This window comes from Canis lupus, chromosome 15 (assembly GCF_011100685.1).
Source record: "Canis lupus familiaris isolate Mischka breed German Shepherd chromosome 15, alternate assembly UU_Cfam_GSD_1.0, whole genome shotgun sequence".
Classification (NCBI taxonomy): domain Eukaryota; kingdom Metazoa; phylum Chordata; class Mammalia; order Carnivora; family Canidae; genus Canis; species Canis lupus.
This window is the reverse complement of record NC_049236.1, coordinates 19239826-19380901: the sequence shown is the minus strand read 5'-3', so window position 1 is coordinate 19380901 and position 141076 is coordinate 19239826. Positions and strand designations below refer to the sequence as shown.

At 43.4% G+C, this 141076-nt stretch overlaps 2 protein-coding genes, 1 long non-coding RNA gene and 3 pseudogenes across 16 annotated transcripts; 3 read left to right on the top strand and 3 right to left on the bottom strand.

Annotated features, from left to right (window-relative positions):
- Window positions 1-31741: 31741 nt before the first annotated feature.
- LOC106559731 lies at window positions 31742-32068 on the bottom strand (annotated as a pseudogene).
- Window positions 32069-41265: 9197 nt separating this feature from the next.
- LOC119876993 lies at window positions 41266-41918 on the bottom strand (annotated as a pseudogene).
- A 17081-nt stretch (window positions 41919-58999) lies between these two features.
- LOC111099008 lies at window positions 59000-78627 on the bottom strand. Of its 5 annotated transcripts, XR_005370364.1 has the most exons (4): window positions 78185-78627; window positions 77672-77715; window positions 75846-75939; window positions 70907-71647 (listed from the first exon to the last, which is right to left on the bottom strand). It is a non-coding gene; the product is annotated as an uncharacterized LOC111099008 (long non-coding RNA). The 5 variants fall into 5 exon arrangements; XR_005370363.1 differs by lacking the exons at window positions 70907-71647; window positions 77672-77715 and adding an exon at window positions 59000-59731; XR_005370362.1 differs by lacking the exons at window positions 70907-71647; window positions 77672-77715 and adding an exon at window positions 65456-66132.
- A 370-nt stretch (window positions 78628-78997) lies between these two features.
- Window positions 78998-114848, top strand: NAP1L1 (nucleosome assembly protein 1 like 1). 10 transcript variants are annotated; one of them, XM_038558491.1, is made up of 16 exons: window positions 79039-79123; window positions 86197-86221; window positions 89684-89720; window positions 94248-94333; window positions 95812-95914; window positions 101884-102025; window positions 102294-102374; window positions 103067-103195; window positions 104153-104224; window positions 105038-105177; window positions 105802-105947; window positions 106043-106062; window positions 107893-108015; window positions 108740-108769; window positions 109280-109330; window positions 110976-114848. In XM_038558491.1, exons 3-16 carry the CDS (start codon window positions 89704-89706, stop codon window positions 111009-111011), a joined length of 1176 nt encoding a protein of 391 aa, XP_038414419.1. In that variant the 5' UTR covers window positions 79039-79123; window positions 86197-86221; window positions 89684-89703; the 3' UTR covers window positions 111012-114848. The 10 variants fall into 10 exon arrangements, with proteins under 10 accessions (XP_038414418.1, XP_038414422.1, XP_038414419.1 ...); XM_038558492.1 differs by lacking the exon at window positions 79039-79123 and adding an exon at window positions 83292-83346; XM_038558490.1 differs by lacking the exon at window positions 86197-86221 and having other exon boundaries at window positions 78998-79123.
- LOC119869448 lies at window positions 92842-92998 on the top strand (annotated as a pseudogene).
- Window positions 114849-125913: 11065 nt separating the features above from the next.
- Window positions 125914-130965, top strand: PHLDA1 (pleckstrin homology like domain family A member 1). The gene is given in 4 exon segments (XM_038558486.1): window positions 125914-126098; window positions 126100-126513; window positions 126515-127056; window positions 127228-130965. Coding segments are annotated over 3 exon segments (1128 nt in total). The 3' UTR covers window positions 127044-127056; window positions 127228-130965.
- The last annotated feature ends 10111 nt before the right edge of the window (window positions 130966-141076 follow it).

The following is a 141076-nucleotide window of genomic DNA, read 5'->3' as shown; positions in this document are numbered from 1 at the left end:
TCCTCTAACCCAACCCCCATTCTCTTCTAAGATTCATCAGGATAGATTAGGGAAATAAAGCCCAGAATGTACCACTGATGCTCCAAACCACCCTCTCCCCAAGAGCTGATTCATAACTTTATCTTCCGACCTTTCAGTACCTCTTTTCCCCAGTATTATTGGGAAATAGTTGACATACATCACTACATAAGTTTAAGGCATTACAGCATGATGGTTTGATTTACATAGATTGTGAAATGATTGCCACAATATATTCAGCTAAGGTCCATCTTCTCACTTAGATACAATAAAAAGAAAAAGAAGTTTCTTCTTGTGATGGGAACTCTTAGGATTTACTACCTTAACAACTTTCCTCTATATCATACATCAGTGTTAAGCTAGACTCATCATGTTGTACAAAAACATCCCTAGTATTTATCCTATAACTAGAAGTTAGTATCTTTTGGCCACCTTCCTCCCTCCCCTCCTAATATTTTTTATAAAATATTTGAATCCAAGATCTTTTGTTTATTTTATTTTATTTTTTTTACTGATAAATCACAACTACCCAAATGTTGAATCAAATTTAATTTTCACAGGTCAGTATTCCTTCAAATCAATGTTCATTTTTAAAAAGTTCTTACTTTTCTCTTTCTCTCATTCTTTTAATAGGTCCTTTGACTTACATTTTGCAAGCCTTAGGTATGAAGTTTTTAAAAATAGTTTATTCTTAAGTAATCTCTACACCCAACATAGAACTCAAACCAAGACCCCTGAGACCAAGAGTTACACTCCATCAACTGGGCCAGCCAAGCACCCCCATTTTTCCCTCCATTTCTAAAAAGAATGTTTATTGAATGTTATTTTGTGCCAAATGCATAGTAGATACTGGACACACTGTTTAACATAACATCCAGTCCCACTGAATCTTAGTCTGTTGGAGGGAGAGGATATACACAGAGCATTGAAACAGATGCTGTGTGAGAAAGGAGGAAGAATATTATTCTTGCTCTAAAGGAGCTTAAAATCTAGTACGATTAGTTTTGGAATTTTGCATATAAGATACTAATTGGCATAATTTACTTTTCATATAACTGGTTTGTAGCACTGGTGTGCAGCTAAAAGGCTCTAAAGCTAGGTTGGTGGTAGCTGGACTTGTTGCTGGCAGTCAAGCTGGCTCCATGCTACGTTAATGTGCTTATATTTTTAGTGCTTTTATAATATTGTTTTGTTTATACATACTTGGGAGTATAGGCATAAAACAGTAAAGCAATAAACAGAGTGAATGCAGAGTGATTAAAAATCTCTAATTCACTTGAGGATGCTTAAAGAATGGTAAATGATGACGGTTGTCCCCATTACTGGCAGCTTATAGTGGCATCACACATCATTAGTAAATTAGTTTTTTAAAAAGCGTTGGCATCAGGCCCAAGATCTGTATGGCATCATGAAAGATGGATTCCTCCCAAGGACAGAGGATGCCACAAATTCTTCTTCCAGCATCCTGGTTATCGTGGCTTCTCAGTCAAATGTTTGCATCCAGGAACCAAACCATGAATTTGTAGAGGAAGCTGACAGTGTAGGAGATAAACTGCTTCTCAGCAATATCCCCCTGAAATCCAAACAGATTTGGGATGGAAAAGTTCTCTTTGGGTGATTTCCGGAAACCCCATCCTGTCTAATGATGAAACTCCCATGGATTTCCTCCCTGACTGGCTGACCTGCAAATTTTTCTCTCTGACTGACCTGTAAACATTGGCACCCAGCACCCGTCATTCAGGTCTGGGTTATATGAGCCATGTGTCCTCCATTTGTTCATCTGCGCCAGTGTTGGCTCTCCCAGTAATCAGCCAACTGGAGGGGGAGATGGAGCCAGACATAAACATTCTGGTTTAATTTTTTCTGCATAGTACATAGCAGAGCATCACATGCAAGGAAGCACATAATAAATGTTCTTTGATAAAGCCAAGAACTGCTGCGAGCACATTTCCAGGCCACACGGTAGGTTGGACTTGTTTCTTCTTTTCCTTGATAATACTGAATGTGGGCACTTGTTGTTAAAAATTCCTTAGCGTTCTAAAGTAGCCTAGAGGCAAAAAGAAAATACAATTGACACAAAGGATCTGAGACTATCATGGTAGAGAGGGGGTGGGCTTTGGAATTAGATATGAATTCATCCATGTTTTCTTTCAACAAATATTTCTCAAAAAGTGTACATATGCTAGTGAACAAAAGTGACAAAATTCTGTCTTGGAACTTAGATTCTAGTAACTAAAATGTGTGCTGTCAGAGAGTGATGAGTGCTATGGAGGAAAACAAAGTAGGGAGGGGGTGAGGGACAGCCGTGAGTGAGGGTGCAGTTCTAACAGGAGGGTTAGGGAAATCCTCACCGAGAGGTGACATTTGGACAAACATGTGGAGGAGGTGAGGAAGGGAAGCGTGTGGATATGGAGGAAGAGCAGTGAGGCAGAGGCAACAGTTAGGACAAAGGTCCTGCACTGGGTCTGGCAAGCAGGAGAGGAAACTGGAGTTTAAATCTTGGTCTGCTTCAGAAGCCGCCTACCCTCCCTGAGCTTCTCAGTTCCCCGTCCCCAAAAAAGTGGAGATGAGAATGCCCGGGCAGCTCGCAGGACCGTTGGGAAGACCAGGTCATGTGGTAAAGGTGGAGAACCCAGCACAGTGCCAGGTGTCCAGAGAAGAGCTTTAATTTAAATATGAAGGATGTTTCCTAGCCTTAGTGTTGCTTCTGTTCCTTCTTCCTGGAGAATGAAGGGAATAACCATACCTTGCTGGTTTGTCATGAGGAGTGAAGAGTGGTGAGATGTGCCACCCCAGAATATACCTCTCGGGCATGAGAATTATTTTGAGAAATAGCAGACAAAGGAGAAGTTCTGAAAACAGATGAGCAGTTAGGCTTTTGCAAGGGAAATTTGCATTGAGAAGGAGCTCTCCATTGTAAGGGTGTCTCCTTCCCTGTACCGGGGGAAGAGTGACTAAGTCACAAGAAACTCAATTCATCAAAGGATAAGGCACTGACCTAAATCTGCATAGCGAAATGCGTTCCTGTTTAGCAGACTTGTCCGGCTCATCTACCTATAACTGACTCCCCCCTCCCCCCCAGCCTTCTCTCTTTTGTCTTTAGCTGAAAAGGTATTTAAGCCTGAACTCCTACACAACCTCTGAGGGGCCAGTGGCTCAGTTGGTCAAGCATCTGCTTTTAGCTTAAGGCATGATCTCAGCAGGGAGCCTGCTTCTCCCTCTCCCTTTGCCCCTCTCCCTGCTGGTGTTCTGTCTCTCTCAAATAAATAAATAAAATCTTTAAAAAAAAAAAAAAAACTACCTCTGAGTAGTAGTTACTACTGAGTAGTTAACTACACTCCATAGTTACCGAGTGTCTCCCATTCATACAGGAGGTCTACATGCTAATAAATTTCTGTTTGTATTTCTTTTGTTAATCTGTTATTTGTTAGAGTTCCCAGCAGAGAACTTAGAAGAGTAGAGGGAGAATTTTTCCTCCCCTACAGAAGTACATGCAATAATACATGAAATGTTTAGCTCAGAGGTAGACGCGTGGTAGATCCATAACTAATGGCATTGCTCGTTAGCATCAATAGGGCTAGGATGCTTCAATAGGGCACTTGTTAGTGTAGACACAGGCATAATTGGAAGAGCAACCTCATGCCACTAACCAACAGGACTAGGTGGTAACCAGGAGCTAGGTTGGGGCCCCAAAGAACCAGGAAATAGAAGAGCAAATATAAGGGCAAAGTGATGATGACGTCCATCAAGGTTTTACTGAAGCCCGGGGCAGGCTTTGTGAGTTCTGAGATTCATTTGAAGGGTCTGGAGTGGGAGAGACAGCAAAGCAGGGGCAAGAACTAGGTGACCTTGAGGCTTCCATTTAAGGCAGGAATATACCCAAAGGGCATCATAAAGTCTAGTGAGTGGAGTCAGCATAAACAGACTTGGCCACAGATTGGCGTGGCTTGCGATATCCACATATGTGGAAACCCGTAACTGCTACGTGGGAGGACAGAGGGGAACATTTGGGTGAGAATAAAAGTAGAGAGAAAGTAGAAATGAGACAGATGTGGGAGGATACTAAAGACAGTGCCATCAGGAGGAGGAACTAGTTGTATTCCTGAATGAGACAACAAATGCTGGCCAAGCTATCTAGAAAATTTCTAGATCCCAGGTTCAGTTAAGAACAATACACCAAATAAATTCTTGAAAGTCTAAGTGTTTGGGTGGTTAACTTAAGGGATTATGAAGATAAACAGATCTAATTTCAGGGTTTTTTTTTTTTTTTTTAAGATTTTATTTATTCATGAGAGACACACAGAGAGGCAGAGACACAAGGCTGAGGGAGAAGCAGGCTCCCTGTAGGGAGCCTGATGTGGGACTCGATCCCAGGACCCCAGGGTCATGACCTAGGCAGACGCTCAACCAAGGAGCCACCCAAACGTCCCAAGTTTCAGGTGTCTCAGGTGAGCTTGGATGAATTAACTTCTATTAGCCCCGATTTTCTAACAAGTAAAATAAGGCTGGTAAATAAAGTTCTTTTGAGGACAATATGTGAAAAGTCTTTTGAGGATGGTTAAACATTTTCCTAGGATTTCATCTTAATATAGAAATGACAAAAAGAGTTGCTATTTTGGATTTAATTTTGACGAACAAGGAAGAACCTGTGTGAGCTGATTTGGGAACTTAGAAGAAAGGGGAGAAAAGAAACAAAGATTATCTGCATTAGGGTGGTGGCTAGAGAAAGCAGTACTCAAGGCATAATAAGCCTCAGATCAGAATGTTCCATTGCATTCCTCCAAGAGTTTCCCAAAGCACAACCTGAGAAGAATTTTGTTTTTCCTTTTTCAACCAGACCACCCAGCCTGCCACACATTTCCCACTTCTTTGAAATGTTCCCTTTCCCTTTGTCTTTCTGTTTGACATTTTTGTGCAAACATTAATTATTTTCTCCCCCTAAGTGGTAGAAAAAGTGCTGAAGTTAGAGTCGGGAGCACTCAAAGTCTGTCTTTCATTTCACACCCAAGTATATAACTGCTGCCTTTCTCTCTACCCCTCCTTTTTTTCCCCTCTTTCCCTTCTTTCTCTCCCTTTCTTTTCCCTGCCCAGGCTTGTTCCTAATTTAAATTCCAAATATAGGATCGAGAAAGTGGGGGGATGGTGAGAGCTCAAGTTTAGTGAGTGGGGCCATGGTCAGTGCAGGGTGTGAGAACGGGGGAGGGGGGGGACAGCTGTTGCAACCCGTTACTTACTGGTTACTCACCCACTCCCCTCTCGGAGCAGATGCTGCACGTATCCCTGCCTTCACCTTAACAGCAGTACCCTGACTGTGTTCGGGGCTGTGGTGTGGCCAGCCCCAGGTAATGAATCATGACCAAGGATGACAAATCATCACAAACCTGCTCGGCTTCCCCGGCCTCCCTTGCTGCTAGACGTGGGTGGGGGTGGGGGTAACTACCCCTCGTGTCCTTTCTTTCCTGCACATAATTTCCCTGAAGTTAAGCATGGCTGTATGACTGGCTTTAGCTAATGAAATATAAATAGAAATTTCCCCTGTCACTTCTGGATGGAAGCCCGTAAGAGCTGATACACAGTGCATCACCCTCTTTCTCTGTTGCTACCTTGCCCCCCCTCCCGTTCCACTTATCAATCGCTGCATAACTAATCACCCAAAACTTAGTGGCTTGAAGCAACCACTCACTCTCATGCTTCTGTGAGTCGACTGGGATCAGTTAAAATGTTCTTCTGGGGATCCCTGGGTGGCACAGCGGTTTGGCGCCTGCCTTTGGCCCAGGGCGCGATCCTGGAGACCCGGGATCGAATCCCACGTCGGGCTCCCGGTGCATGGAGCCTGCTTCTCCCTCTGCCTGTGTCTCTGCCTCTCTCTCTCTCTCTCTCTCTGTGAGACTATCATAATAAATAAAAAAAAAATTAAAAAAAAATGTTCTTCTGTTGGTCTTGAGGTTTCTCGCGTCAGTATAATGGTCATGATACCCAGGGCTAGGGTATCCATTGGGTCACTCACGTGTCTGGCATCTTGGAAGGGATGGCTGGAAGGCTGAGCTTGGCTGGGTCTCTCTCTTTCTCCATTAGTCTGCATCTGATCTTTCCATGTGGTTTGTCTAGGTGATCGTTCTAGAGCCTGGGGAAGAGTAGCAGAATACACCACCCCAAAATATGCCCCTGCAACATAGGGATTATTTGAGCTAAAGACAAATGAGCAGAGTAGATAAAAAAAAAAAACCCGTCTCCTCTTTCCCCCTATTTGCCTAAGAACAGGACATATATTTATAAAGGTGTCCCTCTTCCCACCTCTACCAGGAAGGACAGAAGTTAATCACCAGAGACAAGTCTAGACCCTTATCAGCCCATAGACCACATCAGAGGAATCTATATAGCAAATATTGCTACACCCAGCCCTTATCTAGCATTTTCCCCATATAATTTACCTTCCATCGTCTGCTGCCCTAGGAACAAAGTTGCTTTCCTTTGTCTTGTTGTTTCTCTAAAAATTTATTGTTCTTCTGCTAAGATACTTATAAGCCAAAGTTCTAATCACCTCTTTGAGTGACTCATTACTGAATGATCCTGTGTGTGTGTGTGTGTGTGTGTGTGTGTGATGCATATGTTAATAAACTTGTTTGCTTTTCTTGTGTTTATCTAACTTTTGTCAGATAAGGTGCTTCCAACTGGGATAAGGTTTCTAGGAGAATTTTCCTACTCTACAATGGCTATGTAGTGACATGGAGTTTTAAAAAGCATAAAGTGCCAGGCTTTTAAAGACTTAGGTTCAGGATCAGCACACACAGCACATCTAGCACCACATTCTCTTGGTTCCACCGGTGACGGGGCCAAACTAAATTCGAGATGGTGGGAGATAAATACCACTTCTCTGTGTGGGAAGTGACAAAGAATTGTGGCCGTTTTTATTTTATTTTATTTTATTTTATTTTATTTTATTTTATTTTATTTTATTTTTTTAAAGATTTTATTTATTTATTCATGAGTTGGAGAGAGAGAGAGAGAAGAGGCAGAGAGAGAAGCAGGCTCCATGCAGGGATCCTGATGTGGGACTCGATCCTGGGACTCCAGGATCACACCATGGGCCAAAGGCAGACGTTAAACCTCTGAGCCATCCAGGCCTCCCATGGTGGCCGTTTGTAATCTACCACCTTAGCATTTACCACTGGAAAACGTGATCCCCTTCACACCGACCTGGAAGCGCTCAGATTTGGGGTGGAGCCAGGGAAGATACCTGTCCTAGTTGTAGCCTATCAGCTCTCGCTCCGAATTCTTGCTCCCAGATTCCTCTCAGTTGGTTCTGGTCATTTTATTACCAAAGCTCCATTTCTTTCCGGTTTACTTCTCCCCCACGTAGGGACCGGATCTGTACTTCTGTTCTGCAAGGTAGTGTTATGACAAAGGTGACAATGGGAGCAGCTGGGAAGGAAATCAGCCATCGGACGCCCCTATTTCTACTATCCGTAGCCTCCACCCAACAGGCGGTGTCCTACTGGTCGCCATCCTGCTCCCTCAGGCCTGTTTTCCTGCCAGGTTTTTGAGGATTGCACTGACTCTCTAGGTTTCCTTTTCCCGTTTCCGCTCTTACACAAGTCCTACTTTTAATATCTATCCAGATAAGACCAGAAGTCATCTTGTATTAGAAAAATCTCCTTAGCCTTGTGAGAAGCACTTCGACTTTATCATGCTGAGCCTTATCTCAACCTCCCACTCCACAGGACTGGCCCTGGGCCTGGTCTCCCACACCTACGAGGCCCCATTAATGTGTGAAATGGAAATAGCAGGATTTATCTCGTGCTTTTTCTTATTAACGACTGACACTTCTATCTTTTATAATTTTTATATGTGGCCTCTTCTCTCTTCTGTCATAGCTAACCACTTGCTCTGGGAGGAGTAGGATTGCAGCAGTACGAATGCAAAGAGGAAGGGGAAATCAAGATCCAGCTCCTGGCTTCCAGAGCAGCTGGAGACTGAATAATCGTCTTAAAGGACAGTGTCTTTCAAAAGATGAGATGTTTTTCTATATTTCTTGAGCCATCAGTGAGATCAATAGAAGTGTTTTCCCAGAGAGAGAGACCTCAGAGTAAGACTAGTCCCTGCTACAAAGGTTTAGGGGGATTGGGAGGTGAAGGCGTGGATAGCTCACCTCCTGCCCTAGGGGATTATGGGAAGAAGAAGGGAGACACAGGCTGTAGAACAGGTAGTGAGGCTGTGAGAACCTTGCGTCATCCCATCCTCTCCAAGGCTGATGTCCCGAAGGAGGAAGGTCATCGTATCAGTAAGAGGAGGGCAGACAGCAAAGGGGCTTTTGTTCCTTCCTTGTTTATGGCACTAGCACAGTTATAATGAAAAAATACATTTGTATAATTTTGTGGGTTTTTTTTTTAAGATTTTATTTATTTATTCACGAGAGACACAGAGCAAGAGCGAGAGAGGCAGAGACCCAGGCAGAGGGAGAAGCAGGCTCCATGCAGGGAGCCCGACGCGGGACCTGATCCTGGGACCCCAGGACCACAACCTGGGCCAAAGGTAGCACTAAACCGCTGAGCCCGCCCTAATTTTCTGTTTAATGACTTTCTTTTGCACTTGTCCATAAGCTCGGAAGAATCTGTCTCGTGATTGTTTAGTAGAGCCACGCACACAGCAGATATCAAAAAAAGAGAGGGAGATGAGCAAAGAGACATCTGAGGTAGAGCGCCTGACTCCTTAGGGTCTGTCTGGCAGGTGAGGAATCTAGAGGTCCTCAAATACCCTTAGGGGCTGCCGAAAACAGACACAATTCAGGCTGAGAAACTCGCCACAAGATATCACCATGCGGGGTGAGGCCAAGAAGCCCTGTTGCTGGAAACTCCAGGTGGGATGGGGGGCGTCTGGGATGGGCGGTTACACTTCCAGGAGATGCCCAGCAGCCGGTATGGGGGGGTAGGGCCAGGTCCCAAGGGTGATCCTAATCAAACTCAGAGAAGAGACTGAGATACGTTAACCGCCACCCCCTGCGGGATACTCTGAAGGCGACCAGCCCCAGCCCCCTTGGTGGGCACCAGCCTGTCACACCTGAGCACAGGACCAGGTGGCCTGCAGGAGAGACAGCAGCGGGACAAGAACCAGGCCAGGCCCAGCCCTGTCTCCATCGTGCCAGTGAGATGCGGGCTTCGTCTACACCTGGATGCCACATTGAGGAAAGTGAGGGAAAGGGGAACTCCAGCTCTCGTAGGACCTTTAGCTTTCAACCAATAGAACGTTTAGTCAACACGGAATATTTTAAGTCAAGTGCGCTCATCAGGAAAGTTCATGTGCAGGGCGCCTGGGTGGCTCAGTTGGTTAAGCACCCGCCTTCAGCTCAGGTCATGATCCAGGGTCTGGGATGGAGCCCCCCACTAACCCTGACCCTAACCCTGCTCAGTGGGGAGCCTGTTTCTCCCTCTCCTTCCGCCGTTCCCTGCCCCCCCCAGCTTGTGCTCTGTGCCTCTATTTCTCTGTCAAATAAATAAATCACATCGTAAAAAGGATTTTTTTGGTCCATTTTAAAGTGCATTGTAGGAGTGTCTGGGTGGTTTAGTTGGTTGAACGTTGGACTCTTGGTTTCGGCTCAGGTCACAATCTCATGGTTGTGAGATCAAGCCTTGGAGTCAGGCTCTGGGCTTAGCAGACGATCTGCTTCAGATTCTCTCTCCCACTCCCTCCTACTCTTTCCCTCTCTCTCAAATAAATAAATAAACAAAATCTTTTAAAAAGTTTTAATTATTTTTTAGTTTTTAAAGATCTCTGCTCTAGTAGCCTACTGTCGTTGGTTTGCTGCTGAGCACCAGGCCTACCTTTCCTGTGCATACTACCCAAGTGATTCCAGAAAAGGATGGGCTTGGAGGGGATCCTTGGGCTGCTTCAGAGTTAAGCTCAAAGGCACAGCCTCCAGCTTCCAGCTGGGGGTCAGGTTCCTTCCCTTCCTGTAGACACTCAGGGAGCAGCAGGACCCGGAATGCAAAACTCGAGTCTATGGTCCTTGCCCAGGAGTGTTGGTGGGGGGGGGTCAGGTCCCTGGGGGACGAGATATTTAAGCTGAGACCTGGGGGCGAGTTAGGCAAAGTTGGAGGTGGAGGCAAGCATTGCAGGAATGTGAAGGTCTATCTGGTGTGTTGGTGCAAAATAGTCCTTAGGGCACAGAAAAAGTGCTCATCATGGTCCCTCACTTCCTCGCTCTTCAGAGCAAAATCCGTCACTTCGGAGACCTCAAAACCTTACTGTTGTCCTTGATTTCAGACAGGTAGCCCTGCTTGGAAGGCAGGGAGTGGCGGCCAAACCTGGCACCCTGGCTGCCAGCCAGCTGCCCTGCAGATGTATGACGAGCTCGCGTGCGACTTGGGCCAGTGGGTGCAGCAGCCAAGCAGCGACCAGTCCCCGTGGTGAGTGCCCGAGGCCAAGTGGGGGTCTCCGTGGGTCCAGGTGGCGCCATGGAGAAGCTGAGGGGAGCCACCGCTTTGTCCCATGGAAGAGGCACCGATGCGCGTATCCAGAAATGTTGGCTGGCGGCTCGCGGGGCTCCAGTTCTGAACTCTGGGTCTCAGGTTAACGCAGCTGCTTTCAGGCTGTGACGGTGAGCAAGGCCGGCACGTGCCTGGCGCGGCGGGTGTCGTGTCCTGTCCTAGTGGCGGGGCCTGGGCGCGTGTGGCAGGGTAGCCGGGGACGCCCCTTAAGATGCTTCCTGGTGTTGTGCGACTCATGTTGAACTCAAGAGGAAGGGGTGGGGATGTGTCGGTGCAGTGCCCATCCCCGGAGTCCAGGCTCTGCTGCGTCGGATTTGGGAAGGCCTTCCATTTTCTTAGAAAAATGTTCATTGTAGAAAATTTTGCTGGGTTTCTGCTGTTTAGAGTCAGGCCACCCTGTGTAATACTAGATCCTCTCCTTAACCTGTCCCTCCTGCAGAGCCCAGTAGCCGCGGCTGCCCTTGGGGTGCGCAGCCCGTGTTGGAAGAGGCCTGGGGTGTCCTGTGGAGGGAGCCAGGCTTCTGCTCCCCACTCCCCGCAGCTCGGGGTCCTGCTCCCCACTCCCCGCAGCTCGGGGTCCTTGCTGAACCACCCTGGGACGAAGCGGAGCCCACCTGCGGCCTTTCCCTGGGTCGTGGCCCAGAGGTCATGGCCCCCTTCCCTGGGAGGGACCCGGCTGGGCCCTTGCGCCCACATGGCCCCCCAGGTGGCCCGGGCATGACCCCTGCACCTGTGACCCAGTCCGCACAGGAGGTTGACCTGGAGTGTCCGGCCGGGCCACAGAGGCCTACCTGTACCCCCATGGTGGGGACGACCCCCAGGCAAGGGGCAAGGGGGCCGCAGCTCTCCCCGGAGCCTCCAGAGGGACACCAGGGGCCCCCCGGCCCAGCCCCGGCCTCCAGAGCCCGGCCAGAAGCTGCCTCTGCTGTTGAGGTCAGCAGCTGTGGTGGCTTCGAGAGGCGGCCTGCAGCGGGGCAGACAAGCCCAGAGGGAGGCCTGATCCGGCCTCCAGCCTCCACCCTCCACCCAGGGAGGCCTTTTCCACCCCAGTATTTCTTTCCGAATCCAAGTAAGCCTCCCGCTCTCCCCTTGAAGCTCTCACCCCGAGCTCCGCTCTCTGCAGACTGACTGGTTTGGCTCTGCTGGTGTCACACCTCAAGCTGTGTGTTTTGCCCCATTCCCCTGAGCCCATAGTCCCTGCCTCCAAATAACCCTTCATTGTTTAGGAAAGTGCTTGCTCCTCCCTCCCTCCCTCCCTCCCTCCCTCCCTCCCTCCCTCTCCGTCTCTCCCCTCCCACCTCCACTCCTGTGGGGCTTGATTCTAAAAGCCACTTAGATGCAGCTCAGGGCACCCACGTGCCCAACAGGCCCCCCCTGCACCCTCAGGTCATCGTTGCTTTGTCAGAGGCGCTGTGGAAGTGGGGCCTAGGATGCAGGGAGAAAAGGAAGATGGTCTTTTCTGACTGAAACACCCTAAATGCAGCAACAGGAGCCGCACTGGGCCTTGGCCCCTGCGACTACTTTGAAAGAGCCCGTGGGTGAGGGTGAGAACTGGAGAATTTGAGAACCCCAAACAAGCCAGGTCAGGCCTTTCTGCACCAAGGCCTCCCGGGGCTTCCAGGAGAAGGGCCGTGAAGGTAGAGACTCCAGGAAGACCCGAGGAGGGCCCACGGGGTCCCGGGGGAGCGCAGAAGGCCGGGCCCAGCAAAGTCCCACCCAGACGCCAAACCTGGCCCGCTACCTGCTTTTATGAATAAAGTTTTGTGGGAACACAGTCATGTCCTTTTACGTGCACATGTCGGTGGCTACTTCTTGCACTAGGAGAGCAGAGCTGAGTAGTTCCGACAGAGACTACATGGCACGTAAAGCCTAAAGTATGTAGTATTTTGCCCTTTACAACAACAAAAAAAAGCAACCAGCCCTTGTTGTGATGAAACTGTAGCAGCAGGCTCAGGTAGGGAAAGCAAACTCTAGCAGTGAGAAATAGCAGAAGTTACTAGGGTATTAAGGTCTTAGGGCTGCCACGGCAAATTTTTATGAGCCGGGTTGCTTAAATCACAGAACTTTATTCTCTCGGAGTTCAGGGGGCCACCAGCCCCAAACCACAGTGTCTGCAGCGCTGAGTCCTCGGAGGTTCTGGAGGAAGGACAGTCGGTTCCACGGAGGCGGCCCGCAGTCCTTGCCCCCCCTTCTGCTTGGAGACTCAGAGCTTCAACCTCTGCCTCTGTCTTCCCACTGTCTTCCGTTGTCTCCATTTCTCTTATGGGGACACACCAGTGAATTTAGGGCCCCTTCCAAATCCACAGTGATCTGATCTTGGGGTCTGTAACTCAATTATATTCACAGAGACCCCTTTTTCCCGATAAAGCCACCCACTCACAGGTACCGGGCGTTAGGACTTGGACATAACTTTTTTGAGGGACACAACTCAACTTACGGCACTGCCACCCATAAAAAAATGTTAGGCACCTGGGGGAAGAGGAGGCGGCTTGAGGAGCTTGAGCCAGCTGGGACCGTTGCCCGTCCACCCTTGAACGTGGACTCGGAGGACAGCGATTACATATTTAATTTAATTTTGACATAGTTTTTTTTTTTTTTTTACATTTTATGAAATATGTTAAATATGCAGGCAACCCCGGCTCTATTTGTTGGTCTACATGGACAAACTATGGGGGATTTAAGCCACTGTAGCTCGAAAAGCAGCAAAGTGAGCAAAAGGCAGACCAGGGGGAGGGGGGGACAGGGAAGAGGGGGAGGGGGAGAGGACGAAGAGGGGGGAGAGGATGGGGAGGAGGAGGAGGAGAGGAGGAGGAGGAGAAGGAGGATGAGGAGGAGGGGAGGAGAGGAGGAGGAGGAGGGAGAGGAGGATGGGAGGAGGAGGAGGATGGGAGGAAGAAGAGGGGGAGGAGGGGGAGAGGACGAGGAGGGGGAGAGGACGGGGAGGATGAAGAGGAGGGAGAGGAGGAGGAGGGTGGGTAGGAGGAGGGGGAGGAGAGGATGAGGAGGAGGGAGAGGAGGAGGAGGGGGAGAACGAGGAGGAGGAGGGAGAACAGGGGTAAGGGGAGGAGGGGGAGGGGGAGGAGGGAGAGGAGGAGGAAGAGGAAGGGTGAGAGAAGCTCAGGGCCAGAAAAGTCGGTTCCTGCAGCCTCCGTGTTGAGTCGGAGCGAGGAGCAGCACCTTGAGGCTCTCAGACCCCGCGCCGGGGAGGCGGTGAGGTCCTCTCCCGTCTGCAAAGGTCTCCTCTGTCAACTTTCTTCTTCTCTCATCACGACCCAAGCTGGGGCAGTAGGTGTTGCTCTCCGTGTCTCACCTTGTCCTTTGTGTCCTTCTCTCCAGATCCCGCCGGGCAGACACAGCTGGGGGGGCGGGGAGGTGGCAGCTGGACCCCCTCGTGCTGGAAGCCCTCCCCCTGTCCTGACCCGAGGGGGCAGCAGGGAGGGCGAGGAGCCATCAGGGTGGCACCCCATCGGGGGAGAGTCTGGGCCCAAGTGACAGGTCTCCTAGACGACTGATCCCTATTGGCGCTAAACCCAAGCTCCAGAGGGTGAGTTAGGAAACCAGGGGACTGAGCCACGAGGGACCCTGAGGGACCCCGAGGTGGTGAGGCCCAGGCGGAGAGGTGACCTGGGCTGATGTGGCTCTGCCTGGCGTCTCGGCCTGTGCCAGCCTCTCTCTGGCCTCTGGGAGCCGGTGCATAGCGGGCCTGGGCCTCTTCCTAATTGTGAGAGGTTCCCTGAGGATTCACACCCATGTCACCCTTTGTTTATTCATTCCTGGTTTGTGACAGTTTCCTGCTTTCATCAAACATAACTTGCATTTGCTCAGGGCCTGGGCCCAGCTAGAGACCCAGAGGGCGCCAGGTAGCTCAGTGGGTTAGGGGTCAGGTCAGGATGTCAGGGCAGCGAGACTGACCCCGGTGTGTGGGGGGTGGCTCCGGGCTGGCCCCGCTCACTACTTAAGACTCTCCGCCTCTCCTGCTGCCCTGACCCCATCTTAAAAAAAAAAAAGAAAAAAGTGCCCCATAAAGGAGCATGCCCTGGGACTAAAGGGCACAGTGTGAAGAATAGTCAATGATACTGTGACGGCAACGAAACAGCCGATGGGAGCCACACTCGTGTGCACACAGCACGACGTATCAGCTTGTCCAACCACTAAGCTGTGCACCTGATGCTAGTGTCAACTGTACTCAATTTTTGAAAAATGTCCATAATAATGATTCTTTTAAAAGAAGAAAGCACTTCTTTCTCTGAATGTATCATTGGGAGGTAAAGTTTTTCCTCTTTTAGGGTTTCTGGTGGGGACTAAGGAAACACTGACTTAACAGGAGGGGCGCCTGGGTGTCTCCGTCCATTAAGCATCTGCCTTCGACTCAGGTCAAGATCTCAGGGCTCCTGGGAAGGGGCCCCTGCTCAGCAAGGAACTTGCTTCTCCCTCTCTCTGTGCCCCCACCCCCCTCAAGTGCATTCTCTTTCTCTCTCTGTCTCAAATAAAATATTTTAATTTTTTTTAGAAAAGTAGATTTAACAGGAAGAAATGTGTACTCATTATATTTACGTGTCCATGCAAGCCCTCATGGAAAACATGTGGACCCAAAGAAGTGAGAAGGCCTAAGTGCTTACAGAGTAGATCAAAAAAAAAAGAAAAACAATTGTGGAAAACTAACTAAAATATATGGAGACTAAGGGACGCTGAGTTATTTTAACAGCCTCGACACCCTTCTCTGGTGGTTAAGAATGTCTCTTCCTCCTGGCACAAGGAGGGCACCTTTCTCATGGGGATTTGATCTCAAGCTTTCAGGGCAAAAGGAAGGTTAGAATGCCCTTCTAGTAGCTGCTGCTTTCAGGTGCTTTTAACTCAAAATAATGGATATGCCAAAGCAGCATATTTTGGGGTGGGATGTCCTGAACTTTCTCAGCACCTACCTGTTCCTCTGGGACTATGGTCTTGTTCAAAAACAATTTTTTTTGAAGATTTTATTTATTTATTCATGAGACACAAAGAGAGAGAGGCAGAGACAGAGGCAGAGGGAGCAGCAGGCTCCATGCACGGAGCCCGACGCGGGACTCGATCCCAGGACCCTGGGGTCACGCCCTGGGCCAGAGGAAGATGCTCGACTGCTGAGCCCCCCAGATGCCCCATGTTCAAAAATTTTCTTAATATTTATTTATTAATTATTATTATTATTATTATTTTTGGAGTTCTATATACCAACATATAGCGTATCACCCAGTGCTCATCCCATCGAGTGCCCCCCTCAGTGTCAAATTTTTTAAATAAAATTCCAGCATGTGGTGATTCGCAGGCCAGCGCATGGCCTGGGGAGTCAGAGGTCTGAGTTCGCGTCTCAACATTATCCCACGTCAAGCAGTTGGCTTTTCTGGGCCTCCTTCTCTTCACTGATGGGGGGAGGGGGGTGAAAGGACACGCACCATGGGAAAGCAGTTCTAGGAGGTTCTAGGAAGTCGGCAGCGGGGCCTCCCTGCAGCGTTGCTCCCGCCCCGGGTCTGGGAGCCCGGCTGGTGTTTGGGAGGGTTCCCACTGCTCCCTAAATGGGAGGCACGGCTCATTGTGCCTCAACGGTTCGCAAGACGATGTGCTTTATGCTGAACCTCTGCTTCTCCTTGGGGAGCCTGAAATTCCAGGCCATGCCAGGCAGAGAGGGTCCATGCGGCCAGGCCCCTGTAGACGCCTGAGCTGGGCCCCTACGGAGCTCGCCTCGCGCGTCCCATGGGCTCACACCTCAGTGCCTGGGGACTAAGGACACCCTGTGACACCCAGGACTTGGAAGCATGCACCTGGTTGTCTCCACGGTGACCCCCGTGTGTCTTTTGCTGATTTTGCTTCGCATCCATTTACTGTAATAAATGTGAGCCTTGGGTAGGATCGTAGGCGGCGGTGGGGCTGGATTCAAGACCTTCCTTGTTCAGGCTGCTCTAAGAAAATGCCAGAGTGAGCGGCTCACAGACAACAGGAATTTACTTCTCCCGGGGCTGGAGGCGGGGATGCCAAGGCCAAGGGGCCAGCGCGGTGGTGCTCTGGCCAAGGCGCCCCTCGTCGTTCATACCTGGCACCTTCTCGCTGGGTCCTCACATGGTGATGGGTCAGGGATCTCGGCAGGTCTCTCTCTCTCTCTCTCTCTTTTTTTTTTTTTTTAAGATTTTATTTATTCATGGAAGACACAGAGAGGCAGAGACACAGGCAGGGGGAGAGGGGGGCCCAATGCGGGACTCGATCCCGGGACCCCAGGTCACACCCTGAGCCCCCCAGACACCCCTGCAAGTCTCTGTTTATATGAGGCCCTAACTAACCAATGGGCTCCGTACCACCGGGCACCGTTACCAAAGAGGGAAAAATCCCATGCCCAGCGCGGAATAGCCATAGGCTCTGTTATAAGGCCCTGATCTCACCCATGACGGTTCTCCTGTGACAGAGGCACCTGCCAAGGGCCCCACCTGCTAATAGGATCAGCTTCGGGGTTAGGACTTGGTCTTAGTGAAGTCCCCTGTGGGCTGTTTCTCGTCCTTCCTTCCCCTTCTCTCCTGTTCCTCATCAGCAAGTTCGAGGACCGGCCTTGGGAGAGGCCCAGGGGACCAGACGGGTCAAGTCAGAATTCCCTGTGGCACGTGGGGAAGAGGAAATGACAGGGATCCTCCAAGCATTACTTTTGTTGGGACACACGTCGGAATTCCTGTCTTCGATGGCAAAGCAGTCAACCTGAGGGTCTCCCTCCTTTGCTGCGGGTGCCCCGAACCCTCTGGAACATTCCCCTCCGGAACTGCCTCCCAAAGCCCTGGCGGGGGACTCTTCTGTGTCCCTTTGTGGTGGCCTCCACGGAATGCAGCCTCCATCTGCCAGCCTCCCCACCCCCGGCCGGCCGCGGGGTTCGCCTCTGGGATGGTCCAGGCCTCCAGGGCCCTGAGCGGAGAGCTGAGTGGCCGGGGCTGCCCGCAGGCCTCCTGGTGACGGGCCACAGGGTCCAGGCCCCAGCCCACCCCCCCCCCACCGCTGTAGAAGGAGGGCGAGCAGGAGGGCGAAAGAGGAACAAGAGCAAAAGACAGAACAAGAGCAGAAGGTGGGGGGGGAGAAGGTAAGACAGAAGGGAGGAAGGAGTAAAACAAGTGAACCCTTCTCGAAAGCGGAGGAAGAGCTTATGACTCAGAGTCTCCAGCCTCTGAATGCAGTTAAGTGACTTTGCTTTACAGGATCCCAGGCACCTGATGAAGGGGGTGGGAGAGTGTAGGAGGGTTGGTGGGGGGGAGGGCGTGAAGAGGGACCGCCCAGAGACGCTGGTTTTGGGTGTGATTATTCACTAAGGGCAGCCTGTGTGGCTCAGCGGTTTAGCGCCTTCTTTAGCCCAGGGTGTGATCCTGGAGTCCCAGGATCGAGCCCCACGTTGGGCTCCCTGCATGGAGCCTGCTTCTCCCTCTGCCTGCGTCTCTGCCTCTCCCTCTCCTCTGTGTCTTTCATGAATAAATAAATAAAATATTTTTTAAAAATAATAATAATTAACTGGATATCTTAAAAAGGATACAAAAGATCACAAAAAGCTCCTGCAGACGTTAAAATGTTTATCACTGGTGGTCATTTCATAAAATTAAAATCTCTAAGAAAATTGTGAAAAATAAGATTTTAATACACTTATCATCTTGATAACCTTTGTACAGGTAGCTCCTTACCTAAGGTGGTTCAATTTGATGATTTTTCAGCTTCACAGTGGTGCAAAAGCGATACGCATTGCGTAGAAACCATTCTTTGGTCTTCGCCCAAGCTCGCCATGCTCTCTGTTCCATCTCATGATGTTGGGCTGAGGCCGCAAGGCCGAGCTCCCGGGCAGGTAGGGTCAACAACTCACAACCATCCTTTCCTTGTACCACCATTCTGTGTTTCACTTTCAGTACGGTAGTCAGTGAACTCTGTGAAATACTCAATACTTTATTATTAAAATGGCTTTGTTTGGGGCACCTGGGGGGCTCAGTCCGTTAAGCATCTGCCTTCAGGGATCCCTGGGGGGCTCAGTGGTTTAGCACCTGCCTTTGGCTCAGGGCCTGATCCTGGAGTCCCGGGATCGAGTCCCACGTCGGGCTCCCTGCATGGAGCCTGCTTCTCCCTCTGTCCGTGTCTCTGCTTCTCTCTCTCTCTCAACCTGTGTCTCTCATGAATAAATAAATAAATAAAATCTTTAAAAAAAAAAAAAAAGCATCTGCCTTCCGTTCGGGTCGTGATCCCCAGGTCCTGGGATGGAGCCCCACAAGGCCCGCATCCGGTTCCCTGCTCAGTGGGAGCCGGCTTCTCCCTCTCCGCCCCAGCTCAGCTCATGCTCTCTGTTGCTCTCTCTGTCTCTCTCTCAAATAAGTACATTTTTTTTTTTTTTAAATGAGCTTTGTGTGAGAGGATTTTGCCAGCTGGAGGCTCCTGTAAGTGTTCTAAAGAAGCACGTGTAAGGGGGGGGCTCAGCTAAGCTGTGGTGTTCGGTAGGTTAAGGGTGCCAAATGCATTTTTGCCTTATGATATCGTCAACTTGCGGCGGGTTTGTTGGGACACTGGGGAAGAGCTGTGCTTAGTTTTCATCTGAAGGAGACCACATCCGGCTGCATAGTAGGATTATCTGGGGAGATCTTGTTTGTTTTCGAAACCCTGATGCCCAGGCAGCAGCCCTGGCCAATAAATGAAAACCTCCCAAGGGCGGAGGGTGCATGGGGATCCCAAAGCACCCCAGGTGATCCCAATGCTCCGGCAAAGTGGGGATCCACGCATTTGGTCGTCCCTGATGAACCCCATTTTCATCACCCCCCTCCCCCCCGTTAGAATCCCTCCCTCCTCTGCACTCAAAGGAGAGCACGTAGCAAAGTGCATCCTTGCCGGTGGGGTCCTGGTTTCGCGGTGCTCTGACCATCCCCAGCAGCCCAGGGACAGGACGACACACGACCCGGGCTCCTCGGGCACGGAGAGGGCTGCGGTGGCTCCTTTAGCCCCGCTGCGCAGCTCTGAGTCACCTGGCACTTGGCCAGCCGCAAGTCTCAGAACCTGATGTTTCAGATTCTTCTCCAATAGATATTTTTACCCCTGGAGCCTGGCTGAGGCTGCGGCTGAGTGACTCAGGCCCGGGCCTCTCCCGGGAGGCAGGGGAGGCAGGGGAGGCAGGGGAGGCAGGGGAGGCCAGGCTCCCTGCTTATGTAAGTGCAGGCCGCACACGGCTGCCCCACTGACGTGATCCAGGCGTGACATCTGTCCAGCACTTTAAATTCAGTGGAGACCAGTTGCTCTTGCCCGTGAACAAGGTCTTTCTGGCACCAGTCTCGGTGTTCAGCACCTTCAGTCATAAACCCGTCTCATTTTAGAAACTTAATATATCCATCCAGTTGCAAATAATGATAAAAAATCCAAATTTGAAGTGGAGGTTGAACCATCTGCCCCCTGGGCTGCTTCACAAGATGGCAGGGAGCCGTGGACGGTGGTCCCCCTGTTCTCCCCTTTCAGCCAGTGCCCCTGTGCCACCTGCGATTGCTCTCCGGCGGGGCTCAGGCGGGGCCTTCCCTTGGCCAATGCCAAGTGGGGTCCCTGGGGGGACTGGCAGGGGTTGCAGCGGAGTCTTCACTCCTGCGGGTGTGCAGTGGGTCCTTTGGAGGTTCCTCGTGGCTCTTGCCACCTCCTTGACCTGGGATGGTTGATCTCCATGCTTGGTGGCCACCTGTCATGCTTCCTCCACTCCGAGGTACACCTGAAAAGGGGAGGCTCTTTAGGGGCCCCTGGGGGGCTCCACGGTTGAGCGCCTACCTGCCTTGGGCTCAGGGTATGATCCCCGGTCCTGGGATCGAGTCCTGCATTGGGCTCCCCTAGGGAACCTGCTTCTCCCTCTGCCTGGGTCTCTGTGTGTCTCATGACTAAATAAATAAGATCTTTAATAAAATCTTTAAAAAAAGGGGAAGGCTCTTTTAGCTGGGGTGTCTGCCCCTCCAGACAGCACCATGGGACCAAGAAGACTTCCACATTGTTCTTCCTCCCGACCCACCGTGGTGCATGCTGCCCTCACGTAGTGCTTGCCTGCCCTCGATCTGGGGTCAGGCCCCCGCCACGCAGCAGTAGCAGCACCTTCCTGGCTCCACCATCGAGGCAGTGGCCTTAGAGCTCCTTGGCGAGAGTCGGATTCCGTTCGCAGGCCACGTGGCCTTCCTCAGGCCTGGCTGAGGGATCAGTTGTCTTTGCCTCCCAATCACAGGGAGCACTACAAGCTGTCCAAGGAGTTGCCTTGAAGCCTCCGTCTTCAAGGCCCACCCCCACCGTCTAGGAGGCGCACCTCACTATCTCAGCTCAATCTTTCTAGAAGCAGAGCCTGAAATGGGGATTCTTAAGGGATTCCTCGAGAAAATGTTCTCGTTAGAAGAGGAGTGACAAAAACAAGCTGCAGTTTGGGAAAGGGCGAAGGTGGGCAAGAATGCGGCCCCAGCTGGAGACTAGTTTCCATCTGATCCCAGAGGGGAAACCCTACAGCTCAACGTACATCACAAGGAAAGTCCCGCCTTGAGGCAAGCAGTTCAGTTCATATCCTCCGACAGCTGGGCCAGGGTTTGCTTGGGTGGGGTGTGCAGGGCGCAGGGGATCCCCAGCCCAGGACAATTCTCCAGAGAAGGAGGCAACTGGATGTTGTCATGGGTGTGGAAGGGGGGTGGGCCCATTGGTCACGGGGATTGGGAAGGGCACTGACAGGATCCGCTCTGTCTGTCTAGTTTCCTCAATCTTGTCTTGACCTCCTGGAGCCCGTCAAGGATTATGGAACAGATTCTTGGAGCCACTGCCTTGTGGACGTACTGGGGAGCGGGGGTGTCTGTCCCACCCACTTGGAGATCTGACGTCTGTCATCTTGCCTCCTCGCCCAGGGAGAGGCAGGGAGCGTTCCCTTCTGAAGTTGCCTCACTCCGTGGAGTGTGTGGGTGTTTACTGTGCACCAGGGACCCAGGGCCTGGCGCCCCCATTCTACGGGGCAGAGCCCAGAATGGTGAGTGAACTCAAAACCATGCTGAGCACCTTCCCTGTAGGATGGGTCTGTGCTCCTCATCCACTTTCCCTCCAAAGGCCCCACTGGAGACGTGGCTGGTGGGAAAGGGCGCCTTCCCTGTCCTGGAGATGGAGCACAGGCCACGGGGACTAACCCAGGACCTGCTCAAGGAGAGTCAGCGGGCCTAACGAGCCACAGAGAATGGCTTCCAGAGTCCCCCTGACTAAGCTGAGGCTTGGGCAAGTTTCGGGGGGTCGTGCCGAGGCATCAGGAGCTGCAGGGAGAGCCCAGAGAGGCACCGGGAGCTGGCCGGGCATTAGGGCACCCACACCCTGGAGAAGCCCCAGGGGGAGGGACCACCACACCCCAGAGGAGCCCTAAAACGGCTGGCGTTAGGCAGGGCTGAGGGCTAACGCGTGGGGCCCACCGTCGGCTGGTTCTCCGGGCCTGTCCTTCCCTCCTCTCCCCTGTTGCACAGCAGGACGGCCCCATAGTCCGGCAGGGCAGCACCACCCGGGACTGGGCGACGGGCACCATCTAGTCTGCTGGGTCCCAGGGCCACTTCAGTCTGTCTTACCCACCTGCGCGGACCCCACAGGTACCTGGGCTTGGGACTTCCCAGGGTCACATAGCTAGTGACAGATGGGGGTCGGGCCCATGTCAAAGCTGGAACTTCACAGGCGCTGGCAGGAAACGGTAGAGAGGCCAGGGCCTACGAGACCCCCCAGCCTGGCCCAGAAGTGATGTCTGGAGTTGAACCAAACTGAGATAAGCCCTCAGCCAGCCTGGCAAAGCCCAGTTCTGGTGACCATACAGAAGGGACAGGTGATAGACACAAGTCCAAGACTGGTCTGCAAGATGTGGGGGTTCAGGGTCTTGCGCTTGTCCCTGGAAAAAATTGGCATGGGTTAGCAAGGCCTGCGGGGCTGGCGGTGAGGACAAGGATCCCAATCCCAGTTTGGAGGAATAAGCACTGGTCCGAAAAAGGCAGAACTTACTCCTGGAAGAAGACCTGAAAGATCCAGAAAGCTCTAAGTTCAGAATACTTGAGAGCAGGACGCTGCTGGACGCGGGGCCTAAGGTCAGGCCAACCGTCGGAGGGGGCGGCCTTGGGCAGAGTCCCCTGGGCTCCGCAGCTTCTTCCTTGCTGGGTCCTAGAGCTTGGGTGAGGCTGGGGGGGTCGGCCGAGAGCTTAGCGTGGAGAAGGGGGGGTTCCAGGGTCCAGGTTTTTTTTTTTTTTTAGATTATAAAAAACTTCCTCTTTAATCAAGGCTTTTAAACATGGAACAGATTCCTTGAATAAAATGAAAAGTCTCCAATATATTGAAACATAAACCACCATACATACACCTGGCAGGAAAAAAAAAACTGCAAGTTTACACAATCCCCGTGACAGCCATGGCCTATCGTCAGATGCTTCCTCTATGTACCAAGTGTGCTCTGCTGGGTACACAGCTCAGCTGAGGCTGCAGCCCAAAGAGCACTCAACTGGCCGGGCCATGGTGCTGTTGGCTCTGCTCAAGCAAAACAGTCAGCAGCACAAACAGTGTACTGAACATCCTTTAAATATCAAAGTGAGAAAAGAAGGCAACATAATGATGTTATCAGGAAGATGACCTGATAACCTGGAATGGTTCCACGCCAGCCATACCCTCCCTGCCAGCCTCTTGGCCAGGCGGCTCACCCGCCGCTTCTCAGGCGCCCGCAAACCCAACCTTCACGGTGGAAGCTGACTCTGCCCTGCACCTGCGCTCCCCCCCATCTCCTACGTCTAACACCAGGGCTGCAGCAAAGCAGAGAGAGAGTTCTGGGAATTCTTGGGCTTGGCAGCAGGTGGAACGAGGAGCTCACCGTGCTGTCCAGTATCATGTGCAACAACAACGGAGGTGCTTGGCAGCTGTTTAGTGGACACTGAGGTCGATGAAAGAGCCCAGTGGTACAAGAAGGGGGAAAAACAAGTGACAGCTATGGAGACAGGTGGTGAAAGACAAGTCTTGACAAGACTTGTCTCTGCACCTACAAAGTTTGACTGAAATACTTTTGAAGGTGACGACCTTGGATAATTGTGCCTCACTGTGGCCTGGCTCTGGTGTCCATGGCACGGCTCTTTCTGTTCAATTGTGGGAAGGATACGCTCTTCAATTGGGCAACCAAACCAAACCAAACCAAACCAAACCAAACCCTTAAAAGGTCGTCCAGGCTGAATGCATGATAGTCGCCTATAGTTTCTGGGTCCCTGCTACTGGCCAGGTCCATGCTAGCTGCTTTATGTTTCACTTACTTATCACAACAACCCCAGAAGCTAAGCACTATTATTATCTCTATTTGCATGTGAGGAAACCTGAAGTTTAGAAAAGTGAAGTGAGTTACCCCCATACACAGCCCAGGTGAGAGGTTGAGCCCGATTCAAAGCGGCGTGGCCTGTCCCCAGAGGCAGAGAGTGCAAGCCCTTCCTGGGGTGCCGGCTGACCGCCCGCCCCCACCCTCACGGGACTCACGACCGCTCGGGGTGGCCCCACCAAGGAGCCTTAATCTACCGGTGCTGGCGATACAAGGACGGCTTCCTTGTGCCCACGCGGCCCACGCCCTCTGCAAGGAGACTTGTAATAAAACTAGGAGGGCGGCCGAGCATGATACTAGCAGTTCATCAGCGCTTACCGGGTTGCGTACTACTCCAAGCCCTCCGCCTGGACCCTGACATTTAGTTGGTTCCCCAGTTAATCTTTTATTAATAAGTTGATTATAGAGAATTAATATCTTTTCCACATAAACCATATTCTCAACATAGGCACATATATATAAAATACACATATTATATGCAGATACATATAAAACGCTGAAGCGCCCGGCTTCTCCATCACAGCGCCCTTTAATCCCTAAATAGCATGAAACCGATGTGCTCCTTTGAGCCTGAGCTCCCGGGAGTGACAGTCATTTGATAAAGCAAGAAGAAGAGGCTAGAGAGTACTATTAGCCTAGACAGTGTCTTGTCCCCCCCCCCCCCCTCCGGGTCGCAGCGTTCTCTGATCCCCCCAGCACACCCATTGCCTTCATGCAGCACAGGTCCTTGGGGTGGCGCGTGCCCTCGCATGTCATACCCACAAAAATGCACCCAACTCCTGCCACGGGCCTCATGATTCAAACCCAGCTTCAATCAAAACTTGCCTTTGTCATTGTAGACATTCCAGGTTGCTCTTTTTTGGAGGAAGAGAATTTGTAGAGAGAAGCAGGAAAGACAGCCCAGGCTGGTGGGAGCGAGGGGGCCCCTCCTCCCGAGCTGGGCAAGTGCCCCATGGAGGGGGTCCCCTTGCGCCGCAGCCGCATCCGCCCTGCGGACAGCAGAGCTTCCTTGTCTGCTCCTGAATCCGAGGCCCCTTACATCCTTCGGACTAAATCTCCAGGAGCATCGGGGGAAACTTTGGACGTAGGAAATCGTGGTGGCGGCTCTTCACTGGGCCTCACTGCAGTGTGTCTGGCCTGTAGTAGAAGCACGCAAGGCTTTAACCGTTTGTCAACCCAGCAATTCCACATCTGGGGATCTGGGGGTAGAATTATTATTACTCAGCAATTAGTGAATAAACCCACTAACGTGTTTGTCAACATGCTTTTTAAAATCCGGAAAACAGGCAACAACCTAATTTTCCAAACTAGAAGGTCACTGGAGACTTTTTCCACTGTTTCCTAAAGTGTTAGTTAGAAAGTTGATTTCTAGAAATTATCCTTAAAGGCTGGAGGGGAAGTTGGGGGGAACTGTCCGTTTCTTTTTCTTTTTCTTTTTTTTTTTCAATTTATGATAGTCACACAGTGAGAGAGAGAGAGAGGCAGAGACACAGGCAGAGGGAGAAGCAGGCTCCATGTACCGGGAGCCCGACGTGGGATTCGATCCCGGGTCTCCAGGATCGCGCCCTGGGCCAAAGGCAGGCGCTAAACCGCTGCGCCACCCAGGGATCCCAACTGTCCATTTCTTAAATAACACGTCACATTTTTTGATGGGTTTTGTTGTTTCTTTAATCGTTTTATAGTTAGAGCCTCAGCTCACCAAGGGCAGGCTCCTAGTGCGCCTAGCAGCAAAGGAGTACATTTTCTGTAAAGACTTAGCTTGAATAATAAATTCAGAAGATTGGTCTGCTCTGTTGTCATGTGCTGGCAATTCTAAGCATTGTCGTTCATAAAGTGCTCTTCCCCCCAAAATCATTTTGTTGGTCTAAGTTTTAAGCAACAGCCGTGGCTACTATATACTTTAAGCAAGTCTACGTAGGCTTCAAGTGGCGTAGTGGCATGCCCTGCTCTCACACTTTGAGCTTTGTGTATTGAATGGGGCCTAATTTGGAGAACTAGCAATTATTCAGTGGCTGCATTTCCCTGTCTCCACCCCCCACCCAGGGGTCCCCTCCATCCCATGCAGATTCAGCCACAAAGAGTCTCGGGAGAATCCTTTCCTATTGTTCAGAATCACCTGAACACACTTCAGGTGCACTCTGGTGCTCCCCCCGCCCCCTCGGTACTACCGATTTCCTCATTTAAACAAGAAGACTTGAAAGAAACCATCATAGCCTAAGACTTGAAAAACAAACAAATGAACTAAAGTTGTCTCACTTTAATTCTGACATTCTCTTTGACCACTCAGGGTTTTTTTATTTGTATTTAAATTTTTAAAAGTGATAATGAGTGCAAAATGCAAAGTGTGATATTTCTGTTTAGTAAGTGCAAATTTTACTTCCTGCACGAAACACTTTGCTGAATTTAAAGTGCTTTTTTATTTTTTATTTTTTTTATTTTTTTAAAGTGCTTTTAAAAAAAAAAACAAACCTGTAACAACTTCTTCTTTTTTAAATTAATGTTTGTTTTAAATCTAAAAAAAAATCAAGAAAAGAATTAACATTCCTGATTATTACATGACTATTATTGAAAATAACTTTGTCTTATACAACAGGAGGATGTTAAACACTCATCCGCTCTAAGCGTCAAATACCGTAGGCGTGCCATTGCTTGGGGGAAGAAACCTACTAAGAAACCTAGTGTTACTAAGATTTCTCTGAGACTTGTGAAAATTGTTGGTGGGAAAGCAATTTGCCACTGTGTGGTGTGTGTGTGTGTGTGTGTGTGTGTGTGTGTGTGTGTTCTTCCAGAAAAGAAGAAGTCCAGGGTACATGAATATGTAATAATAAATTCCTTCCTTTTGCACAGTTTGTCCCCAGGAGCCCACGGTGCCATCCACGGGCCATCACGCAGGTGGCGGTACTCCTTTTCTCCAGACTTTCAGAAGTAACCGGTGGTTAGTTGGTTACTTGAGGATTGCAAAAGCACCGAGGGAGACATGTAACTTCTACACATCCACGAGCATCTTCCTATCAAAGCAACCTATTGAGGTAGTAGTATGGCATCCTAGGAGAGGCGAAAACATTGGAGAAGCCCTGGACTTTAGTTGTGGCCCTACCAAAATAATTTGCTATTAATTCATCTGAAATATTTACTCATCGTCCACTGTGGAAATGCCGGGAATGCAATGATAGACAAGACAGATACGGTGTTGTCCTAAAGGAAGAGTACTCCCCACCCACCCCCCCCAAAAAGCCAAAGTAAACACACAAATGGATGAAACACTTATTTGTTCTTTTAAGTGCTGTGAAGGAAACAAATAGATGGCTTCCCATTAAGACCAAAATTCTTTTTTTTTTTTTTTAAGATTTTATTTATTTAATCATGAGAGACCCAGAGAGAGCAAGGCAGAGACCCAGACAGAGGGAGAAGCAGGCTCCATGCAGGGAGCCCGACGTGGGCCTCGAACCGGGACCCCAGGATCACGCCCTAGGCCAAAGGCAGGCGCTCAACCGCTGAGCCACCCAGGAGTCCCAAGACCAAAATTCTTAATATGGTTCCCACAACCCCTCTAAATACACTCACCACTTCTCCCTTGCTGACTCTGTCTCCTCCAGCCACAGCCTCCTTTTAGTTCCTCAAAAGCACCAAAGCCTTCCTGTTTTAGGACCTTGACGAATATTGTCCACCTACACCCGTACTTTGCCTCAGTTCACTCCTAATACATACTTGGACTCTCAGGACCAATATGTGGGCAGAAAAACTTCCCTGATGTCTACCTACCCCAGGGTGGACATATCCACTCCACACCCCCCAACCCCAATATACAGTCACCAGTTCATATATTCCCCATAGCGCCCTGGGCTTTTTCTTCATGACTCTGTCTTTATTGATTTGTCTGTGTAATCCCGTGGTTAACGTCTGTGTTCTCTCCCACCACAACCTATGCCACTAGGCCGTAAGCATCATGGCGGCTAAGTTCTCTGTTGACTTGCACCATTGAATTCGTGGGTTGTAGCACAATAAATCCTTGTGGAAGGAATGAATGGAGGGAGGCACAGAGGAGTGTGTAACCAAACTAAAAAGCCTGCTACCAGGGATTGGCCTTAAGAATATTCTGTTATGAGGGAAGCCCGACTGTCCAAAGAACTTCCTCATTTCTACTCTCCCTTGACTGGCGTGGCTGGTCAGGTTATTGTTCTTGTTTTGTGATTCTGTTTTTATGAGTCCCTTCCCCTCCTCTTTTTTTTTTTTTTTTAATTTTCTTCTACTTAAATTACATTTACCTTATTTTCTTTCTTTTTATCATTTGGGCTTTAGCCCCATCTTAATTTTATAGCTTTCCATTTCAAAGTTTTCTTTTTTTTTTTTTTCATTTCAAAGGTTTCATCTCTATTTCACTGGCCCTTAGTCTTTTTGAAAATTATAAATACTTATTTTATTGGATTTAAAAAAAAAGATGTTGTTTATTTATGAAAGACAGAGAAAGAGAAAGGCAGAGACACAGGCAGAGGGAGAAGCAGGTTCCCTGCGGGGAGCCTGATGAGGGACTTGATCCCAGGGCTCCAGGATCACGCCCTAGGCCGAAGGCAGATGCTCACCCGCTGAGCCACCTAGGTGCCCCTATCTTATTGGATTTTTGTGGACCAATCTTAATTTGGAATATTTGCCTCTAGTCTTAACTCCTTTTCGCCATGCTGCTTTCAGTTTTCTCTATATCCCATTTCAAATCTAATTTTAAAATAGGTATCATTTCTCTTGTAATCTATTTTTAATTTATTTGCTTGTTTTTAATTTGATGGATTAAGGCATAATTTGACTATCTAAGCTATCTTTTTTTTTTTAAGATTTTATTTATTTGTTCATGAGAGACACACAGAGAGAGGCAGAGACACAGGCAGAGGGAGAAGCAGGCTCCACGCAGGGAGCCCAATGTGGGACCCGATCCTGGGTCTCCAGGATCACGCCCTGGGCCGAAGGCAGGCGCTGAGCCACCCAGGGATCCCTAAGCTTGGAGTTTCACCCCATTTGTTCTCACTTCTCTCTTTCTTTCCCTTCATCTCCTTCAACCCCCAGCTTCCCTCATGCGCTGTACCCTACTTTCCCACTTGTATTTGCGGTGACAAGTAAGTTGAAGGTCAGAGGAATATAAGTGGAGGAGCGAGTTTGCTTCATGAACATAGAAGGATGACAGTTTTCCCTTCATCAGCTTCAGACTTGTTAAGGGTGATTCTCCTGAGACCCCCAGTGCAGAAGATTTGGTGAATTCAGTTAATTCTATTAGGGGAACAAGCCTCGTTTTATAGTTGGAATATTTGATTTACAGGAACAGTGTTGCTTATTAATCCCTTACGATCTAGCCCTTAGATGAGGAATTTGGGACAACTATGCCAGCTCCACGCCCAGGAGCAGTTCATCCCTGGAGAGGATTCTCTAGGCAGACCCTCTCTAGGCCTGATCCTGATGAGGTACTGACGATAAATACTAGTAGGCTGTTCCAAAGTGGGGAATCCACAGTGGTGCTTTTGTATCACTTTAAGCCAGCTTGCATCCATCATTCTACCAAGGATGTTTCCCTTCCGTTCTTGGCAGGCTGAGAGGAGGATCTTCCTGGGTTATGGCTGGTCTCAACTCTCTTCCTTGTCCGGAGGGCTAGTAGAAGCTAGAGAGTATGGGTTGAGGGCAGTCTCACAGAGTTTTAACTAAAAGAAGAACACTCATTCCTTTGCTACAGAATTAGTTTAAATTTTAAATCCTGTACCTGATAATTGAGGTCTGCTTGGAGGAATGGATTTCTAGGAGGTAACAGAGAACCCCCTCGCTATCTACTCCTAGGACATGGATCTCTCCACTATTCTAAGGAAAGTCCTTGCACCAGGGATTTAGGCTGAGTTAGTAGGATCTTTTGCCCATCACTCCAGAGGAGAGTTAGATGCCACCGTGGGAGATCGGGATCCCTGAAGGACATCCTGACCGTACAATCACACCCCATCCTCCCTCTCAAATCTGACATTGGGTTCCTTTGTAGGCTCTTTTTCTCAGTGAGATCTGCTCCACTCCACACCTGTTGGGTAGTCTAACTCCTTTCCCACCCAGGTTCAGGAGGAGGAGCACTCACGGTGTAGACCCTCAGGTTCTCACTTTCTGGAGATTCTTAAGAACCTTCCTTTGACCAACTCATCAGCTAGCCCCATTCCAACACCAGTGGTCTGAAACTGCCAAACAATTGAATTTCCTCAAGTGTAAAATGAGGATAATAAGATCTACCTCTTAAGAGTTCTTCTAAGGACTGTATATTTATACAAAGCAGCTGATGTGTCTGGCATATATGAGAGGTGGCTAATAAAAGTTAGCTATTTTTATTATTGGATTTATCTCCTTTCTTTTTAGAAATAGATCTGATTCATCAAATCCATAGATCTATAGCTTCTGGCACAGAAAAATATATTCAACACAATCTAGAAATCTTTCCAGGAGGCCAAGGCCTGTTTCCTACTGAAAATAATTTGTTGGGTTAGTCCTGCATTTTATTCTTTAAAGAATTGAGTTTTAATCCCAGTTTCAGCAAAGAGGAATTACCCTTACTTCCCACTGCTTGAGTCTATGCTGCTATGGTGTACCCATTGGCTGAGACAGTCCAAATGCTATGGTGGGACTTTGGTTATAAACATAAAGGCCCTAGAGCACTTTCCATGAGAGAAGTGAGTTAATCCTTGTATCCTTGGGCAGATTTATATAACACAAAATTAACCCACTGATATTATTTGTTCCATTATATACCACCAATTTCTTCCTCAACCTAAAATCCGTTTGATTGTTACAAAAATCTATAATTTTAGTTTGACAGAATTTTAATAGGGAAGTAGACATTTAGAATTTTAGGGTATGGATTCAATGCATACTTTTATTCTTTTTTGTTTTTTAAAGATTTTATTTACTTATTCACGAGAGACACAGAGAGAGGTAGAGGGAGAAGAGGGCTCCCTGCAGGGAGCCCGATGTGAGACTCGATCCCAGGACCCTGGGATCACACCCTGAGCCAAAGGCAGATGCTCAACCACGGAGCCACCCAGGTGTCCCCAATGCATACTTTTAAAGAACAAATCACAGAGACGCCCATAAGCACTTAACCTTGCTCTAAGTCTAAAACCAGTCTAGGTCAATTTGAGCAGAGTAGACCCGGGAAAGAGGTTCCTTTCTAGAGGATCGAGATGGCTTTAGAATTTGGCTATTATTATTTTTTTATTATTTATAGTAAACTTTATTTTCATTGATATTTCATTTGACATAATTTCAAAGTAGGTCTGTGCTCTAAGATGAGCCGAAGAACAGAAATCCTAAAGCTCATGAAAGATTTTTTTCATACTCTTCTGAGTAGGGCATGGGGTTTCAGGCCCCCCACTGTTTGATACCTAACATTTTACTCCTTGAGACTTTACCTATAGATACAGAAAGAAAAGAGAACATCAACATAGAAGAATCAAACCAGGGTAGCCCGGGTGGCTCAGTGGTTTAGCACCACCTTTGTCCCAGGGCGTGATCCTAGAGACCCGGATCAAGTCCCACGTCGGGCTCCCTGCATGGAGCCTGCTTCTCCCTCTGCCTGTGTCTCTGCCTCTCTCTCTCTCTCTCTCTCTCTCTCGCTCTCTGTGTGTCTCTCATGAATAAATAAATAAAATCTTAAAAAAAAAAAGAGTCAAACGGTATGAGAGTATAGTAAAAAGCTCTTGGGTTATATACTACCATCTTTTTAAGGTTGTTATGATGATGACTGATTTCTTCTCCAGGAAAGTTCAATGTCATTTTGTTTTGTTTTGTTTTAAGTAAAATGTCAAAATATGTGAAAATGCTACACTTGTTTCTCTTAATGCAGTAAAAATAATGGAAGTTTTAAAATTCTTCATGAGTCCAAGCTGGGACATGACTATTACTGATGGAGTCTATTCAACATACTAATTCCAAGCTTGGTGACCATCAGTAAACTGGCACCTGTGATTAAGCCTATAGGCATACATTTTTCAGTGATAGACTCTCATTCCCATAGTGCCAGCTAAGGTTCCAGATGTAGCTAGGAAAACCCAAATGTTCCACGGATCCTGAGACAGCTGATAAGCACCTAGGCCTGCTAAACTACTGAAAACAAGCCCAGCAAGCAATGATAGGACACTACCTGCTTCCCACCAGAAGCAACCAGTACCGCATAGCCAAAGCCAAGTCAACGTAAAGGCCTGAGTGGGCCAGAGTCCTCCTGCATTGTTCTCTTTCACTCTGACCAGACAGAAGAGAACACGAGGCCTGCACCGAACTGCTTTCATTCAGTACCTCTGTGTGCCTTCCAGGACTGCTAGGTAAGATAAGATAATTTAGAGTTAACTATATTTGGAAATATAGATATAACTATATACATAACTATGTTTGGAAATTGGCGAGTTAGAAGAAATAAATAGAAGAAATAAATTAAAAAAAAAAAACCCTTCTACAAGGAAGGAGTGTAGGAAAATCAGGAAAGGCTTCCTGATGACATTGGATCCCGATGTCAGGAATGAGAAGGAATTTGTGAAGCACCGTGGGAGAAGGATGATAAAGGATAGGAGGGTCAGTGTAGCTAAGGTGACAGCACACATAAGGCACAGAAAACAAGGACGTGTTCACGGCATCTTTAGGGAGGAATGTAGGGACAGGAAGCTGGAAAGGAACCGAAGTGACTTTGTACCCAGGCCACATGTTGCATTGGTAGATCCAGTTGTAACAGATGCCAAGCATGGTTCATTGCATCACACCATAGAAATGTATAATACAAGTCATAAATTTTTTAATTGTTTTCTAAAAACATGTTTTATAGCAGACTTATAGCTTAATAACAAAAACAAGTGTTCCTGCATTAGCATTTATACTGGAAGCCCTGAAATAATCAGCTGGAAGGAAATCAGTCTTTTTTTTTTTTTTTGGAAATCAGTCTTTATAGAATATTCTTGAACTTTAAATTATTTAAGTTGGTGAAAATCCAAGCATGGATATAACAGGTGTTATGCCAAGTATAGAGGGTTCTCAAAAGCTCTTTCCCTAGAATTATAGAATGACTTGGTACCAACATCAGCATCCTCGCAGGAGATGAATTTTCCAGGAGATGATGTTACATTTGGAGATATCGATATTACCCGGGTGCCTATTATGATTACGGAGAGCTGCAGACACAATGTCTGTGGCCTGTCATAGAATAGCTCCCCCGTGTGCCAAAGAACCACTTAAAATGCACAAGCGTACTCTTCATGCTAATGGAACAGGCCTCTTTAGTGACTTCCAAAGGGAAGAGAGGAGGGACAGAGGAGAGGGGTCCTTCTGTCCTTCTCCATAGTTCCACAGCAACATAACCAAAGAAGTGAAAGCGGCTTGCTCTCTGGGCACCACCAGGTCAGGAGGGAAGATTCAGGCCATAGCCACTGTTTCTTCTCACTTTTGAATTACGCGGGAAAAGCAGGGGCGAGGAGGTGTGCATTGCACACGCGGCCTGTGGCCGGCCTGGGGGTGAACCCAGCAGCAGGAGGCAGCACTGCGTCCAGCTGTCCAGCCAGTGGCCGCACCTCGTCACCCGACCAGAGGCCGGGGGTGCCAGGCGACCCGAGATGCTGCGAGCAACAGGCTGCCCCTGCTCTCAGCTCTGCTTCCTGGCAGGGAAGTCTCGGAATGAGTCATCTTGGGGCACATTCCTGAACGTTCCAGGGCTATAGATCGACTGTACGACACGTTGTTGCTTTGACTGGCTCTGACCTCAGCAGGAAGGCTGAGTGATCAGACGGAAGGCTTTGGAGAAAGAAAATGGAAGGAAATCAGTCTTGTGCACCTGCTCTGTGCTGGGCGTAGACCGGGAGTCTTCACGTGTGTTAGGGAGGCCACGGGGGGCTGGTTGTGATCCCATGATCACCACCTGCTGGCTCTGTGACCCTGCACAAGCCCTTAACTTCTGGGGACCTCGGTTTCCTCATGCCCACCTCCGAAGGCCGTGTGGGAAGGAAAAGAGAGTCCATGTTCGTGTGGCACACGGCACGTGCTCTGACAAAGTCCGCATTTTTAGTTGTTGTTTTCACTATCGTGGCCATTTCATCCTCAAAGCAGCATCATGACCCATTTCACAGATATGAACACGAAGACTCAGAGAGCTAAGAGGTTTACCTGCGGGATATAACCTTGCTACTATGATTCCGCCCAATCTCATATCAGAATTCGTGTTCCTTATCCCTCTCGATCGCACTGCCTTAGTCAGCTTTGAATAAATGCCTTACAGAGATGGGAAGCTACAAGAGTGGGCTTGTTTGCAAATATCCAGGAGCCATGAGGTGCTCCGGTGTATTAGGGCTCTCCAGGGAAAAAGAACCAATAGGGTGTGTGTATGTACATCCATATGGAGAGAGAGAGAGAGAGACCTATCAATCTGTATCTATCTTTCTATCTATCCATCTATTGAGAGAGAGAGAGAGAGTTTAAGAAGTTGGCTCACACTTAGGGAGGTTGACAAGTCCGAAATCTGCAAGGAAGGCCAGTAAGCTGGCAGGCTGGGGACTGGGGCAGAGCTGTTGCGGCTTAGAATGTGAAGGCAACCTGGAGGCAAAGTTCCTTTACTCAGGCCTCCTTGGCCTTTCTCTTTTAGGGCCTTCAACTGATTGGAGGGTTATCTGCTTCCCTGGAAGTTTACTGATTTTAATATTACTCTCATCCAAAAAAATACCTGCATGTTGACATCTGGACTGGTATTTAACCAAGTATTTGAGTACCATGGCCCAGCCATGTTGGCGCACAAAGTGAACCATCGCGGGCAGGGAGCAGTGATCTGTGGCAAATCGGAACCCGGAGCCAAAATGTCTGAGCTGAAGTGCTGCTAACTGACTTCCGCTGTCACACTGCTAAGGTTTTAACTGGACTTTGTTCATGATTTTTTAAAAACCCACATATTTTTTAGGCAGTTTGACTAGTCAGATGAACTAAGATTATTAAAACAAAATAAAAATGAAAAAAATGAAATTTTTATTTTATTATTATTTTTAAGATTTTATTTATTTATTCATGAGAGAACACTAAGAGAGAGAGAGAGAGAGGCAGAGGGAGAAGCAGGCTCCATGAGAAGAGCCCAACGCAGGACTCGATCCTGGGACCCCGGGGTCACAGCCTGGGCCGAAGGCAGATGCTCAACCATGGAGCCACCCAGGCGTCTCCATAGTGAAAATTTTAACCTGTGGGCTCTTAGCAGCAAAGATAAAAAACAACTTCAGGAAGTGGGGTCCTTTTGCTTGAGTAACTATTTTACCTAATCCAAGCTCAAGGATAAGCCGTTATTTTAGAAGAGCTTTGTGTTTTCCCTCCTAGTCCCTGTCACTGTGGAACCTACTCATAGCAAGAACAGAATTATCTAAAACAGTTGTTGGGATACTTTTTGGAAGGTGGAAATTAGTTCATTTTCTAGACAAGATTGGAAAACGCTTTTATCATAATCATTCAAAAATCTCAATTTTTCACAGGGGGCATCTGCAATGGAATAAATCTGCTGTCTTCCACCCGTGGAAATGGTCCCCCGGCTCCCCAGTCGGGAATACACATCTCCCTGCCCTCCCAGGCTCCTGTCCTAGTTTTAAAGGGTCGGAAAACACAGAGGTTGTTTAGCTCCACCGGCCCTCACCCACCAGACCTGGCCTTTGGGAGCAAGGCGCGCCGGCCGAACGATGACCTTTCGCCAAGGACTCCAGCTGAGTAACTGCCGGGTGGCCTCCTTTCTTCTTAGGAACAGGAGCCCAGTTTTCTTTGGGATGCCAGAGTGCCCAGCTGAAGGACAGCACTTTCTAGTCAAAAGATGAGCCATTAAAAAAAAAAAAAAGATGAGCCATACTTTGTCTACTTCCCTTGCTCCTGGAGCGTGAATGAACGGCAGGCATCCTCGTGGTCCTATTACATTTGGAGGTGACCTTGAGGTTAGCGGTCACACACAGCGGGACTTCATAAAGTCCCAGTATCTGCTGCAGATTTCCTACCTCCCAGGATTTTTTATGTCAGAGAAGAGAAGAAACCTTTGTGTTTTCAGACTACAGTAGTCAGATCCTTTTTTTTTTTTCTTGCAACATAGCTTTGTCTGTACTAAATCACCAGCCCGGGAACTAGGCTTCCTTGACATGCTTCACTGAAGAGTAAGGGACCACAGAATCAATATAATTTTCTTTAAAGATTTTATTTTTAAGTAATCTCTACACCCAACATGGAGCTTAAATTTATAACCCTGAGATCAAGAGTCGTGTGCTCTGCTGACTGAGCCAGCCAGGCGTCCCAGAACCCATATAATTTAAAAATCCATTAGGATTTACTATATAGGACAATTTAACCCAAAGAAAGAAAGAAAGTTGTCAGCCCTTATAGCCATAATGTAAGAATCTGTTAGACCTGGAAAAGTACTTTAGAAATCCCAATCTCACTTTCTACCCCACCGTTCATTTCACAGATGAGCAAACAGAGGCCCAAAGTTTAAGCGAACAATAATGGGCCAGAACCTGAACACAGATCTCCCAACACCGGTCCACTACCTCATGGTTATTTTCCACTCTTGATCCGCAAACGGAGGCATAATCTGACATAGTCTGGATAGTTTACATAATAGGGAAACTAGAAGCCACTGCACACACCAGAGTAGTGTTCATCTGGATGCCACGTTGCCTCCTTTGTAACATAGCTTTGCCCAATCTACTGATAGAGTGATCCGATCTCCCGGCACAGGGATCATTCCACGATCAAGTAGCACAGAACAGCCTCACCCAGTGTCTAAAGCCTTTTGATGCCCCACTTTTGGCTTTTAGTGCCAATCCTTGTTAGCAGGAGACAAATTATCTACAGGCCCAGCCAAGAAAGGGGCCCATTTGGCAACTATCCATCCTCATCAGATTTGAAGCCATTCTGCGAAGGCATTTTAATTGGGCGCTGGGAGAGCCGCCACCTTTAGAGGCAGCTCCTAAATGGGAAGCAGAGAATTTCAAGAGCAACTGAAGTTCCTGGTGCTGACGTTGTTTACCGCTTAAAAGACGCCCCGTGATTCTCCTCCGGCCTCTCCTTTCGTCCTCCAGCCTTTGTAAGAGCCAGGACGGTTCAGTGATTTCCTGGGCTCCTTCCCTGGCAGTTCTCACTGTGCTTGGCTGCATGGTTCTCAGACAGACCGGCCCTTTGATCCCGCTCTAATGAACCCGGCTCTGGGCCCTACACAGGGTGATGGTTTTGATTATTATCTTCAGTTTTTCCACAAGTGCTAAGAGACAGCGCATTTTTAACAAGGGCCTTTACAACCCATGAATTTTAAGTGGTTTCTGTTCAAGCAAAGCAATAAACCCCAAATCATCAATGCCCTGTATTAGTTAACCGCTTGCCTGCACAAAGCTGAGCAAGTAGCTCAGTTGTCGCGCGTCATTGTCTTTGTTCTGGGGCGAGGAAGCTGCAAGGGGGAGGGCGGGGAGCAGCCGCCGACGGCCGAACCCAGGTCCTATAGCAGCAGGCGTTCAGGTGAGAAATGACAATTGGCATCTCCTGATCGATGTCTAACATTTTGGCAATACTTACGGAGTGAGCGGCCACCAAAAAGGAGTTGCACGGCCTAGATGGAGCCAAGTGGAAGTGGCCATGCGGGCACCAAGAACCTGCTCCTCAAACTGGGCCTGAGCTGCACCCCTGACCACTGCTGTGACCTCGAGCAAGTCAGTCCGTGTCCCTGGGCTTCCAGGGCCTCGTCCACAAAATGAAGTCTTAGCGTCAACAGTCTTTTCTCCAAAGAAATATTTTGCGAATCCCAGCGTACAAAACAGAAAAGGGCAGGGTGCTCTGGTGGAGGAGAAGCCAGGGGCCTGGGCTTGCGCTCTCGCCGCGCTCTTCCCCCGCAGATCATGCTCTTCCCCGCGGATCCAGAGCTCACACGGGCCCCTTCCTAAGCCTAGGAAATGGCCTACGTATCTGGAGATTCCCTTCCAATTTTATTTGAACTTTATTTGAATTCAATGAATTAGCCGCTTTCTAAACCTAGGAAATTGATCTACTGTCTGTAGATTCCCTTCCAATACTGGATTTTATTTTTTTAAATTTGATTTTATTTGAATTCAATGAATTAGCATATAGTGTAATATCAGCTTCAGAGGTTCCAATACTATATTTTAATGTTTATTCCCTCTCTACTAGGCTTCTGTGCAATGAGAGGAAAACAGAGGTCGATGGAAAATTCAGGCAGGGCCAATGTTTGCCCATCACTTGCACCTTGCTTGGGTTTCAAAAGACCCCCAGCAAAGCCAAATCTTGTTGCATCTCAGGAAGGGAAGTGTTGAGCGCTCACAGCCAACATCTGGTGTCACTTCAGGGTCTTCTTGGCAGGCGGCCGTGGCGGGAAGGGCGGGTATTAGCTAAGGGTTGCGGCCTGTGGAACCCAGTGAGGGCCGAGATGGGGCTGGTGGGGGGGGGGGGGGGAGACACGGCCCCTGCTGCACCGACCCTCCCTCCCTGCCCACCGTGGCCTGGGAAAGCCGGGCAGGTCACCGCAGGGAGCACCAGCCCGCTGGGCCTCGTCCAAGGACATCAGGACGGATCCCCTCTCTGGCTCCCCGCCTATGTCCCCTCACTAAATCGCCTGCACACATTTTTTGCCACCATATCTGTGTCTCTCATCAGACACCAGCCTTACCATGATTTTCCTTCTGTTTTTTTTTTTTTTTTTTAAGATTTTATTTATTTATCCATGAGACACAGAGAGAAAGAAAGGCAGAGACACAGGCAGGGGGAGAAGCAGGCTCCACGCAGGGAGCCAGGTGCAGGACTCCGTCCCAATTCCCCTGGGTCACGCCCTAGGCCCAAGGCAGGCATCCAACCCCCGAGCCCCCAGGTGCCCCCTTTCCTTCCGTTTCCCTCGCCTGTTAGTGCAGGCGGCCTCAAGGGGTGTGGCCGGCTCCCTATGGCCCTGAGAAGCCCCTTCCCCAAGCAGCCTCCGCTTGTGCACCTGCCATCTGCCGGCCCCACTCTTCGCATGCGCAACTGCTCCGCAGCCCAGGGTTGAGTGGCGGCCTTGGGCCGCGACCTGACCCGCGGCCTGACCCCGCGGCCTGACCCCGTGCCGGCTCCCCCTCCTGCCCCATCTCTCTGTCTCTGACAAATACATAAATAAAATCTTAAAAAAGAGAAAAGTGGGCACTTGTGCTGCCGAACGGGAATGATTATTTTTTTTTTCGAGACTTGCTTGACTTGTAACTCAAGTCACACAAAAGGCTGAAATAAGACCTATGCACGTCATGCCACCGTGGCAAACACCTTGCGGGAGGGTTCAAGCCTTGTAGGAACTGAGCCACGGCCACGGCCCCATCTCCCAGGCCAAGGCCTCTGCCCTGTGACCCCGCGGCCCATTAGACAACGAGACCCGCCCATAGGACCAAGGGCCTGAGGAGGCTGCAACAACCTGCCACGGGTGGGAGTGGGGCCTGGGCCAGGCTGCCTCGGGCCACCTGCCTCCAGCTGAACCTTCGACCCCAGACAACGGTCCCCCAAGGGCCAGCACAGCTGGTTCTGCAGCTGGGGACACAAACTCGAGAGAGCCGTGCGTGGGTTCAGGAAGCACGGGGAGTGGCATGAGTGTGCGAATCTCAAACAGGTTCCTGTTGTGAGTGTTGGCCAGGCAACGTCTACATTTTAGTCTGTTCCAAGAGTACACCTTCCCCGGAAATGGTGAGGATACAAGCCCACGCGTAGCATTTGCATCCCAAATTGCCTGACTTCTTCAAGATTTGACTTTTCCTGCAGCCTGTCCGCTGAGACTTTCTAGGGTATCGGCAGGCAACCCGTGTGATGGAATAGTGTCGCTGAGACCAAAATATGTGGCTGATTTGAAAAGTTTTCCCAAGTAAGAAAAGATTAGAAAATAAGTTATTTGTATACATCTTTGAAACTCAAAACTATCGTTTTTTTGTTTTGTTTTGTTTTTAAGAATAAAATAGTTCTGTTTTTCTCCCCAGATCAGATTTCATTGTTCAATGTCCCTTTAGGATGTATCAGTAGGACCCAGACTCTTTCATCATCAGAGCTCCTAAAGTCTTTTCCAAAATATAAGGACGTTGGCCTCCCTCCCAGATGTTCTGAACCAACGGAACCTGGGATTCTATATTTTGAAAAAGGTGACTCCCTCGATAAGCCAGAAATCACCATGAAAAAAAATGCAACTGATGGATGTAATCATTGGACTTCTCTGTGGTCATCATAGAGAGATGCTCTCCAAATAACTTTTTTTTGGGTAATCTTACCTGAGTGTCCAGTCATTGTTAGCAACTGGATGGTTTCTGAAGCAAAGAAACCACTGTCTTTGCTGAAAAAAGAATCACTATCGTCTGCAGAAGGAGTTATTTGGAGCACAGGTGTGTTGTATGTACTTGTGCCTTACACCAGACACAATCACTTGGGCTCACACACATCTCAGTTCTTAACTGCAACGCTAACTATGTCTGCGGCCTGCCCATCCGCCCTAATATGTGCCCGGCCTTTCCCCACCTGGCCCCTCTCCCCAGGGAAGGGGGAATGGCTTCAACTGATTGAGATTTTTTTTTTTTTTTGATTGAGATGCTTTGATGGGGAAATTGATGCACCTCTTCCTTGCCTCTTCCCCTTAATAGGAAGTTGCCGGGCTGACTCGCTTATTACTCCCCGGTACTCCCAGGCCTCACCTGGCCAGTGTGTCCTGTGCTGTAAATCTACTTTATTCTGGAATTTGGGATTATTAGCCACTAGACTGAAGGTAAAAGTCATATGGTTCTTTATAGATTTTAGTGGTCCTAATGGACGTGTTTTGGCCTCTACCGGTGCAGGCATGGGAAAGAGGATGAGGTATGGGACCCTCTTCAAATATTACCAACATGTCCTTGTGAAATCATTATTTTTATTATTTCCCTTTTAGAAATGAGTAAATTAAGATTCAGCAGACCACTTGAGCCATAAGAGCTAGCGCCGAGTCTTGCACACAGTTGTGCTGACTCTAAATAATATTCTCGGAAAAAAAAATAGTTACATGCGGACTTTAGTTAGTAATGCATCAATATTGGTTCATTAATTGTAATAAAAATACCATACTAATGTTAGATGTTAATAATAGGAGAAACTGGGTGTTGGGTATATGAGAGCTCTCTGTACTGTGTTCACAGTTTTTCTGAAAATCTAAAAACTGTTCTAAAAAATGGAAGTTTATTTTTAAAAAAGATGATGCATGAAATGAATGACATCATAAGAAAAGATACTGTTTCTGAGTTTTTTTCTGGGTGCTAAATAAAAATAATACAACTTCTAGTTTGAGGATATCTGCGTTGCCTCACTTCCAGATCTGGCAGGTACAGTAGTTAAGAAGGTTCTAGAAACAGACCTTGTTTTTTTTTAAATTTTTAAAAAAATTTTATTTGCATTTATTCTATGCAGAATTTACTCCCGGGCCATAAGTTTTTGTTTCTTCAGTTTCTTCTGGGATATATTTTTCTTCTGTGCAACCTCCTCTTCTGGTTTAGGAACAATCTGCTCTTTTTCAGTAAGAATCATCTCGATGTGGCAGGGAGAGCTCATGTACGGTTAATCCGGCCATGAGCCCTATAGGTTCTACGTCGCATCTTGGGGGCTTTGTTCACCTGGATGGGCTCAATGACCAGAGAATCTACATCTAAACCCTTAAGTTCAGCATTACTCTCCGCATTTTTAAGCATGTGCAGTTAAAATTCAGCACGCTTCTTAGGCCACCGACCCCGTGTCCAGCCCCACTGTTTGGCCTGTGCACAACGAACAACTCCACCATCGTAGCAACGGAATGGCACATGTTGCTTCTGCAAAGTGACATCTTTCAGATATTTGGTGGCTTTTCAGATATGCATACCCTTGATGGCCTGGGCAGTTCACACGTGTTCTTAAAGTGAACACGAAGATTTGAACCTCTCGACTTGCTTGATTTTGTAGGGTTTTCTGGGGCCAGCGAGTGGCGAACCATCTCCGGAGGTCACCTCAGGCCGCTTGGGGTAAGAGCCAGACCTCGTTTTGAATTACAACTTTCTGACTTGCTGCAGAGGCTTAATGTCTCTGAACTTTAGCTTCCTTACCTGCAAAAAAGGGACCAATACTTGACTACTGAGATAGCTGAATTAATTAAATAATATTACAATGGCTATTATAATAGTGCCCAAAATAATAAAAGTGCCTAGAACGGTGCTTGGCACAGAGTAAGTGCTCCATCCTATATCCATCCACCCCCATCCTAATTCTGGGGCCTGGGATGGAACCAAAAGGCTGCTTTTTTTTTTTAAAGAAAAATTAGATTTGCATTAGTTAACACAAGAAAAATTATACTTGTATGAGTTATTCACCTCCACAATGCATTTCTTCTACAAAGTGAGTGTTTTTTGCCTCTTACATGACAATTACTCTGTAATACTATTTTCTATAGAGAGAAGAGAATGTTTATTTCCAGCTTTCCCTTAGCAACACTGTTATGGTTTGATTTCATTACTATTAGTTTCATACAAATTTATTAATGGTTTTGTACTGAAAATATTTTAGAATTGCTATCAAATTTGGGAAAAGCTCTATTTTTTATCAGCTGTGATCTGTTTGATATCAGGTCTTTTTTTTTAAGATTTGATTTATCTATTTGAGAGATAAAGAACGAGAGAGAGTGCATGAGGTGGGGGGGAGGGAAAAGCAGGCTCCCCACTGGTCAAGGAGCCAGATGCAGGGCTTGATCCCAGGACCCTGAGGTCATGACTTGAGCTGAAGGCAGACACTTAACTGACTGAGCCTCCCACATGCCCCAACAGTGTTCTAATTTTTTTGTGGGGGTCACCCCCTTCCATACTCATGTGTTGGGGATGAGTCACTTCACCGTAGTTCCAGGGGTAGGCATGTGTCCCAGGCCTACCCAGATAGAGTATTCCACTATTCTAGCCCATGGGTTGGTTTAGTGATGCATACGTGACCCATTTAGAGCCAGTAAGGCTTAAGTCCTGGACTTTTGTGAGAACCATTAGGAGAAGGTCTCTGTCTCCTCGATACCAAGTTTGGACAAGCTAAGCCTGACAGTTGCAGTGATCGCCACACGAAGAGGGCCAACCTGATGCCAAATCCAACAGAGGATAACAGAGCTGACAGATGTTGAAAGAGAGATTATTGTCATTTTGTAGTTCATGGATCCAATCAGATTGAAGGCCCCTGGGCTTTTCACTTCTTAGGACCAAAAGATTTCTTTTTTCTTAAGATTTTATTTACCCATTCATGAGAGACACAGAGAGACAGGCAGAGATACAGGCAGAGAGAGAAGCAGGTTCCTGGCAGGGAGCCCGATGTAGGACTTGATCCAAGGACCCCGGGATCATGCCCTGGGCTGAAGGCAGATACTCAACCGCTGAGCCACCCAGGCGTCCCTAAATTTCCTTTTCTACTTAAGCCCAATTAAGTCAGGCTTTTGTCTCTTGCCATGCAAAGAGCCTTAAGAAGGTATTTGATAATAGCTATTTGTCTATAATATAAAACAATATTTTAGGGCAGCCCAGGTGGCTCAGCGGTTTAGCGCCGCCTTCAACCCAGGGCGTGATCCTGGAGACCCTGGATCGAGTCCCACATCGGGCTCCCTGCTTGGAGCCTGCTTCTCCCTCTGCCTGTGTCTCTGCCTCTCGCTCTCCCTCTGTTTCTCATGAATAAATAAAATCTAAAACAAAACAATATTTTAAATAAAAACATAATTCTTTTCTTGCTAGAATGAATATCCAAACAAAAAAAACTCAAAGTCTCAGAATTGTTTCAAAAGAGTATTTCTCATGAACTCATTTTAGGTGACAATAATGTTTTCCATTATCGAGCTACCTTGCACCAAACATGTACTCAGTGCTGAGCTTAGAGTCTCTCATTCCACCCTCACAACACATATTCCACATTTTTTGGGTGAGGAAACTGAGACCAACAGCCAGAATTTGAAAGTCTGTTTCAATTCAAAGTCCATGTCCTCAATTACCTCGCCTCTTGGATATTTTCATATTAGAAACATGCAGAGTTTAGATACAGTTTAATGGTAACCTATTAAAAATTTAATCATTCATTCTAAAACATAAATTTTTAAAAGGGTTCCTGTGCCTTATAAATATTACGATTAATGCTGTCAGATAAGCTCAATCCTCAGCCCTCCCTCCCCTGCACCCATCTGTGGCTATTGTCTTCTCAGTCTCACCTCGCCTTGCTTGGAGACACACCTCCCTCTCTCCATCAGCTGCTAAGAACCACTCACAGAGGCCTGCTGCAGAGCAGGATGTTATAACATATGAGTTTTAGCTATAATTCTTGAATTTCTTCAGCCATCCCTACTCCTAGGAAGTTCTCACTGATCCTCTTGCTTTATGCTAATAATACACACCAGTACTCTGGAACCCTGCTCCCACCTTTTCTTTCACGCCTCCCATCTCTCAGCCTGTCCTAAATAAACAAACATTCCAATATTTAAATATGCAGTACAATTTAGGCCTCCTGTGTTAATCTTTCTCATTCAGATTAACTCAGGGCTCTTCCAAAAAAAATCCTCGAAGATGTTTTCTTAAACAAAATAACTCCTCTAGCAGGTTTCTACCCTTAGTAACCCAGAGATCAAGGAGATGCTTGAAATTATTTTTTTTTCACTATCTTATTTTATAATTGCAGTTGTTTGAAGCTAGGTAATCATTGGAGTTTCCCATCATTTTTCATAGTACCGGTTGCAATCTAGAACACAGAGTAAGAAAGTAATAACTGGCTGTTAGTGGAGTGTCCACTGAATAACCAACTTCCTTTTTACAATGATACTGTTATATAGACTTAACATCTTTGAAAATCGCTTTTTGAGCTATTGAACTTGGAGAACAGCTATATTGAATTCAACATTAAAACATACCTGAAGGGATCCCTGGGTGGCGCAGCGGTTTGGCGCCTGCCTTTGGCCAAGGGCGTGATCCTGGAGACCCGGGATCAAATCCCACATCAGGCTCCCAGTGCATGGAGCCTGCTTCTCCCTCTGCCTGTGTCTATGCCTCTCTCTCTCTCTCTCTGTGTGTGTGTGACTATCATAAATAAATAAAAATAAAAAAAAAATACCTGAAGTTCTGAGAGATTTAAGCTTAGTGTTCCAAAGGATAGTGAGATCTTGAGCCAATGAAAACATAATAAATCTATGAAGACCAAAGAATAATCTCAATCCTGGGGATGCCTGGGTGGCTCAGCAGTTGAGCATCTGCCAGGATGCCTGATCACTCCCAGGGCGTGATCCTGGAGACCCGGGATCGAGTCCCACGTCGGGCTCCCTGCATGGAGCCTGCTTCTCCCTCTGCCTATGTCTCTGCCTATCTCTCTGTGTCTCTCATGAATAAATAAATAAGTCTTTTTTTTTTTTTAAAGAATTATCTTAATCCTATCTTTAGAAACAAGTGCAGACCATGCATCTTTATCTCCACCATGTCAGAACGCATGGTTGGATGATGGCTCATGCCTAGGCATCCCTATTTTGTAAAGTTTCTTTTGAAAAGATTCTGATCATCACTGAATTTTCAAATAACATTTTAAGAGTTCAGATGGGGATAAGGTAAGATGTATATATAAAACCTTGATTTCTCTGTGTAGGAAATGGACACACTTTAGTATCTTAGATCTATTTATTGAATCAGGTATTCTAAGGAGGAACCAGAATTTGACTACTTAATGCCTTGGGCTTTTGAGAGGAAAAGTATTTTTAGATATCATCATTAATAATTCATAAATGAAAGAACTTTACCAGGTCAATGGAATTCAATATTTCTGTTTGTAACTTATCTTTAAATTTTGTCAGTGCTTTTAAAATGCATGCCAACTGTGAATCACTTTGAATGATTTTTTTCAAATGATGTAATGGCGTCTCCCTGCTCCATGATACGAAGATTGATGGCTATTCCCCAGCCCCAGGTCGGTGCATTCCTCAGCAGACCTCATTTGATAGCTTACGATCAGTGTGGAGTAACTCTTTTAACAAATCATATTAATTGTTGACTTGGGCTTATGTACACTTACATTTAACATATTTTTACCTGTAACTTAGATTATTTTATCTGAGGATAAGAGAAAGAGAACAAGTTTAGCCTACTGCTTCTCTATAATAGTGACAGCAATTCAGGAAGAACAAGGTCATTTTTCTCTGCTATTGCCTCAGAACCTGAAGGAATGACAAATGAACGGATCCTCTCCCTCCTTGTAAGCTTTGCCAATCAGAAATGACATGCTTTTCCTGGAGTGTGATGCTTGTGTAAATGTGATTTACAGTTTCTGAAAGCTGTGGCTTCTTGATCCTATAGTGTATTTTGGGAAGTCAGAATCTTCTGGGGGAACTTTTTCAAATATGTGTACACACAGACCCCTCACTCCCTAGGCAGAATGCTAAGCCACCCTTCCTGGATGTTCTTCAGAAAAGTAAGGCCAGTAGAACCTTGATAGAACACCGGGACCGCTCTCCGCTCTGGTTATAATGGGAAGGGCCATGCATGTGAGGATGGGTTGGTCTCGCGGCAAATCCAAATCTGTAGGAGAAAAATGTATGACAGGGCTTCACTTGCTTTCCCCACTTCTCCTCCCCTCTTCTGGGAGACCTACAGAGAGAACTGTACTGGCTTTCTGTCCAATTTATTTGACTAGTAACAAAAGTCTCTGCTCCATCAATGGTCATAGGAAAGGCAAAGAGTCTAAGGAGAGAGGATTTCACTGGAAGGAAGATGACAATCCCAGGGCCAAGCATTTCCATCACAGCTTTTTGTTACTATTGGCTGTTGAATCCCAGGGAAGTCAAACCCTTTGAGCAAGTAGCTTAACCTCATTGTGCCCTAGTTTCCTTTTCTGTAAATGGGAATAATAATATAGGTAGTGTGATGATGATGATGATGTGGAAAAACGAGCACAATAAAAACAAGGTAAAAACTGTCAGCTGAGATTTTCTGAGTGCTTGTTATGGAGCAAACATAGTCTTAAGGAATTGACACATAGGAGCTCATTTAACCCTCACAGTATGAAATGAGTGAATATGCAAAAGGTACTCAAAACAAGACAGGGCCCAGGGCCCATGCAAGCACTCTTTGTTAGCTGTGATTGAGTAACTACAAAAAATCCCCATGTGATTGAACCCATTTCCCATTGTAGTGGGCACTGATCTCCCCATTTTCCCTCTTATTCATGGTGCTTCCATGAACATCACTATGCATCTCCTGTGTACATGGGCAAGAGTTTCTGGGTGCCCAGCAGGGATGGGGGCGGCATGTCTACAAATCCATGGCTGTCATGCATCTAGCTAGTGTCCTTCGTTCTTTAAAAAAAAAAAAAAATCAATGCCATATATTTCTTCATCTCTCAAGAGAGGTACCCCAAAAATAAAATAAATAAAAGATCTTTTTTTTTCTTTTTTAAACATTGATTTGTAGATAATATTCAGCACACAATGTGCCACGCTAGACAAAGTCTGCCAGCAGAAATAAAGACACTTTTTAATTTGCAATTTAAGTGAGAGGGTAAATTTAATTTAAAAATTGACCAAGCAGATAAAATTACTTTGGGAAGTTCATGAAGGGTAGTTGATGATTACGTTTCTCTGTCTCTGTTTTGTTATTAGCATGAATGTTAGACAAGGCAAAGGAGGAATCAGGTTAGACTTGCGGTGAGCAAGGATTTAGGTAAAGAAAAAAGTGCTGGGGCACCAGAGTAGCTCAATCGATTAAGTGTCTGCCTTCATGATCTTCGGGTCCTAGGAGGGAGCCCCACATCAGGCTCGCTGCTCAGTGGGGAGCCTGCTTCTCTCTCTCCCTCTGCCTTTTCTCACCACTCGTGTGTGCTCTCTCTGTGTGCTCTCTCTCTCAAATAAATAAAATCTTAAAAAAAAAAGAAGAAAAGTATTGGTTATTAAATTATTTTTATTTTCAGTCTGTTACTGCTGCATAAGTATGGTGTATCCGTAATCATTATCATTTGATAATGCGTTTTAATTTGTAAATAAGACATTGCTTTTTTGAGCCATTGTTGAAAGTATATTTGCTGGTTAAAAAGTTAAGAAAAGTATTTGTTTTAGATGAGGTAAAAAAGTGCATGCGAAGCCTAGTAAATTAACTTAGTATGATCTTTTATATAGATTTTATTTAATCTCTACATTTTATTCTTAGCCTAGGTGATAGATCGTGATAATAGAGACACATTTGAAAATACTTAAATGGTTAATTCTTTTTTTTTTTAAGATCTTATTTATTTATTCATGGGAGTGTGTACACAGAGAGAGAGAGGCAGAGACACAGGCAGAAGGAGAAGCAGGCTCCATGCAGGGAGCCCGACAATGGGACTCGATCCCGGGTCTCCAGGATCACGCCCTGGGCCAAAGGCAGGCGCCAAACTGCTGAGCCACCCAGGGATCCCTGGTTAATTCTTTACTAAGGGAAAGCTAGCTCAAAATTAAAGCCATAATAATATAATACTTTATTTTCAAAAAGCTAAAAACCTACACAGGTATAGTTTTTGGCAAAGTTACTATGTCAGAATACATTTGGCACAAAATATTGTCTTAGAATCCATGGGTAGAATTTATGAAATGCAGTGTATTATTTCATCTTAAATTTCAAGTTAATGTTGCTGATGTAGAAACCTAAGGAATTTTTGTATATGTTGTAGTAGCATAACAGCTGTATGATACTGATATTAAATACTACATAAGAAACCAAACAAGTCTATTAGGGGTGGGGGAATTAAGTGGGTGGGCTGCAAGCCAAAGGGTCCCAGTGTCAGATAATACTGTTATTTGCTCTGTTCAGAAAATCTGAAAATTTGGCATTGAGATTATTGCTTATAAGAATTATACATTTATGCTTCAGATCCCTCCTGATACAGCTTTGAACCCTATTTAAGGGACATCATGTCTCAGCAACTCTTAGTCCAAGACATTGAGTCCAAAAATGCCAAGTTTTGTCATAGATCTACTAAACTAAAAATATATTTGCATATTAAGTGTCCCTATTTTCATGATTCAGATAACGTTAGCGTGGACTTTCTCAGACACAAATATAATTGTGACATACTGCTTAAAAAACTTTCTGGAGGGGCGCCTGGGTGGCTCAGTCCATTAAGGTCTGCCTTCAGCTCAGGTCAAGATCCCAGGGCCCTGGGATCAAGCCCCATGTCAGGCACTCTGCTTGGTGGGGGAGCCTGCTTCTCCCTCTCCCTCTGCCCCTCCACCCCTGTTCTTGCTCTCCTCGTTCTGCTCTCTCTTTCTCAAATAAATAAAATCTTACAAAAAAAACTTTCATAAAAGTCCACGGTCTGACCACAGCCCACACTCTCTTCTCACTCCCAATACTCTCCTATGTGCACCTCACTCAGCTTTTCCTTTTATCCCAACGTACCACATTTAATCATCCCTCTTTGCCATAACTCTAGTGTTCTTTTTGCCCTGAATACTCTTCCCTATCTCAACACGATTAGCTGTTTTTATCTTTCAAGACCTGGCTCAAATTGTAATGTCTGTAAGAAGTCTTATTGGACCCCTCCCTGCTAACCTAATGAACGACTTCTCCCCCCAGCACAACATTTAAGTATGTCTCTCATCCCGGACCATGAGTCTTCAGTAGACTGTGAACTTCTTGAAAGCAATGTCAATGTCTTATTCATCTTCCTTTTCCCATCCCTCTCACTGTTCCCTCATACTAGTGCCCACAATGTCTGGCATAATACATTTTTAATGGATTAGTGAACGCCAAATCAATATGATCCCTGGTTGCTCCACAGAGCAGTCTAAAGGAGATGCCATTTGTGTGGTTAGGCAAGGAACAATCTTTATGATTTAAACAAAAGACTACCTAATTTCTACTATTTAAGCCTAAAATTGTATTCAAAGAATAAAATCGGAAAGCTAAGGATCCATGACAAGTACAGAAATTAAATATAAGTCATTTAGAATTTGCATAGCAGACAGTGCTTGGATGTGGAGAGAGCATCCAAATCTTGTTTCATAAATGCTGAGTCTCTGAATGGAGTGAATTATTATAACCAAAATAGCTCATTTTGACATCTGTGATGCCTTTGTTTCGCCAGTGGTTTTCCTATGTGTTTGGGTTGTTTCTTTAGCCCAAGTTTTTACGATATCTAATCACAATACTTTGTTAAAAAACAACAATACTCATTCCAAAAGGAGTTGATCCAGATTTTCTGGAGCCTGAAAGCTTGCACAATTTAGTAGAGGAACCCTCTTTAAGAAAAAGAATACAAAAAACCAAATATGAAACTATGTATGAAAGCAAATATTTATTTAGAACAAGATAAAAAATCATAATAAATTGCAATTTTAAAAGGTCACAAAGACTGCAAATATCACAAAGCCCAGAAAAATTAATATAACATTGATTTTATTAATTAATCGCCTCTATCATTTTTTCCCCTACATTTTTTACTGTCTTCCCATTGATTGCCTCTTAATCTGACAATAGTTTTTTGTATCTCTTTCTGTAGAAAAATAATTCATTCTTGTCTCTAGAGTGTTTTTCCTAATCTATCCATATCCTTCCAGTGCTGGTCAATTTTTAATTTATTTCTATTTTCTGAATTTTTGAAATGTGCATACATCATCTAGTTTTTAAGCACAAGAAATGTACTTAAATTTTTTTTAAAAGATTTTATTTATTTATTCATCAGAGAGGCAGAGACACAGGCAGAGGGAGAAGCAGGCTCCCTGCAGGGGAGCCCGATGTGGGACTTGATCCTGGGACTCCAGGATTATGCCCTGAGCCAAAGGCAGATGCTCAACCACTGAGTCACCCAGGTGCTCCTGTACTTAAGTTTTTTTAATTAAAAAGGTGGCTATCTAAAAATAGATGAAGATCCAGGGGCATCTGGCCGGCTCAGTTGGAAGAGTATGTGACTTTTGATTTGGGGTTGCGAATTATAGAGATTGCTTAAATAAGTAATTAAAAAATAAATAAAAATAATAATAGATGAGGATCCACATTGGCCATCACTAGGCTATTGGAAAAAATGTATGGGAGTAAAAACCTTTTCTAATTTTTGGAAAAAATTTAAAGAAGACCTACAAAAATTTAAAGAAGATGAAAAAATTGATATAGAAGAAATATTACAATGAAAAGGGCAAGTAGACACAATTTAATAAGATCATCAAGTGAAGAGGTATTTGAGTAGTCTGTTTATAATAATAATTACTATATAGTTTAAAATAATTTACATTTGTAAAAGTGTCTTTCAAAATTTTTATCACTTAGAAGGAAATTTTTATCGCAGATGGCAAATTAATGAACACACACACACACACAAATTCACAAATTAAAAATAGAAGTTGCTATAGACTCTGGGTCCAAATATTTTGTAGAGAAATTTATCTCCACTTTTCAACATCAGCCTGTCTTTCAGTCACTGCAATTTTGTTAAAGAGAGGAAATGGTAATTATCCTAAGAGATGACTAATTATTCAGGGAAATGAATCTCTCCAAAGGAATGTTCAAAAGGAAATTGCTTAGTAATAGAATTTTAAGTTGCTAAAGTCCACCAGGCCGGGAGGAAAAGGTGGCCACTGGCCAGGCATTGTTCCATCACTGCATGTGGTCATCTTAAATCCGCAAAACGGGAAATATTTTTATAATTAGTATCTACTCTAAGATGCTGTATGTAGTATTAATAAACAGATATTAATAGAATCGAGATCACTTTATTTTATTTTCAAACAAGCTTTAAATGTCTGCTATACCATGCTCACCATGGAGAATGCAAAAAATGTGGAGCACCTTGTAGACCCAAGAGAAGCTCTTAGATCCAGGGGGAGACCAGCAGGGCAGGTGGAAGGGTGGTTTACAGTGTCTGTGTATCATCTGAGTGACCAATTACTGGTCCACTCATTTATGGAAGAAGGATCTAGAAGCTGGTTTTATGGATGGCATGAACATGGTTTAGGCCTTGAAGGATGTTGTCACAACGTAGCAGATTAAGAGGGAAAATCTGTAGAAGCCATTCCCTGCATAAGTAAAACTGAGTTTAGGCAGCAATGTGTAGGGTGAGTTATGAGTACTATTATGTCCACATGAAAATAATAGCAATTCAGAAGACTTTAATCTCACCTAGTCTGGGGTTTTGGATGAATTTCTTTTTTTCTTTCTATATTCTGTAGACTTTTTGCAATATTTTTAGTTATATAGGCTCAACATGCTCAATGTAAAAAACAAAAATGAGAATAAAAACTGGTAAAAATTTCAACTCTGAAGTTATTGCTATTAATATTTTCATAGATAATATTGCCAGGTTGTTTGCAAAACATTTTTTATCATTATATATTCTCACCAAAGGTATTGTTTTTATGGAAATATACATATAATTAAAATATTTTAGAAACATTTAGAAGAAATAGTTTGTCGAGGTCATTTGGTTAATTCCAAATTAGGTGTAATTAAAACCATGGTCTTCTGAATTGTTATCTAGTATTATTACTCATGTATTAGGGTAGAAGTAGTGATCCCTGGAACTAGATGGAAAAGAAAGTAGACTTTGGTAAATATTCTTATTTCTTTCCTAGACTCATGTTTGAGGGGAATGCACAATCATTATAAATAAATTGCTGATGGATGTGGCTACTATGAGGATGAACTTTTGCCAAAATTTTTACTTTAAAAATATAATCAGGGAAGGGAGCACTGGGCAGAAATATAATGTCACAGATTCAAGCAATTTTATATTTTGCAATCTGTGAAAGTGTAAATTATTCCATGGTACATAGACTTTGCAGCCTCTGCAGGAGATGTTTGAGGGGATAGAACTTCCAGAAACTTAAAAAACAAAACAAAACAGATTTGTAGATGAAAAGGAGAAAAGACCAAGGAAGGAAAGTTGAATCTGGATAAGTTAGGTTTCTTTTGGAGGGAAAGGAGTATTTTTTGTTTTTTTAAAGATTTAATTTGTTTATTCCTGAAAAACAGAGAGAGAGGCAGAGACACAGACGGAGGGAGAAGCAAGCTCCTCGCAGGGAGCCCGATGTGGGACTGAATCCCACGGCCCCGGGATCACCCCCTGGGCCAAAGACAGATGCTCAACCACCGAGCCCCCGAGGTGAAGGGGTGTTTATTTGTCTCCATGTTTAGGTGAGGGGCCAGGGAGACCGTGAAAAGAGATGACATAGGATTTGTCTGTGTAAAGGGTCTGAACCTTGGGATAAAGGAAGAGAAAACCAGAAACTGATGTCAGTGTTTCCGTGACACTTGATGAAATGCTGAGCAAGATCTGAAGGAAGGTTGAGGACTGATGGAACTCACTCTGAGACTGAAACTCTGGCCCCAACAGAACTGCTTTGGTCCCTGCTGATCGGTGTAGCATGGACTTAGAAAAGAGACCGAGCTCTCACGTTGTTTCCTTGAATGGAAACCAGCCCTCCTTAGGTGCCTCAGTGGCCAGCCGAGACCACAGGGAGCCCAGGTCTTAGCACTATACCTCCTTGGGTGTCCAGAGAACTGGCGAAGACTACACCAGACACTGATCTTGGTGTTCTTGCCACTGATGCCATGAGCAGGGCCCATCGTGAGGGTGGCATCAGGTGGGATGTTGTCAGGTGACTGTGCTGTGATCACAACTGGCAGGGGCCTTGGAGCTTCCCAGAGATATCTGTGGGCTACTTCCCAACAAAGCCTGGTTTCCTCCTGGGTCGGTGGGCAGAGGCGAGGGAGGGGAGTGCAGGTGGTTGGAAGATTCGGGCAGCTGTGTGAGCAGTAATAGCAAGTATGACCAAGTTACATAGAAGAGAATATTCAACATAGATTTTGATGTGTTTACACGTAGAAAAAAGGAAGAGAGGGAGGGAGTAAAATCAATGGTGTCAGAATTCTCCTTCCACCCCGAAAATCATATTTTTAAAGAGATTTCTGCTTCCTCCTAAAATAACCATACACACACGTGTGTATATCCTGTTGCCCTGGGTTGTGTGTGCATATGCGTGCGTGTGTGCGTGTGTGCGTGCCTGTATCCTTTTGTTCTGGGTTTTGGTCGGGAAGGCCCAGAACCAGCCTGCACACCAGTCATGCTGCAGCAGAGTGCCCCAGAGGATACTGCTTCGTGACAACGCAGTCCTATGCTAAACCTATTTTTTCTACCTTTTCTGCAAATGGAATGTGTTGGGCTAAAAATATAGGCTCTGTTGGTTTGCCTATAAAATCATCTAGCAGTGTCAACAATCCCTGGTGACCCTGTACCACGTGGTGGCTGGGCAGGGGCAGCAGGTCGCTGCTTCTCCGCATACTACTAAGGGAAGGAGAGGGACTTTTAAGTGAGCACCCATAATTTATTCTTCACAATTGCCCTGGAAGGTTTGTATTTCTCATCTAAGCATTTTATTGTGGAGAACCGTGAAGGTCAGAGAACGTAAGTGGGTAAATTGCTCAGGATTCCCGGGGCAGTGCTGGGAGGCTGTTCCCTACACCAGCGGCTCCTGGACGCCAGCCATGCACGCGGCAGCTTTAAAAACTCTGTTCTGTCTGAGTATCCTACTAAGCAGCATTTTACCCGGAATCCATTCACCTTCTCAATTTAAAATATTTATTTGAAAAGGGAAGTATATTACTACCATAAGTGGGAATCTGATGTCAATGATTATGACCAGAAGGCAACCATAACAATCTCCATGGGCAAAATACTTGTCCTTCAGCTCCTCCCACGGCTGTTTCTACTTCACTGTGATTTTTTTAAAAGGCTTTTCTTTCTATCTCTGGTGTCCACATTAGGTCTTGGTCAAATTTCATTTCCAACCCTGCCCTCATCCTTCTCTCTCTGAACTGAAGGCTACTTATCAAATAATTTAGAGGTCATATGTTCCCCAGATTGGCCCAAGAGGCCCTCCTTGCCCCACCTCTGGGAATATCATACTCGTCCTCTTGTGTACAGTCAATAAAAATTCACACTTTGGGAAACTCTGAAATAGGCTGTTTCCTACCCTTCCCTTTTAAGAAAAAAAATCCTAAAACCCAAATACTGCTGAGGGATCAAAATACAAGTAAACAGTGCCATTCTGAGGCATATGAATTGCCCTAGTCATTCAGTAATGACTTTGGAAAAACACAAAGGGCTAATGTATCCTTTTTAGTAGATAACATTTCTCTTCTAAAGCTCTCTATGGTGACATTTATTTATTTTTAGAGTCCTGTGGCGAGCAAACTGGACTGGGGCATGATTGATCTATTCATTTATGTTCTCTTTAGTGTTGAAGGCAATTGCTACAGTGGAATCAATCGTGTCATGAACCAAACTAGCAGTTATGGCCACCAACACAAATGGGTTAGTGGTGCCTTGGGCTTCAATTTTATAGGCAGTCATCATCTCTCTGGTTCCATTCAGAATTTGAAAGGAAAAATTCGTTGTTGCTGCAATGCATTTTCTGCGGAACATGAATTGTTAAACATTGATTCTCTCTGACCGAAGACTTCTTCGGGTGATGACGTTTTGGTTCAGAGCTAGAGCCACTTCTGTTGGGATTTGCAGGTTTCTCATTCCTGTGCTGTGGACCTGTGCCCTTCTTAAGGAGTTGTTAGAGTGTATCCCCATGGGATCTACCTGAAAGGTAGCCAAATTTCCAAGGTTCATTCATTTTTTTCTTTCTTTCTTTCTTTCTTTCTTTCTTTCTTTCTTTCTTTCTTTCTTTCTTTCTTTCTTTCTTTCTTTCTTTCTTTCTTTCTTTCTCTCTCTCTCTCTCTCTCTCTTTCTTTCTTTCTTTCTTTTCTTTCTTCCTTTCTCTTACTTGGTTAAATAAAAAGATACTTTGCAAGCAAAAAAGAGAATCAGGAAGCCAAGAGAGCAAGACCTAATTCTGAGAGGAATGGGGCTCACAGAGTTGGGCTAGGGATAGGAAGGAATTCTCCAGGAGACAGGAAGACAAGGGGAACATTAAACATCATTTGTAAGTAGTACAATACAACTGTTATTACTTGAGGCGATGTCAACATATAAATCATGTAAATAAAACAAAATAGTCTACTTTTCATAACCAAGTCTCCCTGGATGATTTCTGCCTGCTGCAGAATTTAAAATTTTTGAGAGCTTTTTTTTTTTTTAAACCAGATTGAGATGTGGTGGAGAGGGGAGTTTGCTAATGAGAAAAGCAAGGACATTTTATGATTCATGACATCAACCAAAATCAAACTATAAGCAAGTGTAGGTCAAGTACAATGACAATGCGTGGATAGACTCATCTCTGGAGAAGACAGAAGAGAAAGTGTTGAGAAGCTGATTTGGTGTACAGGGCCCAAATGGCAAAAGGAGCTTAATTTTTTTATGGTGTGGAAGCACCATATGTATGATACAAAAAGCTATTTATTGACTTTATGAGAAAAACAGCAACCTATTCAGACTGTGCTTTGGAAATAACAGCTGGAAAACAAGGTTAAAGTTTTTTATTTTGAGAACTTAGAATCCTATTAACAGAAGAACTTTTAGCTATCTTGAAAGTTGAAAAGGATAGATCTTTTGTTTTTAACAGTTGGTTTCATACTTTTGTTTCTGGTGTCCTTGAAAATACATTTATCTCGCTTAAATTCAGATTGTAAAAGCATTTACTGGTTAACATTCCCAGTGTAGGGCTCTCTTCCAGTTTAAGTAATCAGTGATTACTTACTGAACTTCCTGAGTGTTTCCTACATCCTGACACTCTTTTTAGATGAAACTAACTATACTTCTTGTTGTTTTATTTTTATTTTTTAAAATTTTTTTATTTTTTAAAGATTTTATTTACTTATTCATGAGAGACACACAGAGAGAGGCAGAGACAGTCACAGGCAGAGGGAGAAGCAGGCTCCCTGCAGGGAGCCCGACGCAGGACTTGATCCCAGGACCCTGGGGTCATGCCCTGGGCTGAAGGCAGATGCTCAACCACTGAGCCACCCAGGCATCCCTATATCTCTTGTTCTGATGCTCAACCTTTGCCACATGTCTATAAATTTGACTTAGTGACTGATTACAAAGCCAAGAGTGTGTTCCATCTATGGGATCCCTAGTCATTTCTTGGCTTCTGGTTGTTGGTGGCCGTTCCTACCCCCAAGCACAGCTCCCAACCCATTGATCACCATAGGTTGTAATAACATTGGCTCTTGTCTACCCCCGGGGAGGCAGGTGGGTCATGAAATGGTGTTAGGTCTATTTACAGTTTGGGGTCAGCCTTATTACTCAGCACCCCCCCCAACCCCTGCCTCCTCTTTGCATCTTTCTCTTCTGTCAGGAACAAAAATAACACATGTGGGTACCTTTCATTTTCCTCCATTGAGCAATTTAACTCATTCATGTCTCTTTTTCCAGATTCTGTCCCAGGACCCCAACACTGCCTGTAATAGCCTTTATAATTCAGTTTTTAGATAAGAGGTATCCTTCTTCAGCTTGTCCAAGATGAGGATGTTTAATTCTTCACTTTCAATAGAAAATATTGTTAATTCGAATAAAACCACAAACTCCAACACAGTTATCAATTGCAAGTGCTCACAAACCCTTCTTTTTCAATCCTGAAGAGATAAATAAAAATACTTCCAACACATAGGGAGCCCTCACTATTCCCAAAATATACATATAGGTTGTTTGGAAAATTATTAGGGAGGAAAAATTTCCCTCTATATTCCTAGACTCTCTGGCTGGGGCCTTGTAAATTAGACTAACAAAGAGAAAAGCATATAAGACTAGACTAAGAGACTAGCATAAGAGAAAAGCATACAAGTTTATTTAGTATAAGTTCATGTGACATGGAAGCCTTCATAATGAAACAAAGACCTGGGGAAACATTTGAAACTCAATGTGTGTATGTGTGTGTGTGTGTTTTAAGATTTTATTTATTTATTCATGGGAGACACAGAGAGAGAGAGGCAGAGACACAGGCAGAAGGAGAAGCAGGCTCCACGCAGGGAGCCTGACCTGGGACTTGATCCCGGGTCCTGAGGATCATGCCCTGGGCCGAAGGCAGTGCTAAACCGCTGAGCTCCCCCGGCTGCCCTGAACCTCAGTATTTTTATGTTAGGTTTGATGAAGAGTGGAAAGTCATGGGAAAATGTAATAGACAAAAACGCCTGAGCTAAAGATATAAGCTAATAAACCGGAGAAACTTACCAAGACCTGTTCATTCAGATACCTCCCTGGGTCTGTCTGTCTGTCTGTCTGTCTTAGGTCTTAGAGATAGGAATACTCATTTCCCCTGGGTACAGGAAGGGCACCTCTCACAGGAGGGTCTTTGGACTGGCCTTAGGGGAAGTCAGAGAGTCCTTTCTGACTCTCTCTCAAATTCCTTCAGCTTAAAATATTCAATATGTCAAGGTGCCATTTTGGGGGGAAGCATGTTCTGTACCCCATCAACACTAAACATGTTTTTGTTTAAACAAACCTTGGTTAAGAGCCTACTGCTAACTTCTTCCACTAACACAATGGAATGAATACTGTTTGGATTTCAGGGCCAGCTCTCTATTTTCACCTAACATAGTACTAAACTGTGTTCGGAATTGTACAAGTCATATATCTGAGCTCTGGGAGCAACAGGCCATGTTAGAAGAAGGGATGAGGGAGGAGAAGGAGAAAGAATGAAATGCTCTCCCTGTTGTGGGAACTGATAAGCCCTAGGACCAATGATTAGTAAATACTTGTTATTTTCTTATTATTTGGGGCTAGCCACTGTTCTAAATGCTGTACATAAAGTAACTCATTTAGACAAATATGTTTTGCTTTGTGTTGTCACCCCTTCTCAACTCTCTGAGCACCTCTCTCAACATCACCAGGATACAAGTGCTGTCCTGTGTTCTTCGCCGTGGCCAATCTACAGCCCAAGGTGCTCCATGCTCTGAAATCCCCTATTTTCCAATACCTACTCATCAAAATTCTCAATATGACAGTTGTTATGATGAACACTGAATAGATTCTATAGATTATGTTATGATGAACACTGAATAATCTATAGATTATTCCATAGGGTTATTGAATCACTATATCATATCCCTGAAATGATTATAACACTGTAGGTTAACTATACTGGAATAAAGGAAAAACTTAAAAAAAAATTTCCATTATGTTAGTGTGACTGATCTTACATGCTAGAAAGAAACATTCCAGAGATACTTTTATTTTCAAAGAGGAACCCTCATAAATCAAATGCATTTCTGGTGGTATTTCAAAGTGGGTCAGGCAGTGAGGGGCAGGCATGGACTAGTTCTGGGTTAATCAGTGGGAGGGTTGGCCCTCCTGAAAAGAAAGTCCATGCAGGCTGTAACTCAGAGCTATTCCGTTTTACAGCATCTTCCGTTCTCCACTTCTGAACCCAAGAACAACACAGAGGGAAAGTACCAGCAAAGATAAACTAGCACACGCAGCTTCTTTAAGTCCTGCAGAACATACCAACGCAGGAGCAGCAGAGGCAATGTTGTGGAAAGCATGGGACTCTTCTTTGGGTCCAAGTGTCCTGTTACTGTGTTTCTGCGCTGACACATATATCTGCTGATCGTTGGGTGACCCACGCAAAGATTAAGTTACATTCACCCTTTTTCAGGCAAGCTCGAAGTAGAAAGGAAAAGTCCTAAAATTGATTTCTGGTTTCTTAATGTATATTTTTTATCTCGTTTCTTAATGATGGTGGATTAAAGCCTTCAAAGGAAGAAGATGCTGGTTTTTCTTAGTCATCTTTTGGATATAACTATCTGAAGTAAGAATTAATTATTTCACAAAGGCATGATCTTTGTTTGTCATTCTTAAGCTCTGAGCAGAGGGCTAAGACCCTATTAATCTTTGTCTTTTCCAAATTATTCACACAGATGCCAAAAGCAATGACATCATTGCAACTCAATTTCCATTTTCATGATTGCAAACTACTTTGTATACTTCCAGAAGAATTTTCAAAATCTGAGTTCCGCTGAAAGAAAAATAAATGCAAGAATAATTGTTAGATAAATAAGAGGGATAGGATCCCTGGGTGGCGCAGTGGTTTGGCGCCTGCCTTTGGCCCAGGGCGCGATCCTGGAGACCTGGGATCGAATCCCACATCGGGCTCCCGGTGCATGGAGCCTGCTTCTCCCTCTGCCTCTCTCTCTCTCTCTCTGTGTGTGTGTGTGACTGTCATAAATAAATAAAAAAATTAAAAAAAAAAGAGGGATGTTTATGCCTCTAATTTTTTTGAGATTTTTCTAATGTATTTATTATAAAATTACATACAATTAAATAATGCATAAGGGAATTGCTGACTAATGATCACAGTTTACTTTTAGATAATTGGCCTTAACTAGCCAACTAAGGCAGGCCTATTGAGCAGCCAGGTTATGCCACTATTCATTTACCTTTTGTGACTCTTGTCACAACTATAATTATTTATTTGTGTTGTTGCTTATGTAAATTTTTTCTTCCTTAGTCAACCCTGGGCTACCTGAGGAACTTACTGTCAACTTTACCACCATGTTTTGCATCCCTGGTATGATTATAGCCCCTGACACACAATAGCCCTCATAAATACAATAATCATATATTGAGTAAACAAATGATATCGTTAAGCACCTGAGATAAGTTCACTGTGATATCTGAGCAGTGAATTTGGCAAAGTCTCTTGGCAGTTAAGGCCCAAATGACACATACTGGGCTTTTGTTCTAATTACAAATAGCATGTATGTGACGAACACAGTTTTCCTTGAATTGAACTCAAAGACACCAAGTAACAGAAATGACCACATCTGTGCTTTTGCAGAACAACCAAATGCTATTCAAATGATTTATCTCATGGACACTTTCTGAAAGCTTACATTACATTTAACTAATGAGAATATTTTTGTAGATAACAGGTTACATGGCCCAGGTACATAGATATCAGTTAATCAAAACAAAATACTGTTTGGTGTTTAATTGTTCAAACTTTGGAGTCAGGAAGATCTGGGTTTAGGGGCACCTGGGTGGCTCAGTTGGTTAAGTATCTGACTCTAGATTTTGGCTCAGCTCAGGATCTCAGGGTCCTGGGCTCAAGTGCCATGTTGGGTTTCATGCTTGGAGTGGAGTCTGTTTCTCCCTCTGTGCCACTCCCTGCTTGTGCACTCTCTCTCTCAAATAAATGAATAAAATCTTTAAAAAATATTTGACTACATAGACTTTGCTGGGATTTTTCTTCAGATGAAAGTAGTTGATCAGATCATCTAGAGCTATGGTGTCTAATATTGTAACCACCAGCCACAAGGTGGCTACATTAAAAGTAATTAAAATGAGTTAAAATTTTAAAAATTTATAATATCTATTCCTGTATCACACCAGCCATATTTCAAGCGTTCAAAAGCTACTCTGTGGCTAGTGGCTGCCATATTGAACAATACAATGGAACCTTCCCGTTATTGCCGGAAGTTTCATTGGAGCAGTGCTGCTCTAGAATGATTACAATTACTGGCTGTACATTTAGGACAATGCCTAGAATTTTACAAGATACCAAGATCATTCTAAGATGGTAGATGTGAAGGAAGTCATTTGTCCAGCTATCAGTGGAAATGCATACTTTTGTAATTCCTCTTGCAGATGTCATGCCACAAATAATTCCATCTGGACAGCTGAGAATAGTTTCTCATTCCAAAAATAATGTTATGTTACCGGTGTCTCTAATGAAGAATAGGTGTTTGTTTGTTTGTTTGTTTTTAAATCTACGTAACAGTTCTGAGATAGGTATTATTTTCAAAATACAGGTGCGAAGCTAAGAGTGATGAATTGCTTTTCCCAAGTGATTTGGCTGGTAAGGGGAAAATAAGAATTCAAGCCCTGCGCTTAGCCACTTTAGATTCTCGAACCAGATTCTCACACTTAGTAGCTGTGTGCCTTCAACAAATGACTTAACCTCTTTGTGCCTCAGTTTCTTCATCTGTAAAGGGAGAGTGATAATAATAGTAGTCAGCTTAAAAGGGCTGTGGAACTCCGGCAGGCATATATGTAGTGTTTGTTTGGCACCTGTTTGCCTGGCACGTGGTAAGCTCAATAAATGTTTGCCATTATTATCTAATGCAGTGTTTTTTAAAAAGAGATTGAGAAAGAGGTTTTAATTGTTTCAATTGCTAATTATTTATAACAGGTTGAAGAACTCTTTTTAATGGTATCTGTTTTCCAAGCTCTCAAAGAGATCGGATGGCCAGGATTTCCCTCATATCCACCCAGAAAAGGAGGGCAGGCTTCAGCGCATGTGCTGACGTATCACAAAAAGGGAATCTTTTCCGAAAAGCCTGAGCATGATAGCAGAAAATCCTTGGAGCTCAGAAGTTTACCCAAAACCTAGACAGAGTCTATTTTCACTTAACTTTTTTTTTGGAGAATGCAAAAAAGGGACACAAGACTGAGAACCTTGGGTGGAAAGACTATCAGATAAGGGGCCATGTGAGTACTACTGTCCAGTGCAAAGCTTACTGGGGGTATTAATTTTGCAGTTCTGAATCCCAGAAGATTTTAGGAGAGCTTTTCTCGTTGGTTCCTGAGAGGATTCAAAATTCGTGAACATAGGAAACCCGATGGGTTTGGGGGGCAATACTTTTCATGAACTGGGGCAGAAAAACAGAATGTCAAAGCTGAGCACCCCTTTACCATTCGGGACAGAAGAGTACATTTTATGTCTGCTAAGAATAAGGAAACAAACTATGCCCGCATGTTTCTAAGGGCCGTAGACACATGCGGGCCTGCACACACACACACACACACACACACACACACACACTCACACACTCAATAGCAATAGCCCAAGCCTCAAGGAAGAGAGTTCCAAACTCTTTCACTAGCAATACAAATCAAGTTCCAAGAGCAGGAAAACAACCTCCCCCCAAACCCAAAACACACCCACCAAAATAAATATCCGGGCCTCCTTTTCTTCTCCTAAGAAGTCCTGTAGCTATGGCCCTCTGGAGTCAATCATATGGGTCAACTCTTAGAGTGATGCCAGGGAAGGGGGGTGCTCAGCAGACATGTAATAGCCTCTGCAGCAGACTGGTGAGAGGAAGAATGTCACAAGTGGAGATCTTTGGGCGAACCTAAAGCAGCATTTCATTTGCGTGTAGGGCTGGTCCTCATCACACCATCCCTTCTGCAGACCTAGGTGCTGCAGGCAGGAGGACGGGAACACAGGATCCAAAGCACCGACCATTAGCAAAGAAATCGTTCGTTTATGTCAGATAAAACTTAGGAACAAAAGCCTAATTGTATTTTCTCCTTGTTGCCTCTCCAGTTCTCTCTAAAACTCCTATCACTTTTAAAAATTGAGATTATTTCTACTTTCTCTCTAAATTGACCTGTATTTTGTTTATAAGAGAAAACAGTGATAAGCTTCTAAAAGCTTGTTTTGTGGCAGGCACTCTGCACACCACCTGTGACTCCACGTCCTCTCCACAGCCCTCGAGCAGGGTTGCTGGTAAGTGGCAGAGCCAGGACTACAAACGCATGTCGCTCCCCCCTTTAACCAGGTGCTGCGTTGCTGTGCTCTTCTGTCCTGTGGATAGTGGGTAGTCCTAGCAAAGAGCACATCTGCCACCCAACCCCCGATGACTAGCCATGTTGAGGCCCTCTGTTACAAAGAAAAATTTTTTGTTTTTAAAAAGAAAAGTTTGCTTTTGAGGTTTTCTTTTGAACTCTTTGTCAGCATGGGGTCACTCCCTGTCATTTTCCGTTCAAACAGGACTCACACCATCTGGGGACACACACATAACACACACATGTACACTTTGATCTTGGTCTCCACCTAAAATTCCTTGATAGGGTACAGCTGCCTCTGCACAACGCCTGCAGAAGGAGGAAGAGGGGATGGGAATCACATTTTCTATGGTCTTGACTTTATTTTTCCCTACATCCCATTGCCACCTACATAGTTGTTTCAGGGGTTTACTACAAGAAAGTACAGGAGTCAAGAGAAAATAATTTTAACCTATATGCTAAGTAAAACTTTCCCCACAGTCTAGGCCAGAGGTTGGAGAACTGTTTCTATAAATGGCCATATAGTAAATAGTTTAGGCTTTGAATAGTTGGTCTCTTTTCCAACAATTCAACCCTAGTACTGCAGGGAAAACAGCCGTAAACGATATGCAAACAAATAGACGTGGCTGTGTTCCAATAAAACTTCATTTACAAGAAGAGGGTTCGGGTTAGGTTTGGCCTGTGACCTACGGTGTGCTGACCCGGGGTCTAGTGCAGTACCGCCCAACAGAAACGCAATGCAAACCACAAATGTGATTTTAACATTTTTAGCAGTCACATTCTAAAAAGTAAAAAGAAACAGGTGAAATTAATTTTAGTAATGCATTTTATTCAACCAGCCAGAGCATGATCATTTCTACACGTAATTAGCATTCAAAATTATTAATGAAGTATCTTCAGTTCTTTCTTCACGTTGTCTTTGGAATCTGATGCGCATTTTCACATTTACAGCACATCTTACTGAGCCTAGCCACATTTTGGTGCTCAAGAGCCACGTGCAAGCACTAGCTTCTGCCCTGGATGGGGCAGCTCAACGCTCGACAGTAGCTCTAGTTCCTCACCTGGGTTCCTTCTTCGGTTCAGCTCTCTGCATCCTCTTTCTCTATCCACACAGCCTGCCCCAAGATCCTTAAGCTTTCCCTTGATTTTGACTTATTGACTAGAAGGCAGCCTTCAGGCATTGCCCCAGGGCTGCCGTGTAACCTCGTGGCTCCCAGTCCCGCAGAGCTGCTACGTCCGTGGGGTGGGGTTGGTGTCCCAGCCTGTGTAGGTTGCTCTACCAAAAATTATACCATGTGGCTTAGACAATAAACATTCATTTCTCATGGTTGTGCAGACTGAGACGTCCAAGACAGGCTGCCGGCAGGTGCGGTGCCTGATGCGGATGAGCTTCCTGGCTCAGAGACTGCCACCTTGTTACTGGTCCTCATGAGGCCGACGGGTGAGCCATCTCTCTGGAGTCTCTTTCAGAAGGGCATTAATCTCACTGGTGAGAGCTGCACCCTCAGGACCTAATCACCCCCCAAGGGCCTACCTCCAAGGACCATCACATTAGGGGGTGGGGTTCAAGGTATGAATTTTGAAGAGACTTGAACATTCAGCCTGTAATGCAATCCCCTGAGCACCCAACAAGCCAAGTGCTGAAGGACAACTGGAGTGTGCATGCCCACTCCAGATCTGGCACCTCGTGAGGTTTCCCATCAGAATGAATCCTAGATCCTCCTCTTGACTTTTCTGTCCAATTATCCAGAAAGTAACTATTGAATCTGGAGTCCATCTGTTTCTCCTCTCTTTCTTTGTGCGTGTCTCTCTCTGTCTTGGTCTTACTCTGTCTCTGTGCCTCTGTGTTTCTGTTTCTGTCTGTGTGTCTGTCTCATATACATGTGCACACACAAACACAAATCACAAATACTACTGCCCTGCCTCTCTCTATACACACAAATATGTGAAGGGAAGATATTTGCTCTTGAAGACTATATCATTTAATAAGTTTGCAAGGAGGAAAAGACACTTTTTTCCCTTTAATTGTCCCATAATTTGCAATGCTGCCTTACTTATTTTGAAATCATCGCTTTATGACAGCTGAAGGAGTCGTATTAACTTCTTTTTTTTAAATTTTATTTATTTATTCATAGATACACAGAGGGAGAGAGGGGCAGAGACACAGGCAGAGGGAGAAGCAGGCTCCATGCAGGGAGCCGGATGTGGGACTCGATCCAGGGTCCCCAGGATCACACCCCAGGCCGCAGGTGGCGCTAAACCGCTGTGCCACTGGGGCTGCCCTCATATTAACTTCTTTTGGGTATCCTTTTCCCTCTTAGTTTCCCACTTTGTCTGCTTATGCTTGCCAGATGTAAGAACCAGATTCATCCCTGAGCCACTTACTTCTTATGGCCATACTCTTAATTACACAAAAACACATCTGAATACTTATAAGGGCCCAGGTGAATTCTTAGACCAAGCAGCATTGATTCGATTGAGGCCAAACTGCCATAATAGAGACCCAATACTACAGCAACTTGAAGAATATAGAGTTCATTTCTTTGTCATGTAACCATTATGAAGAGGGTGGTCTAAGTCAACAAGGCAGGGGGTAGAGTTTCCATCACCTCATGGGGCAATTCCTCATCTACATTCATAAAGAACCTTGGCCACCAAGCCAGGCTCTATAACTGAAAACACAATGAGAACATGGAAAAGGCATATCAAATGTCTTAAAAGCCATTCATAGCCTACACACAGCACAAGTTATTCCTGTTTATGTTCTTTCAGCAAGAACTTAGTAATACACTCACACCTCGATGTGCAGAAGGCTAGAGAATTTAGTCTAGGAGGGCAGCCACATACCTAGAAAGGAAAGGAGAATGAATTTTAGTGGGTAAACAATAATCTCCACCAAGGGATATTTCCCTTCCCAGGCTGACTGGGCTATGAATGTAGGGATCATTTTTCTATTTCGACTTCATTATCTCATATAATGATTTTAACAGTCCTGTGGGATCAAAATTGTTATTTCCATTTTATAGATGAGTGAATTAAGGCATTAGGTTATGCAACTTTCATAGATTTTTGTTCCTTGTTATAGTACATTCTTCCTTTTATTATATTTATTTGGGATATATCCCCAACTAGGTTATAATAGCATGTTACCAACATTACAAAATCCAACATCTACACACAATTGTTTAATAAAACTTTGTAACTGAGTAACCAAATTAATGATGGATGTATATTTATATGCTGACGCTAGAAACTAATAGAAGCAGACTTCTTGCTACATAGGTAAATTATTTTGATAAGAACTAATGTTTTAAAATTCAAGTACTGGAGAAAACTACTTAGGAGTATCGAGGATGGCTGCTAATGTCTTCTACAATGCTGAGTCATGGAATCATGTTTATTTAATTAACCCATCAATCTAACATTAAAAAAACCACTACTCAAAGGGTGAATTTTTTAACAGTTCAGTCAAATGACTTACACATATAAAATTCACTTGATTGAAAGCCTATTGTAGGTAAGGTCTATCTTTAGATTAGAACAAAAAAAGGAAGAAAACTTATACTTATTGGGTAAATTCTGTGATAGGCCCTTTATATAATCCTCACAAAACCCTATTAAGTAAAAAGGATATAAGCATTCATATATTCAGAAGAAGAGGAAAACTTTGTTGGGGAGGAAAAACTTTTCCTCTGCTCTCTTAGGTTCAGTGCATGGTGGCCTGTGAATTAAACTAACAAAAGACAGATGAACAGGTGAAAATACAGACAATTTTTATTAGTGTTTATACGCATAGGGGTTTACAGAAAATAAGGAAAACTCAAAGATGCAATTATACTTGGGGAACTTTTATATTCTTCTTAAATAAGGAAAGAGAATTTGGGTTTCAAGGGATGATAAATTGTGGGGAAATAAATGAGGAAAAAATGGAAGATAAGGACTATTTTAGTAAGGTCTGTTTATGCAAACTCATCTTGGCATTGGCTCATCATCTTTGATGCTAAGAGTCTCTCTTGTTTCCTTGGTACAGGAGGGGGAACTTCCTCAAAGGGAAACTTATATCCTGGTGTTTAGACAATGAGGGAAGGGCAGAGAACTCTCCCTGCATCTGTTGGCTTTCAACTGCCTTCGGCTCAAAATAATCCTTATGTCAAAGTGGAATATTTGGGGGCAGCATATTCGGATCCCCTTCAAGATTCATAAAGATTAAATTATTTGTTCAGGTTTACTCAGTTCGTGTGTGGAGGACTTTGGGATTTAAATCTACCTCTGCCTGCCTCTAGAGCATCTAGAGCCTCTAGGTTTTTCCTATCCTATTTAATATGATTGAAATAATAACGTTATCCCAAATAACTATCTTTTAACATAGCATGATGCTTGTTCAAAGTACTTTTATGAGGTACTTTATTTGATCCTCTAGGTTGGTAGGAAGGCGGGATTTACTGAACTGGTTTTGCAGATGAAGAACCTAAGCTTGTAAAGAACGTAGTGACTTGATCATGGCCAAGTAACCGGTCGGTAGCAGTGTTGCAACCATATTTGAGGCCTCCTGAATCCCTGCCAGTGCCTTTTTGGGCCAATTCGTCATTGCCTCTTCCCTAACTGCCCACCCAATAAGTGTAAATGGGATTATTCCTTTTAACCACAGCCCCCTGAGGCCTAGTCTCCCAGAGGATTTGAAGGTCCCTGCTCTGACATCATGTGATCTGGGTCCGAGGCCAGGTTTAGTCATTTGCTAGCTCCGTGGAGATAATAGCAGATCCTTGTAGGATGAACTTGAAGGAGGTAATGCAGTAGCTTACAAGCAGCTTCCATTTCTCTGGCCTTGGGCTTCAGGGTGGAAGAAACTCCACCAGAAAAACCTGCTTTTACTCTTTCCTCTGGATTGTTTACCTTCAGGGCAGATGGAGTGATGCATCCTACCGGGAGTTTGGGAGGAGAACTGGGCGAGCTAAGCCCAGGCCTCTCTTGGGCTCCATTTTCTTCAGACTTGTCAGTCCAGGTCCACACTCTGTCTTGCTAGAAGTGCGGAAGGCCCGTGCCTGCTGGGGGGCCGTGGTAGTCAGAGGTGGGGGTGGGTGAGCAGAGCCTGGCAGGCCCCCGTACAGCTCCGTTCTCTGGCCTACCTGCTCTGCAACAAGGGCGCGCATCTTGATATCCCTTTGCTGGTTCCTTTGCAATGGTTCCAACCCAAGCAGGGAAAATGGGTTTTGTTCACTGACTCCCCGGAAACCCAGAAAGTGGATTTACTTTCCTTGTTCATAGACAAAGAGGTCCTACCTTCACTGTAATATTATGTCTGAACAAAGTTATAGTTTGTGATGTGTGAACCAGGTTTGAACTGGTAGGTGTGAAAATGCTTTTATGTAATTGTTAAATCTAAATGGGTATTGCCTTCCCACAGAATCAGAGTCTTTGTTATTGGTGGTTCTGGTGAGACTTGGTAAGTATTTCAGAAGTTTTCAATACGTTTTAAGAGCATATCAGATACAAAGAAAGAACACCCAAAGAAACAGAACTATACCTATGCTCTAATAAAATACCACAGAAATTGGAAAAAATGGAAGTGAATTAGAGCCTTTTAAACTAGAGCCACCAACGTGGTCGGCAGTACAGAGGGGCTGGGATGCTCCTCTTGTGCTAATTCTTGATACATGAAAGTCATAGCCTACTTGGGCCTTAAAAAATTGTTCTTTGAACTTAGTAATAATATCTCTTTTCACTGATGTATGAGGTACTTTCTACGCAAAGAAATCAGTACACTGACTCTTGACAAGATTAGGCTGATAGATCTTGCCCGATTCCCCTTCCTCCTTTGGCATCTCAGATTCTGGTCTCCTCTGCCTTTCCTTCTACTACAGGTCTTTCTTTGATGACTCTTTATCTTCTGCCAACTTTTTAAAAAAAGATTTTATTTATTTATTCTTGAGAGAGGCAGAGGGAGAAGCAGGCTCCATGCAGGGAGCCCGACACGGGATTCGATCCCAGGACCCCGGGTCACGCCCTGAGCCAAAGGCAGGTGCTCACCCTCTGACCCCCCAGGCGCCCCTTCTGCCAACTTTTTAAATGCTGGAGTTCTTGGTCTTCTTCTTTTCTTTTTTTTTTAAAGTTTTTAAAAAAATTTTTATTTATTTATTTATGATAGTCACAGAGAGAGAGAGAGAGAGAGAGAGAGAGAGAGAGGCAGAGACACAGGCAGAGGGAGAAGCAGGCTCCATGCACCGGGAGCCCGACGTGGGATTCGATCCTGGGTCTCCAGGATCGCGCCCTGGGCCAAAGGCAGGCGCTAAACCGCTGCGCCACCCGGGGATCCCTTCTTCTTTTTTTCTTACCTTTTTCATGCCCATCCCCATCCGCACTCCTTGTGTTGAAGATTTCTAAATCCCTGCTTGCCTCCCAAATGAGCCTCCTGAACTGTCTATTCAAATATCTGCCATTGGAGCCATCAGATTCATCGGAGACACAGCACGGCCAGAACTAAACTCAGTTTATGCACTCCTCCTCCCAAATTGGTGGATTTCACAGGAAAGTCAGTTTCTCTTGAAATTGGAGAATCTGGGGCGGCCCGGGTGGCTCAGTGGTTGAGCGTCTGCCTTTGGCCCGGGCATGATCCCGGAGTTCCGGGATCGAGTCCCAGTCAGGCTCCCGGCATGGAGCCTGCTTCTCCCTCTGCCTGTGTCTCTGTGCCCCCCTCCCTCTCTCTGTGTGTCTCTCATGAATAAATAAATAAAATCTTAAAAAAAAAAAAAAAAGAAATTGGAGAATCTGACAATACCAAAGCCATGTGGCAACAACAGGCTGGGGAGTAGAGGTGTCTGCTTTAAATGCGGCCTGTGATCACATGTCAAGCACAGTCCCTGCCAGTCCCTTGCTGACTTACGCCTGCCTGACTTCACACAATCCACTCCTGGCCTGGCAATGGCAGATGTTCGAGCTTGTGACCACTGATCTAGTCATACTGGACCATTTGTTGAATTAAAAAATGAATTCCAGGGGCATTTGGGTGGCTCAGCCAGTTAAGCATCTGCCTTTGTCTCAGGTCATGATCTCAGGGTCCTGGGACTGAGCCCCGTGTTGGGCTCCCTGCTCAGCGGGAGTTTGCTTCTCCCTCTGCCTCTGAGTGCTCTCTCTAATAAATAAATAAATTAATTAATTAAAAAAAAAAGAAATGAATTCAAGAACCAAATAGCATCACTCTTTTCTGTTCAGGCTAGAATTACCTGATTTTATTGAATCCTGGCTACACCGGTTACTACACTAATTGCAACCTTGGGTAAGTTGTTTAACCTCTCCGTATCTCAGCGACATCACCTATAAACTAACAATAATAAGTAGCTACCAGGGCTTCCTGCTAAAGCAGGAAGGCAACTGAGAACAATGACCAACACATATGAAGCCATAGTGTTTGCTGCCTCAGCCTCTACTGTTTGTCACTTTCTCTTGGATTTTTGTGACATATTTTTCAAAATTGCTTTTAAAAGAGATTGTTTCAGGGATGCCTGGGTGGCTCAGTGGTTGGGTGAACCCGAAGGTTCAGGTTGTGATCCTGGGGAATCTGGATCGAGTCCCGCGTCGGGCTCCCTGCATGGAGCCTGCGTCTCCCTCTGCCTGTCTGTCTCTCTCTCTCTGTGTCTCTCATGAATAAATAAATAAAATCTTAAAAAAAATAAAAGAGATTGTTTCATAAGATTTTGGAAAATAGATTTTATCTGGTTCATAGCCTGTAAAGAATACAACCTTGATTGTGTGAGGCTACGTAAATGGTCCTTCTTCATCACTAAGAAGTCACATTACTGGCGTTAAATAGAGGTTCAGTTTGACACCTGAAGTATGTGAGAGTGATAGGCCCAAACTGAACTGATAAATACTTGGTACCAACACATTATCTGACTTGTGGCTGGAGTTTTTCTGTGTATGAAATTCATGCTCAAAGGTGGAAATGATCGTTTCAGTGCTTTTGTATTCCATACCGTATTTCTCGCATGATCTTGAACAACTAGAACAAAACTTCTTCAATACGGCTGTTCTCTTGCCAGAAATACTGTCCTACTCTTATCACACAGCAAATTCTTATTTCTCTTTCGAGATTTGGTTTCAGATGTCATTTCTGTCGCATTTTTTCTGATGCTTACGTCTCTATGATTAGCACTTATATTGAGTTGTAGCTGCTTCATGACATGTCTGTTTCCTTTAGAGTGGATTCTTGAATTCTGGGACATCTCATGCATTTAACTAGAAAAGAGGTAATTACAGGCTTGGGCTCTGGTGCCAGGTTCTGCAGAGGTGAATCCAGATGATGCTACTTAACGGGCTGTGTGGCCTAGGGACAGATCCCGATGTCTCTGGACCTCAATTTCCTCATCTACAACACAAGGATAATTCTAGTAGTATCTCATAGGGTTGTTGTGGGGATTAAATGAGGTAATATTTGTAAAACTTTATAGAACAGTGTCTGGCACATAGAAGACATTTAATACATGTTAGCAATTACTGTTATTATTGACTTGATTTTTCTTTATTTCCATATTTTATCTCTAGTGTCCTGCAATTGCTCAAATTTACTGTTACAACTGATGACAAATCTAATTTTACTGCTCTTTGCTTCTGCTAGCTTCAAGAATTAACTTTTCAAAATATGAATCACAATATGATTATGCAGAGATAGAATATTGAGAAATGAAAGATATTGAATGATTGGCAAATGATGCATAGCCACATTCCACTTATTTTTCTTTTTCTCTTTTTTAAACTTATCTTGTAACTCCTCCTAACTCCCTGAGCAGACCTTTCTAGGTCAATAAATTGATTCCCTTTTACTTTATGCTTCATTCTCATTCCCTTCTACCCTCCCCCCAAATACAACGTGTTTAGTATATATCTGGTTAATACTAATTCTTGCTTCTTCCCATCAGGGAGCACTTGATATTAATGTGACTTATAACTGATGAAGTTAACCTTGATCAATTTAGTTAAAGTCATGTTTGTCAGGTTTCTCTACTATAAAGTTAATATTTTCCCCTTTCCTTACTCTCTTTGGAAGTGAGTCATTAAATCCAATCCTCAGTCAAGGGGGAGGGAATTAGTCTTCACCTCCTGGAGTGGGGAGTATCTATATATATTCTTTGGATTTTTCTACAAGGAAGATTTGTCCCTTCACTCTTTATTTTGCATCCATTAATTTTTTTTTGAGCAGAGGGAGTGGCAGAGGGGAAGGAAGAGAGAATCTTAAGCAGGCTCCAGGGCTAGTGCAGTGCCCCATGTGGGGCTTGATCTCATGGTCTCATGACCTGAGCAGAAATCAAGAGTCAGATGCTTAACCGACTGAGCTACCCAGGGCCCCCAACATTCAATAATTTTTATATCATTATGGATTCATGGATATTTATTTTATTATTTGGGTTATAATCCAATACTATCATTATTTTATTCCTGAATCGTTCCAGCTTTGGCCATTGGGAGCCATGGGAACTTTTTCAGATTCACCTCTGTGTTCTTTTGATATGTCACTTTTATTTTGTTTATTCAAACTTACAGTGACATAAAGATGTTCTCGACTTATCTTGTATTTTCCCTCCCCAGTCCTTGAATCAGCTAGATCTCCTTCTCTTGGAAAAAAAAGTAATTAGAAATTAAAATTTGGGTGATGGCCATACTTATTGCTACTAGAATGTCACTACTTCTAGGCCCTCTCAATGGACAGAGCTAGGAAATATATGTATATATACTAAATGTATGTATATACATACCTATTTATCTATCTACCTATCTATCTATAAACATGAATTCATATTGATATTTCTAGCCCTAATTCAGCACCACAGGGCTCATCTCCTTGCTTATTTGTGATTTTTTTTTTTCGCTGATGATGAGAGATCTGGCTCCCATTATCTACAATTATTTACTTACTTGCTTGACTTTAGTACTGCCATCTACTAAATTGTGTCATTCCAAAGTTCATATGTTGAAGTCCTAGCCCCTAGTATTTCATAATGTGACCTTATTTGGAGATAGTCTTTACAGAAGTAGGAGGAAGCAAGGTATAATGAGGTCACTAGAATGAGCCCTAATCCGATGTGACTGCTATCCTTATAAAAGGGGGGAATTTGGACACAAACACATGCATTTCCACCACATTTCACTATTCTCCCAATAATGGACAATGCAATTGTCTCCAAAGAATTCCATATAATTTATTTTCTTTATTCATTATGAGCTCAAAGATTTCAATATTTCTTTATTTTTACTAACAAGTTGCTTCACAGATGAGGAAAATTATTATCTAAACAAATATCCAAATAATATCTAAACCGTGTCCAAAACTCTTCTTTCAGTTTCTCACAAATCTCCTTGTCAAATTTTCTCACATAGACAAATGTAGAATTAATGCAACTGTCTTCAAAAAAGGATCACTTAATAGAGTATTATGACTTCCAGTTTGTTTTCAATGACTTTTTTCTTTTATTTCTCCCTCCTTCACTTGCTTTCTTCTTTGGTTCTTTCCTTTCACTTTATTCTATCACATAAATATTTATTGAAATGCCTTTGCCCTTCTAGTCATTCTCTAAGCCAGGAGAACACAAAAACAAGGACACTGCCTTGTAGTAACTAATAATCTAGTGTAGTGTGTGTTGGGGAAGAAGAAAACATATGGGAACCCACATGCAAATGTAAACATTTGTCCAAAACCAGACAAGACTATGTAACTAGATCTGCCTTGGTGAGCTACGGAAGGTTCTCCAGGAAAGATAAAAACTTGGGCTTGATTTTGAATGAAAAGTTGAGGTGAGGAGCAGGAAGGTATAAAACGCTTGGTAGTGTTGAGGGTCTGGCGAGTAGTTCAAAGTCATAATGTATGGGGATCATGACAGTGGATAGTGGGAGGAATGGCTAGAAAAAAAGGATGGATTCAGATTAGGATGGACTTTGTAGGCGTTATTTTTGTCACGTAGACATCAAAGAACCATTGCAGGTTTTATGATGAAGTAGACATGATTGGACTTGTATTTAAAATCATAAGTTTGAGGCAGCCCTGGTGACTCAGCGGTTTAGTGCCGCCTTCAGCCCAGGGCCTGATCCTAGAGGCCCAGGATCAAGTCCCACATCAGGCTCCCTCTGCCTGCCTCTCTCTCTCTGTCTCTCATGAATAAATAAAATATTTTTAAAAAATAATAAAACCATAGCTTTGGCAATGAAGATCAGAGAGGCATGAGAGGTCATTATCAGGGAGACCAGTTGCAAAGCTTTATTGCAAATAGTTAAAGTAAGATCTGCTGAAGACCCACATAAAGGAATGGCTTATTTTCTACCTAAGTTGTCCATTTGCAAAGCAGGGGGAAGAAAGGTAAAATCTGGGAAAGTAGAATCATATTGGTCATATAAATTACAAAATAAAAACTATCATCAAAGGACAACATAAGAGGGGCGCCTGGGTGGCTCAGTTGGTAAACGTCGGCCTTTCAGCTCAGCTCGTAATCTCAGGGTCCTGGGATCCGGCCCCACATTGGGCTCTTTGCTGAGTGGGGAGCCTGCTTCTCCCTCTCCCTCTGCCGCTTCCCTTGCTTGTGCTCTCTTTTTGACAAACAAATAAGTAAAATCTCAAAAAAAAAAAAAAAAAAAAAAAGGAGAACATAAGAGATCCATACTTGTGTTAGAACTGTTCTGTCTCTATCTTGCCTTTGGTGATAAACACACTCCAACATTATATAGAACTAAACACACAAACACACACCGGTGGGTCCAAGTGAAACTGGAGGAATTTGAATAAGATTGTGAATTGTTGTTACCATTGTGGCAGATTGGATAAAGTTTACACAGATCTTTCTGTGTTATTTTGTACAGCTGTATGAATCTACAATCATTTTAATATAAATTTCAATTAAAACTGATAGCAAAATTAAGATATTTTCAAATGAAATCTGTTAATCTGTTTTTGGATGTAGAGAGAGAAATTTAAGGTAACTTGTCCAAAATTTCCCACTGGAATTTTGATTTTATGTTGCATTTATATAATTTTGGGAAAAAAGGAAAAAATAAAACTATCCAGATTCAAAACTAAGATAACGGTTATTTAAATGTATTTTGTGCATTAGTGCTACTAGACATTTTACATACTGATTAATTGACATGGGTGAAAATAAATATTGAGTACTTAAAGAGCAAGTTGTTACTTTGGGGACTTACATATATTTCTCTATTTCATGCTAATGAAGAGGCTGATTTTATTAGAATTATCATGCATTTTGTAGATGGAGAAGCATAAAAGTACTTTTGCAAAGTCACAGCATGTTGGGATGAACCTATGCCTGTCTGACTTTCAAGCCTATGTACTTTTCCACTACTTAGGGTTTGAAATACAGACATAAGCACACTTAAGAAACCATCTCTGTCATCTGTTTGTCTGGTTGATTTCTATAGTGTATGTATCCAATATTTAGAAATGTGGAATATACTTTGATGGTAATTGGTGTGGATTATTTCAGCTTAGGAAAACATGTTTTAAGATTTGTGACAAGATAGTATTTGATAGGGGCACCCGGGTGGCTCAGTGGTTGAGCGCCTACCTTTGGCTCAGGTCATGATCCCGAGGTCCTGGGATCGAGTTCCGCATCGGGCTCTCTTCAGGGAGCCTGCTTCTCCCTCTGTCTATGTCTCTGCCTGTCTCGTGAATAAATAAATTAAATCTTAGGAGAAAAAGATAGCTTTTGATAAAATATTTCACAAAAATTGTGTCAGATACTATTAGAAGGATTCAGGGGAATTTCCTTGACCTTTAAATAAAATAAAAATAAAACAAAACCTCAGTAAGAAGTTTAAATTTTTAACTTTTATTGGGTGTTAACTCTATATCAGGTATCATGTTAAGTAACTTAGATGTTGTTTAAACTTTCACAACAAAATTGGGATGAAAATTGGGCTATTTGACTCCAAAGCTGCACTTCTTAATCAATAGACTACAGTGCCTTAAAAATCAACCAAATGAGAATAATGGGGGTTGAAAAAAAAAGAAACTTTAATTGAAAGGTTAGTATGGTTCATGATCAGTGACCAGGGCCACCATTTATTGTAATTAAATTAGATGAATTAACTGCATTATGCATTCTGGGGGTCTAAGAGGAGTCAATATGAAAAGCTCAACAGTATCTTGAGGTCAGTCACCTTCTACTCCTTTGTCTCACTTTATTTTCTTCATAGTTCTTTTACTTATTTACATCTAAAATTATTTAAGGCACCTGGGTGGCTTAATTGGTTAAGCATCTGACTCGGTTTTGGCTCAGGTCATGATCTCAGGGTTGTGAGATCCAGCTCCACACCCCTACATCAGGCTCTGGGCTCAGGGTGGAGTTTGCTTGAAATTCTTTTCCTCTCCCGCATTCCCCCTTCTCCCCCTCCCCCCCCCCCCCCCCCCGCCCAAAACTCGCTGGGTTCTCTCTCTCAAATAAATAGATAAAATCTTAAAAAAAAAAAAAAAAGATCTCTTTACTGTCACATGCCTTACCTCACTCAAACATAAGTTTGGTAAAACCAAGAAACTTTTCTTTCTTATTCAATGTTGTATTTCCAGTGTCTCAAGTTGTTCTCAATATATATTTGGGAATATCCCAGACCTACATTTGTTGAATGAATATATAAATGATTGACCTTCCCTTGACTTTAATGGTAGAGTCTTAGATTTACAAACTATGGTTTAAAAGATTATATTGCATTATTAGCAATTTACTAGTGTTTCATTTCTTTTATTTTTTTAAGATTTTATTTATTTATTCATGAGAGACTCACACAGAGAGAGAGGCAGAGACACAGGGAGAGGGAGAAGCAGGTTCCCTGCAAGGAGCCCAATGAGGGACTCAATCCCAGATCCTGGTATCATGCCCTGAGCTGAAGGCAGACGCTCAACCGCTGAGCTACCTACCTAGGCCTCCCTAGTGTTTCATTTCTTAGGTCGGCTAAGATACACTGGAAGAAGGAGAGGAGAAAGCTGGAGGAAGCAGCTGGGGGAGGAGGCTGGAGAAAAGGGGAAAGAATATAAACTGGTAATGATAAGCTCTTCAATGGAGGGGTAAGGCTTGAAGCATCAGAAATTAGGAGCCTTAGACCAGTGACTGAAATTGGTGGGGCTTCCTGGGGTGGGATAGAAACCATCACGAAGGCTAACTTTGATCTCAGAAGTTCTACAACCACAAAGATTCAAAGAAAGGAGGTGAAAGTAATTTAGGTCATTTCTAGTGTGCTAATTATCTCAGACTGTGTGGAGCTTTGATTGGAACAAAAGAATCTTGAGGCTTCCATTGAAATCAGTGTTAAATGCATGTACATATTGGGCACTGGTCTACCTACTTTATGTACTGTGGTTTCTTAAATGAGGGGTCATTGCTAATATGACAATTACTTGTTAACCTTACATCATTGTCGAATAGGATCTTCTAAAGAAGGCTGAAAAACAAAAAACAAAAACAAAAGAATCACATATGAAGAATCAAAACGAATGGGCAAACTGAGGCATCTGGAGCTTAGAGTGGGAAAGGCAACTAACATTAACGAGGTTGGGGATGCCAGGAAGAAAATCTATGACCTTGAAAATGGAATACAGTTGTTAAGTGTGAGCATTACAAAAGATGACTCCAGGCAGTCTGAAATTTAAAGGAAATGAGCATTTAGAGAAGAGGTTCTCTAACTTCTCGGTCTCAGGACCCCTCTGGACTTTAAAACTTGGGGATGCCAGAGAACTCTCCTGCGCACTAGACACTGCTATTTATCACATCAGAAATCAAGCCGTTTTAAAGGGATTCATTATTTCATCTAAAGAGGATCAATTAAATATTAACATAAAAGTATGTCTTATATGAAAAGTTCCTACTTTCCCAAACAACAACAACAAAAAAATTTAGTTGCATCGTCTTACGTTTTTTGCAAATCTACTTAACGTCTGGTTTCACCGCCGAGGACTAGATTTTATTATCTGCTTCCTTTTTCAATGTTTCCATCTCACAAGTCGTGTAGTCTCTGCAAAACTGCACCTACACTTGCGAAGAGGATGAGAACGCAAAAGGCCAAAACCACATTTTAGCATCATGCAAAGGCTGTTTCCACCTCCCCGTTTAAAGGGTGCGGGGACTCCCCTCCCCCCTTGGAGAACTAGTGTAGGAAGAGTGACAGCAGGCAGCCCAGCATCTCATGAGAAAGAGCCATGATGGTTTTCCAAGGCCTGAGGATTTACAGAAAAGCTATTTCTCCCGCAGGATGCCCCAACGGCGTCCTCGGGACACAGCGCCCCGGGCCGGGCCAGCCGGGCCCTTCCCAGCCTCCGCGGGAACCGGAGCAGCGGGAGGGCGCGCAGGTCGCGGGAAGGGGCAGGGCGCGGGCGGGGCGCGGGGGGTGGGGCGGCGGGAGCCGGGAACCGCGGGCTCCGGGGGCAGCAGGGCCGGGAGCAACCGCGGGGCGCGGGGGAGGGGCGGGGCGTGCGGGCTGCTGTGCGCGCCCCAGGCCGCGCCGGTGCAGGGGGGCGGCCCCGGGAGCCCCAGGGCTCGGGGGCGCGGCCTGGCGCGGCGCCGCGGAGCCGGGGAGCGCGCGGCGCGCGGAGGGAGGACGCCGCGGCCGCGGGACAGCGCCGTTGCTCGGCAACCCGTCCTGGGCCCGCCCCCCGCCCGCGTTGCTAGGAGACGGCGAGGCCCGGGGGGCGGCGGAGCGGGCCCTACGTGCTGACGCTAATTGTATATGAGCGCGAGCGGCGGGCTCGCGGGTCCTTTTTAGCGCCATCTGCTCGCGGCGCCGCCTCCCGCCTCCCGCCTCCCGCCTCCCGCCGCCGCCGCCGCCCTGAGTCACTGCGCAGCCCCGGCCTCGGGTAACGGACGGGGCCCCAGCGGGAAGGGCGCCGACGGAGCCGCGGCGGGGAGGGCCGGGCCGGGCGCCGCGGGGCTCGGGGCCTCCGGGCGCTCCCGGGAGCCGAGGCCGCGGGGCGGCGGGGGCGGGGGGGCTTCCGCGCGGCCCCGCGGTGCCCGAGCCCCGGCCCCTCCGCGCCGCCCGCCGCGGCAGCCAGGCGGCCTCGGGGCGCTCGGGGCGTTCGGGGCGCGGAGGAGCCGGGGCTCGGGAGCGCCCCCCTCCCCGCGCGGAGCAGCCCCGGGGGGGGCGGGCGGGGGAGCGAGGGCCGGCGGGGGAGGGGCGGGGCGGCCGCGGGGCCCGGGCTCTCCGCCCCCTGGAGGCGGCGGCCGCGCGGGGAGGGCCGGCCCTGCGGACACGTGGCCGCCGCGCCCGGGGGAGCGTCCGGGGAGCCCGGGAGGAGCCCCTGGAGGAGCACCCCGGGAGGAGGTCCTGGAGGAGGTCCCTGGAGGAGCCCCGGGAGGAAGCCGGGGAGGGGGAGCCCGGGAGGAGCACCCCGGGAGTAGGTTCCGGAGGAGCCCCGGGAGGAAGCCGGGGAGGGGGAGCCCGGGAGGAGCCCGAGCTCCCGGCGCTGCGGAGTCGCGGGCTGGGGGCGCGGAGCTGTGGCGACCTCGGGGCTCCCCGGGGCGCGCCCTTGGCCGTCCCCGGCCTGCCCCGGGGGCCGCACGCGGGGAGCGGGGGGTGGGCAGGGCCTCCCGCCGGGATCGCCAAGGCCCCCCGCGGTGGGGGTCGCGCGGCCGCGGTGGGGCCGGCGCCTCGGAGGAGCCCGCCGGGACTTCACGCGGGGGGTGGGGGTGGGGGTGACCCTGAGCCTGCGCCCGGCCCGGCCCGGCCCGACCGCCTGGTGCCTAACGGGAGTGTCGGAGCGGGTCCCTCACCGAGTTTGTGTTTCTAAGGCGATTGGGGGCGGGGAGCGGGAAGTGCGGGTGGAACCGTGGGGCCGCGGCGGAGGCCCGCGGGCGGGGGTCAGGCCGGGCGGGACGGGACGGGCCGGGGGCGGCGGGCGAGGGGGCCGCGCGGAGAGCCTGCCCCGGGGCGCCCGGCTGCGGAGGAGCTGCAGGCCCGGCTCCCTTTTCGGGGGCAGCCGCGCCAGGACGCCCCCTGGCTAGCCCCGGGGCCTCTCCCCGGTCGGCTCCCATGACGCGCCTGTTCGCACTTGGGGGCTCTTGCGCCTTTGGGTAAGGGGGAGATCTGCGGAGGATAGGGACTGGCTTTAAACTGTCGGAGGGGAAATAATGTTTACAGTGATTTCTCTCACTCTCTCTTTTTTTTTTTTTTTGGACTGTCTCATGTTTGAAGTTCAAACTAAAAATTTAAAAAAATTAAGAGTTCACATTAACGGTCCACATCTAAAATGTGCACTTGCTTTAAACTGTTGGAAGGGAAATAAGGTTTACAGTGATTTCTCTCTCTTTTTTTTTTTTTGGACTGTCTCATGTTTGTTTGAAGTTATTCAAATTAAATGAAAATTTTTAAAAAATTAAGAGATCAGAGAAAAATTAAGAGATCAAATGAATGGTCCACATCTAAAATGTGCCCTTCACGTGTAGGAAGACTAGTCCCTTGGGGGAGGGACGGAACTAAACATGGGTTATGAAACCTTGACATAGTAGATGATCATATCAGGTCAGCATTATGCTGATTTGGTAAATACAGCTTCAAAAAACTCATCCGAGTTTGAAAAATATGTACATCTTATCTGTTGCAAAGTACCTCGTTTTGATATTGGGCCCATTGACAGAATATGAAACTAATGTTCAGTGTGGCACAGGACTGTCCTCTAGAGATTTGAAACACGACCAAAACCCAACACTTGTACCAGAATTAACACAAAATGCTATTGCTCATATCACTACTTACTCAACTTGCACATATGGTCTCCAGGTGACTGAGTTCTAAAACCCCAAAATTATGGGGCCTAAAAGAGGCAAAATCTGTTTGGCTTAAAGATACCAAAATCAAATACTACCTATCTGCCCATTTTTTGATTGGTTGTAAATTTGAAATGTTAGTGACAATAAGATTAGAGAGGATGAATCCTGATCAGTTTTGAAAACTGATGGTCTGTTCGGTTCAAGTCTAATCAGACCTGTAGTTGTGTTGTTGTTTGATTCTTTTGAGTAAATATTTTAGCATATATTTTTTGACAAAACAGGAGCAAAACAAACATTGGTCATTAAGATGTAAAATGTGATGAATGCTTTAAAGAAAAAGTGGGGGGCAGAGTAGTAATTACAGCCTCTACATGAAGGACCTGTTTAATGGTGATATTAAGTGCCATTTCATACTAATTTTATCTGAATAATAAGTTCTTGGGCAGAGTAGGGTTTATTAGAGTATGGTTCAGAAGGTAAGGTTCCTGCTTCCATTCCTCCTTGTAAGTGGTTAGTACGTTGATAGGAAACCACCAGGTGACATTACTGCACTTGCCATGGAAAGTGGCCTCGGCTTCCGGTGACCAACTCTGCCTTTTACTGCTACATGGTTTGATAGCTTTTTATTCAAGAATTCTGTACCTTTTGATTTTTATTGGGAAAGGGGACTAATTTCAAAGAGCCTATAATTACATTTAATTACCTATAATATCTAATTAACTACTTTTAATTATTTTCTAAGGTAAAGAGGGTACGGAACACAACAGGGGTAAATAATGTAACAGCACACATTATTCTGTGTATTATTAACTGATTTAATGCTCCTAGAAGTAGGTAATAACATTTTAACGTGGAAACTTAAGTACAGAGCAGTTAAAGGACTTCTCCGAGGTTACATGACAGAGCGGTGATGACTTTTTTTCCCAACTAAAATTCTCATAATTAGTAATTATTCTAATTTTTAAAATGAAATTTACATTTAGAATAGTTTTAAGTTCTCACAACAGTTGAGCAGAAAGTTAACCGTAACCCCCCTGACCCCACACATGCACAGCCTCTTCCATCAGCAGAATGACGACTTCTGAGGAGGCTTTTGTATTGGTTTTTAAAGGGAGTTCCTTTGAGTCAAACTGTTACGGTATACAACAAATTGGACTTAAGAAAAGTACACTTGCTTGGGTTCCACTGGGGTCCAAGGAAAAGCACCAGTATTTATATAGGTCAGGCGTCATCTTTCAACATGGAATTTGTTTACATAAGTTAGTTGATGGCTTCTAAGTCTTTTGTCTGCCGCGCACGCGCGTGTGTAAGTAAGTAAGTGTAATTTCCCTCCCTCCTCCATGTGAATAAATTGGATTTGTTTGTTATTGCTGGTTAAATTTTCACTGGATTTTCAGTCCACCCCAGGTGTGTTTCTCTGTTTCGGATCAGATGAGAATCTAGATATTGAGCTCCCTTGGCCAAGAAGGTATGTAGTATTCTCAAATAGGGGTCCATTTTGCTTAGGACACTTGAGACGGAAGTCAGTTCCAACCAAGTTGGCTGTTGACATCCCAAAATTGAAAAAGTGAGCCTAAAGAATAGGCTATTCTAACTACGAGGTTGTGTTGGAGCCAAATAACGGTATTGAGCCCCCGGACCACTGAAAACGTTCTTCCTAGAATGGCAGTGCCTTAAATACAGATTTGCTTGAAGTGCATTTGGAAGGAGAGGTCAGATCTCAGGTAAAGGAAAATCTTATCTTTGGGTTAGTATTGGCCCCCTTGAACGCTAGCTTTAAAGACATAGGTAATTTTTCGTGACTGGTGGTTAACCCACGAGGTCGTCCCTTCCTCCAAAGGAATATCCACTAGTGTACAGTTTGTGTAACAGTAGGCTGATAGGCACTTTGGTTTTGGGAATGGCATGGGTTTTGGAAGTTAGATTTTAACTACTAGTTACTCTCCTTTTGTGTGTTGCTGAGCAAGTTGCTTAGTATTTTATCTGCAGATAGGAGGAAAGCCTATAATACAGTAGCCCCTTAGGAGTAGCTTCGTAGATGTTCACTTTCTTCTCCTTGAAAGTCAGGAGAGCGTAGAGCCAGGTTTACTGGATTGATGAGAAATGATTTGATAACACGTGTCAGGACGTCTAACTGCTACAAGACCACAAAGTGTAATCAGTTTGTGGTTTAATTCAGTGACTTATTTTTCCCCCTCTTTTTGCAGTGGAAGATTTTCTTTGTGTACAAGTTCTCAGGTTAAGATTTGCCTCTAATCACGTTTTTATGAACTATGTCTTTGAATTGAGATCTTCTGCATATTACATACATTGGGTAATGAATTCTATCTTTTATTATAAAGGGACTTTATTTCTAGGAATGCTTTTCCTTAAACTTTATTTTTTGATACAGAGATACCAGCTTTCTTTTGGCCTGGGTTGTATTTTACTTGAAAACTATATCCTTATGTTAGAGATATGTTTCTTATAAATGGGATGTAGTCGGGTTTCTTAAGTCCTGCCTGACACTTTTTAATGGCCTTCAGTTGATTTACATTGAACGTTGTTACTAATTACCTGAGAGTTTGGACTGTGAAAGCACAAAAAACCTAGAGATGTTTAAACCTAAACCTCTCTCAGGTTGGTATAAAAAATTTTTATGACTTTAAATTGTTTTTCTTCTATCTTGAAATTTACATGTTTGGTTTAGGGAGTCATCTTGGAAATTACAACCTGCTGGGGCTCCTAGGTGGCTCAGATGGTTAAGCGTCTGCCTTCACTCAGCTCAGTCACGATCTCCAGTCCCGAGATCCAGCCCCACATCAGGCTCCTGGCTCATTGGGGAGTCTGCTTCTCCCTCTCCCTCTCTTCCCCCCCCCCCCCGACTTGTGCACTCTTCTCAAATGAATAAATAAAAATCTTAAAAGAGAAAAGAAATTAAAACATGCCTACTTAAGAACACTAGACTACTTAATCAGTTTCCTGCTCCCCCCACCTTCACTACCGACTTAATGTTGTGGTAGTTTTAATTTTTTATTTTATTTTAAGACTTTTTTTTTTTTTTTTTTTTTTAATTCATGAGAGACAGGCTGAGACACAGGCAGAGGGAGAAGCAGGCTCCATACAGGGAGCCTGAAGCAGATTTTTTAACATACTACACAGTGGTGATAGTTAAAAATGTTTACTTAGATATATGCGGTTATCCTTTTTGCCGCTTATTTCTTCTTGGAAATTAGATCTTCCATTTGTGATAACTTGCCTCCTGCCTGAAGAATATACTTAATAGAATTAGTGAGAGTGCTGGAGGTATTTTTTCCAGAAAAATATTTTTCCCATTCACTCTTAGAGGATGTTTTTTTAGTTGGGTATAATATTCTAGGATCGTTGGCTGTTTTCAGCACATTGACAACTCTGTTCTCTTTTGGGGTCCATTGAAGAGAAGAGGATTGTGTCTTTTATGGCTTTAGTCTGAATCGTTGCGTTTTTGAGGGGACTTCTTTGTCTTTAATGTCTTTCCTTTTCACTGATATATCTAAGTGTGAGTTTCTTTTTTATTTATCCTGATGGGGATTTGTAGGGCCATCTTCCATTAGTTCTGGAAAATTCTTAGCTTTTGATTTCTTTCAAATATTTTTTGTATTCCCTCCTCTAACTCCTAGAACTTGTATTAAATCTTTGTTAAGACTTTATTGTATCCTCAAATATCTTTTAACATCAGTGTTTTCCATCCTTTAGCCTCTACCATATTTTGGAAGATTTCTTTTTTTTTTTTTTTTTAAAGATTTTATTTACTCATGAGAGGCAGAGGGAGAAGACTCCCTGCAGAGAGCTGGACATGGGATCCCCGGATGTGGGATCCCCGCACTCTGGGATCACACCCTGAGCCTGAGGCAGACCCTCAACTGCTGAGCCACCCAGGCGATCCTTGGAAGATGTCTTCTAAGCTTGCTTCCTTCACTTAATTATCTTTCCAGCTGTGTTTAGTCTGATAAACCTGCCCATTTAGTTTGATTTCCATTATTTTTATTTCTTGAAGTTCTGTTTAGTTCTTTGCCAAATTTGCTCTATAACCTTTAATGACTGTGTGCAGATACTCCTGCAGACACACTGTTTTCAAACTCAGTAAGCATGGTTGTTGTCATTGGTCATTTGTCGTTTTATGTTTGTTTATAGTCCTTTTGACAGTATTTAAGTCTTTGGGACAGGTTTCTGTTGTATTCTTTTGCCCTTATTGCTCTTGAAAGCTACTTGTATAAATATGAGGTCTAGGATAAAGATGTCGTTCATATTGGGTATGTAGGTGTTTAGGAATACTATCAAGCAGACCACTTTAAGCTCATGGCTTGAGGTTTTGGGACAACACTGATAAAGTGATTCTAGTTTATTTGGCCAAGAGTACTGGTTTGTCATCCCTGAGAATATAGCACTTTGGTTCTGCTTAATGTGGAGGGTTGGTATAAAGATTTCCCACTTTGGATAGGTCTGGGGCTTTTGATTTCACCTCTCAGTAGTTAAAGCTTCACTTTTTAAGATTTTTTTTTTTTTTAAGATTTTACTTATTTATTCATGAGAGACACACACAGAGAGAGAGGCAGAGACACAGGCAGAGGGAGAAGCAGGCTCCTTGCAGGGAGCCTGATGTGGGAGCGCTGAGCCACCCGGGCTGCCCTGCTTTTAAGATTTTAACAAATATTTTTTCTGGACTTAAATATTTGTTATTGGTAGAATTGGTCTGCATAATTTAGCTTGTCACTACCAGAAATGGAAATTCTTCAGATGTCTGAGAAAGCAATTTCACGTCTGATAAATATTCTCATTGATTTTATTTGATGTTGAGTGAAGTGAAAAAACAAACAAAAAAACCCCCTAGGTATTAACTGAAACCTGTGTTTTCTCAAGGTGATCTGATTGAGAACTACCTGCCTCAGAGGCTGGGCTTCTTACTTAGAATGGAGATTTTGGGGTCCACTCTTTCAAATTGGTTGGTTCAGGATCTGGGTATGGGAATCAATCTTTTTCTCTTTTAAATGAACTTATTTGTACTTTTAGACTTACAGGAAAGTTGTAGAGATACTCAGAATTTCTCTATGCCCTTTTCCCAGTTTTCCTCAATGTTAACATCTTAACGTTACCATGGTACTTTGACTAGTCTACATTTTTAACAATCATCTCAATTACTTTGCAGAACGATTGATTGACCCTGTGCTAAGGTAATTAAAAATGGACAGAATTAAAAAGCTTATGTTTATTGAGTAGTAGTTATCAAACACAAGTTAAGTCTCTTATGAATTTGCATCTTAATAGGAACAGTTTTTTTCCTATTTTTGTAGATGGTGACCAGAAATTGTTTGCCCTGAGATAAATTTTTGCAAAGATGGTGTCAACCCAAACAATGGAACTACAAAATTAGGCCTGATTTTAAAAACGGAAGTGTGTACAATCAAGAAACCTAATTAACTAGAGTGGGTAGGGCAGATTGGAGAAGATACCTCTGAAGAAGTAAATTCCATCCTGTTCTGTCTTGGATCATTTTTATTAAAAAAAAAAAAAAAAAAAAGCAAAAGATTTTCATTTTAAGAGTTTGAATCCTGGGGATCCCTGGGTGGCGCAGCGGTTTGGCGCCTGCCTTTGGCCCAGGGCGCGATCCTGGAGACCCAGGATCGAATCCCACATCGGGCTCCTGGTGCATGGAGCCTGCTTCTCTCTCTGCCTGTGTCTCTGCCTCTCTCTCTCTCTCTCTATCATAAATAAATAAAAAAATTAAAAAAAAAAAAAAAAGTTTGAATTCTAGGGCGGCCTGGGTGGCTCAGTGGTTTGATGCCTGCCTTCAGCCCAGGGCCTGATCCTGGGGACCCGGGCTCCCTGCAGGGAGCCTGCTTCTCCCTCTGCCTGTGTCTCTCTGCCTCTCTCTGTGGGTCTCTTTGTCTCTCATGAATAAATAAATAAAATTTAAAAAGTTTGAATTCTACATGTAACCCCATGAAATGGACAGGGAAGGTAGCAGTGCAGCCATTCTTCTGAGTACATGTTAAAATGTTTTAAAAATCTGAATTTATAAGTTTGGAGGGTTATTTTTGATGTTTTTGATAATTGCTGCACTTACTAGATTGTGTATTCAACCTAGCAAGTTCCAAAATGTTAGCAAAATGCCAAATAATGCAGAATGAAATGTTCTGCTTTCTTCCAGTCTTAACTTATAGGTGACTACTATTAGTTTTCTGGTATATCTTTACAGAAGTGTTTTCATAAAATATGTGTATGACTTTGCATATTCATAGATATCTACCTGTCCAGATTGGGTTTTGCCATATGCCCTATGCTCTTTCCATATCTGCTTCATTTTTTATTGCAAAGCATTCCATTGTATGCACCTTCCATGCTAATACTAAGTTTATTTTTGATGAAGTACGTAATTGTAGCTGCTCTCCATGTAAGCTTTATGGATGCCCCTGAAGGATGCAGTACAGCGATTGGCAAAAGCACATACAATCCCTGTAATATGCTTGTGCTCTGGTTAGTTGGGAAAGATAGACCTTAGTCAAATAATCACACTTAATTTGTAATTACAAACTTGAGACATCTTACGATGGAAAGAAATAGGGCATTATAGGACTGTTTACAACCAAGAAATCTTATTCAGCCGGAATGTGCAGATTGGAGAAGCTTCTCTGAAAAAGTAAAAACTTTGAGCTAAGAGACAAAGGGCATGTTAACTGAATTTTGGAAGAACCTTCTAGACAAATGTTAAAGCACAGGCCTTTAGATTTGTAATATTTTTTTCATGTTAGAATCTCACAAATGGGTAACTAAAGCTGGAGATGGACTTATTTAAGGTTTTTGATATTCCTATGGCCAAATTACTCTCCAGAAAGAAAATAAGTTTATAGGAACACTGGCTGTATTTAAGAATGCATGTTCACCATTTTCCCTGAATTAATATAAGATCTTTACTGATTGGATAGACAAACTATAGAGTCCCACTAGTATTTCTTTGACTAAGATTCAATATTTTTCTTATTTTTGAATTCATATTTCTTCATAATTTTTTGCTAAATATTTTGTTACTGTTGGCTAATTATCCAGCATCACTAGAGAAATTTATCAGTGCTATTAGAAATTATTTAAAGCAACAAATATTTAAAAGTAGAATAAGAGACATTCTTAGGAAGAAATATTTTCCTCATAATTTGTTTAAAGGATGGATATTGGCTTAGTGGTAATACTTCACAGATAGGCACTTGACTGCCAGTCAGTAACTCTTCTTAACTCTTTAATCATCATGCAGGACATGTTGATATGAGGAATCACATCTTATAGCATTCTGAAAGTTAAGTCTGTGGTTTAAAATTTTAAAAGGTAAACTTGATTTTAATATGGTGGGATCTTGAGCTTGATTTCGATTATTTTTTTGTGATATGTACATTCATTACCTGTGGCACTCAGCCATTTTCCTGCCTGCATATAATGTTTTACCTTAAGTATTCTTTTTTTTTTTTTAAGATTTTATTTATTTATTCCTGAGAGACATGGAGTGAAGGCAGAGACCCAGGCAGAGGGAGAAGCAGGCTCCCTGGAGGAGCCCGAAGCAGGGCTCGAACCCTGACCTCTCTGATTTCCGGATCATGCCCTGAACCAAAGGCAGAGGCTCGACACAGCTGAGCCACCCGGGTGTCCCAAGTATTCTTTTTCTTAGAGCAGTGTTCTCTAAGTTAATACTAATCTCTCTTAGTAGAATTTAGGCTAAGCATTTAGGAGATGCTCCAATCAGTTCTAACGGTATTCATGTCAGGTAACCGAGAGTTTGTTGACAGTATGCCAGCATATCCCATATCCCGGTGGCCTTGGGGTGTGCTCATTATCAGTGATAAGACGGGAGGTACATTTGAAGAGATAGGGAAGGTTTACTTGAGATAGGTTGGGACTTCGCACTTTATAGTGGTCATTAAGTTGTGTAAGTAGTGGCTGACATTTGATAAAAGGATTAATAAACTTTTAATGTTTTTTTGAAAGATTTTATTTATTCATGAGAGACAGAGGCAGAGACCCAGGCAGAGGGGGAAGCAGGCTCCACGCAGGGAGCCTGATGGGGACTCGATCCTGGGACCCCGGGGTCACGCCCTGGGCTGAAGGCGGCACCAAACCACTGAGCCATCCAGGCTGCCCGGGATTAGTAAACTTTTAAAAAAGGTCTTTGGGGGTCATAATGGTGGCAGACTTTCGTTTTTAACATTAATTTGATGAGAATTAATAACTCTTGAAGTGGATTCTGTGAGGTACTAAGTCTAAAAATATAAAGAAAAATTGACCATTTGTAGTTACAGGAGTTTGAATAAAGGCCTCTTGTATTCATTTTCTGTGATGCTAGCATACATCAGATGCTTTAGAGCGGTGCTATTATGAAATTGTCCTTACAGGGTAGATTTTAGAACATAATGGTAACTTGTTTGTTTATGACTGTATCCTCTGAAAAATTACTTGGGGCTAGTATGAAAGCCCATATATATGTGCCATGATTTTTCTTCTTAACACTGATGTGTTTTTAATGGGATTATACATTCCTCTTTGGGATAGTCCAAGTTTTATTGATTTAAAGGATTTGGGCATCAGATGTTTTTATTGGTATTAAATACATAATATACATAGTTTGTTAACACCGACATTTCTCTCCATAGATATTTGGAGTTCTTACAACATGGCAGACATTGACAAGTAAGTGCCAGATAGTTGATTTCTTGTTTGTTTTTTCTTAACTCAGAGATCGGGCTTCACTTTATACTGTGATATAATTAACAGCAGTATTAATAATGAAAAATGTATGATAATGATTGATGGTTAGTACCTGCAGTTAATAACAGTTGGGTACCGTGTATCCAAGACAAAATATAGGAAATATAATCATTGCTTAAATAAACTATTTGCTAGTATTTATTTTTAGGAATGTGCTGAGCACAATAATGAATCATAAATACTTGGAAAATTCAGTTTTACCATACTTGTATTTCCCAAAGACTTTACTACTTCCATTGTAATGTATCGTACATACAAGATAAAAAGTGTATGAAATCTGTGGAGTTTAAAGAATAATAGGATACTTCAAGGTTTTGAAAGTAAAAATTACTATCAGAAGCCCAGTGTCCCTCTTCTCAATTGCATCCTCCACCTTTCCTCTCCAGATGTGTAAACACTGTCTTGGCATTTGTCTAAATCATTTTTTTCTTTAGAGTTTTATCACCTACATATTGTTAATCAATGTTTAATTTTGAAAATGTGAATAGCAGTCACAAACTCAGCTGTGTCTAAAAAGAAAAGCAATATTACCACTTGAAGTCTCTAAGGTAGGAAAGTAAAAACAAAAAGGTGATCTGGGTCATAGTCTAGCTTTAGCTTTCCTGGGCAAGGTCATGCATTCTAGAAACATCAGTTTAATGAAGTTGGCTTCTGGCGGGGTTCTAGTGTGGATGGATGTCCTGCAGAAATACGATAAAGGGAGAATGAGTGAGCTGCACTGTTCGTTGCTTATGACTTCACACAATTTAGGAGGAGGTTAAAACAGAAAACTCGGGCGTTGATGGTATGCTACGACAGTCCACAAGTTGTAGACACAGCATGGAGGTGGGAAGGCGGGAAAATTTAACACAGGCATCACATTCAAGGACACCGAGGAACCTGGCCACTGCTGGCGTGCTTAAAGGGGTGGCCGCAGGTATTTTAGTGTCATGGCTTTCCAAGTGATTGCCTCCGGTGTTCCGCTGCTCCAGTCTGGATTGCTTAACCTTGGTTATGCGGCTGTCACTGTGGATCTATTTTATTATCTTCCTGGGGTTTCCTTTTGTGTCTTCTCTTGGGTTTGCTGTATCCCATGCTATTTTCTTTTTTAGTTCTTTAGTACTTTCCTGGAAGAGTACAAGGGAAGTAAATTATTTTGAGACTGAAAATGGCTATTCTGTTCTTATGTTTAATAGTTGGAGTGTAGAATTCTCATTTGGGAATCCTTTTTCTTCAGAATTTTGAAGGCATTGCCCCATTGTCATTTGGCTTCCAGTATTGCTGTGTTGAAGTTCAAAGTTCATTATAATTCTTGATCATTGTATGTGACACATATTTTGTTTTAAACATAATACATATATACTTATTTCTGGAAGCACTCTGGCTTCAGAGTTCTGAAATTTTCACGTTATATCTATTTTTTAAATTTCTTGTGTTAGGCATTCAGTGGTGGGCCCTTTCAGTCTGGCAACTTGATGGCTTTCAGTTCTGGGGAATATTCTTGACTTACTTTGTTGATTGTCTTATTTCTGTTTTCTCTTTCTGGAGCTCCTATTATGTTGTATGTTGAACTGGTTCTTCTAATTATCTTTTGTCTCATTTTCTATCTTTATCTCCTTGTTCTTTCTGGCAAAGCTGAAGAAACTTTATCTTTCAACTCTTGTATTGAGTTTCTAAATTTCTGTTGTTTAGTTCTCAGGAGTGTCTTTATTCTCTCTGTTCCTGTTTTTATAGCATCTTGTTCCTGTTTCATTGATTGTAATATCTTTTCTCTGGATTGTAATATCTTTTCTCTGGATGTTTTTCCCCTGTATAGTATGTTTGTTCTTCAAATTTTCTTTGCCCTATTTGTTTTTGTCTCCATGTAAAAGCATTTTCTCAAATATGAGGTGTATTACTTGGTTGTCTAGTCACTAAGATCGGGGTGGGGGGGAGAACATGCAGTTGAGATGGTTTTTAAAAAGTTGATTAGAAAATTTGAGTGTTGGGGGGTTTAATTTAGATTGTAATGTAAGGTCATCAGGGAGGGCATTTATTGTGAGAATCTCCATTGTCAGATTCTGGGTTGGTCAGATACCCCGGTTTAAAAGTATCTGGGTAAAGATCTGACTTTCAGTGTTGTGGGATCCAAATTGGGAAAAGGTGGTTTAGGGAAGGGTCTCTGCACTTTGTAGTGTGTGATACAGGCTTATATCTGAGAGACTCGAGGTTGTGTCTGTGGTCTTGTAGTCTGAGCTCCCAGTTTAATCCTTTCCAAAGAAGAAACAGCCATGCTTCTGCTAGATTGAGGGAGAGAATCTGGAGATTTAACTGCTTTATTAGTTTTTGTTTAGTTCTCTTTATTTTCTCCACTTTCATCCCCCCAGCCCTAGTTCCAGAAGTGTCCTTTTTAAGATTTTGTGTTTGGGCTCCTACTTTTTGAGCTTTTACCACTGTTAATTTAGATGTCAGTTCTCAGTGAAGTTGCTATTGCTGTTCTTGTCTTTTTGTCCTTCAATGTTTGTCTGGTTAAAAAACCCTTTTGTTATAATTTTAGTAGGGATTTTGGTAGGATTAAGATCAGAGGAGCATACCATCTTAACTTTGCAACCTTTACTTTAAACTTTTTAAAAAAAGAATAAATAGGTTGTGACAGCTTGATTCCCCACCATCCCCTTATTTAATTTTAGGTGACTGAGCCCTAGAAGAGTGGGAGGAAGGGGAAGGATTCTTGTTCTTTAAAACAGGAGTCAGCAAACTTTCTGAGTAAAGGAAAGTTTTGAAGGCATCTTATAAATATTATAAATCTATAAAATACATAAACTTTAATATTCTAAAATTTATATAAGTACCGATTATAAATATTTTAGGCCTCTTGGACCATTTGGCCACTGTTGCAGTTACTCAACTCTGCTTTGTAGTGCGAATGCAGCCATAGACAATACCTAAACTTACGTGGCTGTGTTCCAATGAAGTTTTATTTACAAAAATAATGGCCTGTGTTTGACCATGTGACATAGTCTGTCGACCTCTGTTTTAAAGCCTTAAAATGTAGGTGTTCAATAAATGATTAAAATCACACTGGAGCTTTGCGCAGTGGCAGTATCGTAGCCAATGAGGTTTATCCGAGGCGCGATTATTGCTAAAATCACACTGGAGAAACAGCTGTGCCCCAGGTAATGACCCTTAAATCTAAAAATGTTACACTAAAAGATAATTTTAGAAGTAATCTATTTCGGATGGGAAGGCTGAATTTTTTCTCCTTAGTTTACTGGACTATGCATTTTGCTGATAATACAGTTGACATTTTCTGTATTTGTCCTTATATGAAAATTAGGTAGTATTTGTCTCTATATGAAAGTTAATATTTCAAATGCTGTTTCTAACCATGAAAGTGACTAAATCTGTAAACCAAATACTAAAATGTAAAGTCACACAAGGAATTTTATGAAAATATATATTGACTTAGATACTCTTATTTCCCTTTTAATTCTCGTTGTAATTTTATGTTCAAAAACTAGATTTTTAGGATGAAATGGGGAGAATATTCTCTTATTACTTTTTTCCTTTTCTTTCGATGGTATCATCCTCCTGGCTTTGATCTAAGCATAAGTAGACTCTGGTCTTCTTAACTTTTTCTGCCCATCTCCACTATGAAGTAAAGAAAAAGGAAAGTCCAAAGATAGTCCAGGCTGTACTGTACTGTACTGATTGCTCTTATCCATCAGGGGTACAGGATCCTTGTTTTTCCAAACTCCTTCATTCTGTTGACTTTCATTCTCTAGGATGCCTCATGGTCCAGCATGGCTACTGAACTCTAGTCATCACATGCCTATTTTATGAAGGGAGCAAGATTAGAAGGCCTCCCAGCTGTCCTATAAAGGAGGCTTACTCAATTCTGTACAAATTTTGCTTTTTTAGCTTCACTCACTGCCCAGAGTTATTTAACCACACCTCACCAAAAGGTACAGGTTGGGAAATGTAGATTTCTAAAAGCTTGGTGTTTTGCCATCTCCTAATATCAGGGTGCTGTTACTAAGAAGACCGAAATCCATGGTTATTGTGTAGAGAAACATACTTCTGACCTCACATTCCTGGGACCAACCCCAATCAAACCGCATTTTTAAAGCTTGGAGTAGAGGGGAGCCTGGCTGGCTCAGTCAGTGGAGCATGCAGCTCTTGATCTTGGGATTGTGAGTTCAGGCCCCACATTGGGTGCAGAGATTATTTAAAAATAAAATCTTAAAAAAGAAAACTTAAAATAAAAACTTTATGTTTGACCATGTGCTTTTAAATGAAATTCTGTGTACTTCCAGTTTGTGCTTGTTTACATGTGAAGTTAGAGAACTGAATTACCTTTTGAATTTCCTATTTCATATTTTTGAAAGAGGCATATTAACCTACAAAATGAGTTGAATTTTTTTATAATTTTTTATTTATTTTTTGGTAATTGGTACATTTGAACCTTGGTGTGATACTATGATATTGTAGCAAAGAACAGTCTGAACTTGATCAAGATTTGGATGATGTTGAAGAAGTAGAAGAAGAAGAAACTGGTGAAGAAACAAAAATCAAAGGTATTATTTTAAATTACTTCAGGAGCCAGTGATTGTTGGCACATGTCTTCTAGAGGGTAGTTAACAAATACTGTTCCCTTTTGGATCCTTGTCTACCCACGTGACCTGTATCTCTGGTTTAGGGACAGTTTGTATGTTCAGGGTGGGGGTAAGAAAAGAGGGGAAGAGGGAGATGGAGATATGATGGTAATAAGGGAAAAGGTATGAATATAGTTAGTAACCCGTCAGAAGTCACTCTGTATACCCACCCTCTACTGCTGGAGTGACATGGCATAGCTGTGTCAAACAGCTGCCCATGAGTTTTGTCTGAATTCAGAAATGTTACAGATGTTGGTGGGAGTTGTTTTGGTGATATTTCTAAACAAACAACACTAGCTTAGAGTTACTGGAAATGTTCATTGTTTCCTGCATAGAAAACATGTAGTTGTATGTCAGTCATTTTTTAATCCATTCCAATCAAATGACAAAAATGACATTTATTAAATGTAAAAAAAATTCACTGTTTTCTTTAGCAAATAATTATTTGGGGGGGGGTTAGCAGTGTTAGTGGGGAATTGTACTGCTTAAGGTTACACCCTGTAGGTATGGGCCAAGAATATTAAAGTACTAGATGACTCAATTTTTCATTGTAAACCAGATGGAGGTTAATTGTGAAAAGGTCACTGAACTTTAGCATTAGCTTTCATCATGTAACATTCTTAAAAGACACATAGGTCTGTATCCTTAGTGGCTAGTCCTAAAGGCATGTTATAGTAAGTGTATGTCATCCAGTAATCAAATTAATCTTAGAAATTGATCTTTAAAAACATAATTGGGAAAATTCATGTCAATTTTGTGTAATGTCTATTGATGAAGAGATGGTAATAGCAAAATAATTTGTTTTGCCTAAATCTAGTTTTCTAGTTTATTTTTGCATTGAACATAATTTTTAGACACCGTTAACCACATTTTGTTTGGCTTTAGTTACAACCTTGATTGCCTCAACTGTTAACTATACACACAAGCACACTATACTAATAAGCATCAAACAAATATTTAGGCTACTCTACAGTCTTTCTCCCAGGGTTGAAACTGTCATTATATTTGCAGTTTTCTGATAATGTGTTGTCTGCCTTCAGAGTGTTACGTAGAGTCATACATAGTAGGTAGGCATCTGGATGAAGCTTTGAGCTTCTCAAAAATGTTAAGATGGATGAAATACAAGGTTGTAGGAGGAGAAAGGATATTTATTGTTAAAAGGTAGTTGTGGCAGTGGCATTTGTTTAGAGCATTAGGAATCTGAGCTTTCTGAACGTCAGGTTTTCCTAGAGTGGATTTTGCTCCACTTGCTTGCTGCCTGTCTCTACTCAAACCAATGAATTATGGGCTAGTCAGGAAAACTTCATTATTGGATTGTCCTATTAAAATCGCGTAATACATTTTCATAAAATCCTTCTTTCGATGCCCCCCCCTTTTTTTTTTTTTTTTTTTTTTTAAAGCGCGTCAGCTGACTGTTCAGATGATGCAAAATCCTCAGATTCTTGCAGCCCTTCAAGAAAGACTTGATGGTCTGGTAGAAACACCAACAGGATACATTGAAAGGTACAAGTTCTTCTTTTCCGTGGTCCTTATTTATCCTTCTGTAATCAGCATTGCAGGTGTATCTTTTTAAAACCACCTAGGACTTAGATAATTAACAGTGAAAAGCCAATGTCTGTTAGTATCTAGTATAGGATTATTGAGAGTTTAAAATTTTGCTGAGTACCACCAATTTAGAGTTGATCTTTGAAGTTTGACTCCTCTCCACAGGAAATACACTGATCTTAACCATTTCTGAGATTTATTTGGGGGTTTGCTAGGAATGCAGAGAATTAGAAGAAATACAGATTTCCTATTTATTTCACTAGTCCTATATATAAATCATTAACAATAGTCTGTATATCTTATTCTGCTTATAATCGTTTTTACTTGGTTTTATAATTTAAAGATTCATCCCTATTGCTATCTGTATGCAATCTCTAGTCAGCAGTTTCTGGCTTCTGAATGTTGTCACTTGGGGATATTTGTCCACCATATTTTATACTTTTTCTTTGGCGGATATCTAGATTGCCTCTAAGCTCCATCAACACAAACTCCATTATAATGGTCCTCTTTTTGCATGCTCTCTTAAAGAACTGTGTAAGAAATTTGTGAGACATGTACTTACCAGTGGGATTATTTGTTATGGGGTATGCAAACTTTAAGTACTTCCCAGCTTGCTTTCTAGAATGACTGTATCCAGTGCATGAAGGATGCTTTATCCTTGTGTCCTTGCCAGCAGTTGGCATCGTTCATCTTTATGGGTTTTTGTTTATACCAGCCTACAAGGTGCAGGCATATTTTATTTGTAATTTTTGCTGTCTAATGACTTTTGAGCTTTTCTTCATGACTGTAAGCCTTTCAGGTTGCTCTCGTCCACTTTCCTATTGGGGTCTACTGTCTTGTTTTGCAGGAGTTTTTGTATATTCTAGGTGTTAATCTCCTCAGTTTTAGGTTTTATAAATAATCTTTTGTCATTTTTATTTATCCATAGCACTCTCCACTAAACCAGCATCTTTCATTTTTTATGTTTTAAGTTTTTTGACCTATGGCTTACTGTTTTCAAGTTAAGAAGTTCTTCCTAGTTACTTCTGCATTTCCTGTTGAGTAGTTTTACCTTTTCATCTTTAGGTCTTTACTTTTCAAGGCCACCTTTGTATTTAGCTGTGCATCAGGGTTTTTTGTTTTTGTTTTTGTTTTGGTGAGCCTGTTTTTATAACACTTCATTCTTTCCCCATTTATTTGTGATGCCACCTTTATTGCACATCAGTTTCTTACAAACACCTGTGTTTGTCTTTGAGCAGCACTCTTAATTAATGTGGCTTTTTAATATGTCTTCATATCTAGCAGGGTGATAATTTAATCTATTAATCTATTTCTCCCTGTAGTATCTTGCTTTTTTCTACCCCCCGCAATTCCCTAATGGAACATACTCTTAAGATTGGCCTAATTATATGAGACCTTTATCCCACATATGGCTGATAGTAAGTTTATAGGGGTTTTCACAAAATGAAACACTCCTCCACCAAATTTTGATAGGAGTTACATTGAATATATAGATTAACATGGTAGGGAATCATTCTTTTAATGTTAAATTGTCTCATTTATATCCTTGTATTTATTGAATCATCCTCTTTTCTGTTACAGTTTTTTTTCATAGTCTATTGGTTGATTCCTGTATACTTTAGTTGTGTTGCTGTTGTGAATAGTATCTTATTTCTTATTGTATTTCCAAATTGACTATTGTTAATGTGGAGGAGTGATATTGATTTACCTTCTTTTGCTGTTGATCTAGTATCCAGAAATCTTGCTACATTTACAATTGTTCTTTTTTTTTCCTCCCATAGGCAAAAGATCTTATCTGCAAATAATAGCAGTTTTAGCTCTAATCTTTTCACATTACACCACACCAAGTTTATTTTTGGTTCATTATAACATTTTCCAGGTCTTTCAGTACTTTGTTAAACAATTAGCATTAAACACGAGCATTTTTATCTTATTTCATCTTAACTAGGAATGGTTATAAAACTCCATTAGACTTATTGTCTACTTGGAATTTTTTTTAAAACGTCAAGTAGTTGATGTTTTATTCAAGGTCTTCTCTAGTGAAACTGTGTGTGTGTGTGTGTGTGTGTGTATGTGCATGTGTATATAATACAGAAATTTTTGTGGGATTATAATTCCATGCCCTGGTGTTAGAGTCAAGATTTCACCTTCTTAATGAAATAAACAGGGCTACTTTTACTTTTTCTCCTTTTTTTCAAAGCAACTTGTATACATAGGAATTAATTGTCCCTTGAACAGTTGATAGAACTCTTCTAAAAACGGACTTGGGCTTTTAGGGTTTGAGAATCCTTCTTTGGATTTGCTTCATTCCCCTTTCAGTTTCTTGAATTGAGGGCTTCGTTCATTTGATTTTTTTTTTTTAATTTATCTTTTATGGCCTTAATATTTATTGCAGATGTTCTGTGAAAGTTGAGTGTGAAGATCTATCTGCTGAAATTAGTACCTCAGATTTATTAACTGTGTTGTTCAGGTTCTCTTTATTTCTTATTGATTGCTTTATCTAACAGATTCTGGGAAGAATGTGTTAAATTTCCACTTAATCTGTTTCTCCCTGTGATTCTATTAGTTATGGATTAATATATTTTTGAAGCTGTATTATTAACTATATGTTGGTGATGTGTATATCTTGTCCTTTTGTTCCAGTTACCAGTATAAAATATCCTCTTTTATATTTTGTGGTGGTGGTGGTATGAATTGTTTTGTTTGATCTTAAGACCGCTATTCTAGGGATCCCTGGGTGGTGCAGCGGTTTGGCGCCTGCCTTTGGCCCAGGGCATGATCCTGGAGACCTGGGATGAGTCCCACATCAGGCTCCCTGCATGGAGCCTGCTTCTGCCTCTGCCTGTGTCTCTGCCCCTCTCTCTCTCTCTCTCTCTCTCTGTGACTATCATAAAAAAAAAAAAAAAAAAAAAAAAAGACCACTATTCTAGCCTTCTTTTGATGTTTATTTACCTGGCATGTCTTTCTCCATCCTTGTATCTTATCTCTAGTATGTAAGTTTGCTGCTTTATTAGTAATTTTAAACTCTTTGCATTTCTTGAAAGTGGTATTGTTTTTGGACATAATTGCTATTATTTTATAATTTATTGTACAATGTTTCTTTCTCTTTTCCTGCTTTTCTTCAAATAAACCAAGTTGTCTTCTGATATTAAAATTGCTGCATTTTGTTTTTTGTTATTATGGTAAAAGGGCTTCTAACCTAATATCTAAGTTTATTTACCCATATTGATTTCTTAAATTTACTAATGTCTGTTTTTTTTTTGTTTTTTTTTTTACACGTATATGTTCTCTAGTCCTCTTTTTTCCCATCAAGGACAACAGTAAAATTTACCAAGGTTTTTGGCCACCCACACTTACATAGTATTTCCGGATTTTTTTTTTTTTTTTTTTTTTTTACTTAGAAATTATTTTTAATGTAATGAGTGTTTGTGGCATATTTCCTGAAGCTTCATATGTCTCATACAATTTTTATTTTGCCTTCATATTTGAATAATAGTTTGGCTTATAAAATTTTAAGTTCAAAGTTCTTAAATATCTTAAAAATTCATTTCTTCTTGTATCTGGAGTTTTCTTTTGAAGCCTGTTGTCAGTCCGATTCCTTTTCCTGTATAGGTTATTTGCTTTTTCATTGAACACACTTAGAATTTTATTTGGTCTTTGATATTCATGAATATCATTCACCTGTCTAGGGGTTAGAGTAAGGATTTTCATATTACTTTAATTCTGAGAAATTTATTGCTCTTTTCTTCAGATATCCACCTCCTGTCTTTCAGCTGTTGCTAATTTTGTTCAAATCATTTTTCTGTCTTTCCTGCTGCTTTTCTGGAGAGTATTCCAACTTTAATGAACTTCCTTAAGCTGAACCTATCCTGTTTATCTTATTTGTTGGTTATTTGTTTCAGCTACTGTATTTTTCATATTTAATATTTCTACTTTGTTTTAGATTTCTTGGTCTTGTTTCTTCCCTCCTCTCTTTAAATATATTTACATTGTTCTGTCTAATAATACGGCTTCAGATGATACGTATTTCATTCTTTCATTAGAAATTTATACTCCTTAAAGTTTTAGTTATTTTGGCTGTAGAGCTCAGGCTCACTGGCTGATTTACTCCTCAATAATGATTATTGAGGGAGGAGAAAAGATCAGGCTCTGGTTTGTGACAGTCTCGTGGAATTTAAGAATAGAGTCTGGTCACCTGAGACTCAAAGTTTACTGTCAATTCCAGGCAATTGTCTTTGGCTGCTTGGGGCAGAGGAAGTTGCTCCTTTGGTTGTAATCTGTTGTACCTGGGTTGGAGGGGTGGAGGAGGGAGTGCTTTGTAGGCTCTCAGCTCAACGAACTCCTAAGAATGCTGGCACCTGGGCTTTGTGAAGGGTGAAGAGGTCAGGCACTGGCTGTTGTAAGGCAAACCCAAAATTTCAAAAGCTTTCTTCCAGTCTGTCCTGTTCCCTGTTCTGCTCATTCTTGCCCATTTCCAGGTGGCAGTTCACCCTGTACGGTTGTTAGTCTTACTCAGAAGTTGCTCCGTAGTATGTGTGCGTGTGAGTGTGTAAGTCCCTGAAATAGTTGTTTTCTTCTTGGTTCTGAAGTTCTAGGGTTCATTTTTTTTTTCTGAGATACGGTGTAGGTGTGGGCAGCACCCCATGTTATTTCATCACCTTGACAAAACATTAAGCTTTACTTTTAACTGTAAGAAATAAAAAATTGGTAATAGGTAATTTGTTTTTTTACTTCTGATTAATGTAACTAAAGTAGCGGTTAAGTAAGAGAAATATTTGATTTACAACAATCTGCTCATGGCAGAAAATTCTAACCTGGATTCTGGATCTCTTACACAGATTCCCTGAAGTTAGATCAATTTTAAGTGAACAGTTTTTTTTTTTTTAATTTTTATTTATTTATGATAGTGACAGACAGAGAGAGAGAGAGAGAAAGAGAGAGACAGAGACATAGGCAGAGGGAGAAGCAGGCTCCATGCACTGGGAGCCCGACGTGGGATTCGATCCCGGGTCTCCAGGATCGCGCCCTGGGCCAAAGGCAGGCGCTAAACCGCTGCGCCACCCAGGGATCCCCTTAAGTGAACAGTTTTTGGGTGGTAGGGGATTCATAAGTTTACTTATACTTCAGGTGGCGTATACCCCATAGAAAATTGTATGATTTATGAATTATATCTCAAAGCTATTAAGTCCCTTCATGAAATATAGCATTCTTTTTTTAATGTAAATTCAAGTTTCTTTTTTTTAAAGATTTTATTTATTTATTCATGAGAGACTGAGAGAGGCAGACACACAGGCAGAGGGAGAAGCAGGCTCCATGCAGGGAGCCCGATGTGGGACCTGATCCCTGGACCCCGGACAGGGGAATCATGTCCTGAGCCAAAGGCAGACGCTCAACCACTGAGCCACCCAGGCGTCCCTAAATTCAAGTTTTAAATACAGAGACTAAAAGAGGAAATAATGGTATAGGATATCATCCTTTTTTCTAATATACATATGCTCCTCTCCTTTTCCCTAAAAATAGCTGGTATGGGTGAGATACACATACTTTATTTTTTTAAATCAAGGTTATTGTCGTTATTCTCAGGATGCTCAGTCAGTCCCTAAATTTTAACTTCCTAAGATAGACTGTTTTACAGCTTAGATGCCAGCACTGACAAGTCTTTGCTGAACTTGATTATGATGAAAGATTTATGTGATTTACATCTTTTTATCAACTTACTGTATCTGTTTAAATGTTCACTTTTGAAATATTTTCTAGTTAAGTCTGTGTATTTTATATTTCTTGACTTTTAATTACTTTGAATAGACCTTTTGTTTCAAATAGGAGATTTAACATTCACTAACTTTTATGCTTTACTATTCAATATGATAGAAGTGTGAGTGTTTTACTCTGAATGCTATGTAACTGGTGCACTTCCAACCTTTCAGTTTGCCTAGGGTAGTTAAAAGACGAGTGAATGCTCTCAAAAATCTTCAAGTTAAATGTGCACAGATAGAAGCCAAATTCTATGAGGAAGTTCATGATCTTGAAAGAAAGTATGCTGTTCTCTATCAACCTCTGTTTGATAAGGTAATGATTTCTACTACTTTATTTTCTTTACCTAAAATTTGAGATTATAATAAAGCTCTGGAAATACAACCAACCTTGCAGATGGTTTAATCTTTATAGACCTCTCAGCAAAATGGTTATTCGAGGTATTTGGAAAAACTCAATAATAGCAATTCAATTGGTGGTACGCATTCATAAAATCTATACACAGCTTTAATGCAAAACAGCTAGTTTTTGGCTTGGATGTCAGTGTTTTTATGCAAGCTTTTCTTTTTTTAAATCATTTTAGCGATTTGAGATCATTAATGCAATTTATGAACCTACGGAAGAAGAATGTGAATGGAAACCAGATGAGGAGGACGAAATTTCGGTCAGTACCAACTTTAATGTAGTGTTTTTTTTGTCTTGGAAATATTTTATTGTAAGATTGTTGGTGAGTTAACAATAATCAGAACAGATGAGCCACTCACTGTTTGCCCTGCTACCATCTGTACCCAAATTCATTTTTCCCTTACATTTTTTAGTATTTAAATTTTATAGATCATGTAAACTTTTCCTTTGAATTTAATGACATGCAAAGGATTGTTCTTGTTTTTCAAGTAGTAGAGGCCTCTAAGTGATTTGCCTACAACTAATAAATGGCAGGATTGTGACACAGATCCGGTGTCTGTTCTATGACTATTTCCCGAGCGTTGCTATTTTAATGTTGGTTGATTAGGAGAACATAATGTTTTGATCAAAAACACCAAGGGGTGAGGATTTGGGCACAGTTTATGTTTCTTTTTTTAACTAAAGTTAAAAAATTTTTTTCTCTAAAACGGTTTCCCCATAGCTCATAGGTTCTACGTTTTGGGAGGGTTATGGTAGTAGCAATAAGTAAGGTTTGGTATGGGTAACAGCAGTGTTTACACAGTTGGATTAGAACTTGTTTGAAAATTGCAGTTGGTGATTGAGGATTTGCTGGTTTCTGTACTTCATCACTGGATGTAAGTTAGGAGATGGTAAGATTTTATCAAGTGATCTAATCTAGTTATTCAATAATTTATGCTGTTATTTATCTAGGAGGAGCTAAAAGAAAAAGCCAAGATTGAAGATGAGAAAAAGGATGAAGAAAAAGAAGACCCCAAGGGAATTCCTGAATTCTGGTTGACTGTTTTTAAGAATGTTGACTTGCTCAGTGATATGGTTCAGGTAATTTTATTCATTAAAAACATCAGTTTACCTCAAAGGGTAAAAACCTTTGAAATTTAAATGGGTATGATGACTAGTCACTCCATTGTTGACCTCTACAGAATGATTGCTGTCTTTTGAAAACTGTTACCTGTAGAAGGAAAATTGCATCTTCGATTATTGTAATCAAATTATAGTTCATTTTCAAGTTAGATACTGAAATAGTCCCTTTGACAGTTGTTTATCATTGAGCAGTGTTTTGTTTAGTCTTGTGTCTTCTCTGTTTAGGTGCTTGGTATTAGAGAGTGGAGAGAGGAAACTTAAAATTTCATTTATCTTACCAAAAAGACCTTTTCAGTCTGAAACAAATATTGAGGAACATTTGCATTTTAAAGGAATAACATAAAGATCTTTAACTCCTTTAACTCCTTTACTCCTTGTCACTTTTTTTTGAAATCCAACACAGATGTCACCTTCTCAGGGAAATTTCACCTGTTGTAATCAGATGCATTTCTTGAGCCACTATTATCTGCATTATAGTACTTTTAGTGTACTTTAGTGATAGAAGTCAAGAAAAAGAAATCTCAAAACTGTGACTGCTTATTGCATTTCTACTTTGGCAAAGTACAGAAGGACCCAGCAGAATGAAAGGAATAAGAAGCAGCTGGAAAAGGAAATGTTTTTAAAGCAAATATGCCTTAGACTTGGTTTTATGTTCTTCAGCCCATTCGGTCTGATGATAGATATAATTCTCTGTTAAGTCACTTTTTTTCTACCATTGGCAGTAGAAATGAGTAGAGCTTATAAGTAAACTATAGCTTTGGTATAAAACCATAATCTGGAGAGTAGGTCTTACGGTTTGTAATTGTTACCTCACTATATAAATGTCTCAGTCACCTAAATGTTTATTGTCCAGTGGTAGCACACTAATCCTGAAGTGCTACGTTAGATTCTCATTTTAGTTTTCTTAATTTGCAGGAACACGACGAACCTATTCTGAAGCACTTGAAAGATATTAAAGTGAAGTTCTCAGATGCTGGCCAGCCTATGGTAAAAGAACTTTGAAATATTTTTAGTTTTTTAACATTAGACATTTATAGGTAGATATATGGAACTTTCTAAAAAGTGATATTCTAAGCCTAGAAATGGTGAGAAAGAAGTTGGTACTCTTAATTATTGTTAGGAAATAAATGTTTGGGTGTTGGTAATTATGATACAGTATTTATTCCTTTTCCTCCCTCTGAACATAAAACTGTTATTGAAATATAGTAAATCCTTGTGTCTAGATGAAGAATAGATAAAAATGATAGCAAGGAAAAAAATAATAGCACCCTGAATACCTACTCTGTCTTAAAAGGTGTGTGTCTGGAAATTACATGAAACAAAAGATGTTAGAGGCCCCCTACTTCCCCATGATGAAAGATCAGCTATGAGCTTCTCCTAAAATCATCAGTATTATGTGAAGTATGGGCAAAGCTACTACAGACTATAGATTCTTTCTTCTATCGTGTGTAGTAAAGTTGGGCTATTTCTCTGTCACATTTGGGGTAGGAGAAGATTTAAAGTCTTTGTAGGGATGAAAGGAGGAGGGAGTACTAGGTCAGTTTATTTCGTTCTAACCTATTTATAAAAATGCTACTAAATAGAAGTTGTAAGTTGAGCTAGGTTTTATTTAGTTTTATTTTGTGCTTTGTTTTGCTTTTTTGCCATAATTTGGGGTTTATCTGACCCATTCCCGGAGCAGAAAAGGCATTATCACCTACTTTATGTGGTTGTAAAAATCAATAGATTAAATTTCACTTAATAAAGCATGAACATTTATGATGCAGGAGTTTCATCAGTTTTTTTTTTTTTTTTTTTAAGAGTTTTGTCTTAGAATTTCACTTTGAACCCAATGAATATTTCACAAATGAAGTATTGACAAAGACCTATAGGATGAGATCAGAACCAGATGATTCTGATCCCTTTTCTTTTGATGGACCAGAAATTATGGGTTGTACAGGGTGAGTTTAATTTTACTACTTTCACAGAATATTCTATGTCTTATTGTTTTACTTACGATTTGTGATATTTAGTGTTTCCTAGTGTGTATTTGATACATAGTTTAAACATTTCAGAAAAGTGTTTCTTAGACAAGCATACCTACTTTCCTAGAACTCCTTGGCTTATGGTATTGCAGACATCTCTGCAAAGGAGAACACTTAAATTTACTCTATTGTGAATTTGTGCTACTTGTCAATAATTTTGTTGAGAAAATGTGTTTAGAAATAAAATTTTCCTCTTTATGTATTGCTATTGAAAGCATTTGAGCCAATTTCCCCCCCTAAAATTGGTAATACAAATAATATTTGGGGTGCTTGGGTGGCTCATTCAGTGAAGCGTCTCTTGGTTTTGGCTCAGGTCATGATCGCAGGGCTGTGAGATTGAGCCCCCGTGTCCCAGCCCAGAGTCTGCTGGAGACTTTGTCCCCCTTTGGTCCTCCCCTTGTTCATGTGCAAGAGTGCTCTCGCTCTCTAAAAAAGAAAATCTCAAAAAAATATATAACATTCGATTGGATAAATCTTAGCTCTTCCAGCAATTAAGTGTAGTATGTTAATTGTGATAGATTCTTCCCTTTGTTTTGCAAGGTGCCAGATAGATTGGAAAAAAGGAAAGAATGTCACTTTGAAAACCATTAAGAAGAAGCAGAAACACAAGGGACGTGGGACAGTTCGTACTGTGACCAAAACAGTTTCCAATGACTCTTTCTTTAATTTTTTTGCCCCACCTGAAGGTAAATAGTGTCTTAGTTTGGGTATTGATGGTTGTTTTATTGTAAGCTTTTTAAAAATTCCTTACTCATTTGAATTCCTTTTCTCAATTTTGCAGTTCCTGAGAGTGGAGATTTGGTAAGTTAAATCGTTATTTATTTGTTGAATTGTTCACTGTGAAATTTAAAGAACTGTTTCTCAGATGTGGGGAGTTGGATAGTTGCTACTCACCTGAGGCTTGCAGTGCATGAAGAAGACCTGTATCCATCTGAAATTATTTCATTCAAAATGCACGGAGTGCTTTCACTGAGAAATGCTGAAAGGCTAAAGACTTTTCTTTTGAGGCTTGTGGGGGCTTCAGGTTCTTAAGATGATAGTTTTCTTATTGAAACTCGGATGTATTAAGTCATTTGGACTATTTACTCCTAACCACATTCTGGTTAGAATCCTTTCTGTATTTGTTACTCCAGTGGAAACACGCTTTCATATTGTGGCCATGAATTATGTGACCCCATAGCCAAGAGCTTACTTATTAGTGCCTGTGTTACAGCCTGGAATGAGGAATAACCTCAAAGAAGTCTGTGCAGGCAAGGGTGTAAGCTAGGTATGTGTTTTGAATTTGCTTTTCTGTTGGGCAGATTTAAAAAAAAAAATCTTTATTCATGAGAGAGACACAGAGAGAGGCAGAGACACAAGCAGAGGGAGAAGCAGGCTCCATGCAGGGAGCCCAATATGGGACTGGATCCCGGGTCTCCAGGATCACGCCTTGGGCCAAAGGCAGATGCTCAACTGCTAAGCCACCCTGGCGTCCCTCTGTTGGCCAGATTTTTGAACTTCTATTAACTCAGTCTAAGTTTTATACATATGGAATTAGAAAGTATGTTTATTTTGAAGTACTTTTGAATTAGAATAGTTTTGGCTAAGACTTAGACCAGATCTATAAAAGCCAGGTATTTCTGCCTATAAAAAGTGGCAAGCTTGGTTCAAAATGCCTTTTGTTAAAAAAAAAAAAAAAAAAAAAAAGCCTTTCGTGGGATTAAAAAGAATATAAAAGTGGCACGTGAATTTTAGGTAGAACTACTTAGCATTAAGATAGAGTTTCATGCTATTTTCATGTTAGTGAGTGGATTGGAGTTTGTGTTGAAGTGAATTTTTTTTTTTAATTCTACTGTCAAATATTGATGGTGACAAAAACGGTCTTGAGTTGTTACAGATAGAACACCTCCACTTGTGATGAGTTATCTTTCCTTCAAAGTCCACTGCCCCCTTTTGTGGTTTTTTTTTTTTTTTTTTTTTTGGCTGTTAAAGTGGATTGTGTTGATGATTCAAAATAGACATTGATGGAATGTTAATTCATTGTTTGGTATCATGGAACTTAAGTGGGATTATTTTAATTTTGAATAATGTCAGCACCATTTCTATGTTGTGCTTTGTCATTAAATAGAACTCCTTAAAACAGAAATTATTAAATATAATTCTCATTTGGCATTATACATGCAAACTGCTAATAGACTATCTTTAAGGAATTGTGAGGTGATCCTCTGTGTTCTTTGTGTGCTGTATACCTAATGTTATTTAAATCCTGAGATTCTTAATATTATTCAATTTGTGTTTTCAGTAATGAGTATTTATAAGGAAAATTAAAATCCCGTAACAAAGTTGCTTTTATATTTTAATTTTAAGTCAAAAACTAAGCAATAAATAAAGTTCTAATTTTTATTTTCCTAAATTTCTCTAAGTAATATACACTGACTTGCTAACTTTTTTAAAAACCTATGAACATAAACCATATATACATATATAGATGACTGTTTAATCACACACAGAAGATAATTTTAAAATGACAAAGTTAGAAGTGAAATTGAATGTTGCTTCATTAGGATTTAATCCTAAAATTCTTGCATGTGCCTAATTAAATAAGTTATTAAATATTGTGCTTTTTTTTTTTTTCCTTAAAAAACAAAACAGGATGATGATGCTGAAGCTATCCTTGCTGCAGACTTTGAAATTGGTCACTTTCTACGTGAGCGTATAATCCCAAGATCAGTGTTATACTTTACTGGAGAAGCTATTGAAGATGATGATGATGATGTGAGTGAATCTGAATCCTGCAGTGAAATCATTTGGTGAGGGTATGATGGTCACAATTGGTGAGCAGTTTAATGAGTAAATGTAAATTTTTAAGAAAACAGAATAATTCAAAGGCTAATTACAGATGTCCTGTAGGTAACTTTCCTGAATTGTTTTTAAATATTTCCTTAGAATATTTGGTAGCTTTTATTTTCCTGCTCTTTATGAAGACTGCTCTGAATTAGTGCAACTTTTGGTCAGTGTTGTAGATGTATTATGCTCTCGGTTTTGACCAGACAAACATACCTGAGATATTTTTTATTGCTTAATAGAACAATACTAGGAAGCATAGAATTTTTATCTGAAGGAATAATCAAGAATTAAGGTAAAATTAGGCAGTCCTCATATTTTGGTTATCTTTATTGCTAGATGTCATTCAAATAGGTTTCAGGTTCTTTTTGCGCTTGCTTATACTTCACATAAGTATAGGCAAGTAATGCTTATAGTAATAGTTGTCTGATCACACCCACAATTGTACTGTGTTCTTTAACTTTTTAAATTGTCAGATTTAGATATTGGCACTGAGTTGAGTGATTCCTGCAGCTATTTAATTTATAATTAATGGCCTTAGAGAAAGTATTTTGAATACTTTTAAATATTAGTGGATACAGTCATGGCTGTAACAAATGCTATTCTCAAATGTTTGTTAGCTTCATTCAAACCTCACCTTTTTTTCCCTTTTTAGTATGATGAAGAAGGTGAAGAAGCGGATGAGGTAATGTTTACCAAATGAGCAAATAATTCTCTGTTTAACACACTGAGAAGCAAATTGAGTGACTTATGTATTCCTTTGCTATAATCCTTATTCTGTGATACGGGATAAAATCCTTTTGGAAAAAAATATGGTTTTAGAATTCTACAGCCAAACAATGTATGTATGAGGTTTCAATAAATAAATTGCAAAACTCAGAACATTTTTTTTATTTCAAATAATTCTGTTCTGCTGCAGGGTTATCAGCTCTTTGAAGAAGTCAAAAGCTGCAGTAAACTTTTTCAACGTTGGCTGCAGTAAATCTTTTCAATAAAAGCTCTCTGGATGTCTCAAGTTGTGTTGGGAAATTTTTCATATTAGAAGCTTTCAAATTAAATTGCATTGTCACCAAACTGTAATCATGAAAATCTTTTGACCTATAGAGTAACTTGTATTAAAATTTCTCCGTACGTTATGAGCCATTTCTTCCTACTGTGTACCTACTTCATGGATGCATTTTGAACTTTAATATAGGAAGGGGAAGAAGAAGGAGATGAGGAAAATGATCCAGACTATGACTCAAAGGTGAGCAAAATTAGTGCTGCTTTTTATTCCAGGCAGGTTAAGTAAGAGTTGATGTTTCTTAATATAAGGTTTATTTATTTTTTTGTCCGTTAAAGTCTTTAATAAATCCTATTGCCTGGAGATAATATATATTCTGTTTTGATCCCCATTGGCATATCAGTAGTACATGAGATTTCAGTGCACATTTCCTAAGAAACTTTATTTTTGGTTCTGACTTTGTATTTTTCTTAGTCTCAGGCTAAATAAACCCTAAGATTTTAATGTACATTATCTTGGGCTCTTTTAAAAAATTTATTTTTATTTTTTTATTTATTTGAGAGAGTGCAAGCATACACAAGACGAAAGTTGGGGCAGAGAGAGGGGAAGAGAAGCATGCTCTCTGCTGAGCAGGGAGCCTGATGTGGGGCTTGATCCCACCCAGGACCCTGGGATTGTGACCTCAGCTGAAGGCTGAAATTAACTGACCCACCCAGGTGCCCCTATGCTTTTTAAAAAGTGTTTTTAAGAAGCATTTTATTTTCATTTTATTTTTTAAAGATTTAGTTATTTTAGAGAGAGTGAATGGAGGGGGAAGGGTGGAGAGAAAGGGGGTGAGAGAGAGAGAGAGAGAGCAAGAATCCTCAGCAGACTCCCTGCCCTAGTGCAGAGTTTGATGCAGGGATTCAGGGCTTGACCTCGGGCTTGATCCCAGGATCATGACCTGAGCCAATATTAAGAGTCAGCCGGTCTTTAACCGACTGTGTCACCCAGGAGCCCCTGGAAGCATTTTAAATTCTTGTTTATATTCTTTAGGTGGTTTTCCCTCCAAAGGATAGCTCTTTTTTTTTTTTTTTTAAGATTTTATTTATTTATTAGAGAGGCAGAGACACACAGGCAGAGGGAGAAGCAGGCTCCATCAGGGAACCTGATGTGGGACTTGATTCCGGGGCTCCAGGATCACGCCCTGGGCCAAAGGCAGGTGCTAAACTGCTGAGCCACCCGGGCTGCCCCCAAGGATAGCTTATAAACAAAGGTCAGTTTTTAAATAATCTGATTGCAGGAGTGCTTGGGAATAGAGAAGCAGTACTGCTTATTGGGAGTCTCCCAACCACTTTCTTTATCTTTGAGACTCTCAGTTGTTCTTGGGAGTTTGTTATATCAGAGTTGGTAAAGCCCTTTGTCTCCCCCCCAAAATACATAGTACATTATCAAGATTCATTTGAAACTTGGTTTCTGTTAAATGCATTTACTCATTTGCTAAGTACTGTAAAATATCCAGAAGATACTTTAGTGAGCAGGTAAGAGAAGGGGTAATTAAAAATCAAATTAAATAGTCTAAAAGGTATAAATTAGTATGTCTGAATAATCTAGAAAAAGGCAAAAATAATTGGTGATATGACTAACATAAATTGCTTGGTTAATTTTTAAGATTATGGTTCAGTGTGTTATTTTATGGAGTTCATTCCACAATGTAAAATTTGGGCTTTAGCATTTTTGTGATTTGCTAATATTTAAATAAATAGTTTGCCATCCTTGCTATACCATTTCCTTAATTTGGCAAAAATTTTGGTAGAACGAAGAGATCATATAATTACGATAATTACTGTTGAAAATTAAATGAAGCAGGTAGAAGAAGATAGATTGACTTGTTGTTTTCCTTTAACAGAAGGATCAAAACCCAGCAGAGTGCAAGCAGCAGTGAAGCAGGATGTATGTGGCCTTGAGGATAACCTGCACTGTAATAGCCTAAACACAACTATTATTTACTTACAGCCTTATGTTTTTGTATTTTCTTGGTAGACTCAGTAATTTTTTTTAAAGGAAAGGAACTGATAATTTTAGACCAATTTGTTCTACGTAGCATTTTCACTCTAGTTTATCTGGCAGTTCTATTGACCGCCCAAATTCTTCCACGCATGTTCGTTCATCACTACGTGGTTTGGTTCTTCGGGAGTAATTTGTATCCTGTAACAAAGAGTGTAGATTACAGCTGTGAAAGGGAACAGAACTATTAAAAGAAACTGTTTGCTAATTTTTTTTTCCTGAAGAACCAAAGTGTTTTTTTTAGCTGGTAGTTGAATTGGGTTTATGTTGGCTTGCACTAGCTGTGCCTTTCATGACTTTGTTATAGAAATGCAGTGACTTAGACTAAGACAATTCCTCATTTAAAAAACAAAACTTGTGGAGACAAATATATGGTTAAGAATTTCCAGTAAGACCACAACTGATAACTAGATTATTAATGGAATTTTGTATTTTAGGTGACATAGTTAGAAACCTAATAAGGAAATAATAGTAAAGAAACCTAACTCATAGTGTGGATATTACTATAGGGAGGTGAATAAAACCTATTTTCAGAAGTTAAGCCTCATTATTTTAACTGTACTTTTAAATTTAACTTCCATTAACTAAGCATCTTTTCTTTATGGTAGGGTCTACCTTCTGCTTCCCTGGAAAGGATGAATTTACATCATTTGACAAGCCTATTTCGAGTTTTTTGTTGTTACTGTTTGCTTGTTTTTGTTTTTGCAGCCTAAAATAAAAATGTCAAATATAATTTTAGTTCTCACAAGAGAATGTCTTAATTTTGTACTAATTCAGGTAGAAGCAGAGGCCTAGCTTGAATTAAGCATTGTACCCAGTTTACCCTATTATGGAAGAAAAGAGTGTCAGCTTTGGGAGAGGTACTACATCTGCTAATTAAGAAAGTATAAAAAAGACAAAATCTTAAATGATAAATGATGTACTGTTTTTTTAAAAGAAATATTAGAAGGGTTAAAATTTCATTTCTGTTGATTAGAACTAGAGAGAAGGCCCCAAAGCCTCTATGGTTAATTCAATTCTTAAACTGCTTTTAAAGGATGAGTATGTCATTTACCCATGCTTCTGTTTACTATGTATTAAAATGGGTAGTACTGTTTACCTAACTACCTCACAGATATGTTAAGGCATATTAAGTTAAATTTTATGAAATGTTTCTCGATCTCATTAAAAGCTCAAAAATTTGGACCTATTTGTACCACAAGTATGATATTCAGCATTTTATTCATACTAGGGTTTGATAATTCAACTGGAAAACAAAGGTTTAAGTACCTCTATTCTGGATCTGGTCAGGTAACACTCTTGCAGATCTTCGTGTGGCTCCTATCTCAATAGAAGCTGATAGATGAGCAATTCTTTGAAAAGGTCCAAGGATTGTTTTTAGGTATTTTAGTTATGACCATATTGTAGTAAAATACTACAGAGATCATGGGACTAAGTAGGAAGAAGACCATTTTTAGGGGGAAATGCCATTAAATTTGAGACTGTAGAGCCACATTTAAAATACCTCAGGCTAATTACTGTTAATTTTTGTGATAAGCTTATAAGCTTTGACAGTGAGGGAAGACTAAATGGATTAGATAATTAGAGGACAGCCTAGAGTTCCTGCTCTTAATAAACTTACATTGTTTTTAGAAGAGATAGAGTTTCCTTTTTGAAAACTTAGTATTAAGATCTTGGAATGTGAACACATCTTGTTATTTGTATAATATTATTCATTCCTCTTCTGAGATTTTAATTAACTACTGGAAATCCTTAACCAGTTGTGATAGTTTGTAGGAAAAAAATGCCATGAAAAACGTTATGTTTTTCCTCTTTATTTTCAAACTGTTTTTGGTTGCTCTGATTAGACCTTCTTTGCTGATTTTTGTTTTTGTACGCATAGCTCATTTGATCACAGCCTTTTCTGAACTGAAAAAATTTTAATCTCAAGATAGAATCCCATTTTTAATGAACTTAAGTAGCAGAACCCCTATTTTTTTTTTTCTCATTCCTTTAGGTACTAGCTATTGCCAAAGTGAAGGGGGCAGATACTATTTCATCTTGTTATATAAAGGGGATGTGGTTTGCAGAGGAATTGTTTTCTTAATAAATTTGGCATTGCAAGGATATTAGTGTTTATCTATGCCATCTCTCCAGTTCCAAAATGGTTCTATTCCATTCTAGAAATTGAAATATGTAATTTGAAATCCTTAATAAAATTTGCATTTAATTTTATAAAATGTACTGGTGATATTTTGGGTGGTTTTTTAAAAATATGAATATATTTGTATTTATATACTTTTTTTTTTTTTTTTTTTTGAAGAGCAGAGAGTAGAGATGTTTAGAAGTAGGCTATTCTGTGCTTAGGCGAGAATGGCTTGTGAATTTGTATAATTTTAAAAGCGACCTCCCAAGCCCTCAAAGTGGAGTTTGTTACTGGAAGACAAAGATTTTTACTCTGAGTTAACTTTAGACATTTTTGAGACACTTTGAATTTTGCCTTTACATTTCCAGTTTATAGTTTCCCCTGCTGAGGCACAGATTACCAAGAAGTTCTATTTTTTTCTTTCTAGAAATGGCAAAATCTCATAATCACCTATATAAGCAAATACTTTGAATTTTTTTTTTCTGTCATTTTATGGTCTTTCAGATATGGTAAGTAAACAACAGTTTTATAAATCACTTAGGTTTTTGATTTAACGCGGATGTCTGAAAGTTAAATTTATGTAATTTTTCAGAATTCTTTTATCGAGTTCACTGAAGCAGTATTAGTATTTCTGTGACATAAAAATACCTGAAGTGCGTGGACCTGGCTTACAGAGCAACACTTAAGAAAAATGGGATTCTACTTCTATTCAGTTTTTAGCTCATTTAATAAAAACAAACCTGGGAGACATTAGCTTTGATAGGAATATTTTCATTATTCTGTGAATAGGTTAATGATACTGATTGGTGTATATATACGTAGGCCCGTAAGATAACTGAATTACTGTTCATATGACTGCCGCTTGTAAGGCAGTACAAATTTTGGGGTTTATCTGAGTTGTAGGCCATTACCCTTACTAAAAGTAAACTTTAAATTACTGTTTGTGAAAACCTGATCGTACAATGCAGAAATATTAAACTAATATTCAGATATTCTTTGAATGCTTGGTTTCAGGACTTGGTTTAGAATTTGAGTCCATTTTTACAGTTTAGTCTTAGAAAAATTTTAGCCTTTATATTTTTTTGACTATTTGAGTCCAGCCAAATGTTATTTTAAATGTACAGAATAAATGGGTAGTTTAGGAGAAGTATATGTTCTTAATAGGAACCTTCGGAATGAGAAATCCTATGCTACTTTAGTGTTTTTTTTTGTTTGTTTGTTTTTTTAAATCTTCCTGCACTGTATATATTCTTGGTAATTGTGAACTGGATTTTGTTTTGAAAATATGTGTTCATAACTTAGGTAATTTGCTACTTAAAGCACTAAGTCTAATAGCTGAAAAGTAAATGTAAATGATAATGATGAGATTAACTTACAGATGTATAGTAGTGATTTTGTATACAGGTTTAAAAATCCAGATATCAGAATATAACTTGGATTAAAAAACCAAGGTCGTGGACTAATTAGGGATCACTTATGTGACTTCTGAGAAATGGAAATATCTTTGTTGGAGTGTGAAATTATTTTAAGGATGAGTGTTTATCCATGAGAAAATTTTAATTGATGTATTAATTATATTTTCAAAAAATACTATATACTTTGTATCTTGTGTTTCTTCCATTTAATATTCTGTACTTTTAGGTTTTTCCGTTAAAAAAATGAAGGTATTGAGTAATTATCTTACATGTAAAATAGGTGAGAAATGGAATATAACAATTTAGAAATAATAAATTGCCAGCAGGAAATAAGTCATTAATTCAGTTGCTTAATTTTCATATTGAGAAAACTAAGAAATTGAGAGTTTGTAGCTTTTGCAGATCTCTTACTTGTTCTGAGTTTTATTTTGAAAGGAGAAAATGTTGCTTAAGGTGAATGGAGTTTTTAGTTCCTTGTGTAGTTTAAACTTAAAAACTAAGAAAGAACTGGGGATGAGTGATCGAAAGTGCCAGAAATTGACAGATCTCATATCAAGAGTTAGTGATATTGATAGTCTTAATTTTGTTATTCATAATGAAGTTAGGTAATTGTGGCTCCGAAAAGTTTTTCATGGAGTGATAAAGTAGACTCAAAAACTTAGGTGACAGCTTTTTAGCTAGAATTTCAAAGAGGGGTAGGAATTTGTGTAGATCCAAAGATGGATCCTTTGAGTGGAGAGCAGTTCAAGTGAAGGTCTGGAGAAAACCCTGAAAATCCTGAGGTAGGACAATCTCGGACACAATCAAGGTGTTTATAAATGGATGGAGATACAAGCTTGGGGCCAAGCCATGGAAGACGTAGCCACAGAAGTTTTAAAGGGTTTAAAACACTAAAAACCATCTATTCAGAGTATTTCAAGTGAAGATGACCCTCCCATGAAGGCAGTTTTTAAACTAAGACATGATAGATACTATAACTCTGAAAATACAGTTGAAAGAATTCTTGTGTATTCTTACATCACAGTGTTGTGTTGGATTTTGCTAAGTATAGCTGTGTATTCTGAAGCATACATTTAGACACATTTTTTCTAAACTATTTGACAGTTGCAGGCATCATGTCCTTTTACCCTTTAAATGCTGTTTTTTCCTCATTATGAAGACATTCTTACAGGATCAGTACAAGCAGTGTTAGTTGTGCAATCAATTTGTGTGTACCAGTGAACATAGATTAAAAACTGAATTACACACTGAATGTCTCCAAGTTAATCCAACACAGTAGGACTTTTTCCCAGCCTTCCTCCAGTCATATTTGTTCATTAGGAATGAGAATGGACTCAGGAATGAGAATTGTGAATGAGGTTGCTCTATAGGAATTTAAAACCATGGATAAAAATGGAAAAGAAGTTGTATAGTCCCTAAACAAGTGATGAACTATCATTTTTTAAATGCATGTGGGAATAAAACCGTTAATGCATTTGGTGGTAGAATGGTTAAATACAGGTTCTGGGGTTCACCTGCCACTGTTCATTCAACCTCCTTGTTTGGTGTAGATTGTGGTGAGCACTACTGAGAACACATTAGTGCTTCTAGTGCTTACAACCTGATACATAAATAATGAGCATATAGTAAACTTCCTAAACAAAATCCAGAACTTGCGGTTGGAATCCTCTCTTAAATTGGTTTTTGCAGTGAATTTTAAAACTAGTTGGGCTTTTTTGTTGTTGTGTTTCTAAAGGTAAAATGTCTCTTGGCTAAAGGGTGTCCTATTTGGTGTACAAAAGAACAGAGACTAAGGCTGAGAATATAAACCATTTCCCCCATTTCAAAAAGTTTTGATGTAAAACTAAAATGGAAAAGAATGATTTATTCTCTAAAGTCAGCTAGTTCTTAAAAATCTCATTACCTGTTTTTTTCATACATTTTCTTATACTATGTTTTGGCCCTGACTCCTATCCAGGAATGATCTAGAGTAAAATTAAATGAAGTCTGATAGTCTTTAGACATGAATGCCCCAAACGCCCAAACTGTTGTTGTTCAGCCCATCTTCTCCATCCCTAATTTTTATTTAGAGCTCCGGACATTGTGACAGATAGATAACCAAGAGGCGGACGATGAGAGCGGGTGTCTGTTTTGGAATCAGATGTGATGTTATAGACTGGGATTAGGCTAGTTGATTTAAGTTGCAAAACCAGAAGCTGGATCTGGCCTTTTTGCTATTCAATTGGCTTGGTTGAGCGGGCCTGCAATCTTGAGAACAACCTGAGTATCAACAACCCAGCCTGTCTAACCTGCATTTGTGCTATTTCAGTTCTGCGTGGCTGCCTTTTCTTTCACCTTCTTCCTGCCACTGGTCTTTTGTGCATGTCTCACTTAACACAGATCCTCTTTTTCATTGATTCATTTATTTATTTTAAAGATTTTGTTTATTCATGAGAGAGAGAGGGGCAGAGACACAGGCAGAGGGAGAAGCAGGCTCCATGCAAGGAGCCCGACATGGGACTCTAACCCCGGACTCTAGGATCAGGCCCTGGGCTTAAGGCGGCACTAAACAGCTGAGCCACCCAGCTGCCCGGTTTCATTGATCTAATACCTACTCTGGTCCTTCAGTTCTGAACTGGTTCTGCCAGTTTAAGAAGTAGCTCGGGATGCATGCTCACTGTCGGATTTCCTAACTTGTAATACTGGGCCTGGAAGATAGAGGTGGAAAGCAAATTTTTGTACGTGTAGATCAATTAGGACTTACTTGGCCTGTACCGGGTCATTCTCCTGAGGTCATGTGGCAAGATAAAATGATGGATTCTCAGTAGTTCAGTCTCCTGAGCCCACCAAGATGCTCTAAAAGTCCTTTGTCGTCAAATTCCTACATACTGCTTGGCTTCTATTGAGGAAATCGTAAACCAAAACTCGATTGTGCGTACTCTGTAAAACCCAGTGGTTCTGTGAAATCCTGGAAAGTATCCATAGTCGCAGTTACTTAGTACTGAATAACAAAACCATTCTCAGAACATGGACAAGATTTATTTTGTTGACTTGGTTATAGTTCATTTCTGTTGTAATGAGCCGCACGAGGGGCAGCCTTTGAAGGGCGGGGACTGGAATCATGCACAGGAGGTGGTTGATGTTGGATGAGACCTCGCCTGGGATGTAGCCAGATGCTTACCTAGATACGGGCCTTAGAGTAGAGGAGCCGGGTTCCAAGCCTTAGGCAAAAGTTGCATCCTTTTTATCACCTAACCTGGGAAGTCCTCACTTCTAAATTATTTTGGTTATAGTCACAAACCTACCCAGGTTTACTTCTGGAAGGGGACTGTGTCTTCCTGGAGGAATGATAAGATTTTGGATGAGGAACTGAATTCTTAAAATGGCCACAATTCTTTTACTTTTATGAAAACCGTTGGCTGCAACAGTTTTTTTTTTTTACAACAGTTTTTCAAGATGAACAGAACCTACAAAGTTTAAATTATACGTTGTATGCCTGTTAATGGAGAATGAGTGTTTTTACTTTATCGTATTAGAATCTTTATCGTTTGACTATTGTGGACGATTGAGATTCTTAAATGTACACATAATTAGGTCATTCATAATCATAAACATGTCGATTGATTAGCAAAGAAATCTTAAATGTTAAGTATAAGGTGACCATCAAGTATAGATTTATTTATTTTTATTTTTTTAAAGAGTTTATTTATTCATAATAGGCAGAGACCCAGGCAGAGGGAGACACAGGTTCCACGCAGGGAGCCCAACGTGGGACTCGATCCTGGGACTCCAGGATCGTGTCCTGGGCCAAAGGCAGGCGTTAAACTGCTGAACCACCCAGGGATCCCCTAGATTTATTTTTAAAGGTGAGGTATAATATATTGTAAGGAGTTCAGAGGAAAACACTGCTGTATTGCGTCAGCATTCTAGATCCTAATCATTTTTGAAAGATCCAGATATGTACCCATTTAAGATAATAGAGCTAATCTTTATTTAATCTTTATACTTGAGGATGGTAATTATTCCCTCTTTGTATGTAAAGGTAGAATTTTAAGAACTTTAACAGGTGCTCACCATTGGTCTCTTGTTGGAGCCAGTAGGCCGTTCACATGTTTGGCCTCTGTCTGTGTTCCTACCCACCCTGAGAAGTCTTCACGGGCTGCCTTGCAGCTAATTCTGTGCGCACTAGTGGTTAAGTAGGCACTTTGATTAAGCTGGCGATTTCAGAATATCAAATATATTAGAGTACATAGAGTTAATCTGGATTAATTCTAAACAGCCTTCGGATATGCTGCCCCTTGTGGTTTTCATACATGTTGGCTGAACAACGAACCAAATGCAACGTGGGTTACAAGGGGTTTTCTTCTAAATGTAAGTAAACGTAGGCTCTGGGGCTGGTTTGGGAGCTTCATAGTTCTCGAAGAGGCTTCTGCTGTCCTTGGCATACAGCTTCTATCCTCACCCCACTCCCTTGCTTAATTGGTGGGAATGGCTGCTGTGCTCTTACCCATCTCGGCCAGCTTTGAGGCAGCAGTGGGACTGGACTGAAGGAGGCAAAAGACTGTCCGCATCGAGTCCTCTTCAAAGAAGAGCCTGTGATTCCTGGTTACGGCACCAGAGGGAGACCTGGACATCTAGAGCTGAAGGAGCTGGAGGGGGAGGAAGGTTAAGATGACCACACGCTGGTCCCATGCATTGTAGACCTTCAGGTTTAGAAAAAGGTGGTTTGACCAAGGGTGTCCTGGAACATAGAAAGCAGCAACTGTATCTCAGAAATAGGGCAGGCCCCAGTAAGGTTCGGGAATGCAGCCCAAAGGAGGCGTTTTGGCCAGAGCCCTGTCCTTCATCGGAGGCGTTTCGCGTCACTGTGCTTGCTGCTGTCCTTGGAAACGGGTACTCCGGTCAGGCCGAGACTGGCTGAGGTGACCGTGTAAACGGGGTCTCCCGGGGGACGACCATCGCCGAACGTCTGGGTCTGACCTGTGAAGGGACGGTCCTGGTTACTCCGCGGATTTACTTAAACCCGGTAGTTGCAGCTGAGGAGCTGAAGGGGAGTTTTGTTCCGTTACCGTGAGACTCGTGTTCCTGGGGGGTCGCTGGCAGGTCGGAGCTTGCCGTGAAGAGGCTTCCTGGATTCGGTCTTTGCTAAAAGTATCTGCGCCTTTTTGGGGCAGGGCTGCCACACAGCTCTTTGTGCTCCCTTCACTCTTCTCTGGCGCCCGTCACCCCGTGCGTGCTGTTCTCTGCCGCCGCGTCTGCCCTCCCGTCCGCCCTCCCGTCCGCCCTCCCGTCCTTGGCCCGCAGCCTGCACGCCTCTTCCGAAGCAACCGCGCCGGTCACCGCGCGCAAGCAGGGTTGTCATCCCATCTGTTTTCCTTCATCCCTGGATTTTGGGGAAGCATTTTCGACACAGCTTCTGCTTTCCTCTGAAGCCTAACAAAAAGCCTTTCAATAATGATCGGATTAAAGCGTCTATGTCTTAGACTGTGTGCTGTGTTGTACTAGAAGACTGCGAAAGAGGGAGTCCTTGGAATCCAGTCCCGTGAGTGGAGAGACTTGCCAGGTGGCTAGCAGACGTTTGAGTTGTAAACAACAGGAGCATTTACCTGGTTTGAGTGGAAGTGGACTTAGGAAAGGATGCTAGGGCTCATGGGCTCGTAGTGAAGGCAGAGGTTTGGATGCTGTTCAGCCAGGGCAATGCTCCAATTCAAAACCGTCCACCAGTGTTGTCACAGTCCCTGGACTACCTGACGCTTCTCTACTGACACTGCCAATTGTATCAATACTTTGTGGGGCTGTTTAAAACACCCAAGCAAGATTCTCATACCCTCCTAACCTTCCTTCATTGGGCTGCCTTACTCGGCTCAAATCGATCTCCTCGATTCTGAATTGATGACAAAAAGAAGAGAGCTGGATCCCAGCTCCGTTTCATCCACTCACTTTCATTTGTCATTTCAAAGCTAATATTACCTTAATGCATTAACAGGCTCCTGAACTCTGTTAACTTGTTGGACATCTTCAAAAAAGTGTCTTCAGCCTGCCTTCTCTATTTTGAATAACACAATTTCAGCCAGAATTAACATTTAGGCTCCTTTAAGTGCTGTCTGCCAGCACCATCCTCAAGCTTTAGCATGATCCACTATGTGGCTAGGTACAATGATAAAAACACTAAGATGTTAACTACTGATCAGATGAGAAGTAGTGGGATATGGTTAGGGAGGGGAGTCCACTCCGCCAAAAGAAATCTAAGCTGTGAGGTGTGAATTGGCTTTTGGAAAACAAAACTTTTGATAACAGTTGGAAAAGATTGGTGAAGAAAGGTACACAGATAAGTGACTGAAACTAATATAAGGTTCAGTGGAAGGTAAGTTGTAAAGGAAGGGGATCCCTGGGTGGCTCAGCGGTTTGGTGCCTGCCTTCACCCCAGGGCATGATCCTGGAGTCCCGGGATCAAGTCCTGAGTCGGACTCCCGGCATGGAGCCTGCTTCAACCTCCTCCTGTGTCTCTGCCTTTCTCTCTCTCTCTCGCTCATAAATAAATAAATCTTTTTAAAAAAATTGTAAAGGCAAGTAGGACTTCTGAGGAGTTCTAACGTTCCTATACAATGAAAGGTAACTAAGTTTTATATCCTCCTAAGAAGAGAACTGGCAGCAATGTAACGTATGGAATGGTGGAGATTCAGGTGGTTAGCCTGTTACAAGACGAAATGAGAGAGAAACCTGAATTAGGCTATTGGCAGAAAGGGCAGCGATAGCTGCTTGGCAACGGCTGAACCACAAAGGGATTGTAATAGTTTTTAAAGCTGTGAATAGAGAGCAACAAACAGCCTCTGCTATTCTGACTTGTTCTGCGCTGTGTTCTACACATTGGACACTAGGAGGCATCACTTCATCAACTAGTGAGGTGAGAAAGGCGGGTAGGTAAGTGGAGGAACCTAAGAAGTGTGGATAGATCTGTACCTGAGAGTTAATATTTAACCTTTTCAACTAGGCATTTTGGAGATTAGTCTTCAAAAGGTTTTTCTGCCGAACAGTATTTTATTTTTTTATTTTTTTTTTTTTTTAATTTTTATTTATTTATGATAGTCACACAGAGAGAGCAAGAGAGGCAGAGACATAGGCAGAGGGAGAAGCAGGCTCCATACACCGGGAGCCTGACGTGGGATTCGATCCCGGGTCTCCAGGATCGCGCCCTGGGCCAAAGGCAGGCGCTAAACCGCTGCGCCACCCAGGGATCCCCGAACAGTATTTTAAAATGAATGGCTAAAATGCCTAAATTGCAGGCTGAATGTGGACCTTTATGTGCTGCTCAGACTAAACCATTTTCATAGGTCACTGGGATTTTAGCTATTTTTTGAAAAATAATTGAACCTTGCTGAGAGGTTCAGTCTTTAATAATCATTGCTCTGAGAGTCTACTGTGTATTGCAAATTAGGAAGCTGATAGTTTTTTGTCATGTAATCAAGTCGTAAATGAAAGTAAACAGTTATTAATTAATAATTACCAAGTTCTATTAAATGTCTTTGGTATTGATTAGAGGACTTTTTAAACCAGTATTTGGCTATTTGCCAGGTAGGAGAAACTGCTGTCAACGCTGTTCAACTATTGTTTCTCCATCCTTTTGTTTACTCTTAACTAGAAACCAATAGGATGATAGTTTGTAGAAATACCTCTCATAATATTAGATTGCATGTTGCTCGGAAAAGTTTGTAGGACTTATTTTAGATAGCATCTATATAGGATATAGCATTTGAGATCTAGAGAAAAGCCTAGCATATGTAGTATTTATTCCTTTTAAAAGATTATACCAAATGCATATTGGTATGGCAAGTTTGGAGAGTTTTTTCATGGTCTCTTACAGCTTGAAAGTTTTTGAAAGGATACATTATGAAAAATGCGTCAGCCTTTGAAGACATGGATTTTCTTTTCATGGCTGATAGGCTTTTGATTTAGTTTAAATTTCTACATATATTGAGCTCCTACTGTGTGCCAAGAATTACACAGGGTGGTTGGGACCTATCAAAACAATGGTTCTTGCCTTTTTGAGGAGGAACTGAACCTACAGGCACAATAAACTATTCAGTAGATGCTAGGAGATAATACATACTATGGGGAAAATTAAGGGGAATGGGGTGGTTGCAGTTTTAGTGATTAGGATAGGCCTTATTGAGATGACATTCAAGCAGACTTGGAGAATGTGGGATGACCCTGATAGAACACATAGTTGGGAGGCTTCTGCTGGAATTTCCTGACTCAATTTGTGGGTTGGGTATCAAGAGAAAATACGTAAAGGATATACTACAGGGCAGGTATGCTTCTAAATATTTGCAGTCCTGGGGCAAGAATGCAGCGGAGACACAAATGGTTAAATATTTAAAAGCTCTGTAAAAATGAAAGTATGTTCAGCGTGCCTATCTTGACAAAGATCTTTGTAAGCGCCTGACCAGATTTATCTTAAAGTCTAGTGCAAGGATGTTTCTTGAGAGGGAGAGCTGATCCTCAGCCCTTCTCTCCTTATTCCCGTCTGAATGATATGGCTCATTTATATGGGTGTCCCAGCCTGCATGCTCAAAATCTGCCCACCCCCCTCCTACAGTAGTGCACACACCGATGGAATGCGTTCCTTGGCAATAGTGGGGGCCATCTAGGCAGGGTATTTGGAATCCTGAGTACCTAGAGTTGGTCTAGAATGAGTATGAACTCCAGATAGGCAAGTCATTTCAACTCCTCTAAAGCTCAGGGCTCTGGATAGGGCCTCTTAACTTGTTTTAAGGGCAATACTGGAACAAGCTTTTTGGCCTGAGCAATTGTACAGGTGGGATTGGCCATCAACTGTGAGAAAGGAGCTGCAGGTAGAGCAGTTCAGGGTGGGGAGGGAGATAGGTTTGGGAGCACATAATACTTGAATTCTTTATTATCCAAGTGGTACTGTAGAGAAGAATAAAAAGATTTTTCATAATTACTGGCCTGAAACAAAACAAGGCTGCTAAAGTTTAAAAACAAAACCCCAAGACGTTAAAAAAAAAAACAAAAAACCATGGTTTTAACTGCAGATCTTTATTGAACCAGTTTCATGCAGGAATTTAAGAAATCACATATAAACCTATGTTGGACTCCTTCCTATCCAGAGCAATATTTTTCAAATTAATAGCAGAAGCTGTAAGAATCCTATAATTCCACAGCCTAAAATCCCCTTAGATTCTTCCCTCTAGTAAAGCACTCCGTGAATACAAGAATGAGGGGGAAGAGGAACCTATAGAGGATAGCGAGACTGATCCAGGAGGTAGAAGGAAAATTGGGAGCTATGTCCTTGAGGCCAAGAGAACTCTCCAAGAGGGGCAGATAATCCACACTCAGAGGCTGCTCATGGACCACATGATGTGGACAGCTGGAATACACGGTTGGAATCCGCCTTTTCAGATTGGTTTCCCAAAGCAGTGATTTCATTAGTTTGCTTTAGAAACTCTAATAACTTGTCACATTTTGTAGGGTTTCATATCTACGGCCAAAGTTGTGGTATGTCGGGGAACACTTATTCCCTATACATTTTTGTGAGTGTCTTAATTTATTGTCTTTAAAAAAAACCCATGGCTATTTTTTATGAATTGGTTGTGACTGTTGAAAATAGAGCCAGGTTGTCACTGAGAGATTTCCTACACTCCTGAGATTTCCAATAATCCATGCACTCTGCAGGCTGGAAATTGAGTGGCAAAGCAGGATAAAACACGTGCTTTTGAAAAATCCTGCTGCTTTCCAGGGGTTTCAAAGTAATTGAGGATGCATGTGCTGCATCCTGCCTGCAGGTTAGAGAACATATTTTCTCTTAAGGAAATGGCTTGCACTTAAGATTTAACATTTCGTTTTTTCACCCAGATTTGTATCCCTTTTCCGCATGAAATGCCTTTCTCAACTACACCTGCCCTCCGAGACCGAGTCGCACGCCCCCCTCTCCAGGTGAGCTGACGACTGGCTTCCTGTTAAAGCGAAGAGCAGCCGGTCCTGGTAGAGATCCTCGGGGATGCCCACGCGTCCCAGGAAGGCAGGGGGGAGCCGAGGTGGCGGAGGTGCAGGCTGGTCACTGGTGCGCGGAACTGCGCGTCCTTTAAAGCTTGGTCTTGGTAGAAATCTTTGTAGGACCTCAGTGATTGCCTCTCCCCCTGCAAGACGGTCAGGCGGGGCAACCGGGGGCTCAGAGGGCCTGCCGAGTGCAAGTCCGCGGGGCTCAGGGCTCGCTGCACCTGCCCCGTTTGCGGGGCCTTGTTCCCCCTGTTAAGAGTCAGCCCCCCCCCCCCCCCCCCGTTGTAAGTTCTGGGTTTTCAGTTACCTCGGAGTAAGGGCGGAATCTTCAGCGGGACGCGGAGGATGGGGGGTCTCGTTCCCCGAGCTCCTCCTCGATTCTTTGCTTGTTCGGCCTCGGGAGCCAGCGGGTGGGGCGGAGGCCTTCGTCCCCTCGGCCAGGTGGGCCAGGTGGGCCAGGTGGGCCAGGTGGGCTGCGCTGCCGTGATGGGCACCCTCCCCCCCCCCGGAGGTCTCATCATTCGCCAGGGCAGAGACGCAAAATGCAGGAGCAGGAGAGGCTCGGGGCGAGCACAGCGTCCCCGGCTCCCCCAGGTGGCCTGAGGTCACGGGGCGTCCCGAGGCCCGAGGGAGGCGGCCCGCCCAGGGGAGGCTGGTAGTGCCCGGGCCGGGCGCTGCTCCCCGGGAGCCTGCGGGAGCCCGCGGATGCCCGGGGCCGGGGCCGGGCGGGACGGCAGGACGGCCTCGGCGCCCCCCGGGCGGGGCACTCGTCGCCTTGCAGCTGGGCGGAGGCGAGGAGTTCCTGGGACTGGGGTCCGGGCAGCCGGCGCCGGGCGGGGAGCGCGGGGTGAGGGGGGCGGGGCGGGGCCGCGGAGGGGGCAGGGCTCCCGGCTTAGGCGGTGCGGGGGCGGGGCCAAGGGGGGCCGGGGTCGGCCTCGGGTCCCCGCTAATGAGAAGCGCGGGGCGGGGCTCCCGGCTTAGGCGGTGCGGGGGCGGGGCCAAGGGGCGGGGCCGGGGTCGGCCTCGGGTCCCCGCTAATGAGAAGCGCGGGGCGGGGCTTCCGGCTAATGAGGGGGCGGGGCCTCGGGGGCGGGCTCGGCGGGGGCCGGCTAATGAGGGGGCGGGGCCTCGGGGGCGGGGCCGGAAGCGGCCTCGACGGGGCCCGGCTAATGAGGGGGCGGGGCCCGGCTAACGAGGGGGCGGTCTGGGCGGGGCCGGGGGCGGGCCCGGCGGGGCCCCGGCTAATGAGGCGCGCGGCGGCGGCGGCGGAGCGCGTCTCGGAGCTGGGCTTTCCCCCGCGCGGCTGGCGCCGGGAGCCGCCTTTTCCGCTGGGTGTCACTCGGGGGTGGGGGTCTGGTTCATTGAAAAGCGCCGCGAGGGGGGCCCGGCCAGTGCCCTTCGGTGAGCGCTCGCGGGCGGACGGCGGAGGCTCGCGGCGGCGGGACCTTGCGCCCCAGGACGCGGCTGCCCCTGCGCGCGGAGCCCGGGCCGCTGCGCCCGCTGCTCCCTCTGCGCCCGCTGCGCCCGCTGCGCCCGCTGCGCCTGCTGCGCCTCGGCCTCCTGTGCGCGCTCCGGCCGGGCGGCCGCGGGAGCCGCGGGAGCCGCTGGGGCGAGGACGGCGCGCGGCTGCTGCTGCTGCCCCCGGCCCGGGCGGCGGGGAGCGGAGAGGCCGAGCCGGGCGGCGGCCCCGCCTATGCCGGGAGGATGCTGGAGAGCAGCGGCTGCAAGGCGCTGAAGGAGGGGGTGCTGGAGAAGCGCAGCGACGGCCTGCTGCAGCTCTGGAAGAAAAAGTGCTGCATCCTCACCGAGGAGGGGCTGCTGCTGATCCCGCCCAAGCAGCTGCAGCAGCCGCCGCCGCCGCCCCCAGCAGCCGGGGCCCGGCCCGGCCGAGCCGTCCCAGCCGGGAGCGCCCGCCGCCGCCAGCCTCGAGCCGCCGGGCAAGCTCAAGGAGCTGCACTTCTCCAACATGAAGACCGTGGACTGCGTGGAGCGCAAGGGCAAGTACATGTACTTCACCGTGGTGATGGCCGAGGGCAAGGAGATCGACTTTCGGTGCCCGCAGGACCAGGGCTGGAACGCCGAGATCACGCTGCAGATGGTGCAGTACAAGAACCGCCAGGCCATCCTGGCCGTCAAGTCCACGCGGCAGAAGCAGCAGCACCTGGTGCAGCAGCAGCCGCCGCCCCCGCAGCCCCCACAGCCCCCGCAGCCCCCGCAGCCCCCGCAGGCGCAACCCAAGCCGCCGCAGCCGCAGCAGCTGCACCCGCACCCGCACCCGCACCCGCTCCCGCTCCCGCACCCGCACCCACTCGCGCACCCGCACCCGCAGCCGCACGGCCACCGGCTGCTCCGCAGCACCTCCAACTCCGCCTGAAGGGGCCACCCAGGTAAGGGCCTCGGCGGGGGCAGGTGCGCGGGCCCGGGGGGCGGAGGGAGGCCGCTGACCCCCCTGACCCCGCTGACCCCGCGGCGGCGCCCACGCGCGGGGGCGGCGGGGCGGGCGCCACCTGCTGCGGCCGGGGCTGGAGCCCGGACTCCCGCCGCTCGCTTCTTCCCAGGTGCGAGGACCACACGTGGGACGAGCACCTTTGCACCGTCACTTGCACCTGAGAATCGTCTCCCCGCCCCGCGCGCCCCGGGAGCTCGCCCCGGGAGCTGGACGCCTCCCTGTCTCCTCCTCGCCCCCCGCGCCCCCCATCGCAGCGCAGGACACCTGCCGCCCCGAGGGCTCGCTATTTATGGACCTTTGCGAGGATCTTCCAGTACGGTGGACCTTCTAGGAGCAACGATGTACTGTAATTTTTATTTTAATGTATTTTGATTTATGATTATTTATTAGTTCTTTTTTTTTAAATGCTTGTTTTAAGACATTTCTGAATGTAGGCCATTTTCCAGGAAAAAAAAAAAAAAAAAAGAAAAGAAAGAAACTCTATTTTCAAGAACTTATTCCCTAGTAAACTCTAATCTTGGAAAAGAAGAAAAGAAAAAAAAAAGTAGAAGGGCGGTGGAGGGGAAAACGTTAAACATTCATTATTCCTAGGGCATTTCCAGAAGGTCTGACACTTTCGTTGTTTTGCCAGGTGGTTGAAATTAAACTCTGTGATATTACTTCACTTTTACTTTGAGATTTTTTTTTTTTTCTTAGACATACATTTTCTTTCGAGTAGAAGTTTTCAAAAGCTCAGTGTTCGGAATCGTATAACTATGAAAATCTAATTCCTTTTCTAAAAGGAGATTTGTAGTAGTGATATCTAATTCCAAATATTTAACACATAACCCAACTGATGGCAGGATGAGCGTATCCTGAATAAATGGTAGGGCTGATGTAATGGAGGAAAAGCTTTGCTTATGTCATCTGTTTGAAGGGGCTAATGAGACTTCTGTGATTTCTGAGTATGAGTGCATTAGGCGTTTCATTTCATCATTTCAAAAAAAAAAAAAAACAGCGGGGCGGGGGTGGAGGTGGGGGGAAGAGAACTGTTCAACTTGTTGGAGAGAACATTTGTGCTCTTACCCACCCTAGAGATTACCCTTCTCTGAGAGCTTTGCACACTCTACTTGAACACCTTTTCTGACCCTTTTACTGTATTCTAGAAATGTACTCTAGAATCTCATAATCTAAAATAGATATTTTAAATATTTCGAAGGACTAGGAGTCTTAGCTTTTTTGTATTCATACCGAAAATACTGCTGAGCAGAGAAACCAACTCTTCTGCTTCTTACTGCTCTGTGAGACATGAGGGTCGTATATCATGTAGCCAGGTTAGCTAAACTCAGACATTGAAAAAGGAAGGACTGGATAAAGCCTGGATTTTCAGTAAGAAAACAACCCAGTCTTGTTTTAGCAGCCACTTGTTCAGGAGTCTGAGGGGTGGGGTGGAGCAGCGGGGGAGGATGTGCTTTTAAAGGTGGAACAAACCCTCTTCTGTATCAAATCAAAAGGATGGTCCAAATCCACAAGGGCAGATGCTGCTTAGGCTTAAAAAAGAACCCTAGTTGATACCAAATCCTCCTGGGGCTGAAAATCACTTCCTATCTGCATGCCTTTATTGATGGTCTCTGTTTTCCATTATCTTTTTCACAAAGTCTTGATCAGTATTTTTCCAGCATCCAAATACTGAATGGTCAGTATTACTAGGCCATTGCTAAGTTGCAGAGTCGAGAAAGGAAAAGAGAAGGCCGTGCTAGAGACCTCTTTATTCTCCTTCCACCTAGAAAGGAGTTGAGATCAAATTCCTTTCTAGTACAATATTTAAATGATGAATTTTGGGGTCACAACTCTAATCTGAAAAGTTGTGGGTTGGGGGGGGGAGTTCAAACTCAGGCAAATAGCAAGTACACCTTAAGGGACTCCCACTTCCAGTGGCTAAGTCACAGTTCTGGAAATAGGCTGCAAAGGTCAGAAACGTAAATAGATACACACAGACGCACACACACACGTGCATATACGTGTAGGTATGTGTGTGGGTATGACGGGCAGTTCTGACAACAGATCTGAAGAGTTCTTAACTGTGCTTCGGCTTCTCTCGAACCACGGTTGTGCTTTTTAGATAATGCCTCGTTGTATGGTCTTAATATACGCAGGCCCTATAGCCCCCGATTCAACCGTAGTTTTTGTCTCTCAAGTTTTTGTGCTATAAAAAAAAGAAGTCCAATCCATACCAAATATTTTTAAGATTAACATTGTTGGGGGCCCTTCAAAGGCCTTTGTATGTTGTCCACTTATGCACAGGCGAGGTAGCGTGTGGGAGACAATAGGGAGACAATAGGCCCAGGCTTTCTTCGGGGCTGGAATTTTCTCCTGCCCCCTCTCCCCTCAGAGGCTGGCTGTTAAGGGGCCTCCAGATTCCTGGGGCCTTCGTCCGCCCCTCCGCGGCCCTGTCCCTGGTCTGCTGGGACAGTCCCCCCACGCTGGCCCTCCCGGCAGCCCTCTCGCCTCAACCCTTCTCAGCATTTACCTGTGAGACCTCAGAAATGAGAAAGGAGGGGGACAGGATGTCTTGTTGTTTGACACTTTGAGCCCAGGGTGGCTGGATCATTTTTTCAGAACAGCACAAGCAGCACACAGGACACAGAGGCAAGCCACTCCCTGTGTCAGCGGCCAGTGTACCATATTCTGTAAGAAAACGATACAAACCACCCGAGGTCATTGTGTTTTTAAAGATTTTATTTATGTATTCATGAGAGAGAGAGAGAGAGAGAGAGGCAGAGACCCAGGCAGAGGGGGAAGCAGGCTCCCCGCAGGGAGCCCACGTGGGCCTCGATCCCAGGACCCGGGTCACGGCCTGGGCCCAAGCAGGTGCAGCACGCCTTGGCCCCTCGCCTCAGGCCTGACCGTGGCCAGCTTGTGGCCAGTGCGAGTCCAGCACATTGCCTGTTTTCCGTCCCCGGGGCAAGTGACTTGGTTTGCCTTTGGCTCCAGGGCCGAGGACAGGGCCTGAGACTGAGTGCAGCCCGAGCCTCGAAGGTGAAAACCGGCCTGGGGCCCTGGGGGCCCTCGGGCTCCTCTTTCGAACCTGCCGAGCTCGCTGCTGGGGCTTTGCCAGGAAGCCACCCCGAGCAGCAGCGTAAAATGTGGGAATCCCAGGGCTCACGTCCAGTGCATCCGCGACTCTCCCAAGAGACACGCACACATACCTAAAGCACCCTAAGCTGGACTACCCATGGAGTTCTGTTGAATGGGTTTTAAAGATCGGTTTTGTAGACTTGACACAATTCGAAGGGCAACTTTTTGATCTGCAGTGTTGAACGGATCTAGGGCTACACTAGGTTGGATGACAAGGCGGCCTGTGACTTTGTCGGCAGGACATCTGCCAAGTGGAGGAAGGACTCCACCGGGGTTTTCCTGGCAGGGCCCCTGTGGTACAGTGAAGGCGGCAGAAGGACCCTGGAAGCATCTGCATAAAAGCATAAAAGCTGGTGAGACCTACTGCCACCTGCTCTGAAGTGACCTGTCCGGGATCAGTTAGGCCCGGTGGTGGTGGTGGGGGCGGTGGGTTCAATAATACGTGGTCCTTCTAGATCACTGTATTTATTTTGTGAGGAAGGATAAAACTACCGTCCGTTACATTCCACCATCCGTCTTCCGCTTAAGGTTTTAGAATTTGCAAGTATCGGCTTCTGAAAACCAAGCATCACCAGGTACCACATGCTTTAGAAAGTGCATCACATTTGTGAACTTAATAGTGTGGTCGCAATTTGTATAAATATGCCTCTAATGACTTTTGGGAGATGTGATATATTTTTCATATTTAAATGCATTCCACTTCAAATAAAGTATCTATTGTGATGACCAACCTGTGCCCCGTTCGGAGGCCTTGTTAACGCGGCACGTACACTATGCGTTCCGGGGGGAGAAAGGTTCTAAAGGGCTTGGCTGTTCTAAAGGCCATGGACATCCTGGGAAGAAAAGAGCCATTTTAGAGGTGGGGAATTATTTTTTTAAGACTTATTTATTTATTTATTCTGGGAGGGTATGGGGGGTGTGGTGGGTGGAGAGGGAGAGAAAACATCTCAAGCAAATGGCGAGCTGAGCGTGGAACCCCACGACGGGCTTCGATCTCAGGATCATGACCTCAGGTCAGGATCATGACCTGAGCTGAAATCAAGACTCTTGGACGCTTAACCGACTAAGCCACCCAGGTGCCCCTACCTGGGAATTTTTAATAAAATAGAGAAATTCCCTAAGGTCTTTTGGTGAAATAATTAGCTTTCAGAATGCTAATGAATCTGAGTTGAATTTTCCATAGCACCCCAGAGGATGAGAAATGGTCTCCAGTGATTACTTTGAAGGTAATTCCCTCCGAGTTCCAGACAGATTCGAGTCCTAGGTCCCTGGAGAGCGTGAAGCCTTGGCTCTAAGAGAATCATTCTTCAAGCAGGTTCTCTCTAAAGCTTCCTGTTTTGTGTTGAAAGCAGAAGAGAGACTTGACTCTCTAAAGGAAAACATACCTTTACTCTTAGACAATCTCCACTGGCATCTAAAAGACATTAAATCTCAAAAAAGACTTTCAATGTGGAATTGGAAGGCAATTTTTTTTTATCCTTTGCACAGTCTTACAGTGATAGCTTTATTACTCTGCTGTTTCTTCGTTTTTTAAAGAAGAAATGAAAAATGAGAAGACAAATTACTGACGTTGCAAGGGGATGTCAGGGTTACCATGTGACAAGGTGGTAAAGCAGGGCTGAACGGACTTCAGAGTCCTCGCGTATGGGTTCAAGTCCAGATCATACCACTTACCAGTATGCGGATCTTGCATGTCTTAACCTTTTGGAAACTCCGTTTCCTTTTCCATTAAACGGTTAATAAAAATTCCTGCCTTACAGTTATTGAGAAGATTCAGTAAGCACACAAAGAAGCGCTTAGAAGCTCCCTGTATACAGCAGATAAACTGGCTTGGGAATCATTATAACCATTTGAATGTATAATATATGGTGTTTTAATTGTATTTTCTGAGATCTCCGCGTAAGACCAGGACGATGGGCAATATGGCAATATCCTTGTATTTAACTTTGAAAAGGAAAAACGGCCATTATTTATAGTGCTACTATTTTCATTTGCTTATCACTTTCCAATCTTGGTGCACATGCCTATGTATTTTAAGCAAGTTACAATTAAACAATAAAAATACCCAGATTGCCACTTGAGGACAGAGAGAACATTTGGTCCCCAGTTCTGAGAGTGTTGGTGGCTGTTGTGCTCCCAGAGAGTCCTGTCCCTGGAATTGTCTCAGGGAGAGCCACCTTGCTCTAGGATGCCCCCCTCCTTGGGGATAGCCCACATCCAGTGATTGGTCCGTGGACAGTGGATAAAGACCAGGCCCTGTTGTGTCAAGTGAAAGGGCCATCCCAGCTCCCACAGCTCCCTACAGAGAACTGTCTCAACAGTAAACCTGCTCTGAAGTTCAGCTCCCTCTCTGACCAATCTTGTTTCCCTTGTTCCATCACAGGTGAGGTCCCCAGGAGCCCTGACTCTGTTCCCCACCTGCCTACCCAAACCTCCCAAATCTGAGAGTCTTGGAACCTATTGCTCAGGGAATCCTGTCTATGACCATAATGATCAAGTGTATGCTTTAGAGTAGTACCTCTCTATGTGGAGCCATTCTATTCCCCAGGAGACATGTGACAGTGTTTGGAGGCACTCTTGGTTTTCACAACTGGTGATAGAGGTCAGGGATCAATATCCTACAATTCTCAGGACAGACAGACCTTCACAACAAAGAATTATTTAGCCCAGAATGTCAATAGTGCCAAATGTCAATAGTGCTTTAGAGCTAGATAATCTTGTTCTTGTTAGCTGAGTTCCCTGGGGCAAGTGATTTTTTTTTTTTTTAACTTCAGTTTTCATGTGAAAATTCAGACAGTGATAGTACCTGTCTCATGGGGTTGTGAACCCAAAACTAGGTAGTTCACATAAAGGGCTGTCGCTGCTCCTGTCACAAAGCACGCATTCGGTACATGGTAGCTGTTGTCCTAATTATTATTATTTAAAGCCATATGACAACCTAATATCCCATTGTTTTGATGTATTATTTTATTGATTTTCCTGTTGTCATTCAGTGAGTTTCTGTTTTTATGCTCTTGTCAATACTGCTTCAATAAATATCTTCGTGTATTCACTGTGTTGAAAAGAAGAGGGACTTGGATTCTAGTTCTGACTCTGCTTAGTCTGGTGACATGAGGCAGCTCGTTTAATGTCTCTGAGCCTTAGTCTCCTCATTTGTAGGTGGGGACGATGGCCCTGCTCGTGCGGGGACATTACGGACACACTATGAAGCGGCAGTGACGTCTACAGGAGTTCGAGTCCTGGAGCTTCCGCTCAACTACTTGACTCACAGACAAAGCACCATGGGAATGAAAACATTGTTACTATCTGGAGACTATTTTAAGAGGGATTATATCCTATCTATATTTCTATTACGCCTATAGATATTATATGTGTATATAATACACATCTGTGTATCCCAATTCAAATAACCTGGATTTAAGAAGTAAAGTTTATTGCAACTAAAAAATTAGCATCACGTAATTCTGGCCTTTTTTTTTTTTAAATAAAACTTAAGCCAGATTTATATTTATATTAAAGCAGAAAGAATCATGTAAGCATGACATTACAACCGCCCAGAATTAGTGACAGAGGAAAACCTGAGCAGTGAACCCACTGGCCCTATGATTCTATTGAACAGAGCGTTTTCACAGGCTTTGCCTCTTTCTCAAAGACTTTGGTGGAAACCCTCACCACACAGAGAGGCAAGCCAGTATCCTGGGGTGAGTGTTCTAGAGCCCCGGCCTGGACTGCCTATCAAGGGTCTGGCTATCAGAGGTGGCACAGGTGGGGGCCGGAGGACCTTGGAGATCCAGAGGATGTGGGTGGGCTGCGGCTGGAGGCCGGCCTCCTCGAGCCTCCTTGGTCTGCGGGCTCTTCCGAATCTGATTTTAATTTAAAGAGGTTGCTAGCCCCCGAGGACAAAGACGCCCACTTCGTCACCTGCTAGGTCACAGAGAGCCGCTCTGACGTCGGGTAGCTGTGGGAGGGCCTTAGTCCCTGCAGGGCCCCCACCTGAAGCATTTGCTGGTTAGTTAGACTCCGGAAAGTAGAACTTGAAAAAACAGTCCACGTGGCTAAGTTGCATACCCTGAGACCCTGCTGGGCCCCAACGTCCCGCCGTCCCTAGGTCCCTAGCGACCAGACGTCCTGAGGGCAGAGCACAGGCAGAACCAGGAACCGACTCCTGAGGAGCCTCAGGTTCCAGTCATGTCACTGTGCTCCGCCGGCTCTGTCCTGACGCCGGGAGTTCACACAGGTCAGTTATTTTGCAATGATTTTGAACTTTGTTGCAGCAAATTCTACTAAGTGGTGCGGCCTACCCTGTCAGGGCTGACTCATCACCTCGGAAGAGCAGCCCGGCTCTGACTAATCACAGGCAAGGAAGCCAAACTTGCAATCGTCCTGGGCACGCTCTCCGTAGGCACACTCTCTTCCTGGTCTTTCGCTGTTGAACAACTGTCCGTTTCTACAAAGCTTGGCTACGGCTTGTAGACACATCCCCGTCTTCAACGAACCATCTAAGCAACTCCCAATGCGTGTGTGTGTGTGTGTGTGTGTGTGTGGTCACTTTTCTTGCTAATAACCCTCCCGGCGGCTGAGGGCGGGTTGGTCAGGCTTCTGTTGCGGAATGTGACATTGGAAGGGTTGGGAAGAGTATGGGCAGAGCTGACTTCCTCAAGCTTCGAGGGTTAGCCCCGCCCTACCTCAACTCCTGGTACCAAGCAGTGGCCTGTGATGGAGCCAGGTCCCTCCGCAGTTTCCTGTTGTCTTTCAACACCACCACTGGAGGGAATGGCGAGATCTCAGCCGGAGAACAATTCAATAACTTTACCCTTAGTCTGCGACCACGCAGGAGACTCTTAAGGTGGATATGAGCCTAGGAGTTGTGTTTGCAGGCATGAGAGGGACTCTGATCCTTCCACGATGCACAGGCTCACTATTCAATAATTATAACGATTTCCAGAAGTTCTAAGTGATGCCTATAAACAGTGCCAGGTAGCACCGGAAGACCTGGGCTGCATGGCTGTCTCAACAGCTAGTGGCCCTTCTTTGTATTTGCCTTCTCTAAAATGGTAGGCGACAGCACCTCTCTCCTTCTTGCATAAATGGTGAGTTTGAGACCAGAGCTGACAACAGAATTTTAGGAGTTTAGACAAAGCCTCCTTCATCCTTCCCCTTTCCATGGAGGAAGAGAATGAAGCTGGGGGAGGGGGGGTGTGGGGTGGGTGGGAGGGTGTTGGCAATGACCTGCCCGTGGTCACACAACCAGTTAAAGTCGACGACCACATTAGAACCTGAACCCAGCTTTCCTGATCCTTAATTAATCCTTTCCACTACTTTGTGAGGTATGGAAGATAATTTATGTAAATTCAAGATGGTGCTATTCTTGGGGACAATCACTTGAAGAATTCAGACATCACATCCTTTCCCCCAAAAGTATACATTTTTATTTAGACGTTATAAACTGCCTTAAGGAGTTTGTAGATGTTGAAAATAAACCATTTACTTTGATTTGATTCCACAAGTTTAAGGAATGAGTTGTGACTTAGACCTTTCAAAGAGAATCCGTGTGGGTCAACAGAAGCCTTATGCAAGAGGAAAATTCACAAAAGAAAGCAGATCTATATATTTTGCAAAGGACATAGTTTAAAATACGATGGTTGGGATATGTATTTTTTTTTTTAATTTAATGGAAGTCATTTATTTAGGAATTGGGTTAAAAAGCTGTTGGGAATTTGTCTTAACACATGACTCCTAAAATATTCATGGAATGTTTCCAGTGTTACTAGTCATCCTTGAGGTCTTGAAATGATCTCTGAAGCTGAGAATGTTGAAGTGATTCGAATGTTTATACAGTTACTTGAGGAGGTAACTGAGTGGCTCTGCCTGCCTCTCTGTGTAGGTGTCAGGAGAAATACTTGAAAAAAGTTTGTTGAAGGCGATGGGTCCATGGGCACCCAGGAAATCCTAACAGGAGGGATGGCTGTTGCTGCCCCTTTGGGAAACGAGGTGGGTGTAACCCACATGGCTGCAGCTTCCAGCATAGGTGACACTTTGTGACCCACCTAGGACGTTACACGCCCAAACTGACGCCTTGCAGATGTCAGAACTCTTACCTTCTAATGAGAAGAGAGGAGAGAGAAAAAGAAGAGGGATCTTTAACGAGTGTGTCATTCAGTGAGTTTCTGTTTTTATGTTTGTCCTGCTCCAGGACACAGGATTTTGATTGAAAAATTCCGTGTGCGCCCTGCCCTGGGTGATGCCCTTACTTCCTCTTATGTGAAATGACCTTTCACAGAGCTTCACTCATAGCCCTTGGCTCCCTCCTGGAGTCCCAGCACTTGTCACAAGGCTGTGGGCTGCCCGCTTGTCCTTCTGCAAGTGGTGACTGGAAGGCCTTGATAGGAAGGATGCTGACAGCCTCTCTCTGCCCGCAGATTGGCAGCATTCCTGACCCGGGCACCTCGAGAGCCTGGGAAAGCGCTTTGATTTCTACGTGGCTTGAACAAACAATACCCAGTCAAACCGAGCGACTGTGACATCGCGCTCAGAGCAGTTTGTGTAGGATTAGCTGGCCCTCGGGGCCCCCCAACCGACTCATGACAGTGCCAGGGTCCTCATCAGGGGACCCTCTTATCTGTACACATTTCACTTGATGTCGGAAGTCAAGATTCTTACTTCAAAGTTCCTGCACAGTCACGTGCAGAGCGGGGACAAGGGACAAGGAATGTGTGCGAGACTTTGCCCCAGGCCGGCCTGCGGAGTGACAGGTCCTGGAGGACCTGTGACAGAAGTGACAGGAGACTGGAGGACCTTGCAGCGGAGTTTTCAAGACTCCCTCAACTCCTGCTTTCCTCAGGTCCCCACCAGTATGTCCCCTTCGCTCAGGATGCGAAGCTCCTACCGACCTTTAAGGGTTTGGGTGGTTTCTTTTTTTTTTTTTTTTTTAATTTTTATTTATTTATGATAGTCACACAGAGAGAGAGAGAGAGAGAGGCAGAGACACAGGCAGAGGGAGAAGCAGGCTCCATGCACCGGGAGCCCGACGTGGGACTCGATCCCGGGTCTCCAGGATCGCGCCCTGGACCAAAGGCAGGCGCTAAACCGCTGCGCCACCCAGGGATCCCCGGTTTGGGTGGTTTCTAACAAGGGATTACAGACATCAATTTTTAAAAAATAGAGGTTGTTCTGGAGGGAAATGAAGACTTAAGATTTCTTCTCTCAAAAGCTGTTTCTCCTCTAACTGAGAAGAGAAGGAAATGCAGAATAAAAGGGAACTTCTGTGAGTTTTTGATGAGCTCACATCTTTTAAGAAACAGTTTCTGTAATTAGGCTGCAGTTTGAGAAGCTGACATTCTTAGACCAGCCCACAGGAGGAGCGGAGGCACAGGACTGTCCCTGTCCCTCCCGCAGGACTGGCCGCTCAGGCCAAGGACAGAGCGTGCTCCCGCCCAGTGCCAAGGTCACAGTAAGTGCTCAATAAAGAGTAGCTCCAACAGGATCACTGAGCTCACTGGGCAGATCTGATAGGGGTCTGGTGGGTAGACCTGCCATGATTTTTTTGCACAATTTTTTTTTTTTTTTTTTTGGTTAATGAAGATCCTATTTGGTTAACAGCACACCTTAACAAAAATGGGTTGCTAATTCACATATAAGTAAGACACATGCTTTAAAACAAGAATTAAGGAGTCCAGACACCTATAAAAAATTGGAACGATTTCTCCAGGTTTTGTTATCAGTGATTGATGAGCCTGATTCGACTCAGAAAATTAACGCAGCAGGCCTCTAAGGGATACAAATAGGAATAAAATATAAAGTTTGCTCTCAAGAAACTTACCTCCGGAGCCTGGGGGAGATCGGACAGGATATTATTGCTGGTCTAGTTCTAATTGTAGTTAATAGAGTACTAGTAATAGCAATAGCACAAACTAGCATTTATTGGCTGATTACTAAGTGCCAGGCTCTACGCTATGTGTTTTATGGGAATTACCTTAGTAGTTAGCAATCTTTGATGTAGGTACTTCAATCAGCATTAGGTTTGACAGTATTTCGGAAGTAGCTCCAAAAAAGCATATTAAGATACAGCTTTCCTTCTCCTTTATGCACGAGAAGTCCAGAGGTGGGCAGTTTAGGGCTCCTGTAGTGGTTTCTTGCTCATCATGGAACCAGGCTCCTTTTATCCTTCTCTTCCACCAGCCAGTTGGTATAGGGCTTACGTCCTCAGGATCCAAGACGGTTGCTGAAGTTCCAGACACATTAGCTGAGTTCTAGACAAGATGAAAGAGAAATTGGGAGCCGATCAAAAAAGAAACACTTTCTAGATAACTATTTGTTTTTAGAGAAGTTTTGGGATTCCCATACGATGACTTTCACTTACATCTTGTTTTCGATCCGAAGTCGCAAGGAAGGCCAGAAACGTATCCCTTCAGAAAGGCCCGCTGCCATCCCCACTAAAATCAGGGCTCCATCAGCAAAGAAGAGCAAAAATGCTTTTGGGGAAGAGAGCTAGCAGTCTCAAGCATGGTTCTTACCACCCTCCAGGTAGCAGTTGAGAAATTGAGGATTAGGAGTTGAAGACACTCGGCAGCAAACGGTGAGACCAGGATTGTCATCCAAACATCTAACTCTGTTGCCTTTGTGCTTAATCTCCGGCAAGCCATGCCTGTGCAAGGGGTGGAGAGCCAAGGCGCACCCGCCACAGACACGGGGGCCTGCTTAGAAACATCAGCATATCATCTTCTATGTATAGTCACGATTCTTACTAATGTCTTACATGCTCCTTTCAAATACGGCAGTGCTGTGATGATGTTCAGTGGGTTCTTTTTTTACATTTGGACAATTTAACTAGAATGCAACTGATCTTTAAAACAGAAAGATGTAGTCACTTTCATGCCTTGGTGTCAGAGTCATTTTGACATAGGAGAGGTACAAGAAAGATCCATGGTTCTCAGAGGCATCAGGGGGCTTGGTGGTTTTACAGCAGCCAGCCCTTTTAGAGACCTCGTGTCCACCAACATTTATAGGTTCCGTGACGAGACCCTAACAGGGAATCAGGAGGAGAAATGAGTGACTTTCATTCATGCTCAACACAAGGAGCATGCTAGGGTTGATTATATGATTATAGCTTCTTATTCTTTAGGGAGTTCCTTCCAGGGTCAGCAGAGTAGTGCAAAGAATCCTGGAGTCTAGACTTGGCTTTGCTGCTAATGAGCTGTGTGATCCTAAGCAAATGACTCTGCCTAAAGATATGTCCTCAACTGCTCCCTTTTGATGATAATATTTTACAATTATTAGTTATTTCTAGATACGACTGCCTTTTTTTTTTTTTTTTTTTTTTTTTAAAGAGTACAAGCTTTGAATTTGGAGGACCTGGATTCTACTCTGAGCTCTGCTTCTTCTAAGCTGTGTGACTTTGCACAAGTGGCCTCACATTCTTAAACTTCCATTTCCTTACCTGTAAAATATACTGTAAAATAAATCAGTTCTATAGAGCTATTGTGCAGGTGAAGATAAATAATATTTGTGAAAATGCTTTGTAGAGTAGTGCATGACCAGTAAATGTGATCAGTTTATGTTATTTACCCAACTAAGCACTTCATTTTTAGTACTTAATGTGTTATATCAATTTATACCCAATTAAGAGGGGAGTGAGGGAGAGAGATTTTATGTCATCTCTGCATTAGGAGAGACAGGAAAGGAAGGATTTATAGCTATACCCATAGGTTAAAATATGGTCTCTTCTGTTCATCTAGTAAAGTTTAGATACAGTCAGCAAAGGCCTCTTTCCCTACTAAGGAGCCTGTGTCTCTTCAGGCCAAACATCTGAGAAGAGCTATGCTGAAGAGCATCCCCATCTCATGACCTCTTTACTTCAATCCACTGGAGCCACAGACAGTGAGAATCTCCGCCTGGCCTACAAGACCGGCTATCTTTATTCCGTGCTTTCCCCTAGTCCTTCCTTTAGGAAGAAGGAGGAATCCACAACAAGGCATGCTTACTTTGTAGGGCTTTGTTTTTGTTGTTGTTTTGACAGCCCAGTATGCCTGCAACTCAACCTCCTTCAGCTCCTATCCGATGAAAACCCAGCTGCACAATGAGAACTGCTGACCAGAATGATGGAAGACGGACACTACGTGACCCAAGTGCCCAGCTATTATTCTCTAGAGCTAGACTAGATTCTAACATGATCTAGAATTATTTTCTGCATATCGGCCTGAAATGAAAATGGGTACTTCTGAAAGACTTGATTCAGGCAGAAAATTTATGTGAGCTGAATCTTCCATTGCCTGAACCCTCTAGTGAGCAGTGTTTACCTTCAATAATGTAACCAGAGACAGTAATGATTGATTGAGGAAATACTAAAAATGTAATCATAGTAGTTATTATTTTTTTTCCAGCATTTGCTTTATAACTCGTCCTTTATCTTAGTAGTGCTATTAGGTAGGTACTGTTATCTCCCTTTTTTTCTGATAAGAAAATAGAAGCTTAGAGAAGTTACATAAGTTCCCAAGATCAGAAGGCAATGACGTGGATCTGGGCGACTCCAGAGGCCCTGTTCCTTCCACAACGGGAGGCTGACTTCCAGCCCTTCCTACTTAGCAGCACTGGGGGGATGGGGGTACCAAGCACAGCTGGGATCACCTTTTTGGGGGGCGGGGGAGAGAGGGCCTTGGCAGAGTGCAGCTGTGATGCCAGTATGACTTTCCAGAGAAGAGTGTGGTGCCAGAGGCCATCACATAGCCTGCAAATTCTCTTCCCAGACCACCCTGCTAAGTGCTCTGTGAGCTTTGAAGTTATTATTTTATTTATGGACTGATGGGATTGTGGGTCAAGGGGAAAAACATAAAGACTAGTTTCAT

Excerpts from the sequence above, each read along its gene's own strand:
- NAP1L1 (XM_038558490.1), top strand. Across the intron at positions 95,915-101,883 it reads CCAACAGGATACATTGAAAG|TTTGCCTAGGGTAGTTAAAA; the intron begins GTACAAGTTCTT and ends CCAACCTTTCAG. Across the intron at positions 109,331-110,975 it reads ATCCAGACTATGACTCAAAG|AAGGATCAAAACCCAGCAGA; the intron begins GTGAGCAAAATT and ends TTCCTTTAACAG.